At 40.9% G+C, this 140,614-nt stretch overlaps 1 protein-coding gene and 1 long non-coding RNA gene across 3 annotated transcripts in view; both read left to right on the top strand.

Annotated features, from left to right (window-relative positions):
• The window catches only part of LOC143960377 (uncharacterized), an 11,021-nt gene extending 5,040 nt beyond the window's left edge, over window positions 1-5,981 (top strand). Inside the window, exon 4 of the long non-coding RNA XR_013270307.1 lies at window positions 4,914-5,981. This is a non-coding gene — a long non-coding RNA (uncharacterized LOC143960377). The remainder of the gene's footprint in view (window positions 1-4,913) is intronic.
• A 13,565-nt stretch (window positions 5,982-19,546) lies between these two features.
• Window positions 19,547-105,429, top strand: ONECUT1 (one cut homeobox 1). Of its 2 annotated transcripts, XM_077472640.1 has the most exons (3): window positions 19,550-20,917; window positions 82,961-83,065; window positions 98,945-105,429. In XM_077472640.1, the coding sequence occupies exons 1-3, from the start codon at window positions 19,846-19,848 to the stop codon at window positions 99,229-99,231; spliced, it is 1,464 nt and encodes a 487-aa protein (XP_077328766.1). In that variant the 5' UTR covers window positions 19,550-19,845; the 3' UTR covers window positions 99,232-105,429. The 2 variants fall into 2 exon arrangements, with proteins under 2 accessions (XP_077328767.1, XP_077328766.1); XM_077472641.1 differs by lacking the exon at window positions 82,961-83,065 and having other exon boundaries at window positions 19,547-20,917.
• The last annotated feature ends 35,185 nt before the right edge of the window (window positions 105,430-140,614 follow it).

The raw sequence follows: 140,614 nt of genomic DNA, 5'->3' as shown, positions 1-140,614 counted from the left end.
AGCAAAGGAAACAGAAAGAAAGAAAGAAAGAAAGAAAGAAAGAAAGAAAGAAAGAAAGAAAGAAAAACAAAGTGTATACAGTGTGTACACATAGCATAATGTGTGTATATGTAGTCATATAGCCATGGCTGCTATATATCTGTAAAATAAGATAGATAGATAGATAGATAGATAGATAAATAGATAGATAGATAGATAGATAGATAGATAGATAGATAGATAGATAGATAGATAGATAGATAGATAGATAGATAGATAGATAGATAGATAGTACATATAGCAGAATGTGTGTGTAAACATGTCATATAGCATAGAGCCATGTCACTGTCAGGCTGCTATATCTGGAAAGAAAGAAAAAAAGACAGATAGGTAGAGAGATATATAATCAGTTAAATACATACAGGCATACCCCACTTTTAAGTACACAATGGGATTTATTTACTAAAGCTGGAAAGTGAAAAATCAGGCTCAATGAGCTTTCAGGTTTTCTTACCAAAGCTTAATTGAACAAGCTGGGGTTAGAAGCTCATTGGTTTCTATGCAGAAGTGAGCCTGATTTTTCACTTTCCAGCTTTAGTAAATAACCCCCATTGTGTACTTAAATGTGGGGTATGCCTGTATAACACTTCTAGAACAACACAGGACTTTTGTTATCCTGGCCAGTGATCATTAGAATCATGTAATTTAATTAAAAATTCATCCAAAACGGTACACTGGTAAAAAAATAAAAGGCAAAGAATGGAAAATGAAATTTTCGATATAGTAGAAAATAACTTTCAATAAACATCTTCTCGTGTGAAAATGAAAGTAACTCTCCTCCATTTAACCATAGAAGACAATAAATCTAATTCCCCAATTGATTTTTCTTGCCCGAATGAAGTGCTACGTGCAGTGGTGACAGGGCTCCTTTGCCTAATGTGCTTCTTGGAGGTCTTCAGTATCAGCGCTATGAATACTGACTATAGAGTTCCCTGATCAGAGACCTGCAATCCTACAAATTTACACACACAGACATATATATATGTATATATATATATATATATATATATATATATATATATATATATATATATATATATATATATATATATATATATATATATAAATCTTGTACAGGAAAACAAAATACCATTTTGGGATTGTGTGCTATGGTACAGCACATACAAGTATTTCATATGTGTTGACATTGTACTGCATATTGTGTGTATATTAAAATGATCCATTTTATGAATGCCATTCTTGGTAAGAAAAAAAATGTCAGTCACTTTGGTGCAGTACATACTGTACACAATTACTAAATAAATATTGCTAAACAATTCTAAAAAAAAAAAAAAATCATTTTTAAATGATGTTTAAAAAAAACGCTTCTCTTTACTTTGCAAGTGTTAATTGCCAAGGCAGATTTCCTGACTCTTAAATGTGTTTACCTTAGTAAATCACTGACTATAAATGGATTTGGATGCAGCTTGTGTGGGTGAAATAACAATGAAATCGATGCACAGTTTCGCTGTGACACTGCCTTTGCCTTACTAAAAACAAATAAATCCCTCTACCTACCCTAGGTACCCTTCTATGAGATGTTTGCATTGCTTATCCCTTTGTATCATCCCACAGATTACAAAATATGAACAATTAGGATAGGAACACAGCAGATTAGATTGGCAATCATTCTGAGTGTCATTAGACATTTTTAACTTTTTGGTGCTGTCAATCTTCTCATATTTAAACAATGATACAGACACTTGTTTAGTAAGTAAACTTCACAGAGCCTCCTGGAAACGCCATCCCTTATTTGTTCTGTTACATTGTATCAAATGTATCATTGTATCATTGTGTGCATACAGTTAGTGCAGGTCACCAGTGGCCGAGGACAACTGGCCCAAACTAGGGGCACTGTATGCGTGTCTGTCTATCTTTCTATCTATTCAGCTATGTATCAAGGGTTTAGGGATTTATACAGCAGTAATAATTAACTCAGTTTTCTTGACATATACCCATTTTTATAAATGTAGGAATGAAGAAATCCGTTAAGAAAAAGAAAGAAAGAAAAAGTGTATTTGTTTACTACATATATAAATGTATAAAACGTCAAAACGTCAAAACGTCAACTATAAATATATATATAAAATAGTAAATATAGTGAAAAAAGCTGAGATATATTTGTTTCAATGTTATTATTGTTTATGTAAAATAGTAAATAGATTATATATATATATATATATATATATATATATATATATATATATATATAGGTATATATATATGTATATATATATATAGGTATATATATATATATATATATATATATATATATATATATATATATACACACGCACACACATTTATGAAATCTATTTACTATTTTACATAAATAATAATAACATTGAAACAAATATATCTCAGCTTTCCCTATGTTTCACTATTTACTAGATAGATAGATAGATAGAGCGAACATTTTTAATATAATGCAATTATAGCATTTTTAATATAATACAATTAAATGTAGTTTTAAAAAGAGTATCGTTTTGAGAAATAACTTATTTATATCTATGGGGTTTGTTTTTGCCTTGCCTGGTTGTAAAGTGTAAAAAAAAGCACTATAGAATTATATTTTGTGAATAAAAAATAGTTCAACAATTTTATCTCATTTGTGTCCACTAGTTTTATCTTATTTTAAGTATTTCATGTTTTAATTTATCAAATCTTAAAAATTAGTAAAATAACTAGCATTTCGGGATACATGCACTCTTCCTCTTTCTTTAGTCCATGCACTAATTTTTACAGTCCATTTGCTTATACTTTTTGTTCTATCTTATTCTTCTGCTATACATTTTGTTCATGTATCTCCCATTTTCTGTATTATTTGCATTTATGAAAAATTAAAAAAAAAATTACTATTGATCTTGTTTTTGTTTTGTATTCCATCATTAACATCATTAATACAGGCTATCAATAACCCTGTCGTTTGCAGCATAGCTTCACGGTATTGATCCATGCAGCTATTCATCTTTGCCATACAAGACATGGAATAATTTTCGCATTACAGTACCCTGGATTTGCTTTTAATTCATATTTAAAGCTGCAACCGGCCCCGTGGAGCTCTCTGTGCAAAGACTAGAGGCGCCTAATTAATAATAACTCAGAAACTAAGGAAGGCTTCACTGTGTAAATAATTAATACAGGCATCTATGTCTCTTTCAATATTACTACTTTAAAGTTTTCAACTTACTAGGGACAAGATCGTCTGCAGTTTAGATGGGCAGGGAGCATTACCTACTGATCACACACTTTGGTTTGTGTGTATGTGTGTATGTGTCCATTTTATTCTGCAGGAGGGTTGCATATACACAGCAGTTATCTTTTTTTATTGAATATACACAACTTTTTTATTTCATATATGCCATAAAGAAAAGTAGGAAGGAAATTTAGTTGTACATTGTGGAGAGCTTAGCATAAAAAGCTTGCCAGCTAAGCAGATTTTCATACAGGTAATGCTGTCCAAAGGTGTGTTTTCTTACTGAAGAACGCATATTTGTATTCCTATTGTAAATAAACTCTGCGTGTGTGTGTGTGTGTCTTTATCAAATGTTTGTGTGTCTGTGTATTTTGCTTTTGTGTTAATTAAGAAAAAAAATGAATACATTAATGATATACAAAGAAGTAATATTATAATAAGGCAGCAATGAGGATAAGTGTGCTGCATGATCATATAATATCACAGCTACACTAGTACAACCATAATAATTTAGGTGTGTGTACGTGTGCATTATATTAAATAGAAAGAGTGCACATGTATAATACATGACATTATAAGAAGTCAAATTATAATCAGGCAGCAGTAAAGTTAAGGTGTACTGCATGATCATAATATATAACACCACTGTAACTAGTGTGTATGTGTGTGTGTCAGTATACATGTGTTTTTATTAAATTTTTTGTTACAGGTAATGTGTGAATTACATAACTTTAAATTATATAATATTATATTAAATCAGATCGTAAAACAGCAAAACTATTATTACTAGTAATTAGGTCTTAAGTGTGTGTTTGTGTCTTTTTGTCTCTTTTTGTCAATCAAGTGTGTGTCTCTTTGTGCAAATTTTTGTCAATCAAGTGTGAGTCTTTTTGTGCCTTTTTTTGTCAATCAAGTGTGTGTCTTTGTCTATTTTTGTGTGTTTGCATAGTCTACTGTGAAAACTCCCACAATCTAATGTATATGTGTATATATAATATATATATAATATATATATATATATATATATATATATATATATATATATATATATATATATATATATATATTAGAGTGTACATTGTAGGAGTTTTCACACTAGACCATGCAGACACACAAACAGAGGCACGAGCACACGTCGCACACACAACCCACTAACTGATTATCATAGAATTAGTAGTGTTAGTTGTAAAATTATACGATCTGCTTCATTTAGATATGAATTTATTTAATGCACACATCCCCTGTAACCCTGTAACAAAAAAATTACAAATAATACATGCATACACTCCTCTTAGTAACACATGGGCAGAACACACACACGTACACACATCTAAGACTTGTTGTAGTCGTGTTGTGATGATATCTACATACAATTCAATAAAATTGGCTCGATTTATTATTGATAATAGGGATGTATATATATATATATATATATATATATATATATATATATATATATATATATATGTGTGTGTGCAGAGTGGAAATGAAAGAGAGAGGGGGAGAGAGTTAAATCCCTATTATCAATAATAAATCTAGCCAATTTTATTGAATTGTCTCAGCTATTGAAAACACTCAACACGATGGCATAAGTATGGATTATATAGAAAGAGCCAGGTATTAAGGAGGGCTGATGCTCTGGGTGGCATATCTATGAACAGTTTTTTTTTTTCCGCAGGGCAGATATCCTCAGCCACAACAATGGGTCCGAATGGCAAGCAAGGCTTATCAAGCATCATTTTATCTATGTAGCAATGGCTTCGAGGCTTTCTTTCTGGCCAGATAAGTAGGCGATGCTGTTTTTTTAGTTAGTGAACTAATCGTTGGATAGAAAGGACAGACACCCACATGAAGGCCGCTTGAATGAACCTTAACAAAAGTGTAATTTTCCCCTCTTGCAAAGCAGAAAGACACGAGTGTGAATGAAAAATATCGACCACTATGAGAATATGAGCAGATGCTGCTTCTACTAATACCATGATGTGCTCCATTTTAGCCCAGGCTGCCTCCAGTCCACACCCTGGGCCTAAGCCTCACTGGCCATTGTCTTCTATCAGGTGTGCCAGGTCTGGGGTCCCCCATCTCCCCCATATATCAAAATGGATGCTTTCTAACTCTGATTGGCTCTTCTAATGATTCAGCCTGCACGTGTTTATTGTCATTGCATCGTTTGTATTTTTTTATTTTATTTTTTTGAGCTTTTGATTGTTGATGTGCATTGGTTTTTACTTGATTGGCATTTTGTACTAAATTGCAGGTACGTTTTTGAAGCCTTTTAATTATCTTATGTATAAAAATAGAAAAAAAAAAGGGGTAAGAAATATATATGTACACCCCTCCTTCCTTCCCTCTCTCCATTATGTGACTTTTGCAGCGACAGATGTAGATGTATTGGTAGATGGACGAGTTTGCAGGAAGCTCTGGAGAAATTCAACTGTCCAGCTGGCAGCTGTTGGCTTTTGGAGTCTTCACGCGTCACCTTTGACACTCTGCCTATTGGAGAAGAGCAGAGCCCTCCATCCACTGACCAGTGCAAGCTGTCACCACCGACACATGGACAGCAAGGGCCGGGGGCGTCACCATCCTCCTACAGTCACCCTGTGCCCATTACAAAGGAAAGCACGCTGTCATTGCAACACAGCACAACATTGTCTTACTGCCAGGGCAACTCGTGCCTCATTGACACTCCTGTGGAAGGCACACGCAAGGAAAAAAAAAAAATTCTAAAAAAAAAATAATAAAAATAAAATTGGACAGCATTTGTTTCGTACATAGATATTCTAACCATTTAGAATGTATGTGTGTGCGTGTGTGTATATATATATATATATATATATATATATATATATATATATATATATATATATATATATATATATATATCTAGAAGAGTGTGCACATACCTTTATATAACAGTTATAACATTTATACATTTAAAAAAAAAATTAAATATAATGATATATATAGATAGATATATTACACATGTATAAACACTATGGGGCGATATGCAACTCCAGTGTATGTGTGTATGTTGGTTCTTCATTCATTGGGTATTTGGAAGATCAGGTCAATAGCAATATGCGCTGGTCGGGTATTTACATATTTTGAAAGATCGACCCAATGAAAATATGATTTGGGTCGGGTACTAGCAGTATGATTTAGGTTGGGTCATTGGGTATTTGGAAGTTCTTCCCATTGCCAACGTGATTTGGGTTTGATCATTTGGGCATTTGGAAGATCAGCCCAATATAATATGGGATGGGTCACTGGATACTTTGGAAGATCAGCCCAATGACAATACGATTTGGGTCGGGTAATATACAATATGATTTGGGTTGGGTCATTGGGTATGTATTGCCAAAATGATTTGGATTGGATCACTGGGCATTTGGAAGATCAGCCAAATTCCAATATAATATTGGATGGGTGACTGGGTAATTTGGAAGGTCAGCCCAATAACAATGTGAATTGGGTCGGGTAATTGGGTGTTTGGAAGATCAGTCCAATGACAATCTGATGTGGTTGACTGATTGCTAGCCTTGGTGCTGGGGGTTCTCTGATCACTCTGCCTGGTGCTCTGTGCTGCACACTCCCATCATCAATATCAAGCCATTCATCATCACACACAGATAACCGGCAGAAGACTGACACTGTTGTAATTGTGCATACTAGCAGCTATAAGGAGAAATAGAAAAGGTCTTGTCTGTCCACATTGGGTTTTAATAGGTGTTAGTTCTTGATATTGAAGCTTCCTCCCTTCTCTACATGCTGATTAGCAGCACTTCCAGTTAACTGTCCATGAAGACGAACATGGAGAAAATGTTCTAATCAATAGTTTAAAAAAAAAATTAAAAAAAAATGCCTGTTGAATTGGTAACACTGTTGTCTACTTCATTTGAATTGTAGCAAAGTGGATTAGCTCTAAGCGTAAAGCTTACACCGTTCTTGCTGGTAAATCTAATGGCAGATCGTGGGGTCATTGGTGCAGTACAATGGCCAGGCCTGGAGTCAATGATGGAAGGGTTAAATGTGCACTGACCATTGCTGACACAAGGAGAGGACATTTCGGCTGCCTTGATTTTGTGTGGCTTGGCGTTACACAATAGGCACATCTGTCCTTGCTTTCAGTAACAATCCTATGGTGGCTTCTTCTAACACCTGCATGTCCCTGTCATTTCCATCGCACAACTAATCTGCCAATGATTCAAATTATCCCAGTGTCTATCTCAGAGCACCAAGGACAGCGCATGGGGCAATGCTAGAGAAATCAAAAATAAGAAACGCTAACATTATAGAAAGGAAAATAGAGACATTTTCATTTTCTTGCACATTTTTTTGTATTGTCTAAATACTATAGTAAGTATCCATAGAAATATAATATCCAGGAGGTACACTATGTAGACAATATCATCCTAGTTCTGTGCATACTTGCCTATTTTTGTTGCTCTTTTAGTTAACATCATTCGTAATTTGAGCAGCTTTGAGCAATTTTTATATTTATATTTTATATATATATATATATATATATATATATATATATATATAGAGAGAGAGAGAGAGAGAGAGAGAGAGAGAGAGAGAGAGAGAGAGAGAGAGAGAGAGAGAGAGATAGATGTATTTATTTATTTTACTTTTATATATTTTATTACTTTAATGTTTATTTTTTACATATTTTATTATTATTATTATTTTTGTATATATTTTATTCGTTTAATGCTTTTATATGTTTTTTTCCTTATATATTTTATTATTTTAATTGTTTTTAAATTAATTGTTTATTGTTATATATTTTATTAGTTTAATATGTGTGTGTGTGTGTGTGTGTGTGTGTGTGTGTGTGTGTGTGTGTGTGTGTGTGTGTGTGTGTGTGTGTGTGTGTGTATTTTAGCTGTGAGCAAAATTAAAATTAGAACAGTGGAGAATGAGCTATTCTAATAAACTTGCAGATCTGCCTTCTCGTACCCCCTGATGAGTAGAGGAGAAAGCATTTTAGCTATTTATTAATGCGTTTTTCCTTATCAGATCAAGGTGACAGTCAGTGCCAGGCTGTGCTAATTTGTTGGCTGGTTAATAGGAATCAGTGTTTTACCTTGATGGGTTGACTGGAGGAAAACCCGGAAGTTAAAATTAAAATTCAATTTGCAGGAGCACACACACAGACACACAGACACACACACACACTCATAATGCAAAGTCAGTAGAAGGGGAGGGACCTGGGGTGTAATTAGAAGAGTAAACTGCCTTGTGTGTGACATGCTGGCAGCTGCAGGCAGCAGATCACTGCCAGGGAGTCTATTAACATTGGGCTTTATCCATCAGCTTCTGATTGGCATTGGGAATAAATATATAGCATGATAATGCAAATCAATTCAAGTGATATCACTGTCAGAAAAAAATCATCACACTGCAGGAGAACACATGGCTATGATGATGCTACTAGAGAACCATTCATTTATGGTAGTTACTGGGGCTTGTAGTCCTCCCAGTCCTTGCAAGTAGTGATGGACGAACTTCCGACGGGACGTTTCGCGAACGCGAAACGCGAACGGACACAAACGTTCGCGAAAACGACCGTTCGCCGCGGGCTCCATTGACTTCAATGGGAGGCGAATTTCGCAAACCTTTAGGTCGAATTTGCGGCCACGGGGTAATTATTAGGGGGTAGCACGTAGTCCCACCACCTGGACAATAGCATAATACATGTATGAGGTGAATTTGGGATCGATAACTACAAGCATTTTTTTTTTATTTGGGAAATTGTTCTGACAATTCAGGACTATGGAGCTAATGAAGGCAATGGAGGAGAGGGAAGGTCAGGGACCAGGGTAGGCAAACAAGAGGGTGCAGGAGATACAGAGCACTGACAGCAGCACCGTAATACAGAGCACTGACATCAGCACCGTGACATACAGCGCTGACAGCAGCTCCGTGACATACAGCGCTGACAGCAGCTCCGTGACATACAGCGCTGACAGCAGCTCCGTGACATACAGCGCTGACAGCAGCTCCGTGACATACAGCGCTGACAGCAGCTCCGTGACATACAGCGCTGACAGCAGCACCGTGACATACAGCGCTGACAGCAGCTCCGTGACATACAGCGCTGACAGCAGCTCCGTGACATACAGCGCTGACAGCAGCTCCGTGACATACAGCACTGACAGCAGCTCCGTGACATACAGCGCTGACAGCAGCTCCGTGACATACAGCGCTGACAGCAGCACCGTGACATACAGCGCTGACAGCAGCTCCGTGACATACAGCGCTGACAGCAGCTCCGTGACATACAGCGCTGACAGCAGCTCCGTGACATACAGCGCTGACAGCAGCTCCGTGACATACAGCGCTGACAGCAGCTCCGTGACATACAGCGCTGACAGCAGCTCCGTGACATACAGCGCTGACAGCAGCTCCGTGACATACAGCGCTGACAGCAGCTCCGTGACATACAGCGCTGACAGCAGCTCCGTGACATACAGCGCTGACAGCAGCTCCGTGACATACAGCGCTGACAGCAGCACCGTAAGCAGCCCCAGGAGGAAGTCAGCACAGCACAGGGATGGTGTGATCCCCTCATAATAAGAACCCCCAGGAGGAAGTCAGCACAGCACAGGGATGGTGGGAGCCCCTCATAATAAGAACACCCAGGAGGAAGTCAGCACAGCACAGGGATGGTGGGAACCCCTCATAATAAGCAGCCCCAGTAGAAATATGACACCGCTCAACCTCTTCAAAGAGGAGGGTAGGGGCATATAGTACGGTGTGCTTTTTTGGGTCAGGGAAGTGAGCCAAATGAATTAAGAAGGTCTGTGTGCTTGATTCCAAAAATTGTTTATAGACATATACATGGTCTACTGATCACATGTGTTGAATTCCTCCGAGATCCATGCCTCATTCATTTTTAGAAATGTGAGGTAGTTAACACTGTGGTGAGCTAGGCGAGTACGCTTATCGGTCACAATCCCCCCTGCTGCGCTGAACGTCCTTTCGGACAGGACACTGGATGAGGGGCAAGCCAACAGTTCGATTGCAAATTGGGCAAGCTCTGGCCAGAGGTCAAGCCTGCCCACCCAGTAGTCTAGGGGTTCATCACTCCTCAGAGCGTCCACATCGGCCGTTAACCCAATGTAGTCGGACACCTGACGGTCTAGGCGTTCCCTGATGCTGGATCCGGATGACACCTGTCGATGGGTCGGCTGAAAGAATGACCTCATATCCGAAGTCACCAACACATCTTCAAACCGGCCTCTTCTTGCAGGCGCTGTTGGATTGGTACCCGCAAATCCTTCTCTGGGAGTGGGAATTGCTCCTCTGCCAGCGCACGCAAAAGCAGAATGCAGCATTTCTCGAAGCAAGGCCTGGAAGTGCTGCATTCTGACAGCCCTCTGCGACGGCGGTAACATTTCCGCCATTTTGTGTTTGTACCGGGGGTCTAAGTACGTTGCCACCCAGTACTGGTCCTTGACCCTCATGCTTTTTATACGGGGGTCCCTATTAAAACACTGGAGCATGAAGGCCCCCATTTGCACTAAAGTGGAAGCGGTGTGGTGGCCTGGCTCCTGCTCATCATCCAGGATAATGTCGTCCTCTTCATTCTCCTCTCCCCATCCTCGCACAACAGGGATCCCAGAAAGGTTTAAAGCATGCTCTTCTTGCTCCTGCTCATCCGCCCCGGCACCATCCTCCTCTGACTCCTCATCAGACTCCTGTTGTTGACTTGTCTCAGATAGAGTAGCCCCCCCTGGGAATTCATCCAGCATTGCGACTTCCTCATCTTCCCGCTCCTGCTCCTCCACAGCCTGATCAATGACACGACGCAATGCACGCTCCAGAAAGAAGGCATAAGGTACCATGTCACTGATGGCGCCATGGCTGCGACTGACCAGTTTGGTGATCTCCTCAAATGGCCGCAGAAGTCTGCATGTGTCGCGCATGAGCAGCCACTGGCGCGGTGAAAAAAAACCCAGCTCCCCAGAACCGTTTCTTTCGCAGAGTTCATACAGGTAGACGTTAACTGCACGTTTCTGCTGGAGCAGCCTATCAAGCATATAGAAGGTTGAGTTCCATCGCGTCGGGCAATCGCAAATAAGACGTCTGACCGGCAGATGGTGTCGCCGCTGAATGTCAGCAAGGCGAGCCATGGCCGTGTAAGATCTTCTGAAATGGGCCGAGATTTTCCTTGCCTGCCGCAAGATGTCCTGGACCCCAGGGTATTTGACAAGGAATCGCTGCACGACCAAGTTTAAGACGTGTGCCATGCACGGCACGTGCGTGATTTTGCCCTGTTTCAATGCGCTAAGCAGATTGGCACCGTTGTCACACACCACTTTACCAACTGTCAAATTGAGCGGTGTTAGCCACTCATCTGCCTGTGAACGCAAAGCTGAAAGGAGTGCCGGGCCAGTGTGGCTCTTTGCTTCCAGGCACAACAGACGCAGCACGGCATGGCAACGTCTCACCTGGCATGTGGAATAGGTTCTGGGGAGCTTGGGCGGTGCAGTGGAAGAGACGCTAGCAGCGGAAAAGGAGGAGGCAGCTGAGGAGGAGAGGGAGGAGGATGGAGTAGGAGGAGGAGAAGAAGAGTCAGGCCTGCATGCAATCCGTGGCGGTAAAACCAAATCTACACGGGTGCCACGGGTTACATGCTTGACGGCCGTCAGAAGGTTCACCCAGTGGGCAGTAAAACTGATATACCTTCCCTGCCCGTGTTTGCTAGACCACGTGTCTGTGGTCAGATGTATCTTGGCACCGACACTGTGTGCCAGAGATACATTCACTTGCCGCTGAACATGGCCATATAGCTCTGGGATGCCCTTCTCTGAGAAATACTTCCTTCCTGGGACCTTCCATTGTGGTGTTCCAATGGCCACAAATTTGCGAAAGGCCTCCGAGTCCACCAGTTTATATGGCAGTAGTTGGCGGGCTATGAGTTCTGACAAGCCAGCCGCCAACCGTTGGGCAAGAGGGTTATCCGGCATCATCATTTTTTTACGCTCAAACATTAGGCCCACGGAAGCCTGCCTTTTTGCAGAAAAATGTGAGCTTGGCGTGATGGAAGGTGGAGTGGAGGACAATTGTGAGGAGAGAGGAGAAGGAGAAGTAGAAGACGAGGCTGGACGGTGAGAGCCTGCAGTGTGGCTTTGTGTGTTCCGTTGCTCCCACTGGGCTCGGTGATGGCTGCTCATGTGCCTTCTTAAGGCGGTCGTCCCTAGGTGAGTATTGGGCTTACCGCGACTAACGCGTTGACTGCAAAGATTGCAGATGGCAACGCTATTGTCAGCAGCGGACACGTTAAAAAAAGCCCACACTGCGGAGCCATGTGCCGGTGTCCTGGGAGCGCCAGATGTGACCGTACATGGTCGATGACTCGCTCCTGATACATTTGCAGTCTGCTTTGTCCCTGCTGTGCAATGTAAGTCATTGCTGCTTCTCCTCCCTATCTGCTGGTCCATATCTCCCTCTGAACTCCCCTCCTCTTCCTCTCTTGTGGGCACCCACGTGACATCACTAGACACGTCATCATCAACGTCACCTTCCCCACCGCTATAAGTAGAGATCTCGGAGTAGGCAGCAACACCGGGGACCAACCTCCTCCTTGGGCTGATCTGGGTACTGGCGTCAGACTGCTGAGTAGCGCTTGTTGCTACCTCCTCTTCCTGATCCAATACCAAGAGTGGCTGCGCATCAGAAATGTCCTCTTGATATGGATCGGAAAATAATTCCAGTGACTCAAGCGGAAGGTATGTGGTGGTGGTGGTGGTGGTCGTGTTGTTGGTGGTAGTGTCTTTGGGGGTGCACATAGCAGAGAGTGAAGAAGAGGGTGCAGATCGAGAGGATGAGGAGGGTGCAGAAGAGTAAGGCTGAGCGAGCCACTCAACCAAGTCTGGTGCATCCTTTAAAGTAATTGAACGCACCTTCTGCAACTTCCCACTTTGGCTCAAGCCTGTTGCTCCTGCCCTACCCCTACCACCCCTGCGGAAGGGCCTGCCTCTTCCTCTGCATGTCATTTTTTAAATGACCCTGTGACAAAACTCTTAGTCCCTATACCGCTGAAGGACTGCTGCAGTATAGGTGAGCGGTCAGCAGTGGTGCACGTCAACCCTATCTATTGTGGACCTATAGCGGTCCTTACAGAACAGCAGACTGTACCGCACTCAAGCCTATGTACCGTAGCACCCTATACCAAGTTACCAGTCCTTATAAGAACTTTTGTGGACCAAGCAGGTTGTGTATTAGTGTTTAGCAGACTGTACGTCAGTCCCTATACCGCTGAAGGACTGCTGCAGTATAGGGCAGCGGTCAGCAGTGGTGCACGTCAACCCTATCTATTGTGGACCGATAGCGGTCCTTACAGAACAGCAGACTGTACCGCACTCAAGCCTATGTACCGTAGCACCCTATACCAAGTTACCAGTCCTTATAAGAACTTTTGTGGACCAAGCAGGTTGTGTATTAGTGTTTAGCAGACTGTACGTCAGTCCCTATACCGCTGAAGGACTGCTGCAGTATAGGGCAGCGGTCAGCAGTGGTGCACGTCAACCCTATCTATTGTGGACCGATAGCGGTCCTTACAGAACAGCAGACTGTACCGCACTCAAGCCTATGTACCGTAGCACCCTATACCAAGTTACCAGTCCTTATAAGAACTTTTGTGGAACAAGCAGGTTGTGTATTAGTGTTTAGCAGACTGTACGTCAGTCCCTATACCGCTGAAGGACTGCTGCAGTATAGGTGAGCGGTCAGCAGTGGTGCACGTCAACCCTATCTATTGTGGACCGATAGCGGTCCTTACAGAACAGCAGACTGTACCGCACTCAAGCCTATGTACCGTAGCACCCTATACCAAGTTACCAGTCCTTATAAGAACTTTTGTGGAACAAGCAGGTTGTGTGTTAGTGATTAGCAGACTGTACGTCAGTCCCTATACCGCTGAAGGACTGCTGCAGTATAGGTGAGCGGTCAGCAGTGGTGCACGTCAACCCTATCTATTGTGGACCGATAGCGGTCCTTACAGAACAGCAGACTGTACCGCACTCAAGCCTATGTACCGTAGCACCCTATACCAAGTTACCAGTCCTTATAAGAACTTTTGTGGAACAAGCAGGTTGTGTATTAGTGTTTAGCAGACTGTACGTCAGTCCCTATACCGCTGAAGGACTGCTGCAGTATAGGTGAGCGGTCAGCAGTGGTGCACGTCAACCCTATCTATTGTGGACCGATAGCGGTCCTTACAGAACAGCAGACTGTACCGCACTCAAGCCTATGTACCGTAGCACCCTATACCAAGTTACCAGTCCTTATAAGAACTTTTGTGGAACAAGCAGGTTGTGTATTAGTGTTTAGCAGACTGTACGTCAGTCCCTATACCGCTGAAGGACTGCTGCAGTATAGGTGAGCGGTCAGCAGTGGTGCACGTCAACCCTATCTATTGTGGACCGATAGCGGTCCTTACAGAACAGCAGACTGTACCGCACTCAAGCCTATGTACCGTAGCACCCTATACCAAGTTACCAGTCCTTATAAGAACTTTTGTGGACCAAGCAGGTTGTGTATTAGTTTTTAGCAGACTGTACGTCAGTCCCTATACCGCTGAAGGACTGCTGCAGTATAGGGCAGCGGTCAGCAGTGGTGCACGTCAACCCTATCTATTGTGGACCGATAGCGGTCCTTACAGAACAGCAGACTGTACCGCACTCAAGCCTATGTACCGTAGCACCCTATACCAAGTTACCAGTCCTTATAAGAACTTTTGTGGAACAAGCAGGTTGTGTGTTAGTGATTAGCAGACTGTACGTCAGTCCCTATACCGCTGAAGGACTGCTGCAGTATAGGGCAGCGGTCAGCAGTGGTGCACGTCAACCCTATCTATTGTGGACCGATAGCGGTCCTTACAGAACAGCAGACTGTACCGCACTCAAGCCTATGTACCGTAGCACCCTATACCAAGTTACCAGTCCTTATAAGAACTTTTGTGGACCAAGCAGGTTGTGTATTAGTGTTTAGCAGACTGTACGTCAGTCCCTATACCGCTGAAGGACTGCTGCAGTATAGGGCAGCGGTCAGCAGTGGTGCACGTCAACCCTATCTATTGTGGACCGATAGCGGTCCTTACAGAACAGCAGACTGTACCGCACTCAAGCCTATGTACCGTAGCACCCTATACCAAGTTACCAGTCCTTATAAGAACTTTTGTGGACCAAGCAGGTTGTGTATTAGTTTTTAGCAGACTGTACGTCAGTCCCTATACCGCTGAAGGACTGCTGCAGTATAGGGCAGCGGTCAGCAGTGGTGCACGTCAACCCTATCTATTGTGGACCGATAGCGGTCCTTACAGAACAGCAGACTGTACCGCACTCAAGCCTATGTACCGTAGCACCCTATACCAAGTTACCAGTCCTTATAAGAACTTTTGTGGAACAAGCAGGTTGTGTGTTAGTGATTAGCAGACTGTACGTCAGTCCCTATACCGCTGAAGGACTGCTGCAGTATAGGGCAGCGGTCAGCAGTGGTGCACGTCAACCCTATCTATTGTGGACCGATAGCGGTCCTTACAGAACAGCAGACTGTACCGCACTCAAGCCTATGTACCGTAGCACCCTATACCAAGTTACCAGTCCTTATAAGAACTTTTGTGGACCAAGCAGGTTGTGTATTAGTGTTTAGCAGACTGTACGTCAGTCCCTATACCGCTGAAGGACTGCTGCAGTATAGGGCAGCGGTCAGCAGTGGTGCACGTCAACCCTATCTATTGTGGACCGATAGCGGTCCTTACAGAACAGCAGACTGTACCGCACTCAAGCCTATGTACCGTAACACCCTATACCAAGTTACCAGTCCTTATAAGAACTTTTGTGGAACAAGCAGGTTGTGTGTTAGTGATTAGCAGACTGTACGTCAGTCCCTATACCGCTGAAGGACTGCTGCAGTATAGGTGAGCGGTCAGCAGTGGTGCACGTCAACCCTATCTATTGTGGACCGATAGCGGTCCTTACAGAACAGCAGACTGTACCGCACTCAAGCCTATGTACCGTAGCACCCTATACCAAGTTACCAGTCCTTATAAGAACTTTTGTGGACCAAGCAGGTTGTGTATTAGTGTTTAGCAGACTGTACGTCAGTCCCTATACCGCTGAAGGACTGCTGCAGTATAGGGCAGCGGTCAGCAGTGGTGCACGTCAACCCTATCTATTGTGGACCGATAGCGGTCCTTACAGAACAGCAGACTGTACCGCACTCAAGCCTATGTACCGTAGCACCCTATACCAAGTTACCAGTCCTTATAAGAACTTTTGTGGAACAAGCAGGTTGTGTATTAGTGTTTAGCAGACTGTACGTCAGTCCCTATACCGCTGAAGGACTGCTGCAGTATAGGTGAGCGGTCAGCAGTGGTGCACGTCAACCCTATCTATTGTGGACCGATAGCGGTCCTTACAGAACAGCAGACTGTACCGCACTCAAGCCTATGTACCGTAGCACCCTATACCAAGTTACCAGTCCTTATAAGAACTTTTGTGGAACAAGCAGGTTGTGTGTTAGTGATTAGCAGACTGTACGTCAGTCCCTATACCGCTGAAGGACTGCTGCAGTATAGGTGAGCGGTCAGCAGTGGTGCACGTCAACCCTATCTATTGTGGACCGATAGCGGTCCTTACAGAACAGCAGACTGTACCGCACTCAAGCCTATGTACCGTAGCACCCTATACCAAGTTACCAGTCCTTATAAGAACTTTTGTGGAACAAGCAGGTTGTGTATTAGTGTTTAGCAGACTGTACGTCAGTCCCTATACCGCTGAAGGACTGCTGCAGTATAGGTGAGCGGTCAGCAGTGGTGCACGTCAACCCTATCTATTGTGGACCGATAGCGGTCCTTACAGAACAGCAGACTGTACCGCACTCAAGCCTATGTACCGTAGCACCCTATACCAAGTTACCAGTCCTTATAAGAACTTTTGTGGACCAAGCAGGTTGTGTATTAGTTTTTAGCAGACTGTACGTCAGTCCCTATACCGCTGAAGGACTGCTGCAGTATAGGGCAGCGGTCAGCAGTGGTGCACGTCAACCCTATCTATTGTGGACCGATAGCGGTCCTTACAGAACAGCAGACTGTACCGCACTCAAGCCTATGTACCGTAGCACCCTATACCAAGTTACCAGTCCTTATAAGAACTTTTGTGGAACAAGCAGGTTGTGTGTTAGTGATTAGCAGACTGTACGTCAGTCCCTATACCGCTGAAGGACTGCTGCAGTATAGGGCAGCGGTCAGCAGTGGTGCACGTCAACCCTATCTATTGTGGACCGATAGCGGTCCTTACAGAACAGCAGACTGTACCGCACTCAAGCCTATGTACCGTAGCACCCTATACCAAGTTACCAGTCCTTATAAGAACTTTTGTGGAACAAGTGAGTTGTGAATGTTTAGCAGACTGCAGCAGAAGGGCAGCAGTCAAGTATAATATCCTTTCTATATTTGGAAGAAAGAATATTATACATGTACAAGCCTATTACTGTACCACTGATACCAGTCCTGAAAAGAACCTTTGTGGAACTAATAATAACAGCAAGTCTTTAAAATTACCCTCACTGCCTGACAACACTGCTTCCTTCCTGTCCCTATACAAATTGGCAAAAAAAGAGAACGATTAGTGGTTACTGGAACAGCTCTTTTGTGGACCTTGATAGTAACAGCTAATGATGATGATGATGATGATGATGATGAAAGACTAATCTGGCTGTCCCTGTAGCATACACCGTCCTTTCCCTTTCTCTAAACTAACAAAAGACACTCAGGCTGCTGCAAGAATCAGCAGCACAGCAAACCTATCAACACCTAACACCTATACCAGTCCTGAAAAGAACTTTTGTGTACCAAATAGCTAGTGGTTTATCTCTCCCTACTCCACACAGGAACCTGTCCCTATCTTAACAGAAGAAAGAATGTAAAATGGCCACCGGATCGGGTGTATTTATAGGTTAGGGGGAATGTACAAGTGTCCATGTGCTGTCATGTCTCAATTGGCTGTCCTGTATCACATGATAAACGTGTCACCAAAGGTTAAAGTTCTTGTATACATTAAACACGTAAGTCCGCCGCGGCGAACGACGGAAAAAGGCGTTCGAACGTGCGGACCGCGAATGTCGGAAATTCGCCGCGAAACGACCGCCGGGCGAACCGTTCGGCCATCACTACTTGCAAGCATCACTTGCCAAGTGAGTCTATTAACATTGGGCTTTTAGTATTAGTTGCTGATTGGCATTGGAATCACACTGGGGAACATGGGGTTGTGATGCCCCTGGTGATCCATACAACAGTTACTGAGACTTGTAGTCCTTCCAGTTCTTGCAGGCAACAGATCACTTGCCAATGGAGTCTATTAACAGTGGGCTTTTAGCATCAGATGCTGATTCGCATTGTGGATTCATACAACGCATGACATTCCAAGCCCATTCAAGTGATACTGGGGAAAATAGGGTTGTGATGCCCCTGGTGAACAGTGCATCTATGACAGTAACTGGGACTTGTAGTCCTTTCAGTCCTTCCAAGCAGCAGTTCACTTTCCAAAGGAGTCTATTAACATTGGGCTTTTAGCATCAGCTGCTGATTGGCTTTGGAAATGAATATAAAGTGTGACAGCCCAAGCCTATTCAAGTTATACTAATAATGGGGAACATGGGTTATGTGATGCCCCTGGTGAACCAGGCATCTACGGTATAACAGTTACTGGGACTTGTAGTCTTTCCAGTCCTTGCAAGCAGCAGTTCACTTGCCAAATGAGTCTATTAACATTTTAATGGGTTTTAGCATCAGCTGCTGATTGGCATTGGAAATGAATATAAAGCGTGACAGCCCAAGCCCATTCAAGTGATACTGATACTGGGGAACATGGGGTTGGGGTGCCCTGGTGAACCAGGCATCTATAACAGTTACTGGGACTTGTAGTCCTACAGCTGTAGCCTCAAACCAATGCATGCCCTGTCAATAGAAACACATTTTCCCTACAACTGCAGCAGTGTATCAATCATTTTTTATTTCAGTTGTTGGCGTTATAGTAATATGCATCAGTTACATTGTTGCATAGAGTAAATACCAAATCTATTCTTCATGACCAACGATTCTTTTCTTCTTTTTTTTTTGCATTTTTTGCAATGGACTTCAATAATAATGGGGCAGTTTTCTTTGCTGTAAAGTGCACGGAGATCTGTAGCCTGGAAGCTGGCTTTCACATGGTAAATAGAAGCCTTTGCTACCTAAATAAAGAGTGGCAGTGACGTCACGAGGAGCCGTGTGCTCTCCACTGCGCATGCTCGGTCCGGCTCAGGCAGCTGCAGGGGCAAGCTCAGTGACTCCTCTATACACGTTGAACAGAGAGACATGGCAAGAGATGGCGAGGGGAATGAGCAGACTCCAATCACTGCTGCTGATGCTCTGATCAAGGGAAACGGGCCTTAAAGCTATAGGAAAAAAAATAATAATAAAAAAAAAAAACATAAAAAAAAAAGAAATCTAATGAAGAGAGAAGTGAAGGAAGGCAGAAGTTCCATGTAAAGCATTCCTGGGACGTTTAACCAGCACGCCAGATAGATGTGTTGTCCACAAGCCTGCACGTATAAACATGAACGCTCAGCTGACCATGGACAATATTGGGGATCTGCACGGGGTGAGCCATGATCCGGCCACTGGAGATCTGATGAGCGGCAGCCCCCATCACAGGGGACCGGTGAGCCATCGCAGCAACCACCTGGCTGCCCACCCGCGATCCATGGGCATGGCATCGATCCTGGACGGAGGAGAATACCACCATCACCACCACCGACCCCCCGACCATGCCTTAACGGGGCCGCTTCATCCCACCATGACCATGGCTTGTGACACCCCACCAGGGATGAGCATGAGCAGCACCTACACCACGCTGACCCCTCTGCAACCCCTACCACCCATCTCCACCGTGTCCGACAAATTCCCCCATCACCACCACCACCACCATCATCACCCTCACCAGCGGATACCGGGCAACGTCAGCGGCAGCTTCACCCTCATGAGGGATGACAGAGGGCTGACTTCCATGAACAATCTCTACAGCCCCTACCACAAGGATGTCTCCGGCATGGGGCAAAGCCTGTCTCCGCTCTCCGGGTCGGGTCTGGGGGGCATCCACAACGCCCAGCAATTGCCCCACTACGCCCACCCCAGTGCCACCATGCCCACCGAGAAGATGCTCACCCCCAACGGTTTTGAAGCCCACCACCCTGCCATGCTGCCCAGGCATGGAGAGCAACATCTCACCCCAACATCGGCTGGCATGGTGAACATCAATGGGATCCCCCACCACCCCCATGCCCATTTAAATTCCCAGGGTCATGGGCAGATTCTGGGCTCCGTCAGGGAGCAGAACCCAAACTCCATGACTGGTTCCCAGGTCAACAATGGAAGTAATTCAGGGCAAATGGAGGAGATCAATACCAAAGAGGTAGCTCAGAGGATCACCACTGAGCTCAAGCGGTACAGCATCCCCCAGGCAATCTTTGCCCAGAGGGTACTGTGCCGATCACAAGGGACCCTCTCAGATCTGCTGAGGAACCCCAAACCTTGGAGCAAACTCAAATCGGGCCGGGAGACTTTTCGCAGGATGTGGAAGTGGCTTCAGGAGCCAGAATTCCAGAGGATGTCAGCTCTCAGGCTAGCAGGTGAGCAGATCCCCCACCATACATGTCCCCCCATATATGTTCCCAATAGACACCCTCCCTGCTGTACATTCATCTCTGTAGGTTGTCACCTTGACTGTCTTCTCTGCTGCTTACTACAGAGCCATGATCAATGCACTGTGACTTCTATGCTGTCTGTCTACATCCCTTTTGTGTAGTTTCCACTTCTAGCTCATTTTCATACAAAGGGTATATATATATATATATATATATATATATATATATATATATATATCATATATATATATATATATATATATATATATATATATATATATATATATATATATATATATATATATATATATATATATATATATATATATATATGTACCATAGCTGATGTTCTATGAAATACAACAGGCAACATGTCATCTGTCTCCTGATCCTTTCACCATGGCTTGGGCAAACAATAGGATCTTCTAGCCTAGGATGCGTCTTCTACAACACAACCAGGTCCCATAGATCTACATAGTTCCACAAGCCCACCTCCCCCTTATTCCTATATTTCATGTTTCATAGTGTAAATCCCACGTGAAATCAGGAGGCCAGGGAGCACACCCCCTACTCATATCTACCACCCATTGTCAAACAATTAATATCGATTTATTGATACCTATCTATTAATCGATAAATCAATACTCGCAGAGGCTGAGTTTGTATTTCTCCATGAATGTAAACACACCTTGTCATTATGCAACACTGAGTATATTATTTGGAGTATTCTTTTTGCTTTTTCAAATGCAACTAGAGTAATATGGTACAAAGAATGACAGCTAACCAGATTGTGTCTCAGGATAGTTGTATTGGTGTTGTATCTAGATTTTTTTTGTTTGTTTTATTGATCTGTGTATTGATGGCTGGTAGGAAGGATGGCTAGGAGCCAGTTCCTGATAGCATTTACACATTCTACTACCCAGAGTTACTTGGATACATACACAAAGGCATTGGCAGAATAGGTATAATTTCTCTTTGCAGGATTCCTACTATGTGATCTGATCTTCATCTAAGTGGTTATATTAACAGCACAGGCATTAGAGAAAAAAATACAACCATTTACATTGGCATGTCCTTATTGAACAAATGGTTTAAGTAATCAATGTCATTGATGGGAAATTTTATGATCTGAACTAAAGGAACCTTCTATCTTCTGTTGGTAATTAATTTAAACCAAATGTTTCCTATGGCTGCTGATCAGACCTATAGATCAGTTAGAGCTATTTCACACTAGAACATTATTTCAACTAAGGTACAGTATACACTTGGATGTCTTCCCTGGATGGCCTGGTTTAGGTCACACCATTTCCATGGGATTGAGGTCCTGGCTCTGATATGACCTTTTTTAAATGGGATACTTTTGTTTTGGGCTACACTTTTGTTGTTTTACTTCTGTTTATTTGTTGTATGATCTTTCTGTTGAGTTTGAGATCTCAGATATACATACTGGAATTCTGCATTAGAACTCACATACTGTATGCAACTATTGTGCATCAAGGATTTCATGGTGTCTGGGCCCAGAGGAAGTATACTCCCTTCACCATTCTTCACAGTTGGGATAAGGATTATGAATTGGCATGCAGTGCCTATTTTCTCTAAACACATCAGTTATATAAAGTGGAACTTCTACCTCATCTGTCCACAGACCATTGTTTTAGTAGTATTAATAGTATTATGGAACAACCATGTGGTTCTTACAAACTTGACTTGGGCAGCAATGTTTTCCTGGGGGGGGGGTTCTATGGTAACTGCACCTTTTGTTCAGGGTTTCTCTTCTGTGACTAAACCCATATGCTGTTAAGAGCAAGCGATACCTGTGTTTGTCATCCTAGGGTTATTTATCTGCCACTTGTTTCAGGATTGTATAATATGCCCATGCACTTATCTCTGTAGGACACCAACTCCTAAGGAGGGTAGCAATGGCCCTTAAAATTCTTCAATTTGTACGCTATCTGCCTGATTGTGGACTGATGGAGACCCCAATCCATACAAATCCTTTTGTAATGATCATCAACAACTCTTCTTCTTGGTTCTCACTTCTCAGAAATGTCATATGATTCGGCCTTATTTCTTTACACAGCAAAATCCTGCTTTGTAGGGCAGCTCACTAAAATTGGGTAGGTCAGGACAGATCCAGGGCACACCTGAGTTAATTGTGATACCCCGTTTATTGATTAGTTAATCCAACTTTAATTTATTTCCCTCTTCAAAAAGTTATCCTAAAAAGTTGTTTGTTGAAACCATTTGTACAGTCAATATGGCAATGCAAAATAATGCATGTGTTACACAAAACTGTCATTTGTTGTTATCCACAAGACTGTCATTTGAAGACTGTCATTTGGAGAGAAAATCAAAATCAAATTTTAGGAGCTATTTTTGCAGAAAGTCAGAAAATGCTTAATTGTTCTTAGAACTGTAGCAATAGTCGTATACAGGAATATGTGTATAGAAGGGTTTAAATGATGCAGATGGCAGAGAGTCAGCCAGGCTGGCGTTCTGTTAATTAATGTTGTATATGTGTAGCTAAATGTACTTGGCCATTTGCATTCACATCATATAATCTCCCAGCCAGGGAGCAATGCTGAGCGTTTTTAGGAAACTCAGCATGCATTGTGATCATTTTTATAAAAACGGATTCCTCGAGTTTAATAGAAAGCAGAGCCTTATTTAAGGGTTTAATTAACTGGCAGGTCTTCAGTAATTCGTCCCTGGAGAATGCCAGGCAGTCAATCCGAGGTGCTGTCACAGGCGATCTGTTCTAAAGACAAAAAAGGGAAGGGCCAGATCCATCCTCCTTAGGCACTTTGTGCTGTGTGTGTGCTCATCTGTGTGTGTGTGTGTGCTCACCTGTGTGTGTGTGCTCATATATGCGTGTGTGTGTGTGTGTGTGTGTGTGTGTGTGTGTGTGTGTGTGTGCCTGTTACAGTGCTGCATGGTGCTTCATAGTGTGCTCCATGTATATGGTCTGCTGTACACCATGTGCCTGTATACATAGGGGCACTGAGCACAATCATGTAACCATTCCACTATTCTGTTTCATACATATTCTGAAGACATTACTATTCTGTATGGATCTTTATAGTGTGCTCCATGTACATTGTCTGCTGTAAATCATGTGCCTGTATATACGCTAAGGGGCCATGTGTTCAAACATGCATGTCTCTATTCCACTATTCTGCATCATATATACTCTGAACGTATGGGTTTTCTGTATAGATCTCTATAGTGTGCACCATGTGCATTGCCTGCTGTACACCATGTGCCTCTATATACACTAAGGGGCCCTAAGCACAATCATCATTCCACTTTTCTGCATCATATATATTCTGAACACATGTCTTCTCTGTATAGATCTCCATAGTGTGCTCCATGTACGTTGTCTGCTGTACACCATGTGCCTGTATATATAGAGGCCCTGAGCACACAATCTTGTCACCATTCCACTATTCTGTCTCATATATATTCTGAACACATTGCTTTTCTATGCAAATCTACACTGCACTGTGCTCAATGTTGTGCATTATCTGCTGTACACCATGTGCCTATATACTAAGGGATCCTGAACACAATCTTGTCACCATTCCACTATTCTGCCTCATATACATACTCTGAACACGTATTTTTTTTCTGTATATGTCTCCATAGTCTGTTCCATATACTTGTCTGCTTTGTAGGCTAATGGGCCCTGAGCACAAGCATGCCACCATTCCATTATTCAGTCTCATATATATTCTGAACATATTGCTTTTCTGTATAGATCTCTAGAGTTTGCTCCACATCTGCTGTAATAACGTGCCTGTATATACACTAACGGGCCAATAGTACAACAATGCCACCATTTCACTATATATATATATATATATATATACTTATTTATTTACACACACACATATATATATATATTAATATATATATATATATATATATATATATATATATTCACATATATATATATATATATATATATATATATATATATATATATATATACTTATTTATTTACACACACATATATATATATATATATATATATATATATATATATATATAATTTATATATATATAAATACTGTACTAATACTAATTTTATATATATATATGTATATATATATATATATATATATATATATATATATATATATATATAGATAGATAGATAGATACATAGATAGATACATAGTATATAGCCAGTATCAAACCGAACATGATATTAGATAATTATATATATGTGTGTGTATATATATATATATATATATACACACACACACACAGAACTCAGGGCAATCTTGTTTGTTGCAATACCAGCCAGCTATCTTCCCTGGACTGGAAAAAAAAGTCACAATTGATTTGTTGAAAAGTAGAAAATGTTTTGGGGTCCCTAGATAGCACCCCAAATAGTAGCACATGTCCCCATCATGGACCTGGGAGGGTTAACTACTAAGGATCCCAAAGTAGGTTGGGATTGATAAACCGACGCTTGCTTCGATCATTTGGCGTGTATTTTTTACGACAATTTAGTGGAGCAGAATCTCCATTTATTTGCATGGATCAATAGTGGAAACAAGCGCTTGCATTAGACGGTAAGGATCCCCTTCTCGGCGTTATCTGAGCATTAATCTGCCAATCTAGAGTGGCTGACAGTGCGAGGTGCTGCATACAAATGAAGAGGCTGCACTGTACACACCTGCCGGCTTCTATCACAGGCTCCTATATAGGTGTCTGCACTTCACACTGCTCATCGAGGGATCCTGCTAATTTCTATAGAAATACTGAAAGCCTTTCTACAGTTTTGAAGGCGTTTGTTACATGAGACACAAATATTTTCATTTGTCGCAATATTATTCCTAATCTGCACTAGTTGTATAGTCAGTGCTCCGTATATCCTGCACTGCATTCACACCTCCTTTTCGTTTATTCCAGTGTTCCTCAAAGAGGAATTTTATGTTTCATTTTTTATTATTTTTTAACTAAATAAACATATTTGCCATTTTTACAGAACAATTCATTTACATTCGTTTAAAATGGTATGTTTCAGCCCTTTTTACTTGTCCTCTTCGGCTACATTCCGAAAAAATATATGGAATTGACTTAATAAATTCACACATATATATGAAACTATTGGCTCTGAAAGACGTAAACATATAAATAATTCGATTAAATACATTTAAAAAGGCAGATGTTCGTGGAATGTTTCTTTTTTTTTTTTCCAATACAATCAATATGTTCCAACAAAGAAATACCATACTTAAATATAATAAAATAATAATAATAATAACAAAAAACAAACAAAAAACAAACAAAGTAGGAATGATAATAATAATTACAATACATTAATTCATTAATGAAGATCATGATGATCATAATAATAGTAATAATAATAATAATATCACTAATAATAGTAATAGCAATAATAATGATAATAATAATCATGACAAATAAAATAAAAAGATACATAAACGATAACAATAAAAACAACAACATTATTACTATTGACAGTAATAATAATATATCAATGTTAGTAAATAATGATAGGAATAACAACAATGTTAATAATGCAATTTTTTAAAATTTCTTTTACATTTTTGCATATTACATTAAGCAAATATTTTGTATGTTATTATACATTTAGGGAACTTACATGCACACATGTTTTTACATGATTGTGACCCCTACAGATTTACAATTTTATTGTTTTTGATGTTGTAAAAACTTCTAAACTACATAGCAAATATTTGTTTTTGGTTACACTCTCCACTAGATGTAAAGTAATGGAAATTTAATAATAAAATACCTATAATGCTAAACATATTCAATAGGATGCATTTTTATTTATTTTTTCGTACTTTTTTACCATGTGAAATATGCATATAAAATGTTTAATTTAAACTTCTGTATATCTATGCAGATGTACATAATACATTTTTTCAAGATGTCCTAGGAGTGTGGTTATGTGTACACCAAGTCTTCACCTTAGCTTGGAAACCTCAGCAGATCAATGCAGAAAACTGAGTAGGCCAAGTGCAGGTTTTTGAACCCAAGCATCTCATTGCATATGTTTTATTTTAGTGGTGTCAACCTCCCCACAGATTAGCATGTCATATTACATTTGTTTCTGGACCTTCGTTTGGACTGAAATGATTTTCTGCCATAATAAGCCCCTGTTGGTGTCCAGGGGTTGCTTCTGCTCTCAGATTCAATCCATGTTATTCTGTACATTTGGGGCTTACACACAATCCTCACAATGGGCATCAAACACACTCAGCTTAGCGTTCCACTCAATTGGATTTACTTGTGCGGTTTAATACAGGCCTGACTCTTTCTAGGACTGGATACATTGGCTGATCAATACAAGTTCATTGTTCCAGAATCGCTTGCTATTCCGCAAGCTGACCCCCAATTCACAGATTATTGTAAGCTTCCATTTTTTTTTTTTTTTTACGCTATGCAAAAACAGTTGTGCGCACCTTAACTATTTTGTGATTATTCAGCTATATATGATTTAAAGTATATATAGTCAATCAGAATGATAGTACCATTAATAATAATGGTAATAAATGTTCTTTTACGTTTAATAGAGATTTATTGCCTGTGTTGTAGGACTTTAGCATTTTTAATGTCAGCTGTACCTTGCTTGATTAGAGGGTAGAGAAAACTTTGCAAAAATTAAACAGATCAGGTCTATGTTGTGCTCAAACAAGCAAAACACAAATGTTCCAATTAGACTTTGCATTTATTTTATATATTTATATGAAATAATGTACAGAAAAATGCTGTCTATTTCAGAGCAGACTAGTGAACAGTGGAGTTTTAAAGTGGAAGTGAAACTATTTGTTTATCACATAGTACTGTAACGTAGCTTGGCCATTTGTTAATCTCACTCTTAATTTAGTATGTCTTGAGTTAAATCATAAAACCTGTATTTATTTTGGACTGTAGTGTAGAAGCATAATGATAAAAAGATAAAAAAAAAAAAAATTAAAAGATGCGTGACATTTTAAATCATGGATACTAGCCTCAGTATCCAGTGCGGTGTGCACAATAGGATAGAAGGATAGAACTCATGTTGTTTGCAACCCAAGCACCAACTGGCAAAATTCAGGCCATCTAGTATCCCTGACACCATACCATAATGCCTTTCCACTGTTCCAAAACTTCATATTCCTTTTACTGTGATATAATATCCAATGTACCAATGGAGGATAGGATATACAAATATTTCAAAATACTTATAAAGGGACTAAATTGTACCAGTGGATCGGTATAGGTATTCATACATATACAAGATTTAGTGAGATGGTAATCGCTACTCCTGCATAATATATTCTCCAGAATGTTATATCATCTCCCCCCCCCCCCCCATATACACACACACACTTTCCCCATCTTGTTTTATCCACACACTTTGATTTTTCCTCGCAGCTTTCCTCTAGTTACACTTGAGATAATCTGCTTAGAAAGAAACACATTCATTACCACTTTGTTTATGGCCTTAGAAAGAGAAAGGGCATATAGAGGCCTTAACTGGCAACTTTTTAATGGAGAGACTGTAGACTTCAATGCTCAAAAAATTATTTTAATATCACAAGAATGCTACTATGTTACTAAGGGCATAGGACAAGAATGCGCATGTGTATGTGGTTTAATTTTTTAAGGCAAAGTGCACTAACCTGTAGCAACCCATCAGAACAAATATTTCCCTAAGTGACCTCAGTAAATCTGATTTCTTACTACAAGTAACAGCATTTTGCACACAATGATCACACTTTGTAATTGTACAAACAACTCTATAGGTTTTATTCACAAGGTTTGGACATGACCCTAATTACCTTACACAAGTTTACAACAATCACTCTTAATGAACGTTTTCCCTCTTTAATAAAGGTTTAGGATCTTTTAGTTAGAATATATAAGTTATAATCTATTGGCTGCAAATTGACATAAATGTTCCAGTGTGATACTCATAGAGGTTTGGAGTGAGCTGGAATATACCGGTATTATTATGTTGTTGTTCTGTTATCAATTTTATTTTTAAATCAGAAAGTTTTTTTATAAGGATTAAATATGACAATACAAAATGCATTGTTTCTCTCACTCTCAGTATTAGGTTCCTTTTTTCCAATGTGGTATTTTAAAAAAGTGTGTAACTACTCATAATCCTAATAGGCCTATTCAGCAAGACAGTGCCAAGGGAAAAATTGCCATCCCAGCCAAGAAATCATCTTTCGCTAATCTACTAGCAGTAAATTTGACTGCTACAAGTAATTCTCTTCATCATCAGTTTTTCACTAATTTGTACTGGGCAGGAATAAAAAATCATGTTATTATTTATGAGATTTTATTTAGATCTTTTCATGGAAAACATAGGGTAAAAAAAGTTCCAGTTGGCTGCAGTTAAAAGTATTGTTACATGGCTTCTAATACTACACCCTCATTCTACCAGGAGTAGTGCAGTGTCATGTACACCCATTACTGCACCTATGGAAAATGAAGGAAATTACACGCGCTTTCCTTAGTGGAAAACAGAGTCTTTGTTATTCACGGTTTTCCATGAAAGAATGTGTATGAAACCTCTGGATAGGTGCTACAGTTTTTCAATTCATTTGACATAGTTGTAGATTGTACTTGCAATGTAATCAAGCTACAGATGATTGTTAGGAATTTAAAGCACACCTGCTATGACAGATACATGGCTGACTCTCAAGCCTCAATACTTTGAGTTTATGACCCAGAACTGGTATGCAGAGAACCTCTGAACTTACTCTGACTTTCCTGATATGTATTCTTGTTCCAGGTCAGTAGATTATACAGTATTAAAGGTGCAAGTGCCAGTATGACAGGTAGGCAACTAGTATTAAAAGGAAAACAGCCATTATATTTCCGTTTGGACAGTTTTACTTTAAAGTGTTAGTATTAGATATAGATCAAACATTTTTTTCTAGTTTTGGGTAGAATGGAGGAGGTGTTAGTACCACTGTTAATTTTGGCATCAAATTTCAATTTAGTTTTAGTCATAGTCTTTTGACTAAAATGCCATTTTAGTTTTAGTCACATATTAGTCAACTGCAATTGTTTTGGTTTTAGTCATATTTAGTTGACTAAAATCTGCTGTACATTTTAGTCGACTAAAATTTAATGGGTTTAGTTAAATTGTAATGCATTATTTAAGTATTTTCCTATAATTTCCAAACTCAGTATATAGTCCTGGAGTAAATAAAAATTGGCCTGTAATGCACACAGGGCTCTGGATGGTGGTCTGAGGAGGCCTGTAATGCACAGTGCTCTGGACAATGTCTGAGGAGGCTGGTAATGCTACACAGTGCTCTGGATGGTGATCTGAGGAGGCCTGTAATGCACAGTGCTCTGAGCAGTGGTCTAAAGAGCCCTGTAATACTACACAGTTCTCTGGGCAGTCTGAGGAGGCCTGAAATGCACAGTGCTCTGGTCCTCTGGATGGTTGGGACTGTTGGGACTTAGGAGGCCTGTAATCCACAGTGCTCTGGATGGTGGTCTGAGGAGGCCTGTAATGCACAGTGTTCTGGACGGTCATCTGAGGAGGCCTGTAAAGCTACACAGTGATCTGGGTGGTCTGAGGAGGCCTGCAATTGCACAGTGCTCTGGACAGTCATGAATCAGGACTCTCTGGAGGCCTGTAATGCACAGTGCTCTGGATGGTCCTCTGACGAGGCCTGTAATGCTGCACAGTGCTAAGCATGCCACACCACTAAGCACACTATAGTCGCTACCTTGCTTGCTGGGAGGGGAAACACTCACAGTCTTTACAGGCAGGTAAACGTCCCTCGCTCGCATTTTCATTCCGTTTTTGTTCGTTGACGAAAAAAGTGTGGGGTAATTTTCATTTCGTTTTTGTCACTGTAAAAATGCCACTGGCGAAAATTATGATGAAAATGTTTTTATTGACAAAATTAACACTGGTTAGTACCCCTGCTTTTATAGCTGTTTGTGTCACTGCTGGGGAGTTTCAAGCTGTATGTTGTATGTCCTGTAAATCCTGGTGTCCATTATATCTGAGATTTGTCACCAAAATGAATATAAGGGATGTCCATTGAATGGGGACACCTGTTTCAATGACAACTGTCTAGGATGGGTAATTACCCTTACCTTGGAGTGATTTGCCCTCACTTCCCATGTGCTTCCATAGCAGAAAGAAAACTATAACCGAGATAAAAAAGGAAGTCCACCTGCTCATTCATTACAGCACATTGTCATTTTCCATTATGATATGTGCAGTAAAGGATAAGGATTCAGAAAATCTTTTTTTGAGTCTCTTATAGGCACAGAACATAGAAGAATTGTAAAACACTCTGATTTGATTTTTAAATGGTAATGTCCATGAAATGTATTTGTATGGAAAAAATGTGGCAATACTAATTCAGTTGATGTTTCTCGTGCTCTTGTTTTACCTTGGAATCTTGTTGAGAAGGAAATCCATAGCCGATTGATTTCTTTCGTTAGGTGAGGGCAATGTATTTATACACATCACTGTAAGTGGATGTTAGAACACGAATAGATGAAACGTGCTAGGCCACTCCCTTTATCTTCCCACAGAGATCAATAGGCTCCATGTGTTATTATTATACATCTGTTCCATCCTGGTGGCAAAAAAACTAGATAGGTGGGAGAATAGAAATTTGCTTATGCAAATACAAATATACTGACTAATTTAACTTGGTAGTGCTCGATCAATGATGTTGCAGAAAGTCTTAGCCCATCCCAAGTGATACAATTTTGTGATAATGGAGAAAATAAGGTAACAATATTAAATCTACATTTTGCACAGTCAATGCCCTGTCAACTTTTTTTACTAAACGTATTCATTTTTCAACAATTGAGTAAAACAAAGTTTACCAGTGACTAGAGTGGTAGGTAAGCATACAACTAACTCGGAGTGTTTTAGAATCACTTAGGAGATATCACTACAAAAGAAAAGTGCTACAGCTTGATAAAATGAGCACGTTTAATTTTATTAAAGATTGACACTATGCATTTCAGAGCTCCAGACCCTTCAAGCTACCTTTGATCCACACTGAAAAGGTTGAGGGATGAATTTGACAATTATACGTAAAGCGTTTGTTAACCTAAAAAATAAATAAAATGGATCCTGTCCCTTTAAAGCATGTTATACAGCACATTGCTTGTGCTGTCTAATTGGGCCCTTTGTATCACCTGAAATACCTGTCTGATCCTGCCTGGCTATGCCCTCCCCTTTGTAAACTAACCACAGTTTATCATGGCTGCTGAGCCCTGACACTGTGGTCAGTTTATGTGCCTGCACCATCCAAAGCTCTCCTGTCCTCCTCTGTCCTCTCCCCCCTCCCCTCCCTGTCTGTCAGCTAGTGACAGTGCCCGCCCCCCCCCCCCCCCCCACTGCTGGAATAACATGTACATATTTATACTATCAGCACTGAATCTTAATGCAGTGTGCCCCTGTGTGGGATATTTATAAAAAAAAAAGCTGATTATACCTATTTTCTGAGCACCGATCAGCGATCACGTGACTGGCTGACTCTCTCCTCTCCCCGTCTGACAGATGCAGCGGGAGGGGCCGATATTCCCCCACTGACGTCAGTCGGGAGGGGAGGAGGAGAGCAGAGAGCCAGACGGTCACATGATCGCCGATCGTCACTCAGAGATGAGGTATAATCTGCTTTTTTTTTTATAGAATAAACATGTACATGTGGCTTAACAACCACTTTAATGCCCGTTCCTTCACAAATTTTGTTTTAGTAATCTTATATATATGATTTAAGGCTTAACTCAGTATAAGAGGGTATAGGACAATATGTTAGCCAGGAAGACTGCAATTGTCATGACAATATAATGCTAGAGGTTCAATATCATAATGCTTATGGTACAAAAATGACCTCAATATCAATAGTCTGTTAGATATAGAGAACATTTGGGACTAACAAGTAATACAAAGTATATTTGAGGTTTAACCGGAGAAATTTATATGATAGAAATTTATTTTCACGGGATCGAATGATTGCATGGAATACAACATCACTGACCTAAGTGAAAAAAATACTACTTCAGTAAACCAGCTTTACTGTATTGAGAATTACTTATCAAAGAAGTATTAAACCCAAAAGCATTTATTATATTGCAGCTAACCAATTCTTCTATGTGATGGCTGCATTCGTTTTCTGTTTTAGGTTTTCTTTCTTCTATTTTCATTTGGTAAACCAGCCAGTAAGTCTGTTGTTCTCCAGCAGAATGTATCAGTTTACATGAACATGAGACAAACCACTTAACACTGGAGTTTGGGTTTCATTTTCCAGTAGTTCTAAATCTGCTAATACAGTTAAAACTACCCCCCCCCCCCCCCGGACTGACAGTGCTGCTGTCTGCTGTGCTCCCAAGTTGTGTTCCACCAAAACAAGAGGTGTGTTCACCAGGTAAAAACAAATGGGGAAAGGTCAAAGAAAAGTAAACTGATGCAGCCACCACATCTAATGATTGATAAGCTGTAATATATTACATTTTTAGTTTGGGGTTTAATATTTCTGTATTTAGCTAAAATGTGTGAACCCTTAGCTTGTAAAACAACTCATTTTGTTTAAAACAGGGCACAGCATAAGGCAAAAAGGTTTTTATATATATATATATATATATATATATATATATATATATATATATATATATATATATACTTTTTTTTCTTATTCTGGGGGGGTTCCCTCATGTCTAGCATTGTCAGTTTAACGATTAACAAAGATAGTGTATTATATTATCCCCTTGATATTCTCTCCTTCCTCCCTCATGGGCAGCCTGTGAAATTCAGCACTGTAAAGCTTCTGTCAGCCTTCATATCTAGCTAAGCCAAGACATACAATCAAGGCTGAAATGTACATATTATATTTACAGAAAGTGACAGTTTTGGTTGGAGATCAAGGAGAGGGGGAGAGACTCTAATAAGGAAATGACTGCTCTGGGCTTCAACAAAATGGTGGCTTCCAGAAAGAAGAAACAGGGACAATGGAGGCAATTTAAAGAACACACTCATTTAGGTAGCATAATTTTTAATGTGGATTGTGTGTTCTTATGTTAAAGAACATTAATTATTAAACTGTTATGGGTAAAGTTCCGCTTTAACACAAACACACGGTACAATAGGCACATATCAGGAATATGAAATGTTGGGATAACACATAGCTCCCAACTGTCCCTGATTTCGATGGACTGTCCCATATTAGGAACAAAGTCCCTCTGTCCCCTTTTCCTTCTCATTTGTCCCTCATTTTGGTCTGATCTATATAATTGTATATTAAATGCACTACTATCTTTCAAAAAGTGTTTCCCAGTGCTAAACCTTTCATCCAATTTCTAAATTGCTGCATTTCTAAATTTCAAAAGCACACAGTATAAAGGAATAGTAGTGCTAAAAAAAAACACTTGTGGGTTTAACTAATCTTTTTTTTTTTTTTTTATAATTTTCCTTTAAGGGGTGTATCAGGGTGTGTGTCCTATGCCTACATTCTTTCGCTAATAGGTGTCCCTCATTCCCATCTCAAAAAATTGGGAGGTATGATAACATACTCTTTAATACATTACTAAACTACTCTATGGTTCTACAGGCAGCACTTGGGGAGTGTGTTCTAAGGGACTTACTGCATTATAGCATCCGATGGCTAAAGGAACAAAGATTAGTGATAAACGTGTGTAAATTTCTGTTTAGCCTCAATACTTCTGAGAAAAAAATAATAATTTTCTAAAAGTATTTATCACAAAGATTTTATTAATGTTTTGAACACTTTACTGATCCTTATGCCGCGTATACACGATCGGATTTTCTGATGGGAAATGTTGGATATGAGCGTGTTGGTGGTAAGTCCGACCCTGTGTATGCTCCATCGGACCATTAATTTTTGGACTTTCCGCCAACAAATGTTGGCTAGCATGTTCTCAAATTTTCCGCCAATAAATGTGTGTTGTTGGATTTTCCAATCGTGTGTGTACAAGTCCATCCGACAAAAGTCCAAAGTACAAACACACATGCTCAGAATCAAGGACAAGCCGGAAGAGCTCAGTCTTGTAAAACTAGCGTTCGTAATGGAGATATCACAGGACTATTGAACCACCTTTTTATCGACTCGCCGTATGTCTTGTACATCACTATGTTTGTAATTATTGGCCAACATTTGTGTGACCGCGTGTGTGCAAGACAAGTTGAAGCCAACACCCTTCAAACAAAGTTCCACGGTTTTGTTGTGGGAAATTCCGATTGTGTGTACGGGGCTTAAGAGTATTTTATTATTACAGTGAACCAAACATTTATACTGTTATGCAGCAAAAAATTTTTGGATGGAAACTGAAACAATTACAATGTAACATGAGCAGTAAAAACTGTTTCTATTACTTTTACATTGCTTCCAATTTTCTGAAAAGGAATACACCAGAAATCCAGGCCTGCATAATCCTTTTACTAAAATAACAGCAAGCTTATCTAAAATTTTAAGCTTTCATTGAAGCTGGATCCCAACTAAATGTGATCGCATCTCATTTCTGATGTTGCTGTATAACAAATATTAGCCAACATCTTTTGCCATAGTTTATAAAAAAATGAATATCTATGCATGGTGTGCATTTCAAGTGCAGAGGAACTTGATAAAGAGAGATGGACTGAAGAATAGTTTGAAAATGCATATCAAATTTTAGAATAAAATTCAAGATTTGTGGGACAATCAAACAACATTTCAAATTTTTCATTTGCTAGATGGATCACCTTTCCACCTGGGATGAAGAGTTTGTTTTGTAACTTGTGGCCCTACTTGTTATTTCTACAAATTGTTGGATACTTGTAATTTGGTACATACAAGCGCAGTAAACTGAAATGACATCCCATAATCAGCCCGGCATCTATAGTTTGAAAATTCTGGTTTGATTTACACGAGTAATTTGTAAACACTGGCAGCAGATAGAAAATGAGGTGTAAAGGACTAGCAGAGGATTATATAGGGCTAGTCCCTCTATATATGGGCAACCTGCAATCAGAAGAACCTACCTTAAAATGGGGCCATTTAAGATTTTCTGATACACAAGAGAACGTGATAAATAATTGGTGTAGAGTAGAATACAGGCATACCCCACTTTTAAGTACACAATGGGGTTTATTTACTAAAGCTGGAAAGTGAAAAATCAAGCTCACTTTTGCATAGAAACCAATGAGCTTCCAGGTTTTATTACCAAAGCTTGATGGAACAAGCTGGGGTTAGAAGCTCACTGTTTTTTATGCAGAAGTGAGCCTGATTTTTCACTTTCCAGCTTTAGTAAATAAACCCCATTGTGTACTTAAAAGTGGGGTATGCCTGTAGAGTACACCAGTGGGAAATGTAATTGTTACTCAACCCCTCATTTCATAATATGTTCTCTAGCTAATTAGATAACTTTGCATTATTCAATATGGGGTCTCAGTTTTTATTCTTCCATTTTTTAATATGGCAAGTCAAAGGCCAATCTTTTGTCATTATGGGACATTTCATTATACTGAATTGCTTTTAATCACTGCAATATTTTTTTAAATTCATTGTCTATATATCTAATTAATTTACAACAAAAAATATATTTTTTTCCTTACTTAGTATGTGTATTATACTTAAACAATTTAATGGTTTAATTGAATTCTCATTTATTTCAAGAAACCCTGTTACAAAAATTGCATGTAAAAGTACAGACAGTTCAAGTATTTTAAATGCTTATTCACAGAATTTTCACTTTGAAACTTACATGGCTCGAAAATCTGACAGTTCCTGTTGATCTGGCCAAATTTTGATCCGTGTATGGCCGGCTCAGAATCCATTATATCAGTCAATGATCCCATTCATTTGTATTGTCTTTTCAAATCTTCAGACAAAGAGGAGACCCCCAAGATCAACATTAGGTCTAAATGGGCTTTCTTTTTAAATAAGTGCATATGTGTGTATATTGGAAGTACAGAGCATAAACTGTCAGAAATAAATATACTGGCCTCATGTATTACAGAGTTAGAATAAAAAGCTTTACTATTGCCCATTTTGACCAGTAAGATTTCTTCAATTTTCATCTTGCTTTAGAAATGTTCAAGCCAGAATATGTTTGGCTAATATGATTACAGGCATACCCCACTTTTAAGTACACAATGGGGTTTATTTACTAAAGTTGGAAAGTGCAAAATCAGACTCAATTCTGCATAGAAGCCAATCATCTTCCAGGTTTTACTACCATAGGTTAATTGAACAAGCTGGGGTTAGAAGCTCATTGCTTTCTATGCAGAAATGAGCCTGATTTTGCACTTTCCATCTTTAGTAAATAAACCCAATTGTGTGCTTAAAAGTGGGGTATGCCTGTAATATGTGTTTTCTTTAGCAACACTCTTTATACATTAAAGTGATTGTAAAGTCTGTTTTTTTTTAAGTTAAGTTAAACATGTTATACTTACCTGCTCTGTGGTTTTCCACAGAGCAGCCCAGATCCTCCTCTTCTCGGGTCACTCTTCTGTGCTCCTTGCCCCTCCCTCCTGCTGAGTGCCTCCACAGCGAGCAGCTTGCTATGGGGGCACCCAAGCAGAGTCACAGCTCCCTCTGCCATTTAGACACGGAGCTTCGGACCTGCCCTGCCTCTCTCTCTCCTCATTGGCTGACTGACCCACTGTGTGCCATAATGATATGACTTCCATGTGCATGTGTGGAAGGTATGTCATCATGACCTGGCCATTCAAATGGTGGTAGAGACAGAACTCAGAAGGAAGACCGGCAAAGATAGGAGCCCATTGGGAGTCATGGGAGTGGTGACAGTTCAGTACTGGAAGGCAGACCAGTACATTATTACTTAAACATGCATGGGGAGCTTTTTTCTTTATTTCTTCACTGAGTTTACTACTGCTTTAAATCTAGTATTTATTTCATAGTAATAAAGTCCTATGAACTGCTTCCTGTTAATCATGACAACATGAGCGGCTAGTTCCAAAGGAATGTGTCGTGCTTTGTGTATATATTTTTTACTCAAATAATAATACATTTTGCATATGGAAATCTCATATTTATATATTTCCAGCCAGCAGGTGTTTACTAATTTAATTTTTATTTAAGTGGTACTGAACTCTAAAAGTGACGACTTGCTATGTTAACTGTGCCTATGCGATACCCTAAAAATGTACCCTTTTTCTGGAATTCCTCCAAAAAAATAGCAGTGCACTACTTCGTATATGAGGATGGATAACCAAGAACATCTAAGGCGCTGCTTTCTCTGACTGTTAGAATATTTGGAGTGAGATTTGGTGATATCACTGATGTTCTGCTAAGAAGGCTCTGATTTAGGAAGCAAAGTCTTGTCTCTACCAAGATGGCCACCTCCACATAGAGACAAAGTGCAGAACAAGGCATGACAAGCCAGTAACGGGGAAAGTTCAGCTAAAAAGACCACGGGCAATGCCGGTGACTTATTCTTTGCCCCCTGCCTGCCTTTTTTTTTTTTTTTTTTTTTGCATGGCTTCAGTTCCCCTTTTCTTCTTTAACTGCTTTACTAAAAAAGGAAAATGGCTACCCTTCTAACATCTTTACTAACTACCCCGAAGAAGGAAAGTGCATATACTTACCTATTCTCAGAGTACTCTGGTCCAGTAATTTGATGTCCCTTCAGGGGAGAGGCATGAGCACACTGACAGAAAATAAGAAGCCTGGGCAGTAACATTACCCATAGGCTTACTATGGGGCATCCATCTGTCAACTGACCCTTCTCTCCCCTGAAGCTGGCCACTGGGGGACAATCACATGACTGGGCTGGAGAGCCCTGAGAATAGGTAAATATATGCATCTTCCTTCTACAAGGTAATTTGTATAGGAGTTAGGAGGGGGGTGGGAGCAGTTTTAAGCTAGTTAGCTACTAGTCTGGAATTCCACTTTAACCGCTTGCCGACCAGCCGCCGCAGTTTAACTGCGGCGGCAGAACGACACAGCTGGGTAAAATGATGTTACCTTACACCTTTTGGCAATGACACACAGATCCCATTTCTTTCAGGGGAGAGGAGACAGATCGTGCCTGTATGAACACTGATCTCTCTCTCCTCCTACACAGTCTCATTCCCCCCACAGTTAGAAACACACATAGGGAACACAGCTAACCCCTTGATCGCCCCCTAGTGTTAATCCCTTCCCTGGTAGTGACATTTACACAGTAATCAGTGATTTTTATAGCACTGATCGCTGTATAATTGTCAGTGGTTTCAAAAATGTGTCAAAAGTGTCCGATGTGTCCGCCTTAATGTCGCAGTCATAATAAAAATCGCAGATTGCCAGTATTACTAGTAAGAAAAAATATTATAATAAAAATGCCATAATTCTGTCCCCTATTTCATAGATGCTATAGCTTTTGCGCACACACCAATCAATATACACTTATTGCGATTTTTTTTTACAAAAATATATAGAAGAATACATATAGGCCTGAACTGGGTAAAAAATTGTTTTTTTTGCTAAACAATTTGGGATATTTATTATAGCAAAAAGTAAAAGATATTGGGGGTTATTTATGAAAGGCAAATCCACTTTGCACTACAAGTGCAAACTACAAGTGCAAAGTGCACTTGAAATTGCACTGAAAGTGCACTTGGAAGTGCAGTCGCTGTAGACCTGAGGAGTAGATATGAAATGAGGGGAAGCTCATCCAATCACGTGCAAGCTAAAATGCTGCTTTTTATTTTCCTTGCATGTCAGATGTACAGCGACTGCACTTCCAAGTGCACTTTCAGCGCAATGTCAAGTGCACTTTACACTTGTAGTTTGTACTTGTAGTGCAAAGTGGATTTGCCTTTCGTAACTAACCCCCATTGTGTTTTTTTCAAAATTGTCACTCTTCTTTTGTTTATAGCACAAGAAATAAAAAAACACAGAGGCAATCAAATACCACCAAAAGAAAGCTCTATTTGTGGGAAAAAAGGACATCAATTTTGTTTGGGTACAGCGTTGCACAGCGCAATTGTCAGTTAAAACGACGCAGTGCCGAATCGCAAAAAATGGCCTGGTCATTGAGCAGCCAAATCTTCCGGGGTAAAATGGTTAAGCTTAAGTTACATCATCAGAGTAAGTCTTCCCCCGGCTTTCACTCATATTTGTACAGCTTCTACCTACTTACAATTAGAGAGCAACAGCAAGAAAGCAACGGTAGGTAGTTGGAGGAAAGCAGTGGGGTCAATAACAAATCATCATATTAGAATTAACTCTCAGCATTGCTTGGAAAAGTCTATTCTTACACTAAGCTTTTTCACAATTAAGAATTTTGAAAGTAGTTAATGCCTCTATGGAATAAAAATATCCTCAGATTGGTTTACCTTTGCTTAGTTTGCTTTTTTTATTTTTATTTATAAATGCCGTATAACTATGTAACTATATATGCCGTCCTATAGGGCTGTCAATCCGCAGCACAATGCAATTTGCTAGTGACAAAATGGCAGCTAGGATGACATCACAAGCTGTGTTATGAACTCTGCCCTTATGATTAATAAGTGAATGGAGCTATCACAGTTAGTGACCCCTCAGAGGGTCATTGAACTATATCTGGCCATTAGCTCACTTTCAGTCATATGACTATCCAAATGAATGTGACAGTAAGGTTTCTTTGTTAATGAATAAACTTAACTGAATAGAGAACTATTGTCTTTACACTATGAGAACTAACTTAATCAACCCAGTGAAGATAAGAGATGGCAGGGTTTACCATTTGTAAATAATGACTACAATAACAGTGGGATTAAAATAAGTGTAATCCTAGTCTAAATCACAGGCCTAGGTGTGAGCATTTGCCTCCATTTTCCAAAGTGCGGAAGTACAGTATGCCGTAGCAATAAAACATTCAATATTGGTATCCGCTGTATCCATAAATATCATTATCAATATCATTATCTTGAAGCTATTGTATGGTTTTGGAGTTGGCTACAAAGTATGATTGGTAACAATGCTCACTTGGCATATAGAAAAACCACTTGAACTTAAAGAGGCTCTGTCATTGGAGGGGGTGGAGGAAAAGTGCAGCAAGTATGAAATCCAGGTATACGTACTGTGCCTGCAGAAGCCTCCCAAACCTTCCTGTCATGGCCGAATCTCAGGCCCCTCCAATAGGCATAATATAAGAGGTTCTTCCTATTGCTTAACCGTGTTTGCACCTTCCTACCACCTTAAAAATTCCCTACTGGCCAGTAAGGTGGAGCTGAAGAAGGAGGCCATGCCTCCGAAACATGTTGTTGCTTTAGCAACCGCACTAAGCTGATCAGAGGAGTCAGTCACGTCACAACGCATTCCCTCCTCCAACCTCGAGTGTCATCACACTTTGCCGGCGGGCCAATGTTGCGAGCAGTGGCCAATACAAGGAAGTAGGTGGGCTAGGGTTGGTGTGCGCTCTCCTTTGCTCTATGTTTAAAAGGTAGGCTAATAGGAATGTGTTGGGTTAGGCACAGCGGATCACTGTCCAGAAGTGCTGAGGTTTTGTCTTTGAGAATGGTACGCTATTTGTCAAAATAGGAAGGTTTGGTAGGCTCCTGTAGGTGTGTATCTATGTCAGTTTGCCTCCCCTCCCCCTCTTTTTCCTCAGTGAGAGAGTCTCTTTAATGAAGTAAAAACCTAATTTTCAAGAGCCTAAAATCTAATTCTGATAATGAAGTTGGGAAAAAGGGACCTTCAACCAGAAAACTGTAATAAAAGGTTGATTGAATTCCCCAATATGGGTTTTCTAAAGAGGCAGTACAGCAGGCACAGTTTCCCTTATGAAGCATTGTCTCTGATTGAAACATTAGGCAGAGCTGTACTGATGGGGAAAGGGGAAAGATTAGGATGAGTTGTGTGCTGCTTTAGCTACTGAGCTCTGTAAATAACAATTTGTTTTTTTCTACCAAAGGTAAAAACACTTGAAATTGGCCCTAAAGCAAGATCTGCTGTCTGGATATAAAAACACTAAACATTCATGCAATATTATATACGGTACTTCAAATAAGTTTAACATTTTTTATTTTTTAGTTGAAGTTATAATAAATGAAGACACAATCACCATCATAGGTGTGCGCAGCCTATTGCATTAGGGTGTGCACCTCAAAGCTCAAACACCTATGTGTGTGTGTGTGTATATATATACTGATGGTGTCAGTAAAGCAGTAGACAGTGTCAGTAGTGCAGAGATTGGTGTCAGCAGGGCAGTGGATGGTGACGGTAGTTTTCTTTTTTATTATTTTTTACAACTTTATATTTACAAATTTTGCAGGGGGCTCATTAGGGGGCTTTTGTGAAATATCATGGGCTTAAACAAGGGGAATCTGAGCCACACGGGGTGATTAGGGTGTGCCCAGGCACACCTGGCGCACCCTGTGCGTACGCTTATGATCACCATGCATTACATTTAAAAGCAATGCATTGTTATGCCTTAACCCTGCCTTAGGCCCCAATACTTTACAAAAGTATAGCGTTACATACAGAGACACACTTCCTGTAAGATATAGAGAAACTAAAGCTTTAGATAGAGGTACTGTATGTATGGCAAAGATAAAACTTTTTAAAACAATATTTAGTGGTAATGTAGGTTACATATGCATAGCTAGTCTGATACACTTGCCTAAATGGTCCAGTAGTGTCTAAAGCAGAACTGGAGACACTTCTGGAGACACTCATGAGTAAGGGGAGTGTAATTGAGGTGGGGGCGGGGTCATGTGTACTAGAGAAAGTAAGTAGAGGGGGATCATATGTATTGGGAGGGATTAAGTAGAGATGGATCTCGAATATTAGAAACAGTGGGAAAAAGGAGGTTCTATTGGGAAGAGTGTCCCAAGATTGCCTGAATGCAGGGCCAGTGCTACCACTAGCAAACTAGGCAGACACCTAGGGCATCCTGCTACCTAGGGTGCCCGGCCACTGGTGTTATTACTCTCTGCAGCAAGCAAGTACATCTCCGCATCATCAAGCAGCCAGCGCTCCATTCACACATAGTTTCAGAGTGGCAGTGGAGGACTGTGTGTCCTGACTCGTGAATTAATGGCAGCAAGAATACGTTCATTGGTGGGCGCTGGGAGGCTGCATTTGATGGGCACTGGGAAGGCTACATTGATGGGTGCCGGTGAGGCTACATTTGATGGGCGCTGGTGAGGCTGCATTGATGGGTGCTGGTGAAGCTGTATTTGATGGGCAATGGTGGGCTTCATTTGATGAGTGCTTCATTAAAAAGGCAGCGTATACATGGGCAGGGCACAGGGGGTGGTGCCAGGGGTAGAGCCAATGGAGGAAAAATTTGGTTTCACCTAGGGTGTCAAAAATCCTTGCACCAGCCCTGCCTGAATGTATCGGCTTCCACTTTTAAAGTTGACACATATCTGATGGTTTTAAAATGACCAGGATGAAAGATATGGTCATACGAAGGCCCCATATCTTCTATTCCTCACAATGTGCAAAATTTTGTTGTGGGTGCCAAGATCTAATTTCTTACAGATACGGGCATCATCTCTAAGGATGGCCAGGTCTCATGTAGGTGAAGCCACTTGCTGACCACAAAAATGGTTTAGTTGTCTGATCTGGCTATGTATGACCAGCTTAAAAGAAAACACAAAGCAAAATACAAAACTCAACATTACAAATGTAGAGAAAAAAAATAGTTACTGAGCTTTTCTGGATGTAGAAAAAATTACTTTTTTTTCTGCTACTAATGCCACCACCATTATAAGATTAAAAAGAACAGCACTTCTGGTTCCTCAATTCAAGAGACTGTGCTTCTGATACTCTTGAAGGTGATAGAGCTGAGACACTGTGATCCTGTATAGAGAAATCCTTTTGTCACTGTTGACATAAAGCAATTGAGAGCCTGAAGATAGCTGAAGTATAAGTCTTGCCTGCAGTAAAGGAGAAAAGCTTGTGTCAGCAATATAGGCAGCCAGTTCAAAAAAGAAATTCCTCCCTTTATGTTCACTCATTCATTCTCCTTATATGTTTGCGCCGACTATGTTCATTTACTTTTAAACCAACTGTACAGAATTAGCTACAAAAGAATTGCAATTGATTTACCTGCACATGATTGGGTGAGCGAAGTAAACGAATTGAACCTTCTCTACTCTGATAGTACATCAACACGAATGCTACCACTTTGCAGTTCCCAGATTGTAGTATATATAGTTTTTTTTACCACTCTCTAATACGGTATTTAGGTTTAAACATATTAATGAGTAATATGTAAAACATTTTCATATGCTAAATTTAAAGGTTTTTGTCATGTTTCTAAAAATGCTTCTGAACTTTTTTCTAAAAAAAAATACAATAAAATAAAGGTAACCCGCTGATTTCTTACTATCTGCTTAATTTTCACTTAATAATATTGTATGTTCTTACAGTTACAGCAAATATAAAGCTAGCAGCTATATATTTTGCTGTCCATGTGGACACCATTAATAAATAGGGCTCCAAAGGAGACATCTCAAAAGCATAGGGACAAGGTTGACCCTACCTTATTCTACCAATTTCTACCAATCTAACTGGCTGCTCACCAGCAAGTTTTCCTTCCTTCTTTTATTTCTGATTCAACAGATCAAATCTATGTACATATAAACAGGTGGGAGTTTATAATTGAAGAAGGCCGCATTATAGAAGAACGCACAGTTCAGAGAGTTCTGGAGTAAAAGAAGAGAAAGGAATGGTCGGAGGGATGGCATGACATAGGTGGACAGTTAGGACAGGCAGGGGTAGTATAGGAAATAGTGCCTCCTTTAAGGGAAAAGGGGGTGGTTAAGGGCTGGGAGGGGTACTGGGGAAGTTTTGTGGAGAGGAAGAAGTAGTGTGGAGTCAGTCGAGAGCAAGGAAGAGAGAAGGAAGAGAGAAGGAAGGGAGAAGCTTCCCACCCACCCTCCCGATGTTTGCCAGTATTACATTGAGGCTGTCATGACAGCCTGGCCGTGGTGGGTCTTTGGAGGAAGAGAAAAAGGCTGAACTATAAAATGGTTGGGACCCATCTGTGGTATGAGGGTTCTCGGGTACCTTCCGGTTAATGAGGTGTTTAACCAGGAAGGGGTAAAATGTAGGTCACGACTGGGGGCCTAAGTTTTAAAGAAGTTTGTCGCAGTGACCAAGCTGTGTGTCATTGTCTTCAAAGACCACCAAGGTATAGAGAAGTTTGGCTGATGGTTATTTTAAATGTTATATATTTAAGTTATGTATTTGTTAAATAAAAGGCCGCAAGGCCATTATACTCCAAAACCTTGTCATGTCATTTATCGGGTAATTGGCGGGTTTGGAGGTTATGGTCTAACAGTTTGGGGAAAACTGGAGGTTATCTGCCCTTCACGTGTCATGTTTAAAAAGAAGATACTTAAAAATTCCCATAGACTGTAACCATCAGGCTTGCATTAGCTTCCACATAATCAGTTCCCAGCAAAGTAACTCAACTACTGCAGGATACCGCAGCAAACACAGAATTTTTCACACAATCATTCAGGCTCGGTCATATCTCTGCTCTGCACTGCAGGGAATTACAGAAAACGCAGCCTGTGTGAGTTTTGCAGTGTCAATATACCCTTTTGGGAGCCCGTATAAGTGAAAGTTAATGCAGAAAGATGTACCTACAGTGTGTTTTACTGCATTTCTACACAGAGTCCATTTTCTTTATTTTTTTATAGGCGAAATGCATGTACAGAAAAGCATAAAAAACAAATTGACATGTGGTAATAAAATGCATGACTGGACAAAAACACTTGCCATAATAAGTGTTGAAGACACACTAAACAGCATACATTTTGATAACGCAAAGTGTGAATTCAGCCTGATAGTATTTTTATTACCCCCCACCCCCACCCCCCAGTGAATCAAATTTCTAGTCCTAAAACTACGAGTGGCTTTAGTGCAAAGGTCTGGGACTGCTGTGTCACAGCTGAGGGAAAGATACACTATTCAGACCACCACACTTAGTGTAATATGCACTCCTAACCTCTGCACTCTGTGTGTTACACACTTCTAACACCATGCATTACACACTACTGACAGCTGCAACCTGTGTGTTAAGCAATCCTGACCACTGTGTGTTATATAGCTCTTACCCCTACACTCTGTGTGTTATATACCTCTGAACCCTACAGTCTGTATGTTATATACCTCTGAACCTTATACTCTGTGTGTTATATACAGTACTTCTGAAAACTACACTCTGTGTGTTATATACCTCTGAACCCTACATCTGTGTGTTATATACCTCTGACCCCTACACTCTGTGTGTTATTTACCTCTGAATCCTACACTCTCTGTGTTATTTACCTCTGAACCATACACTCTGTGTGTTGTACACCCCTGAACCCTACACTCTGTGTGTTAGCATTTTGGGCTGCTGCATTTTAGATTGTTGCATACACCTGACCCCTACACAGTAGAGTCAGAAGTGAGTATCACAGACAGTTTAAGCTACAATGTCTGTAATACTCAATCCTGACTCCTATACTTTGTGCGATATGCAGCCTAACCTCTGCACTCTGTGCATTCCACACGCCTGACCCCTGACATTAGGAGTGTGTTTAATGCACGCCTAAACACTGCACTTTGTGTGATATGCACTTATGACCCTGTAATCTTGGCTGCTGTGCCTTGGGTGTTATTTGCTTCTGTCCCATAGACTCTGTGGGGTTCATTTACTAAAGCTAGAGAGGGCAAACTTAGTCACACTTCTACGTAGAAACCAGTTTCCAGTTTTTTTTCTGCAAAACTTAATTGAACAAGCTGAGGCTAGATTGGCTTCTATGCAGAATTGTGACAAATGTTCCCCTCTTTAATTTCAGCTTGTTCGATTAAGTTTTGATAAAAACATGAAAACTGATTAGTTTCTATGCAGGGCTGCACCAGATTTTGCACTCTCCAGTTTTAGTAAATCAACCCCCCTTTATATTGAACTCCTGACTTCTTCATTATGTGTCTAATGCACTCCTGACCCTTGCACTCTGGGTTTTACACACTCCTAACCTCTGCACCATGGGCGGTACACACTCCTGACCCTTGTACCCTGGGCGTTTTGAGTGGGACTTCCTGTCCCACTTCCTTCTTTCAACTTCGGGCCACCTAGGCGACTCCTCCTTTCCCCCTAGGCGGCCCCTCCCTCTCTGCAATCTTCTGCGACAGGTCACATATCCCAGAAGATTGCCTGTCCACTCAGAGAGCGCAGCGCAACTTGTGCATGCGCAGTGCACACCCCGGCCGTGAAGCCGCAAGCTGTCACTGCCAGGTGCCCACAGTTTCAATGGCGGTGCTGCAGAGAGGAGGGGGAGAGGGCGGCCGCATAGATGGACCATGGGACAGGTGAGTGTCTGTTTATTATTCAATTAATAAACTAAAAAAAAGCCTGGAACTCCTCTTTAATTCTTAAAAATATAAAATTATTCTGCAACCTGTAATATTTGTGCCTGAGTGGAAGAGTATCTATTTTGAACTTTAGAAAAGCTTGAGCAGACGGACACTAAAAAAGATGTATATACTTACATATTTTCAGGAGGCTCCATTCTGGTCACATGATCTTGTGTGTCAGCTGACAGCTGGCTGCAGGGGAGAGGAGGGAATTCCACAACAGCTGGTAAAGCCTGGAGTGGTGACATCACCCATAGGCTCCTATGGGCCAGTTGTTGTCGGTGCTCCCTCCTATCCCCTGCAGCTGCCACTGGCTGACACAGGGGAGCCAGATCACGTGAACAGACTTCAATGGTCTGAAAATAAGTAAGTATATGCATCTTTATTACACAGGTTAGCTAGAATGGGTGTTAGGAGAGGGAGGGACCATTTCAAAGACTAGTTAGGGTTATCCTGGAACTCTACTTTAAGGTCAGACCCACAGTGGTCAGCAAATGATGCATGGACCTGAGTGAGTACAAAGCACAGTGGGACACTGTGTATAGGGTTGCCACCTTTTCTTCAAGCCAAACCTGAACACTTTAACGGCGGCATATTTTTGGGGGAGGTATACGCTATAAGATTATAAAAGACCTGTGACAATTTTGGTGGCCTGAAAGAGAGTTGTAATGTGGTGCATAGATCGCCGCTGCAAACAGTATGCGTGCCTGAATTGTGAGTGTTCTGCATGAATGCAGAGGTCAGATATGTCTTGGGGAGAGGGCTAGTGCTAGAGAGGGGGTGGGGAGAGTTGTTGCTGGGGGGCAGTGGTGGCTGGTGCTCAAAATTTGTTGTGGGGGCGCAAACTGAAAGATTCTGAAAAAAATACATAAATTGCAGCCTCACTGTGCCCCATAAAATGCAGCCACTGTGCCCCATCAATTGCAGCCACTTTGCCCCATCAAATGCAGCCAGTGTGACCATAACATTCAGCCACTGTGCCCCATCAAATGCAGCCACCGTGCCCATAAAATGCAACCGCTGTGCCCCATCAAATGCAGCCACTGTGCCCATCAAATGCATCCACTGTGCCCATAAAATGCAGACTCTGTGCCCATCATGTACAGCCTGTGCCCATCATATGCAGCTTCTGCGCCAATCATACATCTTCGGTGCCCATAATATGCAACCTGTGCCCATATGTGCTGAGGGGCTTGGGGGGGGGGGGCAGATATGTGCTGCGGGGGTGCTTTGTGAGAGAAGAGGGCCAGTGCAGGGGGGATGGGGGGTAGGATATGTGATGGAGGGGTGCTTAGGGAAGGTAGAGAGATAGTGCAAGGAGAGATTATCAGATTTCCAATCCAATCCACACTTCTAGCATGTCTTCCTCCTGCCAAAACTCCCTCAGCACATATCCTCCTAACCCCTTGATCACACCACATATTTTCTACCTTGTCCTCCTTTCCAGCTGCTCTCTCACCCTCCCTCCTCCATCTACAGAGCATAAAAACTTTCTACAGACCTGATATCAGCGCGTCCCCGCTCCCCCCTCCTCCTCGTGTACAGAATGGAGAAGGAGGAGGAGGGGAGGAGCTTTGATATGCTGACACTCTGCTCTGCTCTGCTCTGCTGAACCAGGCTGCTGTCAGGGAGAGGGGAGACATATTACTCTTGGTGCAGTCCATGTGAATGATGTGTCCAGGTCTGGTGCAGAAATAAACCCGAACACATCATTCAAAAAGGGGACTGTCCAGGAGAAAACCGTACAGGTGGCAACCCTAACTATGTAGGAGCAGAGCAGCAGTGCCTCTAGAATAGGGATCTCCAAATTACAGCCCTCCAACTGTTGTGGACCTACACGTCCCATTGTAAAACTCTGACATTCACAGACATGACAATGTCTGTGACAATGATGGGAATTGTAGTTCCTGAACATCTGATAGTTTGGAAACCCCTGCCGGATCTAGACTAATTTTAGGAATAGAACTGTGAGGGTTACCGCATCTGAAAGCCGAGTTTCAGTTTTCTTGCAATGTTAGCTTGGTGTGCATGGACATCCTTCAAAATGAGACTAAACTATAGTTGAACTAAAAATTATATTTAAGTATGTATTCTTAACTCAAATAAGTATCTTCTATTGCTCTCAGCCTCCTCCAAATCTCAAAATGACTTTTGTCTGCTGTAATCCGGCTTCCTGTTAGAGGGAGGCCACGTTCATTCTCCATGGTCCCACTGTAAATAGGAGCATAGCCACCCTCTCTTCCCTCCTGGTACGGATTAGGTATTTTGAATGATGAGATTTGCAGTGTACATAGAGCAGTATACATGACCACAACTAACGCGGACTGGCAGTTGTTGTTCCAAACAACTAGAAGAAAAATACAGTAAGAAACAATTTAATGAAAAATGAATTACAGAGCCATTATGAAGTGGATGGATATGTATGGGTTTTGGAGAATAAGGATATCGTTTAGTGTCACTTTAACCACTTAGGGACTGCCGCACACCGATATACGTCCCTATTTTGAAGAGGAATATCATTGTCATGGTATCCTCTTCTTTCGGCTGGCAGTCCGCTTTCCGATAAGAGTGGTCTCTGCGGTGGATTCGCTGCAAAATCACTTTTATCCGTGGCGGGAGAAGGGGGCCCCCCTCCCACCATGCTCCATTGGCCTCCGCCACTTACCCAAGCCGTCGGCAGCGGCGGAGGCGATCGGATGTTACCCCTTGCTGGGCATGGAGATGAGTGAGGGGAAGATGGCCCCCACCCGTCTCCATAACATTACAGGGCGGAAGCGACATCAAAATGTCACTTACGCTCATAGCTCTTAAAGGGCCATTTAAAAAAAAAAAATTGAAATGACATCTTGTTTTTTTATTGTATTGTAGTGTAAATATGAGATCTGAGGTCTTTTTGACCCCAGATCTCATATTTAAGAGGTCCTGTTTTTAACTTGTAAACAACACGTCTCAAAAAGAGGCTCGGTCCTTAAGTGGTTAAGAATAAGACCGGACCTCTCTCCAAAATGATGACTGTCATAGTCCAATAGTATGCAAAGCACTCCGAGCACTGTCATGTTCCAGTTAAAGTTTAACTACAGGCAAAACTTTTTTTTAGTTTTGGATAGAATGGAAAGGCATTATAACACCTGTCAGTTTTTAGTGCTGTCCGTGCCCCCATTAGGGAGATTCCCCCTCTCTATTTGTCCTATTTACTGTTATCATCAAAATTGAAAGTAAAAGAAAATCGAAAATTTTGGGTTGACACCAGAACAGTTATGGAGGGGAAATCTTACAATAGGTACACTAGTTGTAGTACACCCCGGAATTACCTTTACCCCAGGGATTTTCTCTTACTCCCTGTTTTGGCTATGGGACAAGAAGTGAAGGGAAATCTCCCCTATGGGAAAGATATGGCAAAAAAATCACAGGTGTTTAAACCCCCCCTTTACGCTATCCGAAATTAAAACATTTTTTTGCCTGTAGTTACACTTTAACTACTTGCTGTCTGCCTCATAGCAGTTTTACTGCTACAGGTTGGCAGCTGTGCACCAGTGGCTTGCTCCCGCTATGATCACACACAACGTGGTATCGTGGACTCAATGTCCGCCGTCACCCGCCAATCATCCTGCAGAGAGCAGTGCTCATAATTTTTTTTTTTGGCGGGGGGAGGGGGGGCGCAAACAAACTAAACAATACTGAACCATCAAAAGCAGCCACTGTGCCATCAAAGCCAGCCACTGTGCCAATCAAATGCTGCAACTATGCCCATAAAATGCTGCCACTGTGACCATCAAACGCAATCACCGTGCCATCAAATGCTGCCACTGTGCCCATCAAATGCTGCCACTGCACCCATCTAAATCTATGAAGAAATTCGATTTTTTTCAATTTTATTTTATTGGATATTTTATAGAAGAAAGTACAAAATATTGTTTTTGTTCTTTTTCAAAATGGTCAGTCTTTTTTTGTTTATAGTGCAAAAAATAAAAAATGCAGCAGTGATCAAATACCACCAAAAGAAAGTTCTATTTGTGAGGAAAAAAGGACATACTTTTTTTTTGGAGTACAGCGTCGCACAACCACGCAATTGTCAAAATAACAAAGTGCTGTATTGCAAAAAATGATCTGGTCATGAAAAGGGGTAAATCTTCCGGAGATCAAGTGTGTAACCATGCCAAGCAGTATAAGCACTATCATACTAGAGGAAAGTGCTTACATACACTTTAGCTTGTCACTGTGTGTACTAATCTTACATTGCCATTGACCTGTGTTCCCGACAAGCACCTATGCAGTACGCAATGTTTCCAAAAGAACCTTGACCTGGCATATTGCAATATTACAGCATTGGTACAGATCTAAACGACTTGACATTTATGTGAAAGAGATCAGTTTAGTGTAAGCCTCTTATCATTGTGTGTTATTTCATAAAACTTTTGTGTCTTTTTTTATAGTTTGTAATTACCTGTGTACATATAAGCAGACATATTTGTTCATCACATATACTGGATCCATACCTCCCAACATTCTGAGATGCGTATGAGGGACGCCTACTAGAATACATATGTAGGCATAGGACACGCCCCCTGCCACACCCCCTTAAAGGAGAATTAACCCCAAAAAAAGGTTAATTCAATTCACAAGGGCTTTATTTTTACCACTACTATTCCTCTATATTGGCTTTTAAATTTTACAAATGCAGTAATTTAGGATTTGGATGAAATGTTTAGCACTGGGAAACATTTTGAAAGACAAATAGTGCCTTTTATATACTTATTTATTATATAGATCAGACCAAAATGAGGGACAATGAGGAGGAAAAAGGGGCAGAGGGACATTGCACCAAATCAGGGACAGTCTCTCCAAATCAGGGACAGTTGGGAGCTATGTGGATCTAATTCCAGGTTCTGCCTTGCTCACCATACATGGTTAGAATTTTGGTTGATTCTTGTGAAAGGTTGGCCAAACAGTGAGTTCAGCTGCATTGACTGGTCCAGTATTGTACCAGCCATGGCTTCCGGCTATCAGAATACTACAGAAGCCAGTAAGAGATTCTTCAATCCACACCATTTAGCCTGGATGACGGAATCTCTGCATTTCTCTTTTTAAGCCCTCTGGGCTTAATCAGAGCAATCTTCAAGTGTATGGCCAGCTATACTTGATCCTCCTAATACATTGCAAATCTTTGAAGCAGGATCTGTCTGTATGGAGTAGACTACTTTCGGTATCCAAAGACCTGAAACCTCCATTATCCTCCTGGAGCAAGAGACCATGTGATTTTTAGTCTAGGCTAGCTACATCAAGAGGCTTAAATTGAGCCTTTGTGGAATACTTGTTGGAATATTATTATCTCAGCATTGTCAGGCTATTTATAAACCTCAATGACATTGCAGTTGCTTAATATCTTTTTCGTCTATGTCAAGAAGAGGTCATCTTTTGTTCAGAATACATACCTCCCAACATTTTGAGATGGGAATGAGGGACATCTACTAACAAATGTATGTTGGCATAGGATACGCCCCCTGTCACACCCCCTTAAAGGAGAATTAACCAAAAAAAAGGTTAATTAAATCCACAAGGACTTTTTTTTACCACTACTATTCCTTTATATTGGCTTTTAAAATGTACAAATGCAGCAATTTAGAAATCAGATGAAAGGTTTAGCACTGGGAAACACTTTTTGAAAGATAAAAAGTGCATTTTATATACAACTATATAGATCAGACTAAAATGAGGGACAAATGAGGTGGAATGAGGGACAGAGGGACATTGCTCCAAATCAGGGACAGTCCCTCAAAATCAGGGACAGTTGGGAGCTATGATTAATTACTGTTTGTAGTGTGAAACGCGTACGTTTTTGTCCGTTCTACTGTGACATGTATCTTGACATATTTTTGAATAATAATAAAAAATTTAAATTTATGAAATTTTTGAATAATAATAATAATAAAAGGCAAAGATTTCTTTGGAGTGCGGCTGTCCAGAACTTCTTCCATTTTTTGATTGCTACATGCATTGCCAGCACCTGGGCTTCTAAACTGGAGGATAGGCTTTCTACCCTTGTTTGACCTACATGGTGCGGTGATATCCTTCTTTCTACTCAGTTACTATTACTTTTACTTTTATCTAAATACTGACAGATTTTGAGGAAACGTGCTGCTTGCTGTTTATTTGGTGAATTGCAGCATGTTTTTCTTTTTTTGGTCCTTTAATTACATATGCTATTTTGTTGGCCTCTTAGTAAATATCAGATGTCATAGTGGCATTTACAAACAGATGCCAAGTCTGCCTGCTACCCAAATAACTGAACTATTAATGCGGTATTAATCCCCAAAAAATTAAAAGCTGTTATATCACAAATTATCAATTCTTAAAGTGTTACTAAACCCAGGACCCTGCATTCAATATATCTAGTCTCCCATAGTACACAGAACATGGAAAAGCAATAATTTTAGTAAATCTAAACTGCTAAATGTTTTGTCTCATCAGCAGTATATAGCAGTTTTGTGACTTTTATCAGTGTCTGGTTAAAGCTTGTAGGAGGAGTTTTCATTCTCCCTCAATTGTCCTCTGAGGCTGCAGGATCCCTGACCCCCTGTCTAGACAGTGCTGATTGGCCCTGTGCTGATCACATGCACTCTCCCAAGAAAAAAAAAAAACTCTCTAGCAATACACACCAAACATGTGCAGCTTGCCCCCATGGCTCTGTTCTATCAGCAGATAGATTGGGGACAGTGGAAGAAGGGGGAGATGGGGATGATCAGAAAGGCAGACTTAAACAGCCTTTTAAAACAATGCAGAGGATTTACCCCTTAGGTTCCACAATGAGTATAACAAGCATGCTTTACTGCATAAATACGCAGATTTTACTGTTGAGTGCTTAATAACACTTTAAATATGGTGGCTGCATTTTTTCATTTGTTTTCAGAATTCATTAATTAAAGCGCCGTTTTTTTTTTTTTTAAAGCCAGCAGCTACAAATACTGCAGCTGCTGACTTTTAAAATAGTGACACTTACCCGCCCAGCACGCCCGCGATGTCGGCACCCGAAGCCAATCTCTCGATCGTCTCTCGGGTGCTGCCGCCGCCATCTTGGGTATGGGAATCAGGAATCGGCTTCATTTCCCGGTTCCCTACTGTGCATGCGCGAGTCGCGCTGCGCAATAAGGATGGTCCCCGCTGTCTCTGGGATCCGTGTGTTTCCCAGCAGGCAGCGGGGGACTTTCGGAAAGGGGCGTAGATTCTGCGGAAAGGGGCGTACCTTCTGCAGAATCTACGCCGGAAGTGGGTGCAGATACCTGTACTGTATAGGTATCTGCACCCCCCTCCCCCCTGAAAGGTGCCAATTGTGGCGCCGGAGGGGGGGGAGGATTCCAATGAGCGGAAAGTCCACTTTAGGGTGGACCTCCGCTTTAAACGTGGTGGCTACATTTTTTTCATTTTATTTTTAATCTGTCCAGTAAGGGCTCATTCATACTATTGGTTGGAGGGTTGTAAACCCCTCCTTGCCATGGTACTAGCAGCCATTGTGAGTAGTATTCAAGGGAGTATATTTCATAAATTCTCCAGGAAATGGTTCATGTTGGAAAATGTTTGGGAAATTTTATAAGCAAAATTCTGAGTCATCCCACATAGTAGCAGCTTTACACTTTTAGTAAAGCCAGACATATAAAAATATAACCACAGATAGGTATATTTCCTCCAGAGGAAAGCCGGCAGAGAGACACCCACTTGACTTTTTTTATTTATTTATGACAAGGGAAAAAAATGATCCACAGGGATCACAGTACAAGAATAAGACAACAGATGTCACAGGTATACATTAAAACAGTCGCATATAATGCTCCATTACCATTTCTATGGGACAAAAGTCACTCAAACATAAGAATTCGATTTTGGCCCCGTGGATTCCGCAACCCCCTTACTTTTTACATTTATCAAAGCAAGAGGCGTGGTCCAGGACGACTAAAGGAGAAAAGAGCAGAGAAAAAGGAAGATGGAGAAGAGTGGAGAGAAGAAGAAGGAGGTGGGGGGAGGAAGGAAAGGGGGGGGGGGTGAAGTGAACATGGATTTGTGGTTCCTGCCCCTCGGGCCATGTCCTCTTTGCTGTCCCCGTTGGGGGTAGGGGGTCTGGTCTTATCGTTTCTAGTCGTCTAGTCAGTCCTCCTAAGTTTCTGTCCCTCATCCGAATATTTAAACGCATTCCATGCTTGCCACGTCCCGGAGTAGCTCTCCTGTCTATGTTGACTGGTGAGAACTAAGTCCTCCATCCTGCTGACCTCATCACACCCACTTGACTTTGAATCCACCGTAATGCTCACCAACGTATGTTGCAGCCTCAGTGGCATAATTGTAGTTAACACCTTTGATAAAGGAAGAGTCCGAGACTATTCATTTGAAGTTCCCCAACATGCTGGACAACTTTGTGTGTGATAACAAGTGCTTCTGGTGGTCACAAGCACCCTTTGGTGTAGGTAAAGGAGACCTCTCATGGGAACCTTACGTGAAGAGATCAGGCAATGTATGGCCACCATAACTTATAATAGTCGTTGATGGAACAGTTTTTCACTAGATGCTATTTGAAATAATAATCCCAGAGACCTTGGCTTCTTTTGTGTACAAACAAGGCTGTCTGTAAATTCTCCAGTGTCAAATGTAGGTTGACAGCACCGCGTGAGGATGTTACAGGGGACCGGAGGTGAGCAGGAGGTGGGTCATCATATATCTATAATAAACCACAGAGGAAGAAGAAGGCTGGTTTCAGATTTAGAATTTACTTGTCCATACAAGGTTTCTTTACATAAGATTCAAATGTTGGACATTCCATGCAATGAGTTCATTTAATGAACAGATCTACTAAATTATGTGGTGAAATTACTATAAACAACAGTATCGGTCATCAGAGCCTGGAGATGGTTTCCTTGACAACCTCGCTTCCCTTTGTAGAGCAGACATCATGCCCAGTGAGGACATGACTTCTCATCTTAACACTGTCACTGCCAAAGGGGGGCCTGAAGTGAGCTACACACAAAGATTGAAGCCAAAAGGGCCGCATGCACAGATGCCAGCAGAATACAAAATCCCAGGTTATATGTGCAGTCATTATGCACCAATTGACACTAATGTAAGTGTGTTCATTTCACTTCAGTATAAATAAATACTGCAGCAGGCCTCATTTATTATGCCTGAAAGTGCAACTATCAACATTGCCCATATTAGCCAATAAGATTCCAACAGTGTTTCTTTTGCTGCAGATAAGAAAATACACAGAAGAATCCTAATATGTTGCTGTAAATAACCCAGATAGTTCACCCAGCCACTTCCATTAATGAGACCGGTGGTGACAGTCAGGTTGATTTACTGAGGGAATAGAAAGTTCACTAAGCCCACAGAATCTTGTTAGCTGTAAAGGATATGCACAAAACTGGACTAGAAAAACATGAACTTTATAGGCACCAATTAAAAACATACAAATTTTAATTAGTACAAAACGAAAAAGATACATTCACAAAATCCATAATACAATAGTACCTATGTAGGACAAGCTACTAGTGTATATAATTGACCTAGACCAGTCTCATCGTCCATTAACAGAGGCAATAAATTGCTTGTAGGTTAGTAGAATCCAGGAGCGTTATGCCTAGGTCAAAGTAGCCTGTTGTAGCTTTAGCTCAACATGTTTCGTGATATTTCGCTTCCTCAGGAGCTCAGGTAAGTAGCTCTTGTGTGTATGAACTACAAGCCCCAACATCCTTTGCAGCTGTCGGCTTGTTGTTCTCAAAGTTCCCAACACAAACACGCATGTTGCTGCTTCCCTTTGCCAGCTTTAATGTCGGTGAGTGCATTTTAGCGCTGTTGTTCAGGCGTGGTGGAGAGGATTTCCATTAGCTGGTGGAAGATACTTTCTATTGTGGTGATGTTTATCACATGTTTTGGACTCTTTTGTATAGGACTTTATTTACACTGATTTCATGATTTTTTTAAATCATATTTGAATATTGTGGAAATTTTTTGCACATTAATAGTGTGTTGATGGCACACACTTTAAGCTTGTAATATTTTACATTTGGAGGTGCTGCATTGTTTTCTTTGTTGGTTTTTGTGGGTAGTCTGTATTTACTTTTTGCAACCTGCCCATTTCTTTTCTTTATTTTAGCACTGATCCCCTTTTCTATATTCTCAATGAACTACCAAGGCGCTGTTGAGTGTTCAAAAATAGTCCATATGCCGTTGTGATGCGAAATGCAAAAAAAATAAAAATTGAAATGCAAATAAAAATATAAATATGTACATATGAAAAGTGACAGGTGCTCTTGAAGACTGTGTACAGTTCTTCTTATGGGTGCCCTTTAGGTAATACACTCACCAGAACTATTCGCCCCCCGCAGGGTTATTACGCTTTCACAGTATCTGCCACTGTGTAGCAAGCAAAAGGCTTTTTCCTGTGTCAGCTGTTTGTTTCCGTGCTTGCGGTATAAGGTATAAGGGTCTCCTTTAGCTTTCCCTATGTAGCTCCCACATGCAGAAAAGAGACATCTCCATAGTGTATTACAGTTTAATTAAGTAGAATTTATTGTATAACAGTGGAAACGTACTCGCGTGTAATGCAGTAATACAAAGCTTTAAAATACAGGATTCCGGAATGGTTTGCACTCGCAAACCGCTGTCTTTTCTGCATGTGGGAGCTACGTAGGGAAAACTAAAGGAGACCCTTATATCTTATACCGCAAGCATGGAAACAAACAGCTGACACAAGAAAAAGCCTTTTGTTTGCTACACAGTGGCAGATACTGTGAAAGTGCAATACCCCTGCAACGGGCGAATGGTTCTGGTGAGTGCATTACTTATAGGGCACCCATGAAGCACTGTGCACAGTCTTGAAGAGCACCTGACACTTTTCATATATATATTTTTAGTTTTATATGTATTTCAAAAATTTTTTTTTGTATTGCGTATCACAATGGCATATGGACTATTTTTGAACACAGTATATATTATTCAAACTTGTTAATTGATTCATGGGAGTATCACTTAGGCACACATTTAAAGGGCACTAGTCAATAAGTTTTTTATATATGTTTTATACATTCTAAGCAAATGCACTGTGGTTCACACACACCTAAGTTTTTCTTCTGTATTTGACCTTATGAGCCACACTGAGGCTATTTAAACAGAAGTACACCAGATTATTGTATTAGCACACAGGTTACATTTGCATATATTTGGTTCAAACTAAATATTTTGCTCTTGGTTTTTGTTTCTGTTTTTGGTCTTAATTCTGAGATATATATACTTTTTGGATTTCTTGAACGCTACATAGGGGCGTGTGACACTGCACCCCAGAACAGCGCCACTTCTACAGCCTCTCTTTTATACATTTACCCTTCACATTCCACTTAGGTGGATGTAGAGGCAGCAGTTCTCCTCCTTGACCTTTTTTTCCAAAATCACAGGACTCCAAAACCTTTTTACAAGTTTAACATACTAGCACATTATGACATTACCTTGCAGGGTCCAAAAACAAAAAAAAAAACGTCCAGCGGTTTACAACAGCTTTAAGGCCTCATGCACACTGCTGCTCCTAAACTCACTTTTTGGAGCTTTTGGTGTTTTTTTTGCCAAAGCCCTTGAACTCAACTCAATAAAAGCCTATGGGGCTTATTTACTAAAGCTAGAGAGTTTAAAATTTGGTGCAGCTGTGCATGGTAGCCAATCAGCTTCTAACTTCAGCTTGTTTAGTTAAGTTTTGACAATAAAACCTGGAAGCTGATTGGTTTCTATGCAGAGCTGCACCAGATTTTGCACTCTCCAGTTTTAGTAAATCAACCCCTATGTGTCCGTGTACACATAGACAATTACCAGAGTTTAGGAACAGCCGAGTTTGGAGGCAGTCAAAGCTCCTCTCCTGAACACAGAAGACTTTCTACCTCATTTGTAAATAAAGCTAAAAGACCCCCTGCCATTGAAGCAACCAATATATTTTTTAAGAAAATAAAGGTTTTAAGGATTTCTAAGGCCATTTTTGGGGGGGGGGGGGGGGGCATAGAGTGATAAGGATTGAAATTTCTTGGTAGGTTTATATTGCTATTTTTGTCCACATTAGGGAGAAGCACCTTCTCTGTTTTTTTTTTTTTTTTATGAGTGAAAAAATTTAAAAGAATTTGAGTTATTACAGAATATGATGAGAAGTCTTTTATTGGGGACAAATATCTAATCAACAACTGTCTAGGAGGGTAACGTCCCTCACTTTGGAGAAATTTTAAAGAGATGAAGTTAAAGGAAATCTCCTCGATGGCACAAATTACAAAAAAAAACCTTACAGGCCTTATACTATTCAAAATGGCTTTAGATATACTTTAAGTCAGTGCAAAAAGCAATAACTGCTTGTATTACACCACAGCCACCAATCAGATCTTCACTAGGTTTCTTCCATTGGCATATCTGCATTGTCCCTCACTCTGAGTCCTTAAATAAGCTAGTGGATTCTCTTTATTGTGGGTTAAAAATATATATACTGTATATATACTGTATAAATATACAAATGGGTATATGTAAGCTACCAGGTCCAGTCTCTATACTGACCTACAGTAGAAATAGAAAGGTTTCAGATAGGTTATCAATACATTTGCAAGCCTCGACATTTCAACAAGAACCATAAAAGAATAATCGGTGATAGTGTGAACAGTGTGAACAGAAGATTATTTACTTAGCTGTAAGATAGAATACTCCTATGGATTTATTCAGAAGCACGTTAGCATAAATATCATAAAAATATCTGTATATTAATAGATTAACAATGACATGCATATTTGAGTCTATCATTAAGCCTACATACACAGATCCTTATATTGGGAAAAAAAAATTTGGAACAATATTTGAAAAACTTACAGATCTGTCAAAATCCATAAAAAGCAAAATAAAAAAAAATAGCATTGCTTCGAATAACCTTTTTTTCCATAAACTAATTGAAATTTTGTAATGTACAGTAATATAATGCTATAACAATGAGCCAACAATGATCTCTAGTAACAAACATCCTTTGCATCCTTTGCTTTAAAAAAGACACACTCTGAAAACTTGTTATTATGCAATTGTAGAATGTTTTGGGAAATTGGTGGCTTGCCAAGGAAAGAAAATAATTCTCATGGGACACAAGTTGGTATCAGGCAGCTGTTGATCAATTGGAAAAAGGACATATCAGATCTTTCACTGTTACCGATAAAGAATCTGCTGATTGAAGACTGGTTTATTAAGAGAACTTTATAGATAGTTTAAAGATAGTTGAGTTAGTTTCACCATCAAACTTTTATTTAATTGCTAAACCTTTTTCTTTTTTGGGCCAAAATCTGGTTCTGTAGACACATTACTGATATGTGCAGTCTACAGTTGACTGTGGGGTTTATTTACTAAAGCTGGAGAGTGCAAAATCAGGCTCACTTCTGCACAGAAACCAATCAGCTTCCATTTTTTGCCAAAGCTTAAAGGGTTACTAAACCCTCATTTTTTTTTAAATAACAAACATATCATACTTACCTAATCTGTGCAGTTGGTTTTGCAAAGAGTGGGCCCGATCCGTCTCTTCTGGGATCCCTCAGTGGTGCAGGTGGCTCCTCCTCTTCTCGAGTGCCCCGCTGTAGAAACGCTCTCCTTTGGGACACCCATCCAGGTGCACTCCTGAGTCCTGCTGCTGCATCTATTAACACAGACAGAAGGACTTTGCCCTGCCCCCTGGTGCCCGCATCATTGGATTTGATTGATAGCAGTGGAAGCCAATGGCTGCGCTGCTATCAATCTATCCAATCAGGACACGAGACACTGGGGGGGTGTGCTTGTTCCAGTCATGGGAATTACGGGGCTCAGGTAATTAAAATGGGGACTTGGGGGTGTTGCTGCATGACAGGAGGTTTTTCACCTCAATGCATTCTATGCATGCACAGATGCACCAGATTCTGAGTGCACCAGCTTTAGTAAATCTTCCCCTATATATCGATAACACTATTCATTGAGGCTTGTCCAGTAGAAGGGGGACTTGGGGGTGCTGCCGCATGACAGGAGGTTTTTCACCTTAATGCATTCTATGCATGCACAGATGCACCAGATTCTGAGTGCACCAGCTTTAGTAAATCTTCCCCTATATATATATCGATAACACTATTCATTGAGGCTTGTCCAGTAGAAGGGGGACTTGGGGGTGCTGCTGCATGACAGGAGGTTTTTCACCTTAATGCATAGAATGCATTAAGGTGAAAAACCTCAATGGTTTACAAACCCTTTAATTGAACAAGCAGAGGTTAAAAGCTGATTGGCTACTATGCACAGATGCACCAGATTCTGAGTGCACCAGCTTTAGTAAATCTTCCCCTACATATCGATAACACTATTCATTGAGGTTTGTCCAATCGAATGACAGCTGACGTTGGCAGAACATGACATTCAAGTGCCCGTCTGTGACATCTAGGCCATCAATTAATGACAGACACTAGCAGAGCAAGCTGCTTCCAACCGGTAGCAATCACAGTAATAGAACCCCCAGAGTTCTGCTAATTAGGGGAGGGCGGTTTTCTTGCACCTTTCCGAGTAGGATTCAATAAGGTGCCTGTATTTAGAAATTCATCTTGCTTTAATACACCATTTAACCTACAACTGCATGTCTAATGTAGAAGGACATTACTAGTAAAATATTCCACTACATATTCCTGTGGTTTTTATTAATGCTGATAATAATAATAACAGTTCGGTGCTGTTCCAAGCATTAAACTTTTTTTTTTTTTGGCAGAGAAAAGCATCTGTTTGTTATCTACGCTATTTAAAAGATGGATCCAAACAGCATGGTGTCCCTACAAAAATAAAATATCCATAATTTAACCACTTGCCGACCGCCTCACGCCGATCTACGTCATCAGAATGGCACGGGCAGGCATAAGCACATATATGTACGTCCTTTGCCTCCCGCGGGTCGGGGGCCCGATCGGGCCCCCGCCCGGTGCCTGCGGCGGTCGGTTTTCGTTCGGGAGCGATCCCGGACGAGGGGACGGCCATTCATTCATGGCCACCCCCTCGCGATCGCTCCCGACGAATGGAAATCCCCGGTGACATCACTTCCTCTCCTGTAATGTAAACACAGGAGAGGAAGTGATGTATTCTCTCCTCCGTGTCGGTATTTTTCGTTCCGACACGGAGGAGAGCGGATCAGTGAGTTGCACCAACACATCCCACACACAGTAGAACATGCCAGGCACACTCACACCCCCCCTTTACCCCCCGATCACCCCCCCAATTACCCCTGCCCCCCAGTCACAGTGACACCAATGTCATTTTTTTTTTTTTTTTTTTTTTTTTTGCATTGGTGTCATTTGTGACTGTAATAACTGTTAGGGCAGTTAGGGTTAGCCCCCTTTAGTTCTAATGTACCCCCCTAACCCCCCCAATAAAGGTTTAACCCCGTGATCACCCCCCGTCGCCAGTGTCACTAAGGCTGGGTTCACATTGCAGCGGTTTATGAGAACGAATGTGATTCGCACCGCACTGCAGTGCAAATCACATCCGATCTCTGTGCGATTCGAGTTCAGCCATTCGCCGCACCCGCCGCACCCGCCACACCCGCCGCACCCGCCGCAAATTCGCACGGGACCCTTTTTTTGGCCCGCAGCAGAATCGGATCGCATGGGTGTTCACACCATGCGATCCGAGTTTGCAGATCGCACTGCGATATGCGAACTGATCTGGGGGTGTCAGTAACATTTCACTGACACTCCCAGCAGTTCGCATAGGGCAGTGTGAACTGCCGCCGGGAGGCATGCGATGCGGGAACCCGCCGCGGATTCGCGGCGTTTCCGCATCGCTCCAGTGTGAACCCAGCCTAATAAGCGATCATTTTTCTGATCGCCGTATTAGTGTCACAGGTGACGCTAGTTAGGCAGGTAGGTATTTAGGTTCGCCGCAGCTTTTTATAGCGCTAGGGACCCCCATATACTACCGCATAAAGCCCCCTGATTGCCCCCTAGTTAACCCTTTCACCAGTGATCACCATATAACTGTTACAGGTGACGCTGGTTGGTTAGTTATTTTTTTATAGTTTCAGGGCACCCGCCATTTATTACCTAATAAAGGTTTAACCCCCTGATCACCCGGCAGGTGTCATTTGTGACTAATAACTGTTAGGGCAGTTAGGGTTAGCCCCCTTTAGTTCTAAGGTACCCCCCTAACCCCCCCAATAAAGGTTTAACCCCGTGATCACCCCCCGTCGCCAGTGTCACTAAGGCTGGGTTCACATTGCAGCGGTTTATGAGAACGGATGTGATTCGCACCGCACTGCAGTGCAAATCACATCCGATCTCTGTGCGATTCGAGTTCAGCTATACAGATAGTATGGCTGAATTTGTGTCGCACCCGCCGCAAACTCGCACGGGACCCTTTTTTTGGTCCGCAGCAGAATCGGATCGCATGGGTGTTCACACCATGCGATCCAAGTTTGCAGATCGCACTGCGATATGCGAACTGATCTGGGGGTGTCATTAACATTTCACTGACACTCCCAGCAGTTCGCATAGGGCAGTGTGAACTGCCGCCGGGAGGCATGCGATGCGGGAACCCGCCGCGCATTCGTGGCGTTCCCGCATCGCTCCAGTGTGAACCCAGCCTAATAAGCGATCGTTTTTCTGATCGCTGTATTAGTGTCACAGGTGACGCTAGTTAGGCAGGTAGGTATTTAGGTTCGCCGCAGCTTTTTATAGCGCCAGGGACCCCCATATACTACCGCATAAAGCCCCCTGATTGCCCCCTAGTTAACCCTTTCACCAGTGATCACCATATAACTGTTACAGGTGACGCTGGTTGGTTAGTTATTTTTTTATAGTTTCAGGGCACCCGCCATTTATTACCTAGTCTCACTAGTGTACCCCTAAATTTAGGGGTGTCTACTTTCTAAAATGGGGTCATTTGGGGGGGGGGGTTTGTGCCATCTTGGCATTTTATGGCCTTCAAAACTGTAACGCCCTTAGAAAGCCTGAAGGCGGTGCTTGGTTTTTGGGGCCCCGTACGCGGCTAGGCTCCCAAAAAGTCCCACATATGTGGTATCCCCGTACTCAGGAGAAGCAGCAGAATTTATTTTGGGGTGTCATTTCACATATGCCCATGGCATGCGTGAGCAATATATCATTTAGTGACAACTTTGTGAAAAAAAAAAAAAGTTTGTAATTTTCCCGCAACTTGTGGCAAAATATAAAATATTCCATGGACTCAACATGCCTCTCAGCAAATAGCTTGGGGTGTCTACTTTCTAAAATGGGGTCATTTGTGGGGGTTTTGTGCCATCTTGGCATTTTATGGCCTTCAAAACTGTAATAGGTAGTGAGAAGTGAACTCAAAAAATTACGCCCTTAGAAAGCCTGAAGGCGGTGCTTGGTTTTCGGGGCCCCGTACGCGGCTAGGCTCCCAAAAAGTCCCACATATGTGGTATCCCCGTACTCAGGAGAAGCAGCAGAATTTATTTTGGGGTGTCATTTCACATATGCCCATGGCATGCATGAGCAATATATCATTTAGTGACAACTTTGTGAAAAAAAAAAAAAAAAAAAAAAAGTTTGTAATTTTCCCGCAACTTGTGGCAAAATATAAAATATTCCATGGACTCAACATGCCTCTCAGCAAATAGCTTGGGGTGTCTACTTTCTAAAATGGGGTCATTTGTGGGGGTTTTGTGCCATCTTGGCATTTTATGGCCTTCAAAACTGTAATAGGTAGTGAGGCGTGAAATCAAAAATTGACGCCCTTAGAAAGCCTGAAGGCGGTGCTTGGTTTTCGGGGCCCTGTACGCGGCTAGGCTCCCAAAAAGTCCCACATATGTGGTATCCCCGTACTCAGGAGAAGCAGCAGAATTTATTTTGGGGTGTCATTTCACATACGCCCATAGCATGTGTGAGCAATATATCATTTAGTGACAACTTTGTGTAAAAAAAAAAAAAAAATTTTTTTTTTGTCATTATTCAATCGCTTGAGGCAAAAAAATAAAATATTCAATGGGCTCAACATGCCTCTTATCAATTTCCTTAGGGGGTCTACTTTCCAAAATGGGGTCATTTGGGGGGGTTTTGTACTGCCCTGTCATTTTAGCACCTCAAGAAATGAGATAGGCAGTCGTAAACTAAAAGCTGCGTAAATTCCAGAAAACGTACCTTAGTTTGTAGATGTGACAACTTTTGCGCAAACCAATAAATATACAATTATTGACTTTTTTTTTACCAAAGACATGTGGCTGAATACATTTTGTCCTAAATGTATGACTAAAATTGAGTTTATTGGATTTTTCTAATAACAAAAAGTAGAAAATATCATTTTTTTTCAAAATTTGCGGTCTTTTTACGTTTATATCGCAAAAAATAAAAATCGCAGAGGCAATCAAATACCATCAAAAGAAAGCTCTATTTGTGGGAAGAAAAGGACGCAAATTTTGTTTGGGTACAACATTGCATGACCGCGCAATTACCAGTTAAAGCAGCGCAGTGCCAAAGTGTAAAAAGACCTCTGGTCATTTACCAGCAAAATGGTCCGGTCTGAAAGTGGTTAAAGTGGAATAAAAAAAAAGGGCGAACAATGGAAAATAATCCAAACGATAAGCCAAAAGGATCGAGTTAAATCTAGCACATTGCTTAGTGCTTCAAAATGCCCCCAGAGATTTCTAACAATGGAACTCCAGGCAGGGAGTGGGGGGGGAGCTGATAGGTACAAAGAACCTATATTGAGGTCTTGACACCTTCCAGGATGCCTCTCAAAATATAAACAGCAGCTAATTACATCTGTGACCTTTTCGCTATCCAGTGTGATCAGCTTCTGTATTTGCATAAAGCTGCAGCATCATTATTTCAGTCCCATCGTGTCCAAACATCTGCAGTGTGGCACTGCGCAGTACAAGCCAAACAGCTGTACATTGCATGCTTTCGCTGGATCTGCTTTGTAAACATCGAGTCAAATAAACTGCAGGCAGATATTCTAATTTGCACCTCTAATTCATAGCTCATTTTATGCTTAAGGGCAGTTCAATAAAACCTTTAAATGATTGTTAGAATAGTATATCAAGAGGCCGAATGGTGAAACCACATTTAGACATTACCTATGCCATTCAAATTACCTTTATGTTCGGTTCACATTAGCTTCTACACACTGAAATTATTAGCGAGTACTCTAATACTTTGCGGTTTCCAGTAAAACATCTCATCGTCTTGTCTCTGCTCAAATGTATGATACTTTTAAATGTGATGAGTAACCATGTTTGGTTATACAATCACAAAATACAGTGGGGTTGATCTGCTAAAGGCAAATAGGCTATTCCCTTTGCAAGGGGATTTTCACTTAGGTTATTTCCAATAATGCACATTTAATAACGTGCAAGGAAAAATACTGTTTATTGAATCTTTCCTTCCATGTGATTGGGTACTCTTTGCAAAGTGTATTTTCACTACATTCATTAAGCCAGTATTTTTCAACCAGGGCGCGGCGTGCTGCATATGGAGTGTCATATGACTTCCCACAGGGTGCCACAAGCATGGAAACCAGTTTGCCCTGAATCGGCATTATGAGTTACAATGGTGTTGTGGGCCAGCTACCAGCACTGTAGCAACCAATGATGCTCTAGGGTCAAGATGCATGGCATCATTCAATGATGAATGATGGTGGCCAACTCACCTAAACGTTAGCAACACATGACTCTGATCCAGGACAGGTGGCATGAGGAACAACCCTTAGAATTCAGGTAAAGTTAGAAGTCCACCTCCTCCCAATCTCCTCCACTTCCTACCGTCTGTCGTGCTGCTGAATCCAAAATGTAGGCCTCTGATGTGAAGAGGGAACTTTGTGATTGGGGGACTCTGTAATGGGGGACTCTATAGTGATATGAGCACCTCTGATGTGAAGGGGGAAGCTCTGATGTGATGGGAGCACCTCTGATGTGAAGGGGGGGACCTCTGATGTTATGGAAGCACCTCTGATGTGAAGAGGGAACATCTGATGTGATGGGAGCACCTCTGATGTGAAGGGGGAACATCTGATGTGATGGGAGCACCTCTGATGTGAAGGGGGCACCTCTGATGTGAAGGGGGAACCTCCGATGTGATGGGAGCACCTCTGATGTGAAGGGGGCACCTCTGATGTTATGAAAGCACCTCTGATGTGAAGGGGGAACATCTGATGTGATGGGAGCACCTCTGATGTGAAGGGGCAACCTCGGATGTGATGGGGGCAACTCTGATGTGAAGGAGGGACCTCTGATGTTATGGAAGCACCTCTGATGTGAAGGGGGAACATCTGATGTGATGGGAGCATCTCTGATGTGAAGGGGGCACCTCTGATGTGAAGGGGGAACCTCGGATGTGATGAGAGCACCTCTGATGTGAAGGGGGAACCTCTGATGTGATGGGAGCACCACTGATGTGGAGGGAGGATCTCTGATGTGATGGGAGCACTTCTGATGTGAAGAGGGACCTCTGATGTTATGGGAGCACCTCTAATGTGAAGGAGGAACCTCTGATGTGATGGGCGCACCTCTGATGTGAAGAAGGGGGCTTCTGATGTGATAGGAGGACCTCTGATTTAAAGAGGGGACCTCTCATATGATGGTAGCACCTCTGATGTGATGGGAGCACCTCTGATGTGAAGGGAAGCTTCTGATGGGAAGTTAATTTCAGAAAGGCGGTTTTATGTATCATCCCAGGCACAGGTTTCCCATTGATAAATACTGTTTAAGTTTTAGACTTGGGGTGCCTTATGGCAGCCATACATGGATTGAAATTCAGCTTCTTCAGCCAAATTTCAATTCATGTATGGTAGGGGCTGGTTGTACAGAATTTTATCTACCGATCAAATTCTGTACAATCAACCTGTAAGCTGTATGGCCAGCTTTAGGACTTTGCATACTTTTTAACCACTTAAGGACGGGAAGGATTTGCCCTCTTAATGACCAGGCCATTTTTTGAGGTAGGGCAATGTGTAGTTTTAACTGACAATTGCCCTTTTTTTCACCTCTGCGGTTTTTATTTTTTGCGCTATAAACAAAAAAAGAGCGACACTTTTGAAAAAACAAAACAATTTTTAAAAACTTTTTGCTATAATAAATACCCAAAAAAAACAAGAAATACATTTCTTCAGCAGTTTAGGCCAATATGTATTCTTCTACATATTTTTGGTAAAAAAAAACACAATAAGTGTATATTGATTGGTTTGCGCAAAAGGTATAGCGTCTACAGAATAGGGGATAGATTTATGGCATTTTTATTATTTATTTATTTTTTACTAGTATTGGCGGCGATCTGTGATTTTTAGCTGGACTGTGACATTGCGGTGGACAGATCAGACACTTTTGACACTTTTTTGGGACCAGTGATATTTATACCGCGTTCAGAGCTAAAAATAGCCACCGATTACTGTATAAATATCGCTGGCAGGGAAGGTATTAACATTAGTGGGGAATCAAGGAATTACGTGTTCACTAGGGAGGTGTTTCTAGCTGTGGGGGGAAGGGACTGACTAGAGAAGGAGAGAGATCGCTGTTCCTGATCACTAGGAACAGATGATCTCTCTTATTCCCCTGTCAGAACGGGGATCTGTTTGTGTATATTGACAGATCCCCGTTCTGGCTCTCTGAGAAACAATCGCAGGTCGCTGGCAGACATTGCAGCTGCCGGTCGCTAGCATCAGCCTGGCGATGCACGCACGCCCCCAATAGCTTCTTAAAGCGCCCGATGTACAATGACCGCGATTCATGCAGCCGTGCCAAGGTGCCTGCAGTACAACTCCGGCGGCTGGTAGGCAGGTAGTTAGAGTGCCAAAACTAAAAAATGGTTGTGAAATGCTGTACTAAGCTAAGGGAAATGTCCCTTGCAAAGTGAACAACTCAGTTTGCTTTAGTAAATCAACCCCAATGGGGCTAGTTTTTTTATTTATTTTATTTATGGGGAAATAAGGGCAATGTTTGATTCTAGTAAGCACTCAGACACCAATGTTGGTTTTCTAATACTGAATATATAAGGAAAACAAGCATCTGATTGATTGTTCTTGGTATCATATTTGTGTTTTCCTTCCTCCAATGTTTTTAAATAATCCCATTTGCATTGCATAGTAAATCTATAGTTAACAGGGCCTGGAACTTGTACTCCCTTCCACAGAACTACCAACAACCAATTCAAACAATGACCTTTGGCCCCGCAGACAGTCTGATGCGGTGTATGTGCAGGGAATGTTGTCTCCTAACATACTGTATTCTGATACAGTGACAGATGATATGTTCTCAAATACTTAGTGTTGTCAAATTTTAATAGGTCAGATCTGACATACTGATATGTACTAACAATCCCATGCTCCAGTGTATTGTGACACTTTCATGTTTATGTAGCTCTACAGTTCACTGGATAAGCATCCTTTTGCTCTTTGCAGCTCTAAAGCACAACACGTAAAAGGGGGCAAAGCATGGTCTGAATATATATGTTTACTTCCATTTTCTAAGCCAATGTGCATAACACAGAGGAGTCATAAGGATCTCTGCAGAGCAGGTTATTTACAGCTATAGTTATTTTCTCATCAGGTTCTTGTTTCATATCTTGTAGCCAAAAATACTGTATGCAAATTGAGCAGTATTTTGCCTCTTGTGGATATTTGTAATAACAATTGAAGTGTTACTAAACCCACAACAGTCAAAAAATTCTGTATATGCAGTAAATCAGGAGTAGGCAACATCGGCACTCCAGCTGTGGTGAAACTACAAATCCCACCATGCCTCTGCCTCTAGGAGTCATGCTTGTGATTGTCAGCGTCTTGCAATGTCTCATGGGACTTGTAGTTTCATCACAGCTGGAAGGCAGAGGTTGCCTGCCCCTGCAGTAAAGCATGCTTATTATACTCACTGTGGAACCTAAGGGGTTAATCCTCAGCATTGTGTAAAAAGGCTGTTTGATCCTGTCTTCTCTGACCCTCCCCTTATTTCACTGTCCACATTCCATTTGCTGATAGTACAGAGCCTTGGAGTCACTCTGCACATGCTCAGTTTGGTGTGTATTGCTAGAGAGTTTCTTTTCCTGGGAGGGTGCATTTGATCAGCACATGGCCAATCACCACTGTCCAGGCAGAAGGTCAGGGGTCCTGCAGCCTCATAGGACAGTCAGAGGAGAATGAAAATTCCTCATACAAGCTTTAACCAGTGCTCGGCCGGACACTGATAGAAGCCACAAGATTACTATATCGTGCTGATGATAAAAAGTATTTAGCAGTTTATATTTACTAAAATAGTTGCATTTCCATGTACTATGTAATGTGTGAGACCAGATATAATGAATGCAGGGTCCTGGATTTAGTAACACTTAAACAGGATTATGTATAAAAAGAATATGCTAGCAAGGCTGTTTTTGCTGGTCGTAGCAACCAATCAGCTTGCTAATAGCTTGCAATAGCACATGGCGTTATCATGTTAGAACACTTTTTCTACATAAGCTGCTAATTGTCATATATAAAAGTTGCTAAGCCTGCTCCAAACAATGGCATCATTACATGATCCTAAGGAAACATCAAATACTCTAAATGTACCCTCTACCTGTATTTAGATATGTTGAAGCCAATCTCTCTGCAGATATGACATTGTCATTTATTCATGCATTTTAAAAGATAACACCTCACACCTCTGTATTCCTGAACTCCAACAGAGAAGGTGGAGTGACCCTCCTGGCTACGCTTTTTGTCATTGGTGTATTAATCACACAACAGTGTCTGGAGAGAGTTGACAATTCTTCAGACGATAAGACAGCTCACATATGTCTGACGGAAGTTTTCTACTGGGCATGCATGAATGGTGCTGAGCTTTGTGAATGGGCCAGCTGCAGGGGGAAGGAGGAGGGGGCTGTACTTCTGTCTCACTTCACCCTGGCAAAGTGAGCTGGAATTGGGAGCGGGTACCTGTCAAAACCAGGTACCCGCTCCCCCCCAAAAGGTGCCAAATGTGGCAGCGGAAGGGGGGAGGAGGAAGACAAGTGGAGAATCCTCTTTTGGGTGGAGCTCCGGTTTAGGTACTAATATTTTAAATTTTTTCATTCATTTTGCATTTTTTTTTATTTTGGACAGAATGGTTATAGCAGGGGTCTCAAACTGGTGACCCTCCAGCTGACTACAAGTCCCATGAGGCATTGCAAGGCTGATATTTACAAGTATGACTCCCATGGGCAAAGGCATGATGGCACTTGTAGTTTTGCAACAGCTGGAGGGCCACCAGTTTGAGGCCCCTGGGTTAGAGGGTTATAACTCTTGACAGGTTTTTTTGTGTCCTCTTGAGGAGACTTCTCCTCACTTCCTGTGCCATAGCCAAAACATAAAGTAAGAGGAAACCCCTCCAAGGTAAGGGAATTTGATACTACTTGATAGTCAAGGTCAGGGAATCCCTGGTTGTCACCACGGTCTTTAGAACTTATAATATCAGAATGAATACAATCAGCACAAAGAGAAAATTGGCAAAGATAAAATGCAGCTGAACACTAAAAGATTTTTCACATAATCCAACAATCGATATCATACAAAGGAGTGCAGCGCAAAATTAGGGCTCATTAAAATATTTCATATATAATAAAAAGTCCATATAAATCTGTACGCATTACATTTACACAAACTTCCTCAGCAGGGCCTAAGGAAGGAATTTCCCCGCTGAGGAAGTTCGTGTGAATGTAACGCGTATGGGTGTAGCGGGTGTGCTGGAGGGGGAAGTCAACCTTGCATCGAAATTTCTCACTGGGACTCTTTGCTTGCTGGGAATGTTAGACCACCTTCTGCTTTTGGTTTTATTTGGATTTATATGGACTTTTAATTATATATGAAATGTTTTAATGAGCCCTAATTTTGTGCTGCACTCCTTTGTATAATATCTTTAGAACTTACGTTCTCGTTAGAAGATTTCACCTCTATCCCTGTTCTAGTGACAACCCAAATTTGAGATTTTCTTTCATTTTCACTGGTGTCATAGTTCAGAGGAAGCGGTAACATCTCCGCCCTTCCCCTGTCATCCGGTGACAGTGATTGGGTCTAGCGATAGCGCTGAGCAGTGCATCATGAGAGGATGTCGCATGGTCCCCCATACACAGAAGCACTAGGTATTTTGCAGTTGCGTTCACAGAAAAAGGAGGGTGAGGGAGCATTGGAGAATGTAAAGTGGTCAAGGGGTGGATTTTACACAGACCTTTTTAAGTTAGATATTTATGTTTAAAGCTGGATATGTGCCCCCAGCGCCACTTTGAGAGGGACACCAACTAGAAGAAATCAGCAGCGCTTTATGAGCCAATTTCAAGCCTCAACTTTGTGGTGGGTTAGGAGGAGTGCCGCCGTTACAGAAGAAGAGAGCCAAGAAGCGGGTCTTTAATAATTCACTTCTTCTTTCCTGGCAACATGCCTCCTATTCTGCTATGGAAGTAAGGCATGAAATCACCTCATTCAAACCCCACCTACGGGTGATTGTGTAGGCCTTCACATGACTCTCTACATGTGCAGAGTCACTATTACCAAAGCCTTCAAATAGCTAATATATATATATATATATATATATATATTATCATCCTATGGCTTATTTTATTTATTTATTGATTTTTTACACTTGAACTTCTTTCTCTGGGCAAGGGGATGGGGTTGGTTGGATGAAGAACTTTCCTCTCCGGGGGGGGGGGGGGGCGGGGGGGGCAGGAACTGAGTCTTTACCCCTGGTGAAAGAATGTCTTGTTTCGCCACTGTGGTCACCTATAGAGAGAATCAGAGAAATCACAGAAATATGGGGGTTACATTCTGGGGCCACCATCCTTATCCTTCTTCACTACTTAGTGATTTACTGACCAAGAATGTACATTTTAGGTGTTCCCTCACTTGCTATATACATGCTTGTTCCTGGTAAGTAACCTAATAGGTAGTAAAGAAAGGACAGGGTTGTTTTCTCTGAAGCTACACCTTCAAAACCAAGTGATCAATGGCAACCATACAGATAACCTGTCAAGTTCTTTGGTGGTGCATACTAAAGCTGGTGTTTATGTCAGTAAGGGATTTATTGATGTCAGCTTATTGTTTATTGTGTATGGTGCAGGGATCTCTAACTCAGGGATAGTTTTGCAATACATTTGATTTTGAATTGTTGTCAACATGTGTTTTTGTAGGTTTTCTTGTTACGGATTCATTATATATGAATTTGAGGGTTAATATATTAAGCAAGTTTGAGTGATAGTGGCAGTGAGGAGGTTTTTACTGTATGCACTGGCACAAGAGGCATGTGTATTCTTAATTGAATATTGGTGTGCTTTGTGTATTTCTTCCAGATCTGTGCTGTAATCCAGTGTTAAACTTCCCCCCTCTGCAGGAGCTTCCTATGATAAAGATCAGTTACTGCTGCCCTCTCTCCTTGTGCAGGGTGACTGGTCTTGTCTCTGCCCCTCCTGTCATTTTCTGCAGGTAGGCTGTAGTTGGTGGGGCCTGATGAGTTCCTCCCACAGCTCTGCTCTTTGCACAGGCTATGCACACCACAGAGATTATATCAGGTCTACTTTTACTAGGTAAAAACTGGTTTACAAAGGCATTTGGTGCACACAGAATTAGTTTATATCCATTGTGGTTATTGAGGAGTATATTTAAAGTGATATTAAAGCTTCAGATCTTTTTACATTAAAATAATAAACATGTTATATTTACCTGCTCAGTGCAGTGGTTTTGCTATGGGGGCACCCAGGCAGGCTCACTCCCAAGCTGCTGCATGTCCATTCATACACAGAGCAATAGCTCTCCCCTATCCCTCTCTCTCCTCATTGGCTCATTGGCTGCTATTGACAGCAGAGAAGGGGGGCTGCTGCACAAAGAAGGGTTTTTACCTTCATGCATTGAATGCACAAAGGTAAAACTCCATGAGCCTTTAGAACCATTTTAAATTACATTTTTGTACATAGAGTTGAGCTTTATTTCCCTTTCTCGACAGACAGGACGTATATTGCTGAATGATCAGGCAGATTTTCCAGCATGTTGGAGAATCTCTGCATTGTATATTAACATTCGAACATGCTAGTTATCACTGTAGGGTTGATTTACTAAAACTGGAAAGTGAAAAATCAGGCGCAGCTGTGCATGGTAGCCAATCAGCTTCTAACTTCAGCTTCTATAAACACAAGCCTCAGTGCTTACAACATCCCACATCCTATGTTACAAAAGCAGTGTTCCAAGTGATGCTGCTCTTCTTAAAGCAGGGAATCTTCAAAGCACTACAAGGAAACAAAGGAGGGTGCAAATGCCTAGTGCATTACCTCCAACACCATATAAAAAGCCAAGATCATGCTCACAATCATAAAAAAAAGTTACAAGAGTATAGATCCACAACTCCAGCATGCTGGATAACCATATCACTGTAGTTGGATGTTGACTCATTTCGAGAGACAAGCCCCCTTCCTCAGAACTCCAAATACAGTGATATGGTTATCCACCATGCTGGAGTTGTGGTTTTATACGCTTGTAACTACTTTATGGTTGTGTGTATGATCTTGGCTTTTTAATAAATTTATATGGAGGTAATGCAATAGGCGTTTGCACCCACCTTTGTTTCCTTGTAGAGTCTAAATTCAGCTTGTACTAAGTATTAAAGAGGAAGTAAACCCTGATGGGTTTATTTCCTCTTTCATTCCCTGCAAAGGCAAAGCATAATGGACTACTATGCATCGCATAGTAGCCCATTATGTGTCACTTACCTGACACAGGAGCCAGCGATGTCACCGCTGTCCCCTGTAGTCCGCCGCATCCATCTTGCTGGTGGCGTCTCGCAGCTCCGCCGCTGTCATTCGGCGAAGCCGCGATGACGTCACTCCCGCGCATGCACACGGGAGTCGACACACGCGGCAGCTCCATTCTTTGGAAATGCCGCGTTCAGTGCGCCTGCGCGCCGCTGTCTACAGCGCATGCGCCGTAGACAGCGGTGCCCGTTTTCGGGCAAATATCTCCTAAACCATATAGGTTTAGGAGATATTGCTTGGACCTACAGGTAAGCCTTAATCTAGGCTTACCTGTAGGTCAAAGTGGTTTGTAAGGGTTTACAACCACTTTAAGCTTTGACAATAAAATGTGATAGGTTTCTGTGCAGAGCTGCGCCAGATTTTTCACTCTCCAGTTTTAGTACATCAATCCCTGTGCTCTTGGTTTTATTTTCACACCAAATTACCCCATAGAGATGCTGCACATAAGTGGATTCACTCCACTGTGTACCTAGACAGAAAAGCAATGCTATTCTTGGTTTACAGAAGAGAAGCCTCCCTGATATTGTGCCAAAGATAAGGCGACAGATAGGGAATCTGTGGCTGAGAAAGTCCTCCACCTGCGGGCTGGTATGTTGTCAGTGTCCTTGTAGACGGATTGATTTATAACCAACTAATGCATTGCTACATTTGCTCTGGGTTAATGTTCATCTAAACGAGATACAGCAGTAGGAGATATTTTCAAACACCATTTCATAGGAGACCACAATCCTACACAGACCTGCAGAATGTGCGATACAGGGCGCTCAATACAACCAGCCAGGGAAAGGACACAACCCAGTAGTCAGTGTAGACTTGTGGGTCCCTACAGAGCATTCCACGGCAATTGTTTATTCCATGCAATTTAAATGAGGCTTGTACTGCTGAATGGCCTTTGACTTTACTTGCAAAGTCTAGTGGTTTTTGTCAGGCTACATGCACACATGAATTTATGCTCCAAATATGATGGCAGAAATATGTCTCCAATGTCGCATATGTACGCACGTTTTTTTAGCATTTGTACGCGTGTTTAGGTGCATTTACAGGCATATGGCATTTAGAAGCATATGAGCGTAAACTCATTCTTTTGGCTAGAATATTACCTTAATTTATTCTAGCTACTATAATATATTTATGTGCATATGTGCACATTATGCATATTTAGGTGTGAGTATCTGGGCAAATTACAATCATAAGCTCCTCTTCAAACACAGCTTTGGAGCATTTTTTTAAATCCTTGTTAAGCCAGCCATACATAGATAGAAATTCAGATAGTTTAGCAGGGAAAGACCGAGATTCGATCCATGTATGGGCAGGCTGATAGTACCCAAGTGGACTTGGTTACAACAAGCCTGTTGAATTTTTTACATGAGATTACTGCTTGCTCTGACAGCCAGGAAGGCTCCTTGTGCCCCCTGCTGGCAGCACACCATAATGCTGCAGGAGACATTCCCCAATCAACAATGACTGTGTTGATGGGAGGAGGAGAGAAATTTCAATTATATATGGCTTGCCTAAGGCCCCTTTCACACAGATGGACCGTCTATCGGTTTTTCTTCCATCCGTCAACAGATGACAATGCATTCCTATGGGCAAACGGATGACAATCCGTTACCATCCGTTAACCTCCGCTTCCGTTTTCATCCTTTTTTTTAACTTAAAAGGCTTACGTCCAGCTACGTGAAAATGGATATTAACTGACGTTAACGGACAATGTCCGTCAACGTCCAATCAATTAAGATCCGTTTTGAAGAAAAATTTTTTTTTGATCTGTGAACTCAACCTATGACCCAGGCAATGCTTTCTGGGTAATTTCATTAAAGGCACAGAAACTGCTGTAAACAGATCAAAACGGATACAAAAACAGATGTAAACGTGTACATTAACGGATGTAAATGTGTACATTAACGCATGAAAACGGAGATTAACGGAGCAGAAGACGGATGAAGCAACGCATAAGAACCGATACGTTTTTAACGTGGCTAAACTGATGGTGCCCATGTGAAAGGGCCTAAGGCCTCATTAAAAAAAAGCATTTACAGTTATTTTTTATTTAGTGATCTGAATGCATCTGCAGTGAACTGCGTAACACAAAATCCAAAAATTAGCATTTGAGGATATGCGTATGCACATATGCCAAATTCAAATACTGGATAAAGAAAAAACCTGGACACTTTCACCAAGTATTTACTGATCATTACACAAATTTTGTGCTAGAAAAAAACACACAAAATAAATTTTTACGCCCATGTGAATGAAGCCTAAAGGTTTAATCTGTTAAAATACAGATCTAAATGCCAAATGTGCATGGCCACATAAGGATAACACTGAGTTAAAGGCATAAAAAAAATGCTCAAAAGCAGCAACCAGTGTTATGAGGTCCTCTGTGGTTAGATGCAAGATGAACAACAGCAATCCCAAATGCTAGGCGGATGCAGCCCTCTTCAGATGGGGTAATCCAAAGTGATACTACAAAAACAAATAGACAAGAAGGCGCACGCACCTAGTACATTACAAAAAAGCATTTATATAATAGTAAAAATTGCTAAAAATGAATAGTCAGAAAGTAGCAATTACATCTAAGGGGTATATAGCTGATGCATTTCGGGGGCGCTCCCCCTTCCTCAGAGCTAGGTTACTATAGACACTACTGAACAAACGCCTTAAAAAAGGGGTCATAACTATGAAGCCACACCCCATAATAGGGGAAGGGGAGAAAAAAGGGGAAATATTTATAAAATTCTTACAAAATTAATGAAGTATAAAAAGCACAAAAACACAAAGAGTTGGTGGATGCTTCATTGCATACTAATTCAAAAGAAAATATACAGTCAGATTATTCTTACTCTTTTTTACTTATTCTTTTTAGGGTGAGTCACCATCCATTCTCCATCACAATGTAAGAATACTCTGTATATTTTCTTTTCAATTAGTATGTAATGAAGCATCCACCGACTCTTTGTGTTTTTGTGCTTTTTATACTTTATGAATTTTATAAGAATTTTATAAATATTTGAATATTTCCCTCACCCCCTTTTTACCCCCCTCCCCCTATTTTAATTGAAAAGAAAATATACAGTCAGATTATTCTTACTCTTTCTTACTTATTCCTTTTAGGGTGAGTCACCATCCATCGTCCATCACAGTGTACTGTATCTTTTCTTTTCAATTAGTATGTAATAAAGCATCCACCGACTTTTTGTGTTTTTCTGCTTTTTATACTTTATGAATTTTAGAAGAATTTCATAAATATTGAAATATTGAAATATTTCCCCTTTCTTTCCCCCTCCCCCCTATTTTGAGGTGGGGCATTCTAGTAATGACCCCTTTTTAAATGCGTGTCTCAAGTAGCCTAGCTCTGAGAAAGGGGATGCGCCCCCCGAAACACGCCAGCTATACACCCCTATGATGTAATTAGAGTATGTGCACATCGCATCTTGTGGCTTGTGGTTCATTGGCTTACATCAGTTGTTACTTAGTGAGTATTAATCTTTAGCAATTTTTACTAATAAATAAATGCTTTCGGTAATGCACTAGGTGCATGCGCCTTCTCGTCTGTTTTTTTTTTTTTGTTGTATCATTAAAAAAATGCTGCATGCCTTTAAAAGCGTTGTTTTATATGCCGTGTGCATGAGGCCTTAGGTAGGTTGTTAATAACTTTACTAACTGTGTATTACAATATATGGAATACATATATTGAATCCACATATTAGCTACTTTATATATAGTGGGATGATATGCTTGTGGCAAACCAACTAGATTCCCATTTTATTTTTTGATGTAGGTCCCAAAATAAAAAGTAACACCAAACAACCTCTAGCTCTTGGACTGACATCTCATGTTGGATATTATAATCCTTCCAGGAGTAGAGAGCCAGAAGTGCAATTTGTATTCAGAGAGCCTAATATAGTGTATGAAAGGTATTGCGGTAGTTATTGCCAAGTGAGTTTTTTGCACTATTAGAGCAATTAATCAATGAAGGGACATGTCTGAAATGTTCTCTTTGACCACGGCTGCCACTTTGAATATAGCTATCGAGTGAATTTGAATTACCCCCGTGCTAAAATAGAATCGGTCATTTCATCCCAATAGTTGATGTTCACACTTGTAGAATGATTTACTGCAGCCAGCTTGTGCAGCGCATTTTTGTAATGTGTATGTGCTTATTGAGACTCGGCTTATAAATCATTACATAACTAAATTGAAATTACCATTTGTATAACAAAGATAATTTACTGCCCACAATAATTCAGAGCTGTGTTCTTCATTAGCATGCACGGCGTTTTCTAGGTTATATTAGCATTTATGCCAGATATCATTTATCACTCATTCCATCTCAGTGACCCCATAAGCATTACAGCCTTGCCTGGACTTACGGTGGAGCCAAACCAAAAGGCACAAAGGAAAGTGATGTTTCCCGTGACAGGCTATCAGATTTTAGGTTTTCAGATTTCTGGTTCTATAAAAGGTTAGAAAAGGGAAATACGTGATTGCTGTAGGTAACACCACTGTTTATTCTTCATAAATAAAGCCCACTTAAAGCAGTATTAAACCCAAAAGCAAACATTTATTATATTGCTGCTTAACAATTCTTACAGTAGATGTGATGGCTGTATTCGTTTTCCCTTTTTTTTGGGCTTTCTTTCTTCTATGTTCATCTAATGATTCAGTCAGCAAGTCTATTGTTTTTCAAAAACACAAGCAGAATCTCTTTCTAGCAGAATGTATCAGTTTACATTGCATTTTGGGTGAGACAAACCACTTAACACTGGCAGTGGTGAATAGAATGATCAGCTTTAAGGCCTGATTCACATCTATGCATTTTATGTGCTTTTTGCATTTTGCGTATTTGCACTACAGATTGTGTTCCATAGGAAACCATGGTAAATGGACTGTAGTGCAAAAATGCAAAATGCAAAAAGTGCTAAAAAAGTGGGAATCAGACCTTATTCATTCATGCAAAACCTTTATCCCAAAAGGAAAAAAGAACTGTTTGCTTTTGCTGCCTTTAAAGTGTAAGCTGGAGTCTGGCTTCCATTTATTAGTGTATTTAAAGTGTTACTAAACCCACAACAGTAAGATCAGTCTCCAAAATATGCCCAAAAAATTGCGCCCTATTGAACACAACTCAGCGCCTATGGATCAATTTATATGGATAAACAGTTTACTTTAAAATGATTAAAATCAATATCTAAATCAAGCAGCTGCTTTAAAATACAGTTCACCTGTAAAAAAACAATATAAAATTGATACTTAAATAAAGTCCATTTTGTATATTGTAGCAGCGCTTATCCACTTAGAGAAAAGTGATAAGCGCTGCTACAATATACAAAATGGACTTTATTTAAGTATCAATTTTATATTGTTTTTTTACAGTAAGATAAGTCTGTATAATGCAGTAAAGCATGCTTGTTATATTCACTGTGGAACCTAAGGGGTTAATCCTCTGCATTCTGTAAAAAAAAGGTTGTTTGATCCTGTCTTCTCCGATCCTCCCCTTCTTGCATTGTCCCCAAAACATGTCTGGATAAGACAGAGTTACTGGAGTCAGGCAGCACATGTTCAGTTTGGTGTGTAATGCTAGAGAGTTTTTTTTGTTGGGGGAAAGTGCATGTGACAGGGCCAATCAGCACTGTCCAGACAGAGGGTCAGGGGTCCTGCATCCTGATAGGACAGTCAGTGCAGTATGAGAACTCCTCCTGCGAGCTTTAACCAAGCACTGATATAAGTCACAAGACTGCTATATACTGCTGATAAGAAAAGGTATTTAGCAGTTTATATTTACTAAAATTATTGCATTTCCATGTTCTGTGTACTGTGGGAGACCAGATATAGTGAATGTGGGGTCCTAGGTTTAGTAACATTTTAAGTCTGTTAACCGCTTGACGACCGCCTTGCACCAATATACATTGGCAGAAGGGCTCGTACAGGCAAACTAACGTACCTGTACGTGGCCCTTTAAGAGGCGGCCAGAGGGCGTGCGCGCCCGTAGCAAGCTCCATGAGTCAGGTAATGGGTCCCGTGGACTCGATCGCCATGGGGATACCCGCAATTACCTCAAGGAGAGGAAGAATGGGGAGATGCTAATATAAACAAACATCTCCCCGTTCTGCCTAGTGACAGTGTCACTGATCTCTGCTCCCTGTGATCGGGAGCAGAGATCAGTGACGTGCCACACATACCCACCCCCCCCCACAGTTAGAAACACTCGCCAGGGCACACTTAACCCTTACACTGCCCCCTAGTGGTTAACCCCTTCACTGCCAGTGTCATTTACACAGGAATCTGTGCATTTGTATAGCACTGATTGCTGAATAAATGGCAATGGTCCCAAAAATGTGTCAAAAATGTCCGATGTGTCCGCCATAATGTCCCAGTCATGATAAAAATCGCTGATCGCTGACATTACTAGTAAAAAAAAAAATCATTAATAAAATAAATAAAAATGCCATAAAACTAATCCTATTTTGTAAATGCTATAACTTTTGAGCAAGCCAATCAATAATCGCATATTGCAATTTGTTTTTACCAAAAATATGTAGAAGAATACGTATCAGCCTAAACTGAGGGAAAAATGTTTTTTTATATATTTTTGGGGGATATTTATTATAGCAAAATGTAAAAAATAATGCATTTTTTTCAAAATTGACGCTCTCTTTTTTTGTTTATAGCTCAAAAAATAAAAACCGCAGGGGTGATCAAATACCACCAAAAGAAAGCTCTATTTGTGGGAAAAAAATGACGTCAATTTTGTTTGGAAAACCATGTCGCACGACCGCGCAAATGTCAGTTAAAGCGACGCAGTGCCAAATCGCAAAAAGTGCTCTGGTCAGGAAGGGGGTAAATTCTTCCGGGGCTGAAGTGGTTAATACATTTACCACTACACTCCCCCCAGACTAACAATGCTGCTGTCCGCTGTGCCTCCTGTGCTCATTCATTCAGAGTTGTGTCTCATTAATACAGGAAGTGTGTTACTGGCCAGATCATAATGTAAAAACAAAGGGAGGAAACTAAAGAAAAGAAAACTGATGCAGCCAACACATCTAATGATTGATAAGCTTCAATATAATACATTTTTGGCTTTGGGTTTAATGCTGCTTTAAGGGCAGTGCTGCTAATATTGATAGATTGCTTGTGACTGGAAGCTAGTGAATTGAATCATCCCACTGCCTTACAATATCCTAAAGGGATTCCACTGCTGAGATCTCTCTGCTAAAAAAAAACACAGTTCTGTCCCCCACCCCTAACCTTAGAGTCTCACTCCTCCTGTTATAGCGAAAGAAGCTTCAGTCTTCTTAATGTAACAACAATGAATAACTCCACAGGGAGAGTGAAGTCTCTTTAGCATTTGCTATACCGGTAGGTTTTGCTGTGATTTCTGCTGTCTAGATCGCTCTGCCAGGTAGTATGTAAGAGATAAATGTGAAGCTACATGATGATTTAACCCACTGGCATCTATCCCAAACTGAAATATCAATTCTGAGCAGTCTGACCCTTTAACGCTGATTTATAAATCCTGACGCATAGAAGAATATGGCTGTCATTTATATCAACTAGACATATATTTAAATTTTCCAACCTATCCTAGAAAATGACAGCTGGAATTGAGCTGGTCTCTATAGGCGACAATTCATGTTATTTGCTTTAGCTTTAATAAATAGGCCTATTCAGCGCTGCATTGTGTGTTTCCAAGTGCAATGATGTCACACCTCTGCCGTCATCTATATTTCTACTTAGGCATTTCTTCTTATCACCATTCTCTTCCTCTCATCACCTTCCACTAAATATAAATGCATGTCTTTATTTTTTTAGTTTGTTATCACTGCACCTTTCTAGATGTATGGATATTGTTTGTAATAATTCTTTTGTTGATGACTAAATTGAAATGAACTGATTTGTTGTAATGAGGTGGAGTCTACTATCATTGAAATTATCTAATGTCTTTACTAAACTAGCTTTGGTACCAGCCGATCCGGTATTTCAGCACTCTGGACAGTTGCCTGCAGACTCCCTGGTTAAGATCGGCTATCCATCACAAAGCACCCAGTCTAATCACTTGTGTGAGTATACATGCTACATTTCTTTAGGAGAAAACCTGTCTTTCTTTTGATTTACTTTTCTTTCTCCACAAAGGATAGGAACTTAATAATATTATGTTATATAATAACAGTCCCTCGGGTCTTTACACTTTCAGAAGATAATTGTTTCCATCCAAAGCTTTATTGTGCTTGTTGCCAAGATCTATATGAACCACGTATTCTCTATATCAATGCATATATATATATTTGATCCTCATTGAAAAAAACAGAACGTTTATACATTTCTTACCATACTAATGTTCACATGTGTTTAGCTGAGACTTACTGACCCAATTCAGCTTGACCAGTTATGCCCTGTACACACGACATTCCAACAACAAAATCCATTGGATTTTTTCAGACGGATTTTGTGCCAAACTTGTCTTGGATACACACGGTCGGACAAAGTTAATGAGGTGACATACAACACGTATGTTGGGACTATAAATGGTCCAGTAGGCAATAGGTGTGGTCTCGTAATTTATTCTGAGCATGCGTGGCACTTTGTCCGTCGGAATTGTCTACACACGATCGGAATTTAAACAATCAGATTTTGTGGTCGGAAAATTTTAGATCCTGCTCTCAAACTTTGTGTGTCGGAAATTCCAACGGAAAAAGTCTGATGGAGCCCACATACGATCGTATTTTCTGACAACGTGATTCGATCGCACATTTTCCGTCGGAAATTCTGACCGGGTGTACAGGGCATAACAGAACTGGTCCTCCATAGTGATGATACATGCATCCAAAATTCCAGATTGTGCTTTGGACAACAGCAAGAGTGACATTAGCATTATCTTAACCAAGACAAAAGAATACTCTTGAATATATCCCTGGCCAGTTCAGACACTGCTGCTGGGTGCTGGTCTCTTAATAAGAGCCTGTTTAGCTCAACCATGTTACCACAGATGCCCCGTAGGACCGCACACCATCGATGTGAATCACTGCAGGTAAAAATTCACAAACTGACTACAACTGGCTCTCTAACCCATGAAGATACACTCCTCCACCATGTTTCCCCAGGACATGGCAGCTTAATTGTAAAAGCACTTTACCTCTGCCTCTACAATTAAGCCCTATACAGGTAGAATGTGTTAGAGGAATGTATTCTGATGGGTCTGAGAGCCAGCTGAAGCCAGTTTGTAAGTTCTTGTTGTCAGTGGTTCACATCGATGGTGTGTGGTCCTATGGGGGATTTGTGACTAGAATTATCTGAATAGATATTTGTTGACCTAGGACAGTCTTCTCAACCAGGGTTCCTGGGAACCCTAGGGTTCATACAGAGGTTGGTAGGGGTTCCATGAGCAATACGCAATTTCATATAAGTAACCACTGGCACCAATTATCTTTTTAGATATCTGTAGATATCTGTGGGGGGATGAGATGATCACAAATGTAAGAAGCATTATTCCCACAAATCTTCATGCTACTATACCGTGAGTTATTTTTGCCATCTGTGTCCCATTGCAGAGATTTCCCTTTGCTTCCTTTCCCATAGTGGGACAGGAAGCGGAAGGAAATCTCTGGTTGTCCCAATTGGAAAATGTCCTCTCTATTACTGTTCTGGGGACAATCTAAAATGTGGGATATTCTTTTACTTTGACTTCTAATGATAAACAGATAAGTAGAGAGGGTGAATCTCCCTAACAAGGGCACAGACAGCAATAGAAACCTGGAAGTTGTTCTAATCCCTCTACACTCCATCCAAAACTAAAAAAAAAAAATTCTTATACTTTAAGGGTTCCTCAGTGTTAAAAAGGTTGAGAATAGCTGATCTAGACAGTTGAAGGCTAACCCTAAGGCCAGCCATACGCGGGTTATAATCTCGGCCGGTTCAGCAGAAACCAGCTGAGATTCATACCATTAACGGGCAGGCTGAATGTAACCAAGTTGATCGATCAATCAACTTGGGTACAACCAGCCTACCGCTAGCAATAATCACTGTCTTCTCCTGGCAGGGAGGGCTTCCCCCGCCCGCCCCCCTGTATTGATGGGGAATCATGAAAACTTCTTTCATGCAACTCATGGTTGCAGGACAGAATTTCGCACAGTGTATGGCCATCCTAAGTGGAAAATATATGGGAAAAATATATGGCAACTTTTACAGAAAATAAAAAACATTTATTCACAAAACCAAAAGGAATTATTATATCATCAAATGTAATTATTATAAACATAATTAAGATGTGTATATTTCTCCCAGGGTAGCAATGATATGTATCAACATTTGGTAATAGATATTGTCAGCTATGTATATAATTATGTGCACAGTGGACAATACTGACATAAAACATAAATATAGCTATGTTAGATAGTGAGTATCTAGTTTGAAGTTAAGCCAGGTCCTGCACACACATTGAAGAGGTATACATATGTGGAATTACCTTGAATTCTATTGGTAAACATCCAAATTTAAGAAAAAAAATGGAGGACAGATGAAAAAAAGAAAAAAAAGAGATAGCATTTTTTCATACACTAAAAACATAAAAAGGTTAGTCTGATTCTCCTGATTCTGATCAGAATTTTAATAATCAAACTTCTTTTATTTATGTCACTACACCTAGCCCAATCTTACTTTAGTCAGCATAAAAGTATAAAAATGTATAATTGTGTGACACTGGGAGATTTTAAGGAAGAAGAAAGGATCATCTAAACTTAGATTTCTTATATATGATGAACCTTGACCTGCTTTGAATTTTTCATTTTTATATTTTACAGTAACACATTATTACACTGAGGTTTTTTTTATAATAGGCTTTGCAAAAACTGTAATGTGATTGCAAGCCTATAATCTTTGTACATATTAGGCTCAATGGCCTTCATAGGTAGTATACTGTACACGTGAATGTGGTCCACATAATGTATAAATGTGCATTAATGTACTAAAATCTTAATTTTTTTCTATAGCATTTAATTATGTCAGTCAAATTTGTCCATTATATGTCTATTAATTATAAGTATTTATAAAGCGCCAACAGTTTATGCAGGACTTTATCTAAGGTCCCTATTTTATATTGATACACATAGTAGAACCTATTTGGACTGATGTCAATTTACCTGCCAGCATATGACTTTGGACTGTGGGAGGAAACCGCAGTGGCCAGAAGTGGACCATGCTGGGTTGGCTTAGGGTTATTTAGAATTTCATTTTGTTTTAAGAAGGTTTTAATAAATCAGCTCCGGTGGGGCTTATCCTGGAACTAATTTCTGCTAAGCAGCTGTTCAGCAGGGATACTGACTGCAAAACCTAACATACAAACAACCAACCACAAGTGGAAGAATCTTCAGATCTGTTTGTAAAATACCTATATGAAAATAGGAAGCAATTAGCAATAAAAATGTACATAAAATAGTATGCTCAGGCAACTATAATACCTCAAGTGGGTTTGTTGAATATACTGGACACTCATGTTCCTTTTAAAGGAAACCAGTGGGGGAAGCTTGCCTTCCAAAGCAAAAATCCTTCCAGCAAAAATCCTGAGATCGTCATTGCACCTTGAGATCTCCAAAACCCCAGGGCCATCTTTAAGGCAGGGCAAAAGGGGCAGCTGCCCTGGGCCCTGTCATTGTTGTGGGGTCCAAAGCAGCTGCTTCATACTTGCCAACATTTTCAGTTTAAATTCCCTTGTCCCTTGAAGTTTTGGACCTGTGCTGTATCACGATATCTCAGTGTGAAGTGCTGCTACTAATGCTGCCCAGCTCTGCCCTATTGTTGTGTAAAGCTGACTCATCTGCAGACCCTGTGGTTACATGTAAATAACCATCATTCATATGTAAATAGCAGCGATATTCATATGTAAATATCTGAGGCCAGCGGCAATGATATGTAAATAAAGGAGGCATTCATATGTATATCATTCCTCCCTGCAGTGAGGATAAGATGTGCTGTAACCTATAGCAACCAGTGAGCAATATTACTGTACAGTAATCTCTAGCAACCAATCAAAAAGCAGAAATCATGTGCTGTAACATTTAGCAACTAATCAGTCAGCCTTAATGTGTGCTGTAACCTCTAGCAACCAGTCAGTAAGCAGTAATGATATGCTGTAACCTCTGGCAACCAATCGCTGCCTGATCTGATATAGTAAACAGATTTTAAGTCTAGCTGCAATTTATTGTATGTCTCAGAGAAGGTAGAGAGCGAAATTGCATGGGCGAAGGGGGCCCCCAAGAACATTTTTGCCCCGGGTCCAGTCAATATTAAAGACGGCCCTGCAAAACCCAATAGCCACCCCAGCGTCCCAAGACACACTTCGGTCCCATCTACTACTTTCCTTCATATTACTTGCATTCTGTGTTTTGGTGATCCCAATGAGGGTAAAGTACACAAGCAGGCACGGCGAAAGCAGCTGTGGGGGTGTAAAAACACACCAAAGGTTTTCATTCAGCTTAGACACCACAACTCAATTGCATTAAGTATAGAGTTCATTTGTATTTCATTTAATGATAAGAGTATATACCTGTTACATTTATATCATACCTCATGCCTCGGTGCTTCAAAATTATGAGCATTGTGAGGGATAAAGTATTGGAGTATTGGTAAACCCTCACCTTGTAAAACAAACCATTCAGTTTAAAATAGAAATGAAAGACAATGCATTTGCGTATATATATATATATATATGTATATATATATATATATATATATATATATATATATATATATATATGTATATATATATATATATATATATATATATGTATATATATATATATATATATATATTATAAATACCCTTTTTTCTTTTTTTTTTTTTTTCAATAAGTTATTTATTATTTACTTATAAAAATTCTTAACCTACGCAGTCTTACCCGAAGGCCTCAATGCGCAAAACAAAAGAGTTTGACATTAAAAGACCTTAAGAGAATCAACGTACCAGCATGGCAACATACAAAATAAAAGCCAGGAAGTCAGTCCATCACACCTCAATTAACATTAGGTGACTCCAAAAGCTTGTACAAAAAGTATGGTTTTCAATTTCTTTCGGAATTTCAAAAAGTCATTCTTAAGTCTGAGCTTCAGAAGCAAGGAGTTCCAAAATTCAGCTCCTTGTACTTCACTTGTTCTCCCTCCGCACGCTTTCTTTTTGAATTTTGGAATCTTCAGTATGGCCAAGTTCGCCGATCTCAAGGATCGGGTTGGCACATACTTGATGAATTTTCCTTCAGATACTCTGGGCCACGTCCAAGCAATGCCTTATGGACAAGACATCCGGTTTTGAACAGAAGCCGTTCTTTCACGGGCAGCCAATGTAGGGCTCTAAGGGATGGAGTCATGTGGTCACGATGACCAACTGGAGCTTGTAGATGGTACAAGCAGGCAGACCCAGATACAGGGCATTACAGTAGTCCAGTTGACTGCTGATAATGGAATTGACCATGGCTATCTTGTCAGAGTCTGTGATATAGTGAAAAGTTGACCTCATGAGTCTCAGGTAGAAGTGGCATGAACTCTCCACCTGATTTACCTGAGAGCGCAGATTTAACCTGGAGTCAAAGATGATGCCCAGGTCCCTGACCTGACTGGCCAGAATCAGAAAAGGTTTGAAAGATTCCAGCCAGGATGGAAACAGGTTGGAATACACCTGGTTACTGAAGATGATACATTCAGTTTTTGTGCCATTTAGTTTTAGATAATTGGCACCCATCCAGGATTGGATTTCGTCCAGACAGGAGGCCAGCATGACCTGATCCTCCCCTTTCTTGGATAATTGGAAGTAGATCTGGGTGTCGTCAGCATAAACATAGAAAGGGAGATTGTGATGGCGAATGATGTACAGCAGTGGCCTCATATAGATGTTAAAAAGGATCGGAGATAACGCAGATCCTTGTGGGACCCCGCAAGACAGGGAGCTATCAGACGAATACATGGTGTCCCAACTTTACCCTCTGAACCCTGTTTCACAGGAACAAGGCTACCCATGCCAGAGCTATACCATCCATTCCCACCATCATCTTTAGCCTATCCACAAGTATAGAATGGTCGATGGTATCAAAAGCTGCCGACAGATCCAGAAGTACCAAGGGTGAAGCTTCATTCTCATCCAAGGCCCAGAGTAGGTCGTCCTGGACTTTTACCGGGGCTGTTTCCGAACCCTGATCACATAAACTTTAAAAGGAGGCTTAGAGAGCTAAGGGTGGGGAAACAGCAGTACACTGATCTTCCCAGTGAACAGCTGTGTAAGGAATAGGGGGGTTGTCAGGAGTCAGCACAAGTCATGGGCACTGGAAGACTGGCAGACTGTTCTCCAAGCACAGCCAGAAAACTGACCATTCTAGGATGGATGTGCTCTCATGCCTAGTGTGGTCAGTTGTTTTTATAGGAAAGCAGGGAGACTGGAAGGATCACCATGTATTTCACATGAAGGAAGCAATCCAAAGAGAACAGGATACTTTTTAACACAAGCACACGACACAACAGACACATATCAGAAATATGAAATGTGGGGGTAACATATTCTTAGACAAAAGCTGCTGCTGCTAAGAAAAGTTGCACCATTCACTCTCCTCCTTTTCTCCATAGCAGCATCTGCTGTTAACCTCTACAGCACAAGTAGACAGCCACTTAAGACAGTATCTGACAGCTTTGAAGGGGTCACAGCAGGGAAGAAGGGAAGATTCTTACCAAAAGCAGCCATCAGAAAGTAATGGGATACACATCACGCCATACAACCACACACAAAAATTAGCTTTAAATGCTTATGTGCAGGATTTTCTTTTCAATTAATACTGTCTTTTATTCAATTGCAGTGTGCCTTTGAATTTGAACATTTGACTAGTCAACTCCCTGGCACAGTCTGATCCCTCCTTGCACAGTAGATACCTCTCTACTTTCTGTGCTGGCCCAGCTCCTCTGTCTCTCTCTCTTCACCTCCTTTACCTCTCTTGAGTGCAGCTCAACTGCAGGGTTTTACCAGCCCTCAAATGGTGGCGTGGACAAGCCCTTTTTTTTTTCATCTACTGTGCTTTATTTTTACTTTTTTTGATGTGGTAAATAATTCCTAAAATGCTATATTTAAATGCTCTAATTCTGGTAGATAGATAGATAGATAGATACATTCATACATACATAGATACATGGATATATAATATTAGAGGTTCATTTTTAGAATTTGAACCGTGAATTAGCCTTAGCGCTTGCAATAAACCTTGCAGTTCAGGCACAGCACAACAGCACAGCCTATTGGTGGACAGGCCAACTTGTCATAGAATAAGCAGAAAGAATGCCAAATGTAATAAAAATATTGATGAAGTAAAAAAAAAATGTTCATTGAGGTCATTTAGATGTTTCAATTAGAGTTCCTTTTAATTCATGGATGGTAAATTAAGGTGCAGGCTTAGTAATTACCCTCTAATTACTAGCGTCAGACAAAGAGTGTGATTCTTCATATCCTTAATGAAATTGATACATGCAGATTTAAGCCTAATGCACACAATGAGATTATTGTACGAATGATTTTCCGTTTTTTTTTTTTTTTTTTTTTTGCATGATAGTCTCCATATCGAATGCAAATAGGTTACTAAACTAATACAATTCTCTTAGGACAGAATACAAATTCGGAAAGTGTTGTAATCTATTTGTATTGTATTACGAAAATCGTACTATCTGGTATCATACGAGAAACTCTTTCATGTTTGTCCCTTCTGAAAATTTCAGACGAAAGCCACGTACTAACGATCAGATTATCATGCGATGGCATCGAATTGCGAAATTTCCCGTCCGGTTTTCTCATTGTGTGTACGAGGCTTTAGACAGGACACTGACCTCTTATGAATAAAGTTATATCCTTAGGATCTGAAGGTGTAAAATGGTGTGGAAATATGACAGTAGAGAACATTAATCCACATAAATCTATGTATCTTGAAGTAACATTCTGCAGTTAGTACAGATGACAAAGTATCTATACACACAATGGTATCATTACAAAGACTGTAGCAGCTGTACCCATAGATGTGGCCTCCATTATAGAAAAGAAAGTTCAAGAGACCCTACACATATAAAAGGAGTACAAGGTTTGAGAAGTGGGCTGAGAACAGTAGCGGCAAAGAAAGCCTCTGTGAAAATATGGATCCTTCTGTACTTGTTTGCTGACGTGATTACATAAGGATAGGCACATTTTAAGTATTGGAGCCCAGATCAGAGATTTAACCCCCTCCTACTATAGTCTAAAAAAAAAAAAAAGCCCCACATGTCTGATTATTAAATTGTAATGATAGATGAAGCTTCAAGTGTCCTCCAAAAATCTACCAAACACACACACACACACACACACACACACACACACACATACATATATATATATATATATATATATGTATATATATATATATATATATATATATATATATATATATATATATATACAAGCAACAGTCTAAATTTACCAATACCTATAAAAAAAACCCTAAAAGATTTATTTAATAGGGCAGCACAGTGTCTAAGTGGTTAGTACTCCTGCCTAGCACCACTGGGGTCATTGGTGCGAATCCCAACCACAGTATTACCTGCCTGGAGCTTGCATTTTCTCCCCGTGCCTACATAGGTTTCCTCCCGGTACTCCGGTTTCCCTCCCACATTCTAAAGACATGCTGGTAGGCTCATGTCTAAATTAGCCCTAGTATGTATATGCATAAATGTGAGTTAGGGACCTTAGTTTGTCAGCTCCATGAGGGCAAGGACTGATGTGGACATACAATACATATGTAAATGGCTGTGTAAATTGTTGGCGCTATATAAGCACCTGTAATAAATAAATAAATGACTGTACCCATATAGCCTAAACACAAGGTAAAACACTCAAAGATAAAAACTCTGAGGGTTTTATATGGGTTTAGGGTACATGGGTAAGGTGATTTGAATAAAGCCCTTTGGGTATTTTGGCAACTTTGGATTGTTGCTTGTATATATATTTTTTCAATATTATTTTTGGGAGATTTTTGGAGACAACCTGAAACTTTATATATCTTTACCCTTTAATTAGTACTTCAAAGTCAACGTTGTCTTCACTTGTATTATTTATTTTTATAGGGCAGTCAGGATTTCTACTTACCTTCCCTTTATACAGATTAGTAAATATCTAGACACTATAGAAGCAATTATTATTGTCAGATTAATAAAAAAAAATGGAGTCAAAAAAGTTACCTACAGACTTTGGCTGACACGGGGTGATCTAATATTGGCAGGGCAGGCTCGGACAATTCCGCTTAGCTAGTAAAAACAAAAGGAAGAATGCACACTATGGTCTCTATGAACTTTTCTTTTATTCCAAATTAGCACAGCCTAGAAGATAAAACTGATGTGTTTCCCACTGTACTCGTCAAGTCATTTGTTGGGGACCACGTGTAGCTCCAGCCAACAGTTCTTCTCAAACTGATTTGCTGACTGCATAATGTCAGATTTTGTTTCGTATTTATTATATCAGGAAAATGTTGCAGCAAAGTGTAGTCTCAGGACCTGCATGGAATGGAATGTCTCGGTTCTCATGTTATATACATATGGTCATTTTTGTGGCTCTGATGGTTTAATTTTGAAGCCAAATCTTACAATTTTTGGGAGGCTTTCTGGAAACTCTCCTGCCACCAGCCTACATGCTGCCTGTGAAACTTTTGCTTTTACCCTCTCTCTTATAGATAACCTAATTTACTTAATTGCAATGAATTTTTAGCAATGACAGCCATAAGAGCTGACAATTATCAATCGTTAAATTAAAAATAACACATAACATTATACTTTCTTTTTTTTTTTTTTTTTTTTTTTTTCAAAATTTTTTATTGTAGAATAATACAATAACAAATATTGATAACAATCCATACAAATGCGATACAAAAAGTTGACAGGTCAAAGAAAAATAAGATAAACAGAGAGTGCCTAGATAAGTTGAGAAACATGTGTTACCAACATAGGCAAGATACAGAAAAAGAAGGGCTACGAGTCTGGGGTCCAGTTGCTGTATACTATACATTCCTTATCGCTAGGTCCGGGGGCATCTCGTCCCCTCTCAACACCCCAATGGGCTGTGTCGAGTGGGGGCGCCACGCCAGATAAAACAGGGTAAGGTAAGGTTAAGTGGGAGTGCGATTTAGTCCCAATACGGTAGTAAAAAGGATCAGGAGGAAGGGAAGGGAAGAGAAACAGGTAAGATATAGGAAGAGATTGATGAAGATGCTTGAATCAAAAAACCTGAGCTGCAGGATCATCAGAGCTAACTTACAAATACTGTATATAAAAAAATAGTACACTGAACCAGTGACTTTCGCTGCCGGCTCTGCTTGGTCTGGGGATGATGGATTACTAGTTAGACAAGCTTAATACATTTTGGGTGTGATAACCAGGAAGACCATTGTTTGTAGAATCTAGATTCTGTCATGTGAACTCTGGAGAAAAGAAATTCCATGTGACAATGAACATTAAGTGTGTTAATAAGCTCAGTTAGGGTTGGAGGGAGGGGGTTTTTCCACGCACGAGCTATAAGCAGGCGTGCTGAGATTAGGACGTGGTGTACCACTGGTAGACAGGAGGAAGGCCAATATTGGGAGTCCAGACCAAAGAGAGCCATTCGCGAAGTCAGCTGTTGGGGGGAGCTGGTTAAGGTCTGAACCAGAGCGGAAACTTGTAGCCAAAAGGGTCCAATAACCGGGCAGCTCCACCAGATATGAAATAAGTCCCCGGTGGAGTTGCAATTTCTCCAGCACTGTGGAGAATGAGTGGGGAAGATGGTCGCTAACTTTTGCGGAGTGTAGTACCACCTATGAAACAGTTTCATGACCGCTTCCCAATGTGTGATGTTTTTGGAGATGACTAGAGGGGTGCGAAGAACTCTATGCCAATCTTCCATGGTGAAAGAGCAATGTAGTAAGGATTCCCAGTAGAGGATGCTCGAAGATTTTGAGGAAGAGGAGGGTTTGGAGAGGAGTTTGTAGATAAAGGATATGCCCTTTAACACAGTAAGAGGGCGGTTATAGAAATGGAGGAGCTCCTTGGAGGTTGTGTCAGGAGTTGTCGAGCCTTGAGAGATGATGTGTCGAAGCCTTAAGTAGATGTAAAAGTCCCGATGTGAGAGATTAAAGTCCGAAATCAGTTGTTGGAAGCTTTTTAAATCCGGACCAAGAAACAAAGCTCCGATGGTGGTGATTCCGGCTTCAACATTATACTTTCTTTATTGAGCCTATAGTCTACACAGAAATTATCATACAGCATGGGTGTTCTTCTTTAGAGCTGAGATTCACCAGTAGACATCATGAGACCATCGGTTTATTCACATTTAACCATTTGATGTTCAAAGCCAGTTTTATTTTTTTAAGTTTTACTAAAGCCAGGAGCTTGCATTCACTATAACTGGTCTCCCACAGTACACAGAACATGGAAATGCAATTATTTTAGTAAATATAAACTTCTAAATACCCTTTCTCATCAGCAGTTATAGCAGTCTTGAAGCTTCCATCAGTGTCTGGTAGGAGGAGTTTCCAATCTATTCTGTCCTATGAGGCTGCAGGACCCCTGACCCTCTGTCTGGACAGTGCTGATTGGCCCTGTGTTGATCACATGCACCCTTCCAAGAAAAAAAAAAGAAAAAAAAACTCTAGCAATAAACACCATAATGAGCATGTGCAGAGTGACTCCAACGTCTCTGTCTTATCAGTAGATGGTTTGGGGGCAGTTGAAACAGGGAAGGATTAGAGAAGACAAGATCAAACACCTTTTTACACAATGTGTAGGATTAACCCCTTAGGTTCCACAGTGAGTATAACAAGCGTGCTTTACTGCATATACAGACAGATTTTAGTATTGTGGGTTTAGTCACACTATAAGCATAGACTGTAATAATATTTTTTAACAGGACAAAAAGCAATGTGCAAAGGACAATAATGCATAGCACCCACTCAAACACACTTTTGCTTTTATGATATTATTAACCAAAAAACCTGATTGGCTGTTGTGGATGTATGCAATTTGAACATAGTTATTTTACTTTTGATTGCATTATTTTTATGATTGTAAATGTTCTATAAAGTGTTTATATGTGTTAGTCTTTTGATGGTTGGTGCACTTTCTAATGACCAGCCATTTTGTAATGTCTATGGCCAACATTAGTGTGAAAATTGAAGTGTGGGTTTGTATGGTTGCATATCCAGGGTTAACTTTCTGTTCATGAAATTGAAAACAATTGCAGAGATTTCACTTATACGGGATGTATAATTCATGTTTTCTGCCCTTCATCCCATCATCAGCTTGTAGACACTAAGGGCCGAGTCAGCTTTGGACTGTATATCTACTGATGTTACTAGCCTAGATATCTGTTGACATTTATTCTATTGTCTCATTATGGTTTTTAGGTGAGCAGGTTGGTTTTAGAGTTGTGTAATGTGCAAGCTGAAAGTAAGTTGGAAGAAAAAAATCAATAGGAAAGTAAGCAGACGGCGCCATACACTGTATATGTACCAAGCTGCTAGCCAGGCAGGAGAGGAAGCAATCAGTAAGGTTCAGGGCTTGGCACATGCAGCAGATTGCATATAAGAGAAACAGGAAATCAGCTCAGGGCAAAGCAATGCATATAGAGCTGTCCAAAGGATAACTATCATTCTCTGATAATGTCACAGTGGTTTATATGCAAATTGTTTCATTGGAAATATAAACAGCTATTGCACTCAAAGCGTCTCATATGAGAACTCATTAGCCTAAGTGTCGGCAATTAACTGAGCTAGAAATAACTCAGGGCTGTAGCATTAAAAGGAATTTTGTAAACATTTGAACTTTGTGCTCTAGAGATAAAAAAAACCCTCACTCTTAGTGGGTCTGCTAATGACTATGCAGATACTAAGTGAAATTAGGAATAAATTGTACACCTGTTATTATATACAGATTATTGGCGTTGTCTATTGATTGGTGGAATTGATTATTATTAAAGATAAGCTTGCAGACTTACAGACTTTAAGAAGCCTGATTTATCACCTGACTATATCTTATCATACAGGGTACTATAGTCACAGACATCGCTTGGATAATAGGTAGCTCTTGGGCCCAACTGCTACCAGCGACATAATCTAAGAGGCGCCTTCTTATCAAAGAAGAGATAGGTCACTATGTGCTTATTAGCTGATTAATCTTACTTAAACAGAAGATAAAAGTGTAATGGTACACTATGCATAGCTATCAGAGTTGACTTTGCTCCATGTATAGTTTGCTATGTTATACAATTTTACCTTCCCCGATTCAAAATGTTCCATGTAAACAAGCCTAATACTAAGTATATATATATATATATATATATATATATATATATATATATATATATATATATATATATAAGTTATATATATAAGTTATATATATACACACATACCGTATTATGTATATATATACCGTATATACTCGAGTATAGGCCGACCCGAATATAAGCCGAGGCCCCCAATTTACCCCCAAAAAAACTGGCAAACTTATTGACTCGTGTATAAGCCGCGGGTGAGACATGCCTGTCCATCCCTGTGTGTGTGTCCGTCCATCCCTGTGTGTCCGTCCATCCCTGTGTGTCCGTCCATCCCTGTGTGTCCGTCCATCCCTGTGTGTGTGTGTGTCCATCCATCCATCCATCCCTGTGTGTGTGTGTCTCCATCCATCCATCCATCCATCCCTGTGTGTGTGTGTCTCCATCCATCCACCCATCCCTGTGTGTGTCTCCATCCATCCACCCATCCCTGTGTGTGTGTGTGTGTGTGTATATGTGTATGTGTGTGTGTGTGTGTGTGTGTGTGTGTGTGTGTGTGTGTGTGTGTGTCCAGCCTACCTTTGTCCCGAGCCTCCGTCCCGTGCCTTGCCTCCTTGCCTCCGTTCCGTCCCGTGCCGTGCCGTGCCTTGCCGTCGTGTCGTGCCTTGCCTTGCCTCCGTCCCGTCCCGTCCCGTGCCGTGCCGTGCCTTGCCTTGCCTTGCCTTGCCTCCGTCCCGTGCCCTCTTCGGCGGCCATTGTAAAATTCAAAAGCCGCGCCTCCTCCTTCGCCTGTGATAGGCGGAACACTGAATTTCCCAGCAGCCTGTGTTCCGCCTATCACTGCCTTCGTATCATCCTCGTCCGTAGTACGAGGATGATACGATGTCCGTGATAGGTGGAACACAGGCTGCTGGGAAATTCAGTGTTCCGCCTATCACAGGCGAAGGGGGAGCCGGAGGCGCGGCTTTTGAATAGAATGGCCGCTGTCTGTCTGCTCGACACGCTGATCGAGCGGGCAGACAGCGATGACTCGAGTATAAGCCGAGGGGGGCACTTTCAGCCTCAAAAAAGAGGCTGAAAATCTCGGCTTATACTCGAGTATATACGGTATATATATATATATATATATATATATATAAATATATATACTATTCACGTATTCAAAATATTACTGCTGAAACATTTTAATGCAGATAAAATTGTTGCTGATTCTAGAAACATGAGAAATAATCAATCAAATGCATCAAATTCCCCTGAGCAGTGTAACCAAATGAAATCAAAATATTCTCCTTAGATTAAGAAAGCTCTTTATATATATATATATATATATATATATATATACACATACACAGTATCTCACAAAAGTGGGTACACCTGCACATTTTTGTAAGTATTTTTTATATCTTTTCATGTAACTGAAGAATCACTATGCTACAACACTGAAGAAATCACACTTTTCTACAATGTAAAGTAGTGAGTGTGCAGCTTGCATAACAGTGTAAATTTGCTGTCTCCAAAATAACTCAGCACACAGCCATTAATGTCTAAACCGCTGGCAACAAAAGTGAGTACATCCCTAAGTGAAAATGTCCAAATTGGGCCCAATTAGCCATTTTCCCTCCCCGGTTTAATGTGACTCATTAGTGTTTACACTGTTATACAAGCTGTACACTCACTACTTTACATTGCAGCAAAGTATCATTTCTTCAGTGTTGTCACATGAAAAGATATAATAAAACTTTTACAAAAATGTGAGGGGTGTACTCACTTTTGGGAAATATGGTGTATATATATATATATATATATATATATATATATATATATATATATATATATATTAAAAGAATTGGTGACAGCTGATGGGTTGAATCACCCACTGGCTTTTTGTATCTTTTTGAGCCCAAAGAGGCAAGCTAACCCCAATGAAGTTCCCAGCTCTAGCCTTCCTTCCTATGTACTCCTACTCTTCCTGCTGCATTTTTCCAGAAGATCAAGTGAGTGCCTATAGTATTGGCCAGAGAAGGTGGTTGGGCCTGAAAAGTTAGTCTGTGCCTTTGCCCCACCAGGAGATACAAGATAACGTGATTAAAACAGCCAAGTTCATTATACCACTTTTGGGAGTACTCACGCTTCAATTCAGTACCATATTTGTAAAAAAAATAAAAAAAATTGAAACATTAAATAAAACAGCAGGCCTTATTACAGTGATGGCGAACCTTGGTACCCCAGATGTTTTGGAACTACATTTCCCATAATGCACAACTACACTGCAGAATGCATGAGCATCATGGGTAATGTAGTTCCAAAACATCTGGGGTGCCAAGGTTCGCCATCGCTGCCTTATCACAAGGTCTTAGACTGAGCCCTATTGGGTGAAACGAGTTAAAGAAGGCAGTCTTTAGGTGGGGCTACTGTTGTAGTGGTCTGTAAAATAAACTGGTGAAAATGGTGACATCATGGATGTATTCAATAACGTATCAACAGGAATTTATTAAAAGAAACAATGTTACTGTATTTGCATTTTTGTAGTTAGCAAAGCTAATCTCAGCATTACAATACCAAACAGAATACTTTAACTTTTTATCACGGATTTTTGCTTTTTTTAATGCTTTTTGGTTAAAGTATATACTGTTCGTAACAACTTGTCCCTTTCTTTTAGCATGTAAACGAAAAGAACAGGACCATGGCAAAGACAGAGGGAATACACCAAAAAAGCCAAGGTTGGTCTTCACAGATGTCCAACGGAGGACTCTTCATGCAATATTCAAAGAAAATAAGCGCCCATCCAAAGAATTACAGATCACTATTTCCCAGCAGCTTGGCTTGGAACTCAGCACAGTCAGCAACTTCTTCATGAATGCTCGCAGGAGGAGTCTAGATAAGTGGCAAGATGAAGGCAGCTCGGGAAATACATCATCTTCATCAAGCACTTGTACCAAAGCATGAAGGAAACACAAAAAAAAACCAAAAAAAAACTACAACCTCGGTGGAAAAGCTTTAATAAAATGGAAAAGGACATCCAATTAGCAGGTTTATACTTTAAAAACTATTTCAAACCAAAATTATTTATAAGTCCAAAGAAACCAAAGACTCATTTCTCCTGTGAACTTTTCTTCTTAGCGCATTTTTCAGGAGAGCGACTTGCAAAAAAACAAAATAATAAGACAAGTTCCACTGGCCTTACACCTTCAGCCATCATCATCATCTTCACAGTATTTTGATGTCTGGTGGTTTGGAGCATCGTGATCTCTTGTCATTGAATGGACATTTTCTGATATGGGTAGTCATTGCCACCGCACATTTAAACATGAAGGTGTACGGTGTATCTGTAATTACAGTCCAGTGGTAAAGAACTCGGTCATAACTTGTCTGCAGGTTGGGATACAGTGTGACCAACAAGTCGTCTTGAGTTTATTGGAACTGAGTGTAGCTGTGTCATTTGAACCTAGCGGTTTCAAGGTTTTGCTGTTGGCGTTCAAATGGGTAAATGGCACCTAGACCTGTGCATTCTCTTTGTTTGTTAAGAGTTGTCCAGACAAATAGAAACATGACCTCTCCCACAAGTGCAACATACCAAAGAACACATTTAGTATAGTAGTTCAGGTGTTTTATTGCAGTAATTTTAATATTTCAGTGATATTTTTACATACTGTTGTATGAAGAAATGTAGGTATAAACTATTCTAATTTCTTACTAGAAAAAAAAAAGAAAATTCACAAACATTCATTATAACCAGGACTGTTATTTGTAAGGAAACATGATGTTAGGGATTTCTTTCACTGTCGTAGATATTTGAAGGATGCAATCTGCTTGAACTGAGCACAAGTACTTTATGCTTTTGTGACCTCTGTTCACACATACCACAAACAAGTTAATCAGCTACAATATATATATATATATATATATATATATATATATATATATATATATATATATATATATATATATATATATATATGTGTGTGTTTCATATTTTTTTTCCTCAGTGAAATTCATCTTGTTGCTTTTCAAGAACCAGCCATTTGTATTCTTCCCATTCCTAGTAATATGGATATGTATACAATATTTTCCCAGCCATATATAAGTAATTGGTCTCCATAACAAAATAAGTTTTATTCCTACCATGTACACCTTATTAGATTTAAAATATCAGCCACGTTAAAGGATGCCTGCCACTAAAAAAAATATTATAATGTTGCCAACACTTACAAGCAGACACATAAGAGGTACATGCATGTACTTTTTCTCATCTTCCAAAGCTCCCACATTTGTATTGGCTAGAAAGACTCAGAGCACTTCATCGAGGGATGTGGATAGGGAGAGTTTGGCAAAGGTTCAACCTCAGAGATGGTGGTATACCCAAGCATATTGTGCTTGTCAGACTTGGGGGTTCCCAAGGTGTCTGCTTTTAAATGTTTGTGATACATGCACTTGTTTTCATTAGTTACGCGTTTGCTTCAAGGGGGAAAAAAAGTTGAATTTTTGGTTACCTGTAAAATCCTTCTCCTTGAGTACATCATGGGACATTCATAACAACAGGATCCAAGGTCCTAGCTCCAGAGCTATTAAAGGCTCAGGGTATTCCTGTGATGAGGTACCTCGACAACCTACTACTGAAGGAGCAGTCTACTCCACTTTTAGAGACAAATGTCTCCAGAGCCAGAACTATTACCTTGGACCCTATTGTTATGAATTTGAAGATGTTCTGTGTCCTGGGATGGACAAAAAATAAATCTTTTTTTTTCCCATTTAATTTAACAGGTTGTTTGAAGCAAACAAAAGCAAGCTTATACAGTTTCTTTATTTAGGGAATTACTACCTAAAATGGGAATACATGTGTAGGCTATACATGAACTGATGAATTTTCACTGAGGAAAGAATAAAGTGAATCAGTCATAAGGAACATACCTGTGTGAGAAACCTCAGATGAAATTCTCTGTTCTGCCCAGGTATTAGTACTAATGCAGGAAAGACAAACCTATTTAAATTACGTCATTACCCTGGAACTAGAATTCAGGAAACTATGACATGTCAGCTGAAATCAGAATTCTCCCAGATAAGGACTTTGCTGTGTGGCTGATTCTCTTTAAGATAAAATGACATTAGCTGCATCTGTTTAGTAGGCTTGTTTAAAAATCAAAATACTTCAACTGTTCTCTGTTTTTATATTCTGACATCTCCCATATTTCCATATGCCCTTTATGTTATTTCTTTTAACATCCAATACAAGAAAATATTGCTTATCTGGAAAAATTGCTCGACATGACATGGTACCAGTCGGTGCACACCCATTCAAAGGTTACTCTTAAGTACATTTCGATTATTGCTTTAATTTTACAAGTAGACATTTTGTATTGTATTCTATCACAAAAAAAAGAAAGCTAGAATTGCACATATATAAGAACATACTATATTTTAGACTTAGAAATCCCACAGTTTAATACTTTATGCAGTTTTCTTACAATGGCTTTGTTTCTATTTGGAGTGTTTTGAGATGCAACCGGTCAGCTCATTGCAATTACCAAAGAGTCCTATTTAAATAACAGTGATGTTTTACTGGTTCGCATACTCAAGACATGTGATAACACTTTAACCAATGCACAACTGGATAACTAATCCATAGTACCAGATATTTGTCACAATTCGCTCCCTGCAAGTTACACATTAAAATAAAACCATTATTATATAAAACCATATTGTTAGAACATGTGCCCACTTACATGGTATCACTGCATAAATTGCCAGTCTACTAACAGTGAGAACACAGAACAAGCTAAATGTTCATTGTACTAATAGTGTAGTGTTTAGACCTCAGGGCCTTTAAATGGTCATGATTTGATACATGAATGGGTGCACGGTCTGCTTGTTTTTAATTTATACGTTTAAGACTTTAGAAAAACGTCTGCAAAAATTTTATACATCGGTTTTAAGGATGCGAATGAATCCTTATAAGGTTTAGGAGGGGGCTTTTTATTTCTTTTTATTTCATTATGTTGCACCTACTGTTTTAAACTGCAACCCTTTCTATACCAAAGAGTCTTAGGACATGTCCACTCCCCAGAGCTGGAAAGGCAGTAAAACAGTGGGCTTTGCTTATTTTTTTATTTTTATTTTTTATTTACTACGGATTGAAGTAAAGAAATATACAGAAAAAACAAACAAAAAAGAACTATGCATTTAGCAAACAAAGAGAAAGTACTTTGGCTGTGTTGCCTAATCAGAGTTTGTGGTGCATTCAATTTCCTATCACAAAGGTCAGTTGGATTTCATTGTGCTGACCTTTTGGTTTATTGTGGTGTGGTTAGCTTTACAATACATTTGGTAACAATTTCCTAAAATGACAAAGAAGCAAAGAAATAGCTGCTTCCAGGTGTAATAAAAAAAAAACAAAAAATAAAAGTGTAAAGATCGACTATTTATAGCGTGAACCAAAGATGCTACCTCACTCAATTTCCATTTCGTGATTTTAATCACATTGATGATACCAAAGAATACCAAAGATTTTTTTTCCTTGCACGGCCTTCGTCTGTCAAAGGCACTCAGCGACCTTCCCCTGACTCCTGACCCATGACCTCTGACCTTTCAGAAATATAACTCTTTTTTCTTTTTCACAAATATTATAATTAACCCCTTCAGGGTCAGAGGTGCTGCAAAGCACCCTTGAGACTGATGGACTCAATAGCAGAGGGACCAGATGGCCTTATATGATCAAGGTCCAGCTCATCAATTCTCAATGGCGATGTTGCTCCCTCCCACCCAAAAAAGGAAAAAAAAATTAAATTATCCTTGTGTTGGGCACAAACGAAACACCAAAAACTTTACATATATATATAAATGTATATATTTAGTGCCACCAGAATACAAATTAACTGTCACTTTTTCACAGTCATCCCGTATATATACATAATCTGTCAAGTTGCAAATACAACTGTCAGCATCCATGATCAGTGATTCAAAAGGGTTTCTTACTAAAGGAATACATTCTTCACTTTAAAAAAAACTATGTCCACTTTAAACATCCAGTCAAATGCAAGGGAGTTTAAAAAAATGCATGTGATTGGATGATTTAAGTAAACATTTAAGTTCAGATTTCCTGAAGTAAATGAAAAAGCACTTTAGTAGGTCAACCCTAATCACAGTTTATTAACAATTAAGGTTCACACACATATAAAAATTACAATTAATTAGGTATATTTAGGGCTAATCTGTTAAAAATAATTCCATGGACAGAATATAATCTTGATTGCTGATCCAATTGTCAGTGCTTTAATAGTGAACACCTGAAATAGAACTTATGATCTCACAATGACTGCATCTACGATGTAGCTGTATTTATGCTTGTTCTGCTCCCAACTCAGCTGGGGCATTGGCACTTTTTCTTTTAACTGTATTTATTGCCAAAGGTCTGGCCGCTTGCCCCAACTGTCAGTCTAATAGTGTGCAGCTAGCTATAGTTTTGTTCTTGTTTTTCTTTTTTTTTCTTCTTAATGGCTAATATTGTTTAAGCCAGACCATGATCATTGCCTATTCAAGGCCATCTGAAGCCTTCCAAAAAAAACAATGAATGCTACATACCAAATCATTACCAATGTTAGGAGTACCGCTTTAGGCAAAGATGTTGCAAACTTTGTAAACTCATAGGACGAGTGCCTTGCTTATACCAAAGTGTTAAACCGCTGTTGACCTCTTTTATCTCACCTTATACGTCTTTGAATACCTCAGCCTCTTGTAAAGGCCACTGATAAAATAAAACTAATAATACTGACAAAGAAATAATTCTTCACCGTGGTGCTTTTGCAGTGCAACCATGCAATGAACATTTGTTTGATACCAAAGGATTTTATTTTTCACTCTTATAGCTGATAAACCAAAGTTTAGGTCTGTCCCAGCTTATTGACAGTCTCCTTTTTCTATCTCTTTCTCTCTCTCTTTCGCTCTGTGCTTGGCCATCTCGCTTCGAGTACCTCTTGCCTGGATGTAGGCCGTGCAGTCCTCTTACCAATTCCTCCAAATACCTCATAGTATAAGAAATCTTTAGGGTTATGTTGTATAGAAAGTCTATGTGATGAGACAGAACTTAAATAGTTCAGTAAATGTTAACCTTCATCCTAAAGCTTTATAACTCTTTTATTTATTTTACATTTCTTTATGTTATTATTTTAGTCTCTCTGTTGCTCTCTCAAGATAAATTATTTTCCCCAAAGATAAAATAGAAAGGGGTTGGGTCAGGACAGGTTGCAAAATTGAATGCAACGAAGTTTTAATGTTATTTTCTTTGCTTTTAAAACAATAACACTTATATCTTTATTTAATAAAGCAAAGAGCAACATGCAAAGTAAACTAGCATCCACCAATCAGCAATCATCTTTTGACATTGGCCTAGCCACACTAAAGCTAATGCAATCGGTTGCTATGGGGAACTGCATGGTATTGCTCTTTTGACTCTTATTAAATAAAGGAATTTGTGTTTGAAGTTAGATTTTTTTTTATGGGATAACAAGAAAAAAAAAAATTGTACATTTCTGTTTTTTCTTAATGAACTGTAAATTTGATGCTTTGTTTCAATTTTGGTTATTTAATCTTTGCTTAATTTATAACTGTAGTTTAAACAAAGAAAAAAAAAGGCTGTATATAGTAAATTTCAAAACAACCAAAGTTTCATGTTACAATTCTTTTGTTAGTCTACTAAGATGTGATGATGGAGAGATGATTTTTTTTCTCTTGATTGTGCAGGGTGTATAAAAAAGACAAAAATCTTAGCAGACGTTGACGTGTGTTTTAAACACTGCCAGATCCCTATACTTTGTATTCACAAAGGTACTGATATCAAACCAAAAATAATGACATTTGTATGTATGTATGTACATTTTATGGGTTTTTATGTTGCTAATTTATTTGTTAGGGGTTTACTTTGTGGGTTTGACCTGCACATCCAAAGAATATTTCAGATGTTGTTCAATGTTAATCAAGCACTGGCATTTGTGTGACTTGTTTCTTTGGAATTGATTTGTTTATGTGTGTATATAAATATGTATAATTTGCCATAAGCACGGGTATGGAACGAAGAGGGCGTTAAACGTTGAAGACAAACTTGTATTTGGATATTTGCTCAACTTTATAAATAAATGGTCATTCTAAATTAAATCTGTGGTGTACGGAGGTGGCAACTTATGTGTTTTGGACCAGGTTACTCTGGTTGCCTCAAAGATAACAATTAACTTACGAAGGGCAGCTGGACTGCTATGTATGAAAAAAAAACATTGTGCAAATAATTATGATGTAATTAGAATTGAAGGGAAAGTAAAGTAACAATTAATAAAAAATCCCCAAAAATACATCTGAAAATGTGGCACCTTAAAAAGTACCCTGTTGAAAATATTTTGATAGTACAATTGCTGGACAATAATATCACTAAAACACAGAAGCTCTATGAAAACCCTATTAACAGAATGGAGAATACATTCAAGACTATCATACAAAGGCACTATTCATTTATTCAAGAGACAAAAAAGTGAATTTTCTCTCAGACCTTAAATTAAAAATCCATTTTATGAAATGCTAGCAGTGCAGTCTGATCCACTGAGACTCGAAATCTCAGGTCAAAGCCTTCTTGTGTCTCTCTTCATTTTAATAAAGACAGTTTTCACTATAAAATATAATCTGAAAACAGCTGCACTGTTTTTATTTTTGCTAAAAAAAATTGAACCCCATTGTATTTATTTATTAATTGTATGAAACTCTCTCAAAAACGTAATCCACTTCTACAAATTCCACCTTATCCGGTCACCGCCTCATTTAAAGTCCCAACGTTCCCTTTTTCTTCTACAAATTTCAACCTGCTGTACAAAATTAAGCAATAAAGTACCCCATACGTTTTGTGTCTAACCCGCATTGTTCTTTCCAATGGCAAACTTTGTGGCTCATTAAAATCAATTCCAAAACAAAGAAGAGACCCCAGTGACTCCTGTCATTGCTGGCTTGGGTTAGAAAAGTTCAGACACCAGGACTATCATCCTTCTAACTGATCTGGAACAAGTCTGCTGGATGGAAGTTTCAACTTTTCTTAACCCACTGCTGAAGACCCATCCTAGGCCAGTGACTCAGTGAGGTTGATTTACTAAGCAAGCAGACAACTTTTACCTTGCAAAGTTAAAGTGGTAGTAAAGTCAGAAGATTTTTTATCTTAAAACATTCTATGCATTAAGATAAAAAGCCTTCTGTGTGCAGCAGCCGCCCTCCAGCACCCCCTAATACTTACCTGGGCCCCCTCTCTATCCAGCGATGTCCATGAGTGCCTCAGCTCTCCGGGACTCTCTCTACTAATTGACTGAGACACAACAGAGGAGCCATTGGCTCATCAAACTCAATTAGCCAATCAGTAAAGGGAGGGGGCAGGGCCAAACTGGGGCTCCATGTCTGAATGGCTACACTGAGATGTGGCTCGTCTCAGGTGCACCCATAGCAAGCTGCTTGCTGTGGGAGAACTCAACAGGATTGAGGAGCCAGGAGCACTGAAGAGGTACCCAGGAAGAGGACGATCCGGGCTGCTCTGTGCAAAACCATTTCACAGGGCAGTTAAGTATAAGATGTTTTTTTATTTTTTAGAGAAAAAAACTGAGACTTTACAATCACTTTAATAATAATGCTTGTAAAATAAAGTGAAACTCCTTACACTTTAACCACTTAAGGTCCACCGTATAGCAGTTTTACAGGTACAGAGCGGCACCTCTTTTAGCCAGATCACATGTGATCCAACTCTTCCGGGTATCGGATGCCAGTGCGCGCCACTGTTGGCTCACTTCTGCTGTGATTACACACAGCAGAAGCTGATCGGCTAGGGCAGGCAGGCAGGGGGAATGGCAGTCTACCTATGTAAACAAAGCAGATCACTGTTCTGACAGGAGGGAAGGGGTGGAATTTGTGTCCCCGAAAAGCAGGGAATACATTCCATCTCTTCCCCAAGTAAAAACACCACCCACAATACAGTAAAACACTGATTTGGCACACAGTTAATCCTTTGATCGCCCCTGATGTTAACTCTTTCCAAGCCAGTGTCATTACTACAGTGAAAATGCATATTTTTTTAGCACTGATCACTGTATTAGTGTCCCTGGTTCCCAAAAAATTTCAAAAGTATCAGTGCCAGAATGTCCGCCACACTATTGCGGCCCCACTGCAAGTTGCTGATCGCCACCATTACTAGTAAATAAAATAAAAAAATATATAAATATCCCATAGTTTGTAGATTAGTGCCCAAACCAATCAATATATGCCTATTGGGATTTTGTTTACCAAAAATATATGGCACAATACATATTGGCCTAAATTTATGATGACATTTGATTTTTTTTTATTGGATAGGTTTTATAGCAGAATGTGAATTTTTTTCTTTTAACTCATCTGTCTTTTCTTTGTTTATAGTGCAAACATTTAAAAACACAGGTGAACAAACATCACCAAAGAAAGCTCTATTAGTGGGAAAAAAGGAAATGTATTTTATTTATGTACACATCACATGACCATGCACTTGTCAGTTAAAGTAATTCAGTGGCATATCACAAAAATGGCCTGGTCATGAAGGGGGTAAATCTTCCAGAAGTCAAGTGGTTAATCATTCAATGATGGTCAAGCAAAAATCTTGTATTTTTTAAAATTTTATTTAGAAATTGGTTATTCCTAAATTAAAACATAGCTTCCATTCATTAACTTTCTAAACCTCTCTGGTAGTACTTCCGAGTCTGGCTCGAGGTGGAATTTCAGAACCAAAAGCAGTAACCCTGAGCCAAACTCGGGATCGCATCGCAGGTTTCAGGAAGAGCTTACTTACCTTCTCCCCAGGATCCTGCGATGTCTCCCAGCAGTGTGAGTGGCTTGTCCTCCGCTCGATTCATCACGGAGCCGAGCTGATAATGATTTGTGGATAGATCCGCCATCAAACACTAAAAGTAATGACGACGACAATTCTTCAACTGAGCAAATTTCAGTGTCTTTGATTACATTATAGAATACATCTTATTATTATTAAATTATTATTTGGTATAATTATTTATAGTTATTTATATTATAATTTATGATTTCGTTTTTCAAACTTTATCATACCTGGGATGTCTGCTAGACTCTGGTTTAGACAGATTTAAGTGAGTTATTCCTAAGAATTACAGGCATACAATATAAAATTCCAAATTTCCATGTAAAATAATGGTACCGCTTTCCGTATCAAAAATCTGAAATAATCATACCGCCAGAGAGGTTAATTAGGAAGTCCCAGTTCTTTTAGTAAATAGACCCCAATAAGCAGTGCAACAAGGATAAAAATGCTGAGCCTAGACCTTGCATATTTAAAAACCAAGCAGTATTGGCTCTAGGGTTGCCGCCTCATCCCTTTAAACCCAAACACATATGAATTACACGGGTTCTGAGGCTAATTTAATGTAGATAAGGCACCAAGTGAGTTTAATTACCACTTTAATCAGCCTCAGAACCAGTGTAAATAATATGTGCCTGGTTTTAAAGGGGTGAGGTGGCAACCCTAATTGGCTCCCATATTTCTGAACTTTAGGTTACCTCTAAAAGTGCAACCGGTCATCTGACATCGTATGGTGCCTGAACTGTAACCTTGGCGGTACTGCCTTTGGCGAAAGAAGCTTTCAACATCAAAGTTAAGTCTAAAGAATCACATTTATATGTATCATGAATAATCACTCAAAAAAAAATCCAGCAATGTACCATCAAGATAATCCTATATGTACAATAGTTACATATACCATTTTCAGATGAATGATTTTTTTTCAGCTTTACTTCGCCTTTATATTCTATACATGTCTCTTTGGTATATCTTCTTTTTAATATAGATAATTTTCTCCGCAATTACTGGATAACTGAAATGCAGATGTAATGTGTGTCTTTAACTCTTGTATAATACTGTGCATTGATTTACTGTGCAACAAAGTCTTGTGTTTTGGAAACTGTTCTGACATCTACAAGGCACATTTAATAGCCTGCATTAATTTGCAGTGACAATTACTTTGATGTCAGAAAATTAAATAAATTTCATCAATGTAATTGCAATGTTTACCCTTTTTTGCTGCCGGTGGATTAATAATTCTGGAGTATTATTAATGTACACAATTTTGTGCTGACAGGAAACACAGAGTAATTAGAATAATAATTACACTTCAGCTCCAATTTCATTGAATATAAAAAAATAAAAAAATTTATAAAAAAAAAGTTTACAATTAGTAGGAATACAGCCTTCTCTAATTTATAGTCTACAGCTATCTCCTGCTATCAAAAGATATCCATCACCGTACTCAATGGAAAAAATTCTTACAAAAGAGCTGAAATGGCCTTTTCAGAGTGTATTTAATTCTGTCATAAAGATTTATTTGTTAGGCTGAGCTAGTGCTGATCTGAGACGATACGGGATTAACTCCATCTTGTTTTCCTCAAAAGAAGAATTTCTCCTTTTTTTGCTCCAGTTTTGCCATCTTACGAAAGTCTTTAAATTGTCTGATATTATTTTCCTGAAATAATGTACCTGTATTTCTTGTACCATTTATAAAATGCTCAATCAAATATGTAATGTTTGACAGCGAGATAAACCGTTCATCTCTCTGCACTGACATTTGTAAGAGAATAATTAAGGACGACCATGTTTTAGAATATGTTTTTTCACTTTTTTGAGAAGTCCTAAACTGATTTAAATAAGAGTTTGGAAAAGAATGAATTATATATTGTAATCTGCAAAGAGCTGATTTATTTAATTTTGGATTTTGATTTAGTCACTGCTCAGCTCACATAGGCTTCAAGCAAGTTGGTGTCACACTCAGAAGCAAGCCGCACGCAGTATGTTTTCTCTTTACTTTTAGGTTGCTAATTATTAGTTGCTAATATGTTGCTTTAAGTTGCTTTTAAAATTATTTCTGCTGCTTGTTAGTTGATTTGAGCTGCTTCTGAGTTGCATCAAGTTACTTTTGATTGTTTGGCTTGAGCTGTGATGAGTTGCTTAGGCCCCTTTCACACTGGGGCGGTTTTCAGGAGCTACAGCGCTAAAAATAGCGCCTGAAAAAACTGGCCTCTTTCAGTCCAGTGTGAAATCCGGAGGGCTTTCACACTGGAGCGGTGCGCTGGCAGGACGGTGAAAAAAGTCCTGCTAGCCGCATCTTTAGACCGCTCCTACCCATTTAAATCAATGGGGCAGCGCGGCTATACTACCGGCTTTGCGGGCGGTTTTGACCCTTTTTCGCCCACTAGCGGGGGTTAAAACCGCCCTGCTAGCAGCCGCATACCGCCACTAAATCGAGGGTAAAGCACCGCTAAAAATGGCGGCGCTTTACCGCCGACGCCCGCACCGCCCCAGTGTGAAAGGGGCCTATGAGTTTCTTAAAGCTGCTTTTATATACATGTTATTATTATTATTATTTTTTATTATTTTTTAAGGTACTTGTATAGCACTGTCAATTTACGCAGCGCTTTACATCTACATTGTACATTCACATCGGTCCCTACCCTCAAGGAGCTTACAATCTAAGGTCCCTAACTCACATTCATATACTGGGGCCAATTTAGACAGAAGCCAATTAACCTACCAGAATGTTTTTGGAGTGTGGGAGGAAAGCAAAAAACCCGGAAGAAACCCACGCAGGCACAGGAAGAACATGCAAACTCCAGACAGGTAGTGTCGTGGTTGGGATTCGAACCAGGAACCTTTTTATGTTGACTTTAATAAGAAGGCAAAGCAATTTGCAAGTAACTGCATGCAAACACTCTAAATCTGACCTGGTTAGATTAAGGGATAGCTTTTAAAAACTCAAATATCTCCTGATTAGCTAGTTTTGAGAACCATTAGTGAACAATTGACAAATTATTTAACCGCTTAAGGACCAGCCGCCATCATTATACTGCGGCAGGTTGGCTCTCCTGGGTGAATCGCCGTAGGTGTACGTCGCCAAAATGTCTGCCAGCCACCCACGATCGCTCCACAGATTGCCAGAACGGGGATCTGTCAATGTAAACAGACAGATCCCCATTCGGACAGGGAAGTTAAGACAGATCTGCTGTTCCTAAGGATTAGGAACAGCGATCTCTCGCCTCCTCCAGTCATTCCCATCCCCCACATTCAGAAACACCTCCAGGGAACACATTTACCCTCTTGATCACCCCCTAATGTTAACCCCTTCCCTGCCAGTGACATTTATACAGATATCAGTGGCTATTTTTAGCTCTGATCCTGTATAGAGGTCAATGGTCCCAAAAATGTGTCAAAAGTGTCCGATCTGTCCGCCGCAATGTTGCAGTTCCACTAAAAATCGCAGATCGCCGACATTACTAGTAAAAATTTTTTTTTATAAAAATACCATAAATCGGTCCCCTATTTTGTAGATGTTACAACTTTTGCGCAAACCAATCAATATACGCTTATTATGATTTTTTTACCAAAAATATGTGGAAGAATACATATTGGCCTAAACTGTTGAAGACTATTTTTTTATTATAGCAAAAAGTAAAAAAAATAGTTATTTTTTTTCAAAATTGTCTCTCTTTTTTTGTTTATAGCGCAAAAAATAAAAGTCGCGACACAGTGCTGTATTGCGAAAAATGGTCTGGTCATTAAGGGGGCAAATCCTGCAGCAGGTTGGCACTCCTGGGGGCGAATCGCCGTAGGTGTATGTCGGCCGGTACGTATTTGCCCCCTTAAGTGGTTAAATGGCCCTCATCATTAACAAACATGCAATAGATAATATAGCCAGAATCATCTCTCATCTGACCAATTTTTCGTTCATTACTGCTATTCCAGCAGTTGTTTCAGATTTGGAGGAGAAGAAGACAGCATGGCTTATAGTTAACAAAAGAGCCTTGTCTATTAATGCTTTTGTATATGTGTGCTCCACACAAATATTGCCTTGGTATATAAGACACCAATCAGCATCTGTGCTTGTGAACAAACTTAGATAAGCATAGTTATGTGCTGTAGGAGTCCACAATGACAACAGGAAGCACTGATTCTCAAATATCATGTTTTGCTTGGAATACAAGGGTCATCATAGTGATATCTCTACTATGTATTACTAGGCATCAATAAGAAGGAAATTGAGCAGTGTGTAAATGCTATAATTCAGTCTTTGATAGGTTTACTAATTAGATACTAGTTATATAATTCCTTGGATAGATTTTTTTTTCGATGATAAAGCAATTTATATCTACTCCACACTGGAACACTGGAAATAGTCTAATGCCGCGTACACATGATCGTAAATCTCGTCGGAAAAAGCTCTGATGGTTTTCCCGACCGAATTCCACTCAAGCTGTCTTGCCTACAAACGGTCAAACAAAATTCCGATCGTTTAGAACATGGTGACGTACAACACGTACGACGGTACTAGAAAAAAGAAGTTCAATAGCCAGTAGCCAATAGCTTCTGTTTCATAGTTGAATCTGAGCATGAGTGATTTTTGGCGTGTCGGAATTCCATACACACGATCGGAATTTCCGTTTTTCCCTTGGGAAAATTGAGAACATGCTATCAATTTTTGGCTGGCGGGAATTTGGACAGCTAAATTCCGATGGAGCATACACATGGTCGCATTTTCCGATGAAAAGCTCTCATCGGTCTTTTTCTGGCTGTAATTCTGATCATGTGTACGTGGCACAATAAGCCAACCAATCACAATGTGTGTCTTTGGCCTTTAGAAAGATTCTTACATATAGCATATTGTCTGTTTGAAAGTTGTCCCTTCTAAAGTTTTAGCATTTGAAATATACAGTAAGCATACCACATACAAGAATGCTTTAGCAATACAGTTGTATTACGCATATATATATACAATAGGTACACTTATCCAAGTATGTAATATCACATAAAGCATAATACAGCATAGGTATTCACTCCACTGTTGAGTATGTTCACTGATACATATAAGTACATTGAGCTACATTTAGAACATATAAGAACTGATGTTTAGAAATGCATACAAGAATTCCGTAACCAGAACCGAGTATTGAAAAAGGTAGCTGAGCTAAACCCTGGTGAAAAGAGAGGGGAGGAGGAAAAAACAAAGTTTTGGTGATGTAAAAAGCACTTTCACAATAACCTCATACCTTACTTAACCTAGAATTGAAGCATGTGTCCTTTATATTCGATGGCTGCCACTGACAGCTACTTCCCCCAGCCTGTGGTATTTGACATCACTTCTGGTTCCACCCTGCTCCCAAGACTTTCCAACCACAGTGACGGGCCCTCTGATTCCTCCTGCATTGAACTGTATTGTAACTGTACCATCTGCCCTCGTGTTGTAAAGCACAGCGCAAACTGTTAGCGCTATATAAATTCTGTATAATAATAATAATAATGGCTAGACCTTCTAATGTTTTATACCTTCAATATATTTCCTGTGGACTTATAATCTTGAGGCATCCCATTCTGAAATTTAAGAAAACTAACCTAATAGTTTTACATAATGCAGCAGCATCCACACACAGGACACTCAACATTAGAGGTGATTTATTCTTCAAAAGCAAATACACTGTTGTACCCTGGTACTGACTAGTATTCCAATGTTTCTCTTCTCCCTCAGTTTTCTTTCTTCATTTAGCTAATGTGACCCTAGCGCTGACAGAGAGGGGCAGGGAAGGGGTAAACAAAGATGTTGTGCAGACTCCTGACATCCCTCTTAACAACCAATGATGTCATTGGTCATTAGGACGCCAGTGGCTAGAAGGTTCTAATGGTGCACATTGAAAACCTGTGGCTTTGTGTAACTAAAAATCAGGCTTGAGCCACCAGCTGGTTTGTATACAATTTTTGGGCAACTTTTAGGCACTCCTGAAGAAGCCTGAAGGCACTCCAGGGTGCCTGGGCACCCTGGTTTAAAAAGGCTAATCAAAAGTAGGTCATTCATAAATCAATACCTCCTAACAAGAAACAGAGAAATCTTTGTCAAAGCAAACAAAGGCGGGCTTGGGTTATTGGGAGCAGATGTGATTAAAATTACATGGCTTAATAAGTGTAGCTTACTTATAATGTGCATAGTAAAACAGAGACACAATAGAGCTGATGTACCAAAGTTAACTAGGCTGCTAAATTAGCAGCCTATTTACCTTTAGTACATCAGCTCCTTTAACTTTGCAAGAGAATTATCACTTTGTAGAGGAATTTTACTTTAGCTCAATTAATACAGTGAAAATTCACTTTGAAAAGTGTTTGCTTGAACATGAATTGATAAAAGAAGTAACCAGAGCTTCACCTCATTTACTAAACCAAAGGAAAATTACCTTGCAAAGTGAATGGCCTATTTGCCTTTAAATCAACCTCTAAAAAAATAAAACTTACAGCAGGCTCAACAGGGGAGCAATGCATGCAGGGAATTGTCAATGTACACATAGCAAATGAACAGCATATTTACAATAGTTCTATTGAAAAATAAAAGAGATAATCTGGTCACTATGGTTAAAAATATGTCAGGATAAGACATTAGAAACCATTCACATATGTGTAGAGAAAAGGAAATTAAAGTAGTTGTAAAGTCTGAGGACACTTTCACACTGAGCAGCTCTGGGCATCGGCGGTAAAGGGGCGCTATTTTTGGTGGAGCTTTACCGTAGTTTTTGCAGCACTTTTTGGCCGCTAGCGGGACGTTTTTAACCGAACGGACGAATTAAGGGTTAAAAGGACCCGCAAAGCGCCGCTGCAGTGGCGCTTTGCCGGTGCTTCGGCAGTGCTGGAACAGTGTACACACTGGTCCTATAGAGCCTCAAAGATGCTGCTTGCAGGACTTTTTTTTTAGCGTCCTGCCAGCGTACCACTCCAGTGTGAAAGCACTCGGGCTTTCACACTGGAGTGGGAGGAGAAGCCCTTTACAGGTGCTATTTTTAGCGATATAGCGCCTGTAAAGCGCCTCAGTGTGAAAGGGGTCTGAAGGTCTTTTACTTTCATGCATTCTGTGCAGCACCCCCTAAAACGTACCTAAGCCCAATCCCGAGTCAGAGCTGTGCACAAGAGCAGCTATTGTCCTGGCCCTCTGCCTCTTCATTGGTTCAGAGACAGCAGCCATTGGCTCCAGCTGCTGCCAATCACAGCCAGTGGGGAAGGAGCTGGGGGCAGGGCTGTGCCCCATTCTGCCTCTCTTATGGACATACAGAATGAGGCTCGGGATGGGTGCTGGGCAGGGACGAGGAGCCCAGAGCACCGACTGGGGACCCAAAAAGAGGAGGATCAGGGCTGCTCTGTGCAAAAACCTTGGACAGAGCAGGTAAGGATAACATATGTGTTATTTTTTTTTTTTAATTAAGCCTTTAGCATCACTTTAAATGCAAGACAGATGCTTATACAGTCCAGTAGCTCAGGTTGAAATTTACACACAGAGCAATGATTCATTCCTTTAAGGTTTCAGTAAAAAAAATAGCCAGCCTTGACAGATATGATTATTACTGTACTTTTAGCTAGCCCATAGTGCTCCCAGAGTACTGTATTATATATCATATAGTATTTTTAAAACAAAGATGTAACGTTAAAATCAGACATTTTCGTTGTATGTCGATGTATCAATTACTGCATGCTGAACAAGAGAAATCAAAACATGTATGGCTTGCCTTAAGAGCTTCTCAAAACATAGAGGTGCTCTAGTATGCAAATATTAACTACCTTTCCTTTTAGTTCCAGTTCTGGGCTGCCTTCCATGCTTCTGTGCGGTCTGTACTTCATTGTACATATAAACCCAAAGTGTATTTTTTTGTATATCCAGCATCATGACTTTATACCATACAATACATACTGTAGACAGTTTTCTTAAGTAAATCATTTATGTGAAACCATTGCAAAGTTTCTTACTTGTAAATCCTACCATTAGTACTTTTTGTTGCAGGCTACTAAGCCACTGCCTACAAAAAAAGCAGAGTTGTCATGCACACACCTTCAGTTGGCTGTTTGCAGACCTGATAGGCAGCCCAATGGCCAACTGAAAAAGAGCGCACTGACAAAATGGCCAACTGAAAAAGAGCGCACTGACAGCACTGCACGACAGCATCTTCAAGTTGTCAGCCTACAAAAGGAAGTGGTATTACTGGCAGGATTTCCTGGTAAGAGATTCAGAAAAACAATTTGCTTCAAAAAACAATATACAGTAAGCAATGATATCAAAACATATTGAAAATACTCTTTCTTTTTACATACACTTTAGGCTCTTCAGTGGTGCACTTTCAAGGGTTAGGCGGTATGTTGAGGTTAAAGGGAGTCCATGATGATAAAAACATGGTAGCTGGCACTACTGACCTTTTTTTGTAAAGTAATATGCCGCGTACACACGGGCGGACTGTATGGCGTACTTAGTTCGTCATACAATCCGACGGACAGTGCGTCGTACTTTCGACTGAACGGACTTGACCACACACGGATGCACAAACAGTCCGTCGAAAGCTTGCGCGATGACGTGTACAGCACGTACGACGGGACTAGAAATAGGAAGTCCAATACACAGCAAAGCACCCTTCCGCCGTGTAAATCCTTTCTGGGCATGCGCCATTCTTAGTCCGTCGAACTAGCATACTGACGAGCGGATTGTCCGCTGAAACCAAAGTACGACGGACAGAATTTCGAAAAATCCAAAATTCTTAGTACGCCGGACTGCACGCTGAAAAAGTCCGCTGAAGCCCACACACGAGCGGACTGTCCGCTGAAATGTGTTTCGACGCACTAAGTACGCCATACAGTCCGCCCGTGTGTACGCGACAATAGACTCCAGCACCGTCATCTTGATCCTGACTTCCCTTTAAATGGGTACATTAATCTGGAACAAGCATGCAGCCATGTGCCTATCCTGAATACTTGAACTATTCAACAAAGAAAAGCTCAGGAGTCCTGAAGCCCAAATCTTCACTAAAACCAGAATGGCAGCTTCCATATTTCTAAATGGTAAGTCATACTGCATTCAGGCAGGACAGAAACTCCTTTTTTTAATTAGCACAGGGGTCTCCAAACTCTCTAAACAAAAGGGCCAGTATATTGTCCTTCAGACTTTGGGGGGGCTGGACTGTGGCCAGTGGAAGTGGAATTTTTTCTGGCATCAGTAGAAGTAAACATCACCATATTTGGAATTGGGGGGAAGAATAGTGCCCCATCATTGGTATCACTGGGAGGAAAAGTGCCCCATTGTTGGTATCAGTGGGAGAAATGGTGCCCCATAGTCGATGTCAGTTGCCAGAATACTGTCTCATATCAAGGGCTGGATAAAAGTAAGCATCATATGGCCAATGGGCCACAATTTGAAGACCACTGAATTAGCAAATATCCCAAAAACAAACAAAGTTCTAGAGGAGTGATTCTTCCTTTATTAGATTCTGTACATAGAATGGCAATCAAGATAAAAAATCCTAGAAGGCTGAAGTGCAGAGGATGTGAAAGTGTCTGAAAATAACCCATCAGAACACCATGGTCTTGGATGATTTCAGTGATGATTTTCAGCTGGAAACTGAAGCCAGAAGTACCGCAATCACAATTGTCTGGCAACAAGGAAGCATAGTGTGCATATTATTGGATACTGCATGTGATTATACTAGACAGGGCCTGATTAAAGGAAAAGCAAAGGGGACCACTGCCTCTGGGCCATCACAATCAAGGGGCCCTTAGTGTAAAAACACTGTTTTGTTATAAAACTACATCTCCTTATGTCCCTTGGTGTCAAGGACATGATGACAGACTGCTACATTGTTTGCACATTGTAACAATCTGAATTAAAAAAATTCCACAAAGCATTTAAAGCTCAGTTGTAGATTTTCAGCAGATTATATGAATCAAATCCAAAGGGTTCAGAACAGTGCTTTTTTTCTCAGAGAATAGGTGCAGGAACTCCTGCCTTCCGAGTCAACTATTGACTCCTCCCCCTACCCACCTCCGAGCAACCATTCCTTTGTCCACCCCTTACCCCTTTAAAGAATACAGAACCAAGTATCCTTTTGTGGTGCTAAGTATTTTATATGGAATTTGTTAATGATAACAAGAGAAGCAATAAAATATATCTAGCAACAATGGACACCCCTGTGGAGGTGCCAGAACTGTGTTCCCCCGCGTTCCATCTGAAAAAAGCCCCCCAACCCCAGCAGAAAACTCTAATTCCTGGCAGTAGGCTGTAAAAAAAGCCCACTGTGTTTTATATGAGAGCAATGGTCTCTCTACAGCTCACCCCCCCCCCCCCCCCCCCCCACCACCACCACCACCACCACTACTGAGTCAGACCTACAGCTCTTCAATCAGCAGGTAGGGAGAGCTTTGCTGATTGTGATGATTCAGCAGGGGGTATGTTGGACAGTCTTTATCTACTGCATGCTGCCAAGTGTAAGTTCACTGGGGAGTTCCATTATTTCTAGGGCTCAGAGCCCCAGTAGCCATGCAGTACAGTGAAAAAGCACAGTGTGACCTTTAGGTAGGCTTCTAAATCCTAAATTCTCTAAGAGGTGCATAATCCCCAACCCAAGGCAGAATTTACCAGACATGGAAGATTCTAGGGCAAGATAGATCCATCAAAGCACCCCATAGGTAAAGAAGGTATGTCTCTTAAGATGGCCAAGTGATTGGATGCAGCCACTGTGAGGTTGACAATGTTCTGCCCGGTTCCTTCAATTTTCATAAGGAAGAATGTTGGATTGGAGCCTGGCAATAAGGCCACCCATGGCTTGAACTTTGTCAGGAACCAAACCAGTACAAAAACAAAAAAGAAGAAAGAATGCATGTGGCCTAGCACATTATCCTCAGTAAAAGAGTATTTATTGATAAAAAGTAGAGTACATATAAAACAGTCCCCATCTCCTAGGACTATCAGGCAATGGCATAGGCTTGTGCATTTCGAGGGGTTCCACTTCCTCAGAGCCTAACAAGCATGTCTAGTTGGCACGCTTATATCAGGTGTACAGGATTGATGGAGGCAGCCCAAAGGGTGTGGCCCACCCATACTGGTGGGCGTGGACAAACTCTGTACCAATCGCAGCATGCCTCATTGGAATATACTATAAAAACAACTGTGTAAATGTATATGGGAACATGTATAAGCATGATGAAAAGATCTAAAACCATAAAAATAATAATACAAATAAAAACTACAATAGTGGCAGCTATATTAAGCTACGTGGTGGCATCGTGAGCATGCCCTATATGGTCAGTACATATATGGCATAAAGGGATACACGACAGATATGTCAATACACTGTGTGCGGGCTATTGTTCACCCACAGTGTTGCAGCAGAGTTCCTAATACCAGTGTTTCTAATGAGAAAAGGAAAAAATTTAAATTGTGTATGTATGTTTTCCAACAATAATGATATCCTTATTGTTGGAAAACATACATACATACACAATTTGTCCTTTTCTCATTTGAAACACTGGTATTAGGGACTCTGTTGCGGCATATGTGTACTGACCATATAGACCATGCTCGCTATGCAACCATTTAGCTTAATATAGTGGTCACTATTGTAATTTTTATTTGTATTATTATTTTTATGGTTTTAGATCTTTTCATCATGCTTGTACATGTTCCCGTATAAATTTTCACAGTATTTTTTATAGTATGATGAGGCGTGCTGTGATTGGTATAGAGTTTGTCCACAGCCACCAGTATGGGTGGGCCACATCCTTTGGACTGCCTTAATCAATCCAGTACACCTCATAGAAGCAACTAGACATGCTTGTTAGGCTCTAAGAGGAACCCTTTGAAATGTGTTAGCCTATGCCATTGCCTGATAGTCCTAGGAGATGGGGGCAGTTTTACATGTACTCTGATGGAGGAATGATTTGATGTGCTTTTATACAAGTTTTAACCGCACCACCAGCGGCTGGGGGAGGTTGTTTGCCACCTCCCCCCCCCAAAAAAAAAAAAAAACAGCCACCACTGCCTATTTGTGTGAATGTTACTGCGATATGTCAAACTATTAGCTTAGTTTGTTACATTTTAGAATTGGGTACCTCGAGATTGTGTATAATTTATAAGGTGCGTTGAATGAAGAAAGGTTGAGAAACACTAGTCTAGTGCGACAGTAAAAGCATTTTTTTTTTACTTACATGATACTCCACTCCTCTGGCAGTTGATGCTTCCCTGTGCTCTGGAGGTAGACTGTCCCTCAGTGTCCTTACATTCACTTCAGTGCTATAGACCCTGGATTGGTCTTGATGACATCAGAGGACCTTAGACTGCCAGAGCATATAGGAGAAGAGGCTGTAGAGACTGGTCTAGCAGCACAGAGCAGCCTTCAGTGGTGGATAATCAAGTAAGAAAATCTGCTTTTCCAAATTGCCTAGACAAGAAACACAAATAGGTTGTTCACTTTGCAAGGGAATTTTCCCCAGAGCTTTGTGAATGAGGTGAAGCTCTACTGACTTCACTCATTCAATCATGTGCAAGGGAAAAACATTTTTTTTTATTATTTATTTTTATTTTCCTTGTTCGTGACTGGGTATTTTTAGGAAAGTGAAATGTCACCACATTCACTAAGTCGTGGGGAAAATTACCCTATAACGTGCAAGGAAAATTAAAGAAATGTTTTTATTTTTGCTTGCAAATGGTGGGATGATAGTAATAAGCTAAGTGAAAATGATCTTGAAAAGTGACACTTCCCTTGTAAAGTGAACAACCTATTTGTCTTTATCAATCACACTGGGGCTATATATATATATATATATATATATATATATATATATATATATATATATATATATATATATATATATATATATATATATATATATATATATATATATATATATACACACATATACTGTACAGTATGTATATATAATAATTTTTAGAAATTATTAGGGCTTATTTGTGATGTGTGTTAATGTGCATTATGCCACAATGCAACAATGTAAATGGGCCCATATATATATATATATATATATATATAAACTATTATCTGCTGCATGGGACCACTCTGTCACTGTGGGGTTGATTTACTAAAACTGGATATCTGCTGCAGCTTTGCATAGAAACCAATCAGCTTCCAAGTTTTATTGTCAAAGCTTAATTGAACAAGTTAGAAGCTGATGGACTACCATACTCAGCTGCATCAGACTTTGCACTTTCCAGTTTTAGTAAATCAACCCCTGTGAGTTCATTCTAATTTTGGAACTAACCTATTTGAATACATATAGCTAAGAGGCATAATATATTTGTTCAGCAATTTGGCACTGCGTTGCTTTAACTGACAATTGCGCAGTCGTGGGACGTTGTACCCAAACAAAAATTGAGTGCTTTTATTTCTCACACATAGAGATTTCTATTGCTGGTATTTGATCACCTCTATAAACAAAAAAAAGAGCGTCAATTTTGAAAAACAAAAAATAATTTTTACTTTTTGCTATAATAAATCTCCCCCAATTTAAAAAAAAATAAAATAATTTCTTCATAATTTTAGGCCAATAAACATTCTTCTACAAATTTTTGGTAAAAAAAAAAAAAAAAAATCACAATAAGCGTATATTGATTGGTTTGTGCAAAAGTTATAGCGTCTGCAAACTATGGGAAAGATGTATGGCCTTTTTATGGCCTTTTTTTTTTACTAGTAATGGCGATAATACTAGTTTGGCGATAATACTAGTAATGGCGATAATCTGCGATTTTTAGCGCCACTGCGACAATGCAACAGACAGATCAGGGACTTTTGGCACTTTTTTGGGACCATTGGCATTTATACAGTGATATAAATGTATGAGGATAGGATTGACTATAATTTTTATATGGCTCCTCTCCTCTGACAGCACAGGGATTTGTGTGTTTACACACAAAAATTCCCCACGCTGGCAATCGTGCACACGATCACGCGTGGCCTGCGGCAATTGCGCCCCTCCGGCCACACACATTGGGTCCCCCGCTGTGCAGCAGATTTCGCACGCGCCCTCTGGTGACCAAAAAAGGGTAGGATGTACCCATATGGGATTTCGCCCAGGAGAGCCATTGTGCCACAGCATATCTGTGTGAAATGGTCAGCAAGTGGTTAACCGTATACTTTATATTAAAGAAATATTAACAAAGCATATACTTCTATAGTGTGTACTTATCTGAATCCAGAGCACTAAGTGTCATTTCTGTCTGCTGCCTATTCCTCTGCTATCTGCATGAGTCACTTCTGACAAGGTTTCCCAACACCAAGAGAAAAAAGGTGACAGGGGTGCAACCTCCCGCACACAGCTTGTGAGTGACATCCTCAGCTGTGTTCCTGTGGGCTGTGTGAAAGGGGGTGTGTCCCTTCCCTCCAATCAGCTCTTGAAGCTCCCCTCAATGAGCTCTGCACAGTGTAACTTCAGCACCCTGTCCCCTGTTTTCTGAGATCTCAGACAAGCTGTATAAATTCTGCATTTTGATTGGATGTGTAGGAGAGAGGATCTGCAGATAAACAGGTACAACTTATGTAGGAAGATTTGCTTAATCACTGTGTATCACCTGAGGCCAGTCACTTCACTGGGTACATGTAAGGGTTTACAACCATATTAAAGCAGGACTCCAGTCAAACAGCTTTTAGTCATGTTTGCTGTGTTACCACAGACCTGCTGCAGATATGAGAGCTGAGAATGGTTCACAGAGTACAGTTCAAATAAAATAAATACAATTCTATTAAAATAGGTCATAGTAAACCATAAACTTGGGCTGCATTGTCTACATGGTTCAAAGTATCTTGGTAAAGTGAATTCTAAAACTTTTTTTCTTGATGCAATCATTTTTATTTCTTTGGCATTCACGCCAAGTAAATGGGGTCACACCGCGTCCATCCTGCAACCACGTGGTGCCTTTTAGGGGTTAAAACAGGTGGTGAGCAGGCAATATAATACCTCCTCGCTGCTTGTCAAATGTCTTCTGAAAATTGATCTACTACTGATTACTTTTGAGAGGGTCAAAGCAAGTGTGCATGAGCCCAAAAAAACATCTGAAATGCAAGAAAAAAAAAAGTGACTACAATGATAAATAATTATTTCCAACTGCTAGCATTGGGTCTTATGATATTCATCTGCTGTGTCTGGGTAAGAAGAAAAAACATCGTGGACAGTGCCATCATGTGGTCAAAATGAAGATGACACCATGATTGTAAGGTAAAAAACTCCAGCAAAGCAATTCTATCAAAGGCATTAATATTATGGTAAGCAAACTGTCCCAATAATAAATATGACAAATCTTTTTTCACAAAGAAAATGAAAAAGAAGACCCTCTAACATTCTGCTATCTGAGAGATAGTTTGTGAGGCTCTAAATACAGTCTAAACAGCTAGCAGACTTGAGCAAATTTCACTTAGAACCCATTTATAAAGTTGTAGCCATACCACTGCTTTGTAATTAGAGGCTTCTCCAGCGAGTTTAGCTGTGTACTTAAGCTGTGTACTTAAGCACCGTGATAGAGAGCATGTGACACCAGCACCGAGATAGAGCACTGACACCAGCCCCGAGATAGAGAGTACTGACACCAGCACCATGATATAAAGCACTGACACCAGCACCGAGATAGAGAGCACTGACACCAGCATCGAGATAGAGAGCACTGACACCAGCACAGAGATAGAGAGAGAACACTGACACCAGCAGCGAAATAGAGAGCACTGACACCACGCCAGCACCGTGATAGAGAGCACTGACACCAGCACCGAGATAGAGAGCACTGACACCAGCACCGTGATAGAGAGCACTGACACCAGCACTGTCAGTGCTCTCTATCTCAGTGCTGGTGTCAGTGCTCTCTCTCTATCTCGGTGCTGGTGTCAGTGCTCTCTATCCCGGTGCTAGTGTGGTGTCAGTGCTCTCTATCTCGGTGCTGGTGTCAGTGCTCTCTCTCTATCTCGGTGCTGGTGTCAGTGCTCTCTATCACGGTGCTGGTGTGGTGTCAGTGCTCTCTATCTTGGTGCTGGTGTCAGTGCTCTCTATCTCGGTGCTGGTGTCAGTGCTCTCTATCACGGTGCTGGTGTCAGTGCTCAGTCTCTATCGCGGTGCTGGTTTCAGACAGTGAGCAGCGGAGAAGCCAATCAGCAAGCAGTGCCAGCACCATGGCTGAGGATCAGCACTGGACTGGCACCTCCGGACCACCGCAGTGGAGCCCTGCATAGGTGGGGGTAAGGGCCGGGCAGAGGGAGGGGCTCAAGCACAGGTTGGCATACTGGGACACTGGCACAGGACTGTGCTGCCTTGACTGTGGCACTGATCATCTCCTGCACCCCCTTCATAGCCTGGCCTGACCTTGTCTCTTCTCCATGGCCTTCATGCGCTCCTGAGTCCTGAATTGTCAAAATTTCACAGAAAAAAAAAGAATGCTTGTCGTTGTCGATCCCAGATTCACTTAATACTTTTGTTATGTCAGTGTCCATGTTAAGGGACTATGTGTGCACAGCTAGTAAGTATTTTGTGGCTGAAAATATGACCTGGAGGTTTTTAAGGTTCACCTGCCATTAAAGTGAATGGGGTCTGCCGCGATCTTTGCGGTTCGCAAACTTTTGGCCGTGTTCACGGTTCGCATTCGCGAAACGTCAAGTCGGAAGTTCGTCCATCACTACTTGCTTCCCTTTAATTTGATCAAACTGTTAGCACTATATAAATTATGTATAATAATACTGCAACTAATAATAATACAGCAGCAGTGCAAGTATTCTGTTTGTTTCAACCATAAACAGGTTTAGGGATCCAGAGAAGAGAGCATAACTTCTGTTTCACATGACATAGAACAGGCAATGTGATAGTAGCTGAGCAGAGCAATTGCAGACAGTCAGGAAAAGGCAGAGTGCCAGAACACAGTAGACAGAAAGGAGTGATATTACACAGCAGGTGGGCTGTCAGGTACAGAACACCAGGACAAGACAAACAGACAGGATAGCAGCATGTTAGAGAGTCATACATTTTGACTTATGTGTGAACAAAACATTTGTCATATCTATTACATTGGGACATTTTGCATGGTAAATTAATGTCTTTGATAGAACTGCTTTGTTGGAGTTCATTACCATGCAAACAGAGCCACATGCCTGATGAATGGGTCCTACAAGGCTGCAAAACGTTTCTGTTTGCTCTAACAAAGTGATCCCTGAAGAAAGCTTTGGACCCATTTTTGAAGAACCATGGTGTGCTGTTGACATTTCTCACTCTGATTGCTCATGCTTGCAGCCCGTTGGTTGCTTCAGCACCCACTTATACACACAACATATTCTACAGGATTGTGTGTGCTGGGAATAGTGCATCGGCATTACCATGCAAAGGTGGTATCATCTTCATTTTCACTACATGACAGCGGTCACCAAGCTTTTAGACATTACAGACCACTAAAATCACAATTTTGAATCCCGCGGACCACTAACATGAATTTTACATGCCTTATACACACAATTCTCTGGCTCTCTGCCCCCTCACCCTGGATCACACTGCTGCCTTATACACACAATGCTCTGGCTCTCTGCCCCCCTCTCCCTGGATCACACTGCTGCCTTATACACACAATGTCCTGGCTCTCTGCCCCCTTCCCCTGGATCACACTACTGCCTTATACACATAATGTTCCGGCTCTCTGCCCCTTCCCCCGGATTACACTGCTGCCTTATACACACAATGCCCCGGCTCTCTGCCCCCTTCCCCTGGATCACACTACTGCCGTATACACATAATGTTCCGGCTCTCTGCCCCCTTCCCCTGGATCACACTGCTGGCTTATACACATAATGTTCCGGCTCTCTGCCCCCTTCCCCTGGATCACACTGCTGGCTTATACACACAATGCTCTGGCTCTCTGCCCCCTTCCCCTGGATCACACTACTGCCTTATACACATAATGTTCCGGCTCTCTGCCCCCTTCCCCTGGATCACACTGCTGCCTTATACACACAATGCTCTGGCTCTCTGCCCCCTTCCCCTGGATCACACTGCTGCCTTATACACACAATGCTCCGGATGCATTGTGTGTATAATTCCTCAGGGGACATTCTTTAAGCTGAACTCCAGGAATGATAAAATGTGGAAGATGAGAGGAGTGAGTGGAATGGGAGTTGCAGCCCCCTAGGAAACGTATGTGGAAACACTTGATTGCCATTTTAAATGTAAGTGCATACTATTGTCTCAACAAAATACATTTTATACTACACTATGGGAGCAAACCTGAACGGAAGAGGAAGGAAGATTCATATAAAAGTGTATAAGAGGCCTTCCAACACAATAAGACCCAGAGAGGGGAAAGGAGGACAGAAGGAATCCGAACAGCCGATAAGCCGGGATTTTGAACCCTGGCAGGGGAAGGTGATTTTAGACCTGGAGACAGGTCTAATCTTAAGGTGAGTGCAGTGGTGAGCGGTGGTGGGATTCACATTATTTTATTTAAGACCCACCAGGAAGAAGAAATGTGCAACATACAGATGATATTGTTAAAGGATTACACATGTAGAAGGATTATTTGGATGTTTATGAACTTTGTATTTATTGAGAGAAAGAGCTGGGAACACACCGTTCAAAGCCACCCGTGAGGATCTGATGAGCTGCTGAAGAGATCCGGTGCCTGCCTGATCCAGAGCCAGTGAAATCCAATGGAAACAAAGAAGAATGGCAGCACATCTGGAAGTAAAATCAAAAGAATTAATTAAAAGTCCATAAAATCAAGTGAACATGATAAACATCAATCCAAAAAAGGTGCTCAGTGGACGCGTTTCACACTGACATGCTTGTTCATGAAATGCGTCCACTAAGCACCTTTTTTGGATTGATGTTTGTCATGGTCGCTTGATTTTATGGACTTTCAATAAATTCGTTTGATTTTACTTCCGGATGTGCTGCCATTCTTCTTTGTACTTATTGGGCACATATGAATTTAAGTTCATCTATATATCACTGGATGTTTGGAAGTGTGAAGTGCAGTATACTGTTTATTATTTTTTTTTTGCATTTAGGATTGAAGTAGATTAGGGAACGCAGGATAATACACCATTTTTTTTGTTATTCTTCATGTACAGTGCAGTGTTACTAGCCCTACACTACCCATGATGACTCCATGGGACCACTCACAGCCCAGAGCTTGAGAGCAGTGCTGGAGTCTGCAGGAGTAAAGTAAGTATTACACCTTACTCCTTCACAGCAGCAGCGGGAGGGGGGCTGTTGGGGGCTAGAGCCCCAAGTGTTCCCCAAAAAGCCCCGGGTCTCGATAGTCCTAAATTCATTATTAGCCACAGGCAACAGGCAATGATCTCCCGCTTATCCAGCTCCTATGATGGATGCCCCACTGGTCCAATGCCGAGACCGAGGGATGTGTGACATGTGATGTCCATCAAAAACACAGCCGGGTCCAGGAAGCGGGAATGACACTACAGCCATGCTCGGCACTGAGCGATCCCCGCTCGCTCTGTTTAAATGGGTGGGAAACTGAATGGTTCCCCTATCCTGGCTCTCTCTCCCATCCAGGCTCTCGCTCCCTGGTGCGTGCAGCCTGCTGTAGAGAGGTCGGAATAACATGGGCTACACTAAATAGGTGAGGCTGAGCTGAAGGAGTGTCAAGAGGTCACCTATCACAGGGGGGTCAATGTATGTGTCAGAGGGGTCAGTGTAGGTGTCAGGGGGGCAGTGTTTTTTTCAGGGGGTGAGTGTATGCGTCTGGGGGGGTCAGTGTATGTGTCAGGGGGATCAGTGTACGTGTCAGGGGGATCAGTGTACGTGTCAGGGAGATCAGTGTATGTGTCAGGGGGATCAGTGTATGTGTCAGGGGGGTCAGTGTATGTGTCGGGGGGTCAGTGTATGTGTCGGGGGGTCAGTGTATGTGTCAGGGGGATCAGCTAGTGTATCTATCAGGGGGGTCAGCCGGACAATTCGATCATGTGGGGTTTCAGACCTTTGCTGTCTAAAAATCAGACGGACTTTAGATTTAAAACATGTTTCAAATCTTTCTGACGGACTCGAGCCCAGTCGAAAAATCCGTTCGTCTGTGTGCTAGTCCGACGGATGAAAACCAACGCTAGGGCAGCTATTGGCTACTAGCTATGAACTTCCTTATTCTAGTCCGGTTGTATGTCATCACCTTGGAATCCGTCGGAATCCGTCGGACTTTGGTGTGCTTGTGTGTGGCCAAGTCCATTCATTCGGAAAGTCTGACGGAACTCCACTGAAAAGTCAGTCGGGAAGACCGTTGGACCTAGTCCGTCAAAAAGTTTGGTCATGTGTACGCCGCATTAGATGTGAAGACTGCATTCGTTTTCTTTAGGTTTGGCAATCCAGCCAAGGCAGGGAGCAAGACTGTTTTTGGGTAAGTTGGCAATGTCTACAAAGAGAACACAAAAAACACGTTTACAAAAAGTATTTCTATATTTCGATATAATGTGATCTTTTGTCTATCTTATGTGTCAGCATTATAGAAAACCGACTGGCATAGTCAACGTGAAGCTTCTATGTTATTTCAAATTGTGAATACTAAAGTACATTTTCTGTCTGCAATAAAAGTTATTTAATATGTAAACTGACCATATATTTAGCAAAATACAGCTGATATGACCTTTCTTATAATGAGCTTGGAAGATTAAGGTTACAAGAAGCCTTGGGCCAAGTATAGATTGGGAACTTCCAATTATTTTACCAGTGCAATTGTCACGTTCCCTACCGAGTGCATTAATCTCATCTAATTGTGTTGTCTAATCTATTTTGCTTTATAATACAAATTCATTTTTAACTGTTTCTTGATGTAAGGGCTTTTTGTAACAAATACTGCAGGTAGAATCTAAACTCTACTACTCATTTTAAGCCTAAAAACCCAGGCTAAAGTAGAATTTTTTATTAGTATAAGGAAAAACACTTCTAACATCTGAAAAGTTTTTTTTTTTTTTTATTGCTTTCATTAACTACATAGAGATGATTTAGAACCCTTCTCCATTTTTATTAAAACGGTATTAAACTCCAAACCAAAAATGTAATATATTGTAGACTATCAATCATTAGATATGATGGTTGCATGAGTTTCTTTGGCCCTTTTCCCCTCTGTTTTCACCTGGTGATTTGGTCAGTAGCACACCTGTGTTAGGGTGACCCACTCTGGATGAAGGAGCACAGGGGCACTTTTGGACAGCAGCTTTGTTAAGCACTTGCCTACTGGACACTTTTACCCCCCTTTATGCCCAGGCCAATTTTCAGTTTTCAGCACTATTACACTTTGAATCACAGTTGCAAAGTCATGCAACACTGTACCCATATGAAATATTTATATATTTTTTCCACACAAATAGAGCTTTCTTTTGGTGGTATTTAATCACCACTGGGTTTTTTATTTATTGCTACACAAATGAAAAGAGAACATTTTGCAAACAGGTAATTTTTCTCCTTCACTGATGTGTGCAGATGAGGCTGCATTGGTGCACACTGATAGGCAGCACTGATAGACACTGATAGGCTGTACTGATGACCATTGATGAGTCTGCACTGATGGGCACTGATAGGCAGCACTGATCAGCTGCACTGATGGGTGCTGATGAGGCAGCACTGGTGGGCACTGGTGAGGCTGTATTGATGGGCACTGATAGGTGGCACTGATGGGCACAAATAGGCAGCACTAAAGGGCACTGATAAGCAGCACTGATAGGCCACACTGATGGGTGGCACTTGATAGGCAGCACTAATAGGCAGCACTGAAGGGCACTGACAGACAGCACTGATGGACACTGATAGGCCACACTGATGGGTGGCATTTATAGGCACTGATAGGTGGCTCTGATGGGCACTAATAGGCAGCATTGATGGGCACTGATTTGCAGCATTGATGGGCAATAATTGGCACTGATAGGCAGCACTGTTGAGGCTGCACTGATCATCAGGACACTGATGATCAGTGTCCTAAATAACAGTGCAGATGCCCCCTTTCATACTAGCTGTTTGCCGGCTCTCTCCTATCACATTGTGACAGCATGAGGAAAGGAATGCCGATAACCAGCAAGTGTGTTTACATCGTGACCAGCTGTGATTGGACACTGCTGATCAAGTGGTAAAGAGCCGCTAATTGGCTCTTTACCGCAATCTGTGATTGCCGTGTCCAGAGAACACAGCAATCACAGAACACACGCCACAGTGAGCACGGTCATGTGAGGACATCATATGACATCCTCCCAGAACTGGCTGACCTAACTGTAGCCATCATTTTGCTATAGCACAGTTGGCAAGTGGTTAAAGTAGTTTTAAAAGCTGAAGATTTTTTTTATCTCAGTGCATTCTCTGCATTAAGGTAAATAACCTTCTGCTTGCAGCTCCCACCACAGCCCCTCCTTATACTTACCTGAGCCCAAACTCGATCCAGAGGTGTGCATGAGAGCAGTGGCTCCGTCTTCATTGGCTTAGACATAGCAGCAGTCAATCACAGCCAGTGAGGAGGGAGTGGGAGGCGGGGTCAAGCCCCACTCTGTTTGCAGATAATCTCACATCTTGCTCTAGTGATATATATATATATATCTATACAGATCAGGGTTCTCTGGGTTCCAAACCATCACTTCCAGGACTTCTTGTTCTTCTTTACACTGAAGATAACTCTTAATGACATTGGCTGTATGTTTGGGGTCGTTGTCCTGCTGCAGAATAAATTTGGGGCCAATCCCACGCCTCCCTCATGGTATGGCATGATAGATAAATATCCTCCTTTTTTTCTGATTCTGACCTAATCTCCAACTGCATTTGCAGAAAAGTAGCCCCAAACTGGCAAGGAACCTCCACCAAGCTTCATTGTTGCCTACAGACTCTCAGTATTGTACCACTCTCCAGATCTTCACAAACAACTGGATCCAGTTACAGCCCAGAAAATTCTAATTTTGACTCATTAGTCCAGAGAACATGCCGCTATTTTTCTGCAAACCCCCCCCCCCCCCCTTCTGTAAAGATAAGAGAGAGAGGCGCCTCTGAGTGTAGACTGTAAAATTCTTATTTAATGCACAGGTGGTTAAAAACACTCACATTAAGTAGTACATTAACAGGCAATGTAAAGATTCCAAACTGGAGGGAGACCCTCAATGTGTCATCTGTATCCCTTGCGCTGGGGGAGTCCTGTTGGCGTGTGTCCGCTCCTGTAGGCTGTATTAGATGTGCAGAGCCGGCCGATGTAGAGCCATGAGCGTTAGTCCGAGGCGTGGAACGCACAAGGAACTCCGGGCGACGGGAGATGACGTCACAGCATGCCCTGTGACGTCATCTGCCGTCGCCCTCCGGTCTCCCTCCGGTTTGGAATCTTTACATTGCCTGTTAATGTACTACTTAATGTGAGTGTTTTTAACCACCTGTGCATTAAATAAGAATTTTACAGTCTACACTCAGAGGCGCCTCTCTCTCTTATCTTTACAGAAGGGGGGGGGGGGGTTTGCAGAAAAATAGCGGCATGTTCTCTGGACTAATGAGTCAAAATTAGAATTTTCTGGGCTGTAACTGGATCCAGTTGTTTGTGAAGATCTGGAGAGTGGTACAATACTGAGAGTCTGTAGGCAACAATGAAGCTTGGTGGAGGTTCCTTGCCAGTTTGGGGCTACTTTTCTGCAAATGCAGTTGGAGATCTCTCTTATCTTTACAGTACTAAATGGGAACCTGTTTCAGTTTCCACTGGATGGCTGCCGTGTTTGTACCGTACTTTTACCCCCTGAGAGTTTTTACCCCCCCCCCCCGAGAGTGATTAACCCCTTCCCTGTCGGATTTTAGACCTAGTTAAGGAAGGGGTCCTCTCCTTACTTCCGCCCCTTTCACTCCCATCCCCCCCATCCCTTTCCATTCCCCCTCTTGTGCTGATTGCACCTATAGCATTATTACTTGCAGCATTATCATTATGCCTTTTAAATATGTTTTTTAAATATTGTGTTTATTAAGTGTTTTTCACTTCTTGAAAAATAGTGATAGGCGGGTGGGTGTTTTTATGAGCGCCATAATACTTGTATATATCTGTATCTTCTGTTGTCTCTGGAAAGCCACGGCACCTTCAGCTGCACACACCCCACCAGAGGCTACTTCATTCTTCTCATTGCAATCAACTAGGGAAAGGGGGAAGGGACATTGCTGCCTGGTCTGACTGCATTTCATTGTAATAGAAATGCAGGCGCTCACCGAAAGCATAATTTCCTGCAATGATGTCATATCCCGTTCTCTTGGCAAGCCCAATGAGCTAGAGCGATCACATGAAATGCAGTTTAGCAAGGAATAATACTATAGCCATGTAGGTCAAGAAAAAAAAACTGTATTTAGGACAGTGTAGCATTCATCCTTGGAATAACGTGTCTGTCGCTAGTTGACTTTACATCCACTTTATACATAAAAATTAAAAATGTCTGACAGGTAGGAATTTTTGACAAGAGACCCTATTGGTCTATTCTGTCATTACTGCATACTCAGCATTTGTATACACTGAGCTGCACATGCACAGTTTAGCATACATTTACAGCATGGCTCTGTGTTGAGAGTATGTGACTCCTGTGTGCATGCTTGCAAGTGATGTTATGCCGGCCGAGCCAATGAAACAGCTGAAGAGTGATAAAGAGATGGGGTTACCACCACTCCAGGTAGGTCTGTTGAAACAAAAAGGTTTTTCCTCAAGGAAATGAAAAGCCCCAGGTGCCAGTTAATGCATATAGAAAATCAAGGTGAGTAGAAAATTCTGGACAGCCGCACTCCAAATGAAATTTCTCGTGCCGTTATTAGAACGTCAGGATCACACTATACATGTCACAGCAGAGTAATACAGAACCAAAAACATCTGACGTGTTTCACACTAAACGTAGTGCTTACTCATAGCTACGTTTAGTGTGAAACGCGTCAGTTGTTTTTGGCTCTGTATTACTTTTCTGTGACATGTAAAGTGTGATCCTGATGTTCTAATAAAGGCACGAGAAATTTCATTTGGAGTGCGGCTGTCCAGAATTTTTCTACTAACTTTGATTAGCTGAAGAGTGAATCCAGAAGGAAGACTGGGAGAAGAAGATTGGAGTGTTTGTGACAGAGGGGATCAGTTCCAAAGTAAAGCTGGTCATACATGAATAGAAAATAGTTCTAAAAAGTTTTCAATAAGCCCACCCGTTTTTTAGAAAAAATTGTGTAGCGCTTCGATTCTCGAAATGCAGAGTTTTATGAATGAATGAATAAATACTTGTATAGCGCACAACACGAACTGAATCGCCTCAAGGCGCTGTGACGAGCTTTGATCAGCAGCTAGAAGTGAAAGGTCTTCAGTTTTTTCCTAAAAGCCAGGTGGTTTTCTTCCAGGCAGATGTTGATTGGTAGAGCATTCCATAGCCGAGGTTCTTGGACAGCGAATCTCCGATCCCCCTTAGATTTGTACCAGGCTTTGGGCACGAGAAGGAGGTTTTTGTTGGCTGATCGAAGACTCCGGTTCGGTGTGTAATGATTTATTTTCTCAGCTAGGTATTGCGGAGCTTCTCTATGCACGCATTTGTGGGTGAGGCAGAGGGTCTTGAATGTGATCCGATTTTTTACGGTTAGCCAATGTAGGCTCCTCAGGGAAGGAGAGATGGATTCCCAGGGTTTTTTTCCTATCAGACTTGCCGCCGTGTTTTGGATCAGTTGTAATCTCGCAAGTTGATATTGTGGTAATCCTATGTAAAGCAAGTTTGCGGAGTCCAGTCGTGAATTAATGACTGTTCTAACTACCACTGCTTTGTCATTCTTTGGGATAAAAGGGATGAGTCTGCGAAGCATGCGTAGCAGATGGTGAGATCCACTGACTACTGCTCCTATTTGTGCATCCATTGACATTTGTGAGTCTAAAATAACCCCCGAGACTCTTGGCCTTGGTCTTTGGGGAGATGGTCTGCCCAAAGACGGTGGGTGGAGTCCAGGAGGTTTTGGTTACGGAATTATGATTTGGGTGTAAGATAAGAAGCTCTGTCTTTGATTCGTTGAGTTTGATGGAGTTAGTGGTCATCCAGTCCTCTACTGAATTGAGGCAGTTTTCAAGTTGTTGGTGGTGATCTTTTTGTCCAGTGATACGGAAATAAAGTTGCATGTCGTCAGCGTATGAGTGGAAGCAAAGGTCTGAACATCTGATGATTTAGAGGAGAGGGCGAATGTAAATGTTGAAGAGAATTGGTGACAAAGGTGATCCTTGAGGAACTCCACAGGTGACTGGCCGGGATTCAGAGAGGAATTTTCCCAGTTTCACTGTCTGTGAGCGATTTCCTGGGAAGGACGCGAACCATTGGAGATCTACGTCTTGGACTCCGGCTACTTTTGTGAGGCGGATGAGTAGAGTATTGTGGTATACTGTATCAAATGCTGCGCTGAGGTCTAACAGTACGAGGTCATCCGCTGCTTCAAGGGCGTCGTCCCAAATCTTAAGGAGTGCTGTTTCTGTCCCATGACCCGGGCGGAAGCCTGATTGCAGCGGGTACCGGAGTTTTTGTGTATCCAGGTGGAGTTGTAACTGTTGTACTACAGCTTTCTCCATTATCTTCGAAATGGTGTTAAGGCTTGTAATTGGCCTACGGTTGTTTGGGTCCTGAGGGTCCAGGTTAGGTTTCTTTAGCAGAGGTTTGATGATGCATCGTTTTAGGGTGATGGGAACAATCCCTTCGTGGAATGATCGGTTTATGAGGTGCGTTATAGTTGGAGCCATGATGTCGGAGCATTCTTTCAGTAGTTTTGTGGGGATGATGTCAATAGGTGAGGTGCTGTCACGAAGTTTATTGATGATGTTTTTTGTGGTGTCCAAGGTAATTGGGGTTGGTGAAAATTTCGGCGGGTGTGGAATGTTGGTGTAGATATCCTCTTTATGTTTTTGATGGCTGAGGTTGGATGTTTTCTTCTGACAAATTGTTTTCCTGATGGATTCGACTTTATCGATGAAAAAATCCAACAGTTTATCACAGTAATCTTGGGATTCATTTGCCGGGGGCTCTAGGCATCCCGGATTCATTGCTTGATTGACTATTTTAAACAATTCCCGCGGGCGGTTTGAGGCCGTTGAGATTGTATATGAGAAATGATCCTTTTTAGCTTTGAATATTGCTTTGCGATAATTCTCTGTGAGGCCTTTGTAGTTTGAGTGGTTTTCCTCGGTGGGATTTCTTCTCCATGTTCTTTCCGCTCTTCTGTGTTCTTGCTTTAGTATAGAGAGGGAGCCATTAAACCATAAAGAGTTTTTCTTCCTGATGAGAGCCCTGCGTTTTGGAGCTACCGAGTCTGCTGATTGCAGTAATGCCTTGTTCAGGGAGTTGAGTGTTTCCTCCGCAGAGTGGCTTAAGTTCATTGTAGTTATCTTATTGGATAGAGTGGTTTTGAAGGATTCGGAGTACAGTTTTTTCTGTGATCTGGTCCAGTGCGTTGCTGCAGGCTTCCGTTTTTCGTGGGTGATGTTGGAGGAGATTTTGAATTTGATGGCGTGGTGGTCCGTCCATGGCAATGTTATGTTGTCGAGTATGTTGATGTCAATGTTTTGTTTGAAAATGAGGTCCATGCGTGAGAGTCTTTATCAGTTGCTGGAGCCCCAATTCTTCCAGTTGATTGATGCAGGCAGTCGTGATGGGGTCTTTGGGCTCATTTGCCCAGAGGTTGAAATCTCAGAGTGCCAGGAAATTCTTGCATTTTAGGGTGTGTATTGCGATGAATTCCATGAGGGGTGAAAGAAGATTGGACTTTGGTCCCGGTGGTCTGTAGCATAGTAAAATATGAGTGGTGTCATGGGGTGTTGATTGAAGATGTAGAGTCAGGGTCTCCATAAAAGGCACTGGGTTCTGTGAAGATGGTTTGGTGAGCCCCAGGAGAGATTTAAAGATCACTGCTAGGCCTCCTCCTTTTTTCCCTATCCGGTGCTCGGTAAGGATCCTGTAGTTTTTCGGCACCAATTCGGTGAGGATGGTGTTGCAGTCAGAGGTCAGCCAGCTTTCAGTGATGAAGAGGCAGTCTATATTGTTCTCGATGATGAAGTTGTGTACTTCCAGTCTGTGTTTGACTGCAGACCTGGCGTTAATCAAGGTGCAATCTAATTGTAGTGGTTGAGTAGATCTCTTCCTGTGGTTGGTGGTTGCTTGTCGTCTGATCTTTAACAGTTGTTTTTTTTTGAAGGATTTTTTGTATAGAAGATGGCAATGTAGTGTTGAAGTTCCTTAGTCTGTGGAGAACTTCTGCTGAGTATTTGAAGTGGCACATGGTCTGTGGATAAGGTTAAAGGTACTAGGGGCCTAAGATGATGATCCTGATCAGAGTATTGACCCTGAGGATGGGCTAGGTATCAGACTTGCCACCGTGCTATGGCTATTAGCGCGCAAGTTGATCAGGGGACGTCTGTGAGGAAGGAGTTGTATTTGGGTTGCTGGCTGTTCCGGCTACCTTTACTTGAGGTGAAGATCCCCGCTCAGAAAAGAAATCTGGCTGTGATCCGCAGTAGTAGTCCTAAAGATGGCGTGAAATGGATATGGAGGCTGGAGGTAGGGGTATGCTAACCTGCGGCTGTTCCGATTGATCCAGAGGAAGGCGAAAAAACCCCTGGCAGTTGCAGCCAAACGCACCAGTGGGGAAAAAATTCCTTCCTGATCCCCGGAGGCGGTCAGACGCAGTCCCTGGATCAATCACTAGAAAGATCTGTCATGTTGTAATTTTGTTATGTAATCGATCAATTTTCTAAACATTAATATGGAAATCCATCCTAAATAGTTAAAAAAAAAAAAAAAAAAAAACATACAGCGCATGGGCATTGATAATTGATTGACAAAAAAGTTACCATTTGTGTCATTAACGATCGATATGTTGATAAGTGTGAAAAATGTTTTGATACAATGATGGCGTTAATACATAGTCGTTTGACAGATCTTTGTAAAAAACAAAAAAAATTTATAACAATTTTCTATCTATATGTGGCCAGCTTTAGTCTGCAATAATAAGCTAATATACTGTACATACTAGCACATTATGGGTAAAATCTCCACTTTAAAAATACAATAAACTACAGAGCACAGATGTGGACCAGCCACTTAGGAAAAATAGTATTTCTGTTTGAAATTTATTTTTATGATTTTCACAATTCTGTTTTAATATCACAGATAAGCGCCTCCCCTCTTTTCAGTAATGTATAGTATGGGTCTTTGTACTAGAGCATGTAGGAGTAAATTGTACATGAATTTGCTACATTGTGCAATCACTCAATAGCCTATGATGTCCATGGGGTTCGCAAAAAGCTGTAATGTTGCCAATTTTCTAATTGTGTTTTTGTGTTTCTTTATCAAACCCACTTGTGTCATATATTTTTGTCTCTTCCATTCAAGTCAAGTATGTTTTCAGGCCACAACAGCCACCACCAGAGACTTCTGTTGGCTAGAAAGCTTGCCATCGATCGCTACACACAGATATGCTTAAAGTGACCTATGACAATCATACACCTGAAAAGCTTACAGTAGATGGAAGATTGTCTTCTAGCAGATGAACGCACAATGATCTTGAAAGTACTCAAATACATTCTCTTCAATCGTTCCACGGACTGTCACATTCTTTCCCTGGCTACATGTTGTTTTGTTTCATATCCACTTCAGCACTCTTTCTCAACTGCAATTGTTCTTCCATCATGATGTATTACAGACGTACTCATTTAATCCTGTTATATGTTTTCATTTTAAAGGAAAAGTATGGTGTGTGAAGTGAAGGCTTATCTTGGCTCCTTATTGCAGTGTTTTATTACAATTACAACTATGGACTCCCATTAGGCTACTTTCACAGAGGCAGTTTTAAGGCGTTTTAGTGCCAAACATAGCGTCTTTAAAGCGCCTGGAAACTGCCTCCCATAAATGGGCAGCGCTTCCGAAGCGCCTAAAAAGAGCTTCGGAAACACCGCAACACTGGTGGTTTTGTTTTAATCCTTTCTTCGGCGCTAGCGGGGGTTAAAAGCTCCCCGCTAGTGGCCAAAAAGCATCGCTAAAACTACAGTAAATGGCCGCTAAAACTAGTGGCGCTTTACCGCCAACACAGCCACGGCTGCAGTGTGAAAGCAGCCTTAAGAAAAGATGTTCTTCAGTACTTCAAGAAGAATTCCAGGTTTGGATAGTTTATACATACCTACATTGGTCCAGTTTGGACCAATGTAAACTATTCATATAGTATACCTGGTCAATCCCCCTGGAAGCTAGAAATCACTGAATCAGACACCACTACTCCAGTCATCTCCATTTGGCTCCAGGTCCCATGTTGAGAGGCTAGCCTGCTGCTTAGTGAAAACAGGAGGTGCTGCTTGGCATGTGTGCCATTCCAAGAATGCTTTGTATTTGCATATGTATTCAAATGGGTCAACACTGCTTCTTCCTTAAAGCAGAGATCCACCCTGCCCCCCCCCCCCCCCAGTGCCACATTTGGCACCATTCGGGGGGAGCAGATACCTGTCAAAATCAGATACCCGCTCCCACTGCCGTGTAAGGGCGCCGCGGCTACCTATGTCATTTACGGCCCCTCCTCTTCCCCCCCCACTGCCTTCTGGGAGACACACACGCATGTCGCAAGCTCCTTGGACAGGTAAGTGTCCTTATATTAAAAGTCAGAAGCTACAGTATTTGTAGCTTCTGACTTTTAATTTTTTTAATTCATTCTGGAACTCCTCTTTAAAGTCCGCATCCAGACAGTTTTTTTTTCTAGTTTTAGACTTGACTTTGACTTTAGACTTGAGAAGGATTAGAAGCTCTGCCAGGTTTTACTACAATACAGAGCTCTGAGAAATTTCCCCTCACGGCCATGGTGACAACATAAAAACTTGACAGGGGTTCTAATGGTAATGATTACACTTTCAAATCCCACTGCTGCCACCAGAATGTGATAGTTACACTGTCAGATTGTATCTTGTGCAGAGATTTTACTTCTCTGGGATATTAATTTAAGCACCAGCAGACTTAGACCCCCCTTTCACACTGAAGGCGGTTTTCAGGAATTTTAGCGCTAGAAATAGCACCCGTAAAGCGCCTGAAAACCGACTCCCATGCCGCCCCAATGTGAAAGCCCGAGCGCTTTCACACTGGGACGGTGCGCTTGTGGGACATTACAAAAAGTCCTGCAAGCAGAATCTTTGGGGCGATTTGGGAGTGCTGCAATCAGTTTCAAGATGTTTTTCAACAGGCCATTTACAACTGGGCCTAATTAGAAGTCTTATATTTCCTGCAAGTAGAGGTTTACAACCTGCTGCATTCCCTAATAGCTGACCTGTGTTCTTTTAAATGTGCTGCACTGTGATTTATCAAACATGTCACCTTCTCTTTCTGCCCACAACAGATGAGAGATTTAAATCTGTCTTTTTTTGTTAGCGATTTGCAAATTTTGGAGAAAAAGAGGGTCACACTTTCCTTTTCCCTCCACACAGGTTGGGGCTCATTAGGCCTTTCTCTCATCTGCAATAATGTCACTGATTCCCAAAAAAGTGTCAAAAATGTCCCTAATGCCACGTACACACGTAGCGGACTATCCGGTGGACTTAGTCCGGCGGACTTCCCGCGGGACTTTCCGAACGGGCTACTTGCCCACACACTTCACTTTTTCAGCAGACTAATACGGCGTACTAAGTCCGCCGGACTATCCGCCGTACTTTTGAATTGAACCGACTCGCCCACACACGCGGAGGAAAGTCCGCTCATTTTGAGCGTGTCTCCAGGTAGGCGGGGCCCGCGAAGGAGACGTCGCTGGCCCCGCCACCTGGTATGAACTTAAAGGGGAACCCCAATGCCAAAAAAATCGGCGTCGGGGTCCCCCCAGGACACATCAGACCCTTGTCCGAGCACGCTACCCGGCCGGCCAGGGAAGGGGGGGCGAGCGAGCGCCCCCCCTCCTGAGCCGTACCAGGCCACGTGCCCTCAACAAGGGGGGCCTCGTGCCCCCCTCACCCAAAAAAAGCACCTTGTCCCCATGTTGATGAGGACAAGGGCCTCTTCCCAACAACCCTGGCCGTTGGTTGTCGGGGTCTACGGGCGGGGGCTTATCGGAATCCGGGAGCCCCCTTTAATAAGGGGACGGGGCCAGTGATGCCTCCTTCGCTGGCCCCGGCTACCTGGAGACGCGCTCAAAATGAGCGGACTTTTCTCCGCGCGGGAAAAGTCCGCTCATTTCAAAAGTACGGCGGACTGGCATACCAACGGCCGGATTGTCGCTGAAATGCGAGTCCGGCGGGAAGATTGGAGTGCAAAAATACTTTCTAAGTCCGCCATACTTTCGGGTAAAAAAAGTCCGCCGGAGGCTACACACGGGGGGAATGTCCGGCGGACTTAAGTTTGCCGGACTTTTCCACCTGATTGTTTGATCGTGTGTACGCGGCATTAGGTGTCAGATCTGTCCGACGCAATGTTGCAATCCTGCTAAAAATCGCGAATCACCGCAATTACTAGTAAAAAAAAAAAATAATAAAAAAAATGCCATAAATCTATTCCCTATTTTGTA

This window comes from Lithobates pipiens, unplaced genomic scaffold (assembly GCF_037356315.1).
Source record: "Lithobates pipiens isolate NorthernLeopardFrog02 unplaced genomic scaffold, aLitPip1_a1.2 Scaffold_8, whole genome shotgun sequence".
NCBI lineage: Eukaryota > Metazoa > Chordata > Amphibia > Anura > Ranidae > Lithobates > Lithobates pipiens.
Note: the sequence above shows the minus strand (reverse complement) of the source record. Positions and strands in the feature narration are given on the sequence as shown.

Coding starts and splice junctions, on each gene's coding strand:
- ONECUT1 (XM_077472640.1), top strand. CDS start 19,846: ATGAACGCTCAGCTGACCATGGACAATATTGGGGATCTGCACGGGGTG. Junction 20,918..82,960: donor GTCAGCTCTCAGGCTAGCAG/GTGAGCAGATCC, acceptor TTACTAAACTAG/CTTTGGTACCAGCCGATCCG. Junction 83,066..98,944: donor CACCCAGTCTAATCACTTGT/GTGAGTATACAT, acceptor CCTTTCTTTTAG/CATGTAAACGAAAAGAACAG.